The sequence below is a fragment of the Sturnira hondurensis genome, unplaced genomic scaffold, assembly GCF_014824575.4.
Source record: "Sturnira hondurensis isolate 20B ecotype Veracruz unplaced genomic scaffold, ASM1482457v3 Scaffold0009229, whole genome shotgun sequence".
Lineage (NCBI taxonomy): Eukaryota > Metazoa > Chordata > Mammalia > Chiroptera > Phyllostomidae > Sturnira > Sturnira hondurensis.
This window is the reverse complement of record NW_028081860.1, coordinates 281,666-418,871: the sequence shown is the minus strand read 5'-3', so window position 1 is coordinate 418,871 and position 137,206 is coordinate 281,666. Positions and strand designations below refer to the sequence as shown.

At 51.7% G+C, this 137,206-nt stretch overlaps 7 protein-coding genes, 1 long non-coding RNA gene and 1 pseudogene across 18 annotated transcripts; 7 read left to right on the top strand and 2 right to left on the bottom strand.

Moving 5' to 3' along the window:
• The first annotated feature begins 2 nt into the window (after positions 1-2).
• IRAK1 (interleukin 1 receptor associated kinase 1) lies at positions 3-9,345 on the top strand. Of its 2 annotated transcripts, none has more exons than XM_037056949.1 (14): positions 3-250; positions 344-511; positions 626-757; positions 876-982; positions 1,159-1,344; positions 1,565-1,629; positions 1,808-1,922; positions 2,672-2,790; positions 3,286-3,493; positions 3,908-3,973; positions 5,461-5,697; positions 6,353-6,776; positions 7,277-7,420; positions 8,269-9,345. In XM_037056949.1, exons 1-14 carry the CDS (start codon positions 115-117, stop codon positions 8,328-8,330), a joined length of 2,169 nt encoding a protein of 722 aa, XP_036912844.1. In that variant the 5' UTR covers positions 3-114; the 3' UTR covers positions 8,331-9,345. The 2 variants fall into 2 exon arrangements, with proteins under 2 accessions (XP_036912844.1, XP_036912843.1); XM_037056948.1 differs by having other exon boundaries at positions 7-250; positions 1,156-1,344.
• A 31,449-nt stretch (positions 9,346-40,794) lies between these two features.
• On the bottom strand, positions 40,795-46,487 carry TMEM187 (transmembrane protein 187). Its single transcript, XM_037056947.1, has 2 exons — positions 45,827-46,487; positions 40,795-42,052 (listed from the first exon to the last, which is right to left on the bottom strand). The coding sequence occupies exon 2, from the start codon at positions 41,791-41,793 to the stop codon at positions 40,993-40,995; it is 801 nt and encodes a 266-aa protein (XP_036912842.1). The 5' UTR covers positions 41,794-42,052; positions 45,827-46,487; the 3' UTR covers positions 40,795-40,992.
• A 376-nt stretch (positions 46,488-46,863) lies between these two features.
• On the top strand, positions 46,864-72,798 carry HCFC1 (host cell factor C1). 6 transcript variants are annotated; one of them, XM_037056942.1, is made up of 26 exons: positions 46,864-48,028; positions 54,259-54,407; positions 54,579-54,739; positions 55,532-55,740; positions 56,905-56,989; positions 57,488-57,594; positions 58,679-58,858; positions 58,985-59,344; positions 59,616-59,776; positions 60,703-60,900; positions 61,260-61,484; positions 61,627-61,731; positions 61,983-62,202; positions 62,499-62,641; positions 62,789-62,927; positions 63,144-63,364; positions 64,168-65,695; positions 65,960-66,120; positions 66,593-67,166; positions 67,585-67,908; positions 68,104-68,222; positions 68,309-68,446; positions 68,800-68,985; positions 69,593-69,893; positions 70,458-70,521; positions 70,766-72,798. In XM_037056942.1, exons 1-26 carry the CDS (start codon positions 47,836-47,838, stop codon positions 70,803-70,805), a joined length of 6,291 nt encoding a protein of 2,096 aa, XP_036912837.1. In that variant the 5' UTR covers positions 46,864-47,835; the 3' UTR covers positions 70,806-72,798. The 6 variants fall into 6 exon arrangements, with proteins under 6 accessions (XP_036912837.1, XP_036912839.1, XP_036912838.1 ...); XM_037056944.1 differs by having other exon boundaries at positions 46,865-48,028; positions 66,722-67,166; positions 67,588-67,908; XM_037056943.1 differs by having other exon boundaries at positions 46,865-48,028; positions 66,722-67,166.
• A 3,281-nt stretch (positions 72,799-76,079) lies between these two features.
• On the top strand, positions 76,080-84,172 carry RENBP (renin binding protein). The gene is made up of 11 exons (XM_037056938.1): positions 76,080-76,151; positions 76,483-76,592; positions 76,741-76,816; positions 77,037-77,112; positions 77,292-77,464; positions 77,961-78,185; positions 78,680-78,761; positions 79,133-79,308; positions 79,959-80,090; positions 83,841-83,928; positions 84,018-84,172. Exons 2-11 carry the CDS (start codon positions 76,486-76,488, stop codon positions 84,137-84,139), a joined length of 1,257 nt encoding a protein of 418 aa, XP_036912833.1. The 5' UTR covers positions 76,080-76,151; positions 76,483-76,485; the 3' UTR covers positions 84,140-84,172.
• A 203-nt stretch (positions 84,173-84,375) lies between these two features.
• On the top strand, positions 84,376-89,293 carry NAA10 (N-alpha-acetyltransferase 10, NatA catalytic subunit). The gene is made up of 8 exons (XM_037056939.1): positions 84,376-84,599; positions 85,060-85,158; positions 85,513-85,571; positions 86,395-86,440; positions 86,527-86,642; positions 86,842-86,886; positions 88,189-88,273; positions 88,968-89,293. The coding sequence occupies exons 1-8, from the start codon at positions 84,579-84,581 to the stop codon at positions 89,202-89,204; spliced, it is 708 nt and encodes a 235-aa protein (XP_036912834.1). The 5' UTR covers positions 84,376-84,578; the 3' UTR covers positions 89,205-89,293.
• A 4,099-nt stretch (positions 89,294-93,392) lies between these two features.
• ARHGAP4 (Rho GTPase activating protein 4) lies at positions 93,393-113,566 on the top strand. Of its 2 annotated transcripts, none has more exons than XM_037056937.1 (22): positions 93,393-93,535; positions 98,241-98,445; positions 98,521-98,683; positions 98,911-98,973; positions 99,221-99,406; positions 100,034-100,162; positions 100,250-100,471; positions 107,580-107,681; positions 107,832-108,023; positions 108,114-108,198; positions 108,490-108,517; positions 108,782-108,884; positions 109,449-109,509; positions 109,595-109,672; positions 109,756-109,890; positions 109,997-110,102; positions 110,196-110,429; positions 110,524-110,597; positions 110,685-110,868; positions 111,065-111,157; positions 111,471-111,564; positions 112,751-113,566. In XM_037056937.1, the coding sequence occupies exons 1-22, from the start codon at positions 93,469-93,471 to the stop codon at positions 112,982-112,984; spliced, it is 2,838 nt and encodes a 945-aa protein (XP_036912832.1). In that variant the 5' UTR covers positions 93,393-93,468; the 3' UTR covers positions 112,985-113,566. The 2 variants fall into 2 exon arrangements, with proteins under 2 accessions (XP_036912832.1, XP_036912831.1); XM_037056936.1 differs by having other exon boundaries at positions 110,524-110,603.
• LOC118994300 (uncharacterized) lies at positions 100,486-101,087 on the top strand. Its single transcript, XR_005068023.1, has 2 exons — positions 100,486-100,734; positions 100,954-101,087. It is a non-coding gene; the product is annotated as an uncharacterized LOC118994300 (long non-coding RNA).
• LOC118994328 (uncharacterized) lies at positions 105,318-105,423 on the top strand (annotated as a pseudogene).
• Positions 113,567-113,786: 220 nt separating the features above from the next.
• Positions 113,787-116,261, bottom strand: AVPR2 (arginine vasopressin receptor 2). Of its 4 annotated transcripts, none has more exons than XM_037056905.1 (4): positions 116,189-116,261; positions 115,636-115,689; positions 114,408-115,292; positions 113,787-114,149 (listed from the first exon to the last, which is right to left on the bottom strand). In XM_037056905.1, the coding sequence occupies exons 2-4, from the start codon at positions 115,658-115,660 to the stop codon at positions 113,821-113,823; spliced, it is 1,239 nt and encodes a 412-aa protein (XP_036912800.1). In that variant the 5' UTR covers positions 115,661-115,689; positions 116,189-116,261; the 3' UTR covers positions 113,787-113,820. The 4 variants fall into 4 exon arrangements, with proteins under 4 accessions (XP_036912800.1, XP_036912801.1, XP_036912802.1 ...); XM_037056906.1 differs by having other exon boundaries at positions 113,787-114,146; XM_037056907.1 differs by lacking the exon at positions 116,189-116,261 and having other exon boundaries at positions 113,921-114,225; positions 115,636-115,675.
• Between the last annotated feature and the right edge of the window lie 20,945 nt (positions 116,262-137,206).

Here is a 137,206-nt window from a genome sequence, read left to right as displayed (position 1 = left end):
TCCGCCCGAGCAGGCGTCACACGAGGCTGGCTTAAAGGGGAAGTGAGTCAGTGTCCGTGGACCCGGCCGGCCGAGGCCCCAAGAGGCCCCGGCCCGGTGGCGCCTTCGGCGGCCATGGCTGGGGGCCTGGGCCCGGGGGACCCTGCGGCCCCCGGCGCCCAACACTTCTTGTACGAGGTGCCACCCTGGGTCATGTGCCGCTTCTACAAAGTGATGGACGCCCTGGAGCCCAGCGACTGGTGCCAGTTCGGTAGGTGTTGGCGGGCCTGGCTGGGGAGGGGCCGATAGTACGGGGCCCTAGTACGGGGCCGGGTGCTCAGGCCGGACGCCCCCTGCCCCACAGCTGCCCTTATTGTGCGTGACCAGACCGAGTTGCGGCTGTGCGAACGCTCCGGGCAGCGCACTGCCAGTGTCCTGTGGCCCTGGATCAACAGAAATGCCCGCGTGGCTGACCTCGTGCACATCCTCACGCACCTGCAGCTGCTCCGCGCGAGGGACATCATCTTGGCCTGTGAGCACACAGCCCTGGGACCTGGAACACCCCCCCCCCAACCAGCAGGAGGCCTCCCACAGGGCTCCTCCCCCTTCCAGGGCCTAAACATCCTTTCCTTCCTTAACGTCCCAGGGCAACCTCCCGTCCCCCTCCCACCCTCCAGCACCACCAACCCGAGAACCAGCAGCATCACTGAACTCCCTGAGGCCAAGGCCCCCAGCCCCCGGAAGTCGCAGTCACCAGCTTCCACCCTCCTCTCTCCAGGTAAGAGGTCTCTGGTGTTGGGCTTGATGGACCTAAGGAAAAGGCCACTTTGACCATGGCTATGGCTGTAGACCCTGCCTCTGGTCTCTGCCTGACTCTCACTGGTGTTTTTATGAAGGTGTTCCAGGCTCCCAGACCCATTCTGGGCCTGAGTACAGTCCTGTCCCAAGCCCTGCTGCCCTACAGCCGCCACCACCACCATCTCCAGCCTTTCCTTCTACCAAGGTAGGTGGGTCCTTCCCCAGGGAAAGGTTCCAGACAAGAAATAAGAAACCAAACCCAGGGAGCCCCAGCCCACCCAGCTAGGCCAGCTGGGAGGCAGCTGGGGTGGGGGGAGCTTGTGGCCAGGGCCGAGGGGAGGAGACAGGACCTCACCTCGCTGGGATCTCTTTCCACGGCAGAGCTCAGAGAATCCAGTGTCCCTTCTGCAAGGGACCCACCCCTCTCCGTTCTGCTGGCCCCTCCATGAGATTTCCCAGGGCACCCACAACTTCTCAGAGGAGCTGAAGATCGGGGAGGGCGGCTTTGGATGTGTGTACCGGGCTGTACTGAGGAACACAGTGTATGCCGTGAAGAAGCTGAAGGAGGTGAGTGTAGTAGCATCCTAATGAGGGTCCTAGAAGGCCAACAGTGGACCATCACCTTTCTGGTCTTCCCACCTGCTTCCCACACAGCTCCTTCAGCTCTCTGATCCCCCAGCCCCTTGGTTGTTCTGGGTCCAGGAGTGATGGCACTGGGGGTAGCCATCAAGCCTTGGCTGCAAGAGCCTGACACTGCCCCCCTCCCTATTTTCCCTGGGGGCTACAGGAGGCAGACCTGGAATGGACCACTGTGAAGCAGAGCTTCCTGACTGAAGTGGAGCAGCTGTCACGGTGAGCCTTGGGCGTCCCTCCATGACCTCACAGCACGGGACCTAGCTCCCTCGATCAAAGCCTGCCAGGCCCAGCCTAGCTGAGGGGCCAGCAGGGACTGCTCACCCCTGCAACAGCAAGATAGAAAGTGCAGTGGAGGCTGGGGGCCAGAGCACTTAGGCCCCACTTTCCCAAGCAGGTTTCGTCACCCAAACATCGTGGACTTTGCTGGCTACTGTGCTCAGAGTGGCTACTATTGCCTTGTGTACGGCTTCCTGCCCAACGGCTCCCTGGAAGACCGCCTCCACTTCCAGGTAGTCTTACCTGGCCTGCCATGCTCTCCAGACCTGCGGTGCCTGGGCGGAGTGGGGCAGGAGCCTGGCTTTCAGCCTCTATGAGTGGGTCCCACCAGCAGGCAGGGCCTGGGCTCAGGGTTCAGCCCAAGGTGGGACACCATTTTCCATGGCCTTTCCCTAGTTGTTCCTGCATGCCTGGGAGCCTGGGCCATGGTGCCTCTAAAAGGGGGCTTTTATGGATTCATAGTAACCTGGCTCAGGTTTCTCCCCTTTGCAAGCAGAGTAGCTGAAGGGTCTTGTCAGTATTGCTCTTGAGGAAAGGCGGCAGTAACAGCAGGCTGCGCTATCTGGACCCACAGTTGGGCACCGTCTAGTGAGGTGCCCAAAGACGCAGGGGTGAACTGCACACCGTGTTGGGAGAAGTAGGGAGAAAGCCTCCAGTGATGTCCTGATCACCCTGGGGTAAATGAATAAACTTAAGGAACTGAGGACTGCCAAATTGTATGATAGGTCCAAAACCATGTTCCTAGCCATTTTCCCAGCGTGCTTTGTAAAGCAGCGGTAATAGTTTAGTCTCTGTTCTCTTATGAAGTAGCTCATGGAGATTTTGCTCCTCGTTTTCCAGAAGGGGAAACTAAGGCCTAGAGAGTGAAGTGCTTGCCCAGATTTCATGGGCAAGGTAGAGGACAGGAGGAGGTGGAGTTGGAGTCAAGGAACAGTGGCCCCCAGCCTCACCCTGAGCCCTTTTGCTCCCTCTGCTGCTCTAGACCCAGGCCTGTTCTCCTCTCTCCTGGCCTCAACGCCTGGACATCCTTTTGGGCACAGCCCGGGCGATTCAGTTTTTACATCAGGACAGCCCCAGCCTCATCCATGGAGACGTCAAGAGGTAAGGACAGGACACAGCCTGGCCTCTGGGTCCCCTGAGAGCTGCAGAAGTAGATTCTATGGCAAGACAACGATGCTCCCAAACCTTCTACCAGCAGGGAGTCTGGTCCAGAGGAACCCCACCCTGAGTGCCCCTCATGAGAACGGGCCTGTCCTCTCCTGCTCAAGGCGGAGGCTGGGGGCAGGGTGCACCCCTAAGGCCTGGGCCATGAGAGCTGGAGCCCAGGGTCACTGAGTACCCAGCATGGACAGATGTGGAAGCAGAGGCCAAGAACAGGCCCCACTGATATGTAGGGGTAGGACTGTGCGTGGGTACTGTGGGCACTGCTTGCAGCCTCTTGGGTGGCTGGACTGTTCTAACAGTCCCAACTACTTTCTGTGGGCAGGTCGCAGTTTGGTGGCTCCAAGTCCAATTACCTCGGGGCAAGGCAGTGTGGGAGAGGGCAGAGCGAGCTGAGGCCAGGCCTAGGCTGACATCCTTACCTTCTCCCCTAAGTTCCAACGTCCTTCTGGATGATAGACTGATGCCCAAACTAGGAGACTTTGGCCTGGCCCGTCTCAGCCGTTTTGCAGCGGCCAACCCTGGTCAGAGCAGCACCGTGGCGCGGACTCGGACGGTGCGCGGCACCCTGGCCTACCTGCCCGAAGAGTACATCAAGACCGGGAGGCTGGCTGTGGACACGGATACCTTCAGCTTTGGCGTGGTGAGCCCCCTCTGCTGGCTGGAGGGGTGGGGAGCTGTGGCCAGGCCAAAACAGGAGGACCTGGAGAATTCCATGGGGAGCCAGAGGCCAGCCTCTGGCAGGAAGCTAACAAACAGGGTTGCAGCAACAGACTCCTCCGTCCCTGGGATAGGCCCCTTTCTTGGCCCTGCACCATATTTGATGTATGTCATTTTGCATTCTTACTCTTTAAGTCGGTGCTCCAAACTGCCAGACTTCTGCCCCATGACATCTGGCTCTGTCCCTTCAGGGAGCCGATCCTGATCTGCCTGTCCAAGGGCCAGGCCACTCCGTCTACCCCACAAGCCCCCTCTGCTTGCTGCCCTCCCCACCAAGGTTTGGGACAGCGCCATCCCAGAAACTACTGCTATGTTCTCTGTCTTGTTCTCTCTCCAGGTAATTCTGGAGACCCTGACTGGCCAGAGGGCTGTGAGGACACATGGTGACAAGACCAAGTATCTGGTGAGCCTCCTGAGGCAGGGCAGGGAGGGAGGGGGGTCAGGGAGGTGCTGCTTCTGGCAACCAACAGGTGCAGCCCTGGAGGGTGGGATGGTCTGGAAGCCAGCACCCCACAGAAGCGAGCCTTTATTGCTGCTGACTCATCTATGAAAGTGGGCAGGGCCCCAAACAGCTTCCTTTACCTTGCCGAGGAGAAACCTGCCTTTTTTCTGTAGCTACACTGGGCCTTTCCAGATCCCACCTGGGCTGGGAGGAGGGAAGGGGTGTCCCAGCAGGGTAGCCCCGGTGCTCTGGGATCAGAAGCTACAGTGAAAAACAGACGTGGGAGCCTGCGAGAGGCTATGGTGGAGAATTGGGCAGACTCTGAGAAGCCTTCTTCTGGTCCCCACCGGGCACAGTGCAGACGAACACTCCCTGTTGTGGAGGCAGGTCTGAGCTGCCTCCACCCCTGGATCCATGCTTCCTGTCTGCCTCCCCAGGGACTGGTCTGGGGCCAGGAGAAAGGAGCCCTGGGTTCTAGTCCCAGCTTGACGGCAGTGGTCTCGGACCACATCCCTGCATTTGCTGGGCCCCTTTCCCCGTGTGGAAACAGACTTAATGCCTGTGCAGCATTTTGACGCTTTCTGGGCCCAGAATGTGCTCAGTCAGCCTTTGCTCTTCCCATTTTACCAACTGGTATACCTGCAGCCACTCTGGCTCCTGGCTGGGGGTTGTTTCTGTCCATTACTGGGTCTGGGCCACAAACCAGGGAGCCAGACAGGAAACTGCCTTCCTTCACCTTCTACATATCACCCATCGGCATATCCAACTGGAGCTGCTCTCCATCACTGCTCCGGACTCCTCAGGGGGTTCTTCTTTGGTTGTCTTTGCATCCTTCCTATTTGTTTTCTGTGCTGCAGCCAAACTGATCTTTCAACAATGTCAAAAGATCATGGAAACCTCTTTGCTTTCCCACTGTGCTTGGCGTGCAGGACTGACACCTGAATGTAACCTCAGTTCCCTGTGTCTGGCCACCACCAGCCTTCTGTCTGTCCTCTGGGCTCCCTGCTGCCTGTCCTAGGGCCTGCAAAGCCACCCCCCACTCAGGAGCTTCCTCCTGGTCCTTCTCATCTCAGAGCTCAAGGAGGCCTCCAGTCCTGTTTCCGACCTGGGGGGTCTCTCCGTGGTACACTCCCCTTCTTGGTCCCATCCTCTCTGATTAAATCATGCTTTCAGATCCCAGCTCAGGTACCGCTCGCTCATGGGTCACTACCCATTTCCCATTGCTTTTATAGGCTTGTTGGCCTTTCTCCCCTCTAGGAAGCCCGCTCTCTGAAGGTGGGCGCCGGCTATTCTGTTTGTCACTGTATGCCTGGGGCAGTGCTGGGCACACAGTGAGTGCTTCATCAACCCAAAGGAAAACCACAGGAGCCAGGCCAAGGGCCTGGGAAATTCAGCTGCAGGCACAGCCTCCCTAGTGGCCACCATGCTCACAGTTATCTGTCCTACAGAAAGACCTGGTTGAAGAGGAAGCTGAGGAGGCCGGGGTGTCCCTGAAAAGCACCCAGACCACGCTCCAAGAGGGTCTGGCCGCAGATGCCTGGGCTGCCCCAGTTGCCACCCAGATCTACAGGAAGCACCTGGACCCCAGGCCAGGGCCGTGCCCACTTGAGCTAGGCCTGGCCCTGGGCCAGCTGGCTTGCTGCTGCCTGCACCGTCGGGCTAAGAGGAGGCCCCCCATGACCCAGGTATCAGGGCAGGCGGGGAAGGACAGCACTTCGAGGCACGTACTGCCCGTGGGGGCAGTGGCCTGCTGGAAACCCTGCATTTCTGGCACTTCCCTGTCGTGAGCCAACCACACACAGCACCCGCTAGACCATTTCTGGAGACAGAGTCTTTTGTACATTTCTGACTTAACCGTTGGTTCTTCCTGCAGTGGCGAGACCCCCACTGAACCCCGCCTGGTACATAGAGAGTTAAAGGGCTTTTATTGCGCCCCCTTCTGGATGTACCACACCACTGCATCTGCCTTTTTGTGTCCCCTCCGTAGCCCCCACCTCTTGGCCTCTGACAGTCGAGAATAGAGATTCCCCCATCTGAGGGCAGCAGGGCACAGAGATTCACTTTCTAGAAGACAGAGAAGCTATTGTCAGTCCTCAGCTTCGGGTGGCTGTATCTCAGTGCTCCTTGTGGAGGGATAAAGGGGCAAGGGACAGAACTTTCCCAGCTGCAGCATGTACCAGCTTAAGAGTCCTCGGGGGTCGAGAGCAGCTGCGTGGGGCCTGAGATGGCAGCTCAAGCCCCGAGGTTATGACTGGTCTTCATGGCCAAGCTTGGCCTGCCCAGGGGTGGAGGAGAGCCCCAATCAGGCCACTCCCCCTGAGAGTCCCTTTCTCCTCACAGGTGTACGAGAGGCTGGAGAAGCTTCAGGCAGCAGTGGCAGGGCCATCTCTGGAGCAAGAGGATGCTGGCCGCAGCCCCCCTTCCCCACAGGAGAACTCCTACGTGTCCACCACCAGCACTGGCAGCCCCTGGCAGCCCCTGGCAGTACCCGCAAGAGCCCCGGCCCAGGCTCCAGAGCGGCTCCAGAAAGGCCCCAACCAGCCTGTGGAGAGTGACGAGAGTGTGTCTGATCTGTCTGCTGCCCTGCGTTCCTGGCACCTGACCGCAAGCTGCCCTGCAGGCCCCGCCCTGCCAGGAAGCTCTGGACAAGGGGCCGCCACATGGACCCCAGCACCCCTTGGGCAGGCCAGCTGTACTCAAGGGGGTCCTGCCCAAGAATTGACATGTGGGAGTACCCCAGAGCCCCGGTCCACAGCTGTAGAAGGTAGCTGGGGATAGGTGCCCAGGATAGGGACCAGGGACCTCCTTTGGCAACAGTCCCCATACTTCTCACCCCCAGCCTTCTGGAATGAGAGAACAGGGCCTGCTGTTAGGCTTGCTCTGTTCCTAGCAAGCTCCAGGCCTCTGCCTTAGGGCAGGTGGCTGGCCTTAGAAGGGGGTGCAGAGGGTTTCTTACCCACCTGTCTCAGCTCCCCAGGCCGTGCCCTCCAGGTGGGTAAGAAAATGCTAGGAGCTACTTCCTGAAAGCTGGGAACAAGGAGGGCTCTCTCTATTCAGGACCAGGTTCCTGGCCTACCTGGGAGCTTGCTCATGACACCGCCCTTTATAGGCCTTGCCCTCTGGACCCTGAGGACTTCTGTCCTAAAGGAGCAGGACACTAGGGTGGGGGCGTAGGGCCAGAAGACTCCTGAGACCGGAAGTGTGAGTGAGGAGTTGCTAGGGATAATGGCCCCTGAAGCTAAGAGGATGCTCTCTCCACCCCAGGATCACTCCTGGGCAGCTCTGCGTCATCACGGCCACCACAGATTGTCATCAACCCGGCCCGACAGAAGATGGTGCAGAAGCTGGCCTTGTACGAGGACGGGGTCCTGGACAGCCTGCAGCTGCTGTCGTCAAGCTCCCTCCCAGGTACCCGTGTGCTCTGCAGCTGGACAGTCAGCCTCCATGGCTGCTCAAGCACGCCTCCTTGTGCCAGCCCCAAACAGCGCAGTGGGGTGTTTTTTTTTTTAGACTTTATTTTGCCCTGTCTAGTGTGGCTCAGTGGACTGAGTGCTGGCCTGCGAACCGAAAGGGCGCTGGTTTGATTCCCAGTCAGGGCACATGCCTGCGTTGTGGGCCAGGTCCCCAGTTGGCGTGTGAGAGGCAACTGATTGATGTACCTCTCACACATCAGTGTTTTTCTTTCTCCCTGCCTTACCCTCTCTTGAAAAAAAATTTTAAAAAATTTTTTTGAAACATCAGTGTGCAAGAGATACACCAATCAGTTGCCTCTGCATACCCCCAACCAGGGACCTTTTGGTTTGCAGGCTGGCGCTTAATCCACTGAGTCACCCCAGACAGAGTGAGCGTTGTTTCTGACCATGCACTGATGAGGCCCCTGCTCCACAAGGGGGTGGGACAGCACGAAGGCAGGCTACCCACCCACCCCTTCTAGGAATGGCTGGAAGCCCAGGCTGCCCCCATGCCGCCCTTAGGAAGTTGTTTATTCTGGGCAAAGCCCTGTGCTGGCTTTCTCACCTTCTCCTGAAATAGTACCTTCCCTTAGTCTTGGGGTGCCAGCGCCCCTGCCATGCTTCCGGCAAGCATTTCCCATTCCAGATGCTATTTGAAGACGCTCTGCTTAGGAATGAAAACCCCTCATTCCAGAGAATACCCTGGGAGCTGGGGTGGAACCATGGCCCCGCCCTTGAACCAGCCCTCCAGCAACCAAGGGGCCTCCCCGATTTACTAACCGGCATTTCCTCCTCCTTCTGTAGGCTTGGGCCTGGAACACCAACACAGGCAAGGCCCGGAAGAGAGTGATGAATTTCAGAGCTGATCTGTTCACCTGGGCAGATCCCCCAAACCCGGAAGTCAAAGTTCTCATGGTCGGAAGTTCTCATAGCACACAAACCCTCAGGAGCCTGCGGGCAGTAGGAGTGGGGGCCCCAGCCTCACAGGGGAGAGTAGCCCCTGTGCTGTAGGGGAATGGGCACAGGCCGGGCTCAATGCCACCGGGGACAGCTGCTGGAAGCTGTCATTAGGGCAGGAAATCTCACAGGCCTGCCTCAGTCCAGCATTGGGGGGAGAGGAATGCATGTCTGAAGGCTGCCGGCTGCACAGGCCGAAGAGGAGAGGTGAGGGGGGGACCATTAGTACAATGGGATATAGCGGGGAGCCGGTACCCCAGAGTTGGGCGAGGCATTTGCAGCCCAGGCCTACCGCAGCCGCCCTTAACCTTTCTTTCTGAATTTCGCTGAGGCCCTAGGGGAAAGCGGCCACTCTGTAGAGTAGAGCAGATGAGGCCTGGGGTCCTCCCAGCTGCTTGTAATGTGGGAAAGAGAGTTGCGCCCGTCCTTTGGCTCAGTCCACTAGGAGTGAGAGTTCTGAGATACCCCAGAGAGTTCCAGCAGTGTCCCCCATCAGGCCAGTGTCAGGAGGCCTCATTGGGCAGCTGGGAGCTAGCCTAACATGATTGCCTGCTAGCCGGGCCACCCCTGGGTGCTATAGACGGGTACCAAACAAAGCCCGGCTCAGCATCGGGCGCAGGCGCTGATTGTGATGGAAGGGCCACTTCCCAAGGTTGGCGTGGGTCTGAGTCCTGTGTTCCCCAGACAGTGAGAAGCCCCAAGGCAAGAAGTTGGGAGCAAGGCAGAGAAGAAGGAAAAGGAAATTGAGACACTGTTTTAGAAACGGGAGGTTTCACAGGACAGTGTCTTCGAGAGTTAGCCCGGGGCTGCAGCGTAGGCTTACAGTGACTTGTGTCCACAATCGTGAATCACACTACATGCCTCACAAAGAAAGGCATTGGTGAAGTCCAAGTTGTACTGGAGTAATAAAAGCTTGTGTTTCAACCTCTGATTCTACTCGTGGAGTTTGTTCCACTGAAAACGTCAGGCTTTTCCAATGCTTTTCAACTCAGGGTTCTTGACTGTCCAACCCAGAACAGACCCCCCTCCCCCTCCCACACCAGATCCCCTGAGGCTTTTGTTACCTAGGTTCAAAACACTACTCAACAGTAAGTACTTCCATGGGCTGTTAAATTTTTCCTATATATCTTATGGGTTCTCATGCTATTGTAAGTGGTATCTTTATGTCATTTTCTAATTAGCTGTTGATAGTATATAGGAATACATCTGAGTTTTGTCCATCAGCTTTCTATTCTGTGACCTTGCTTAAATTCATTTACTAGCTTTAGCAGTTTTTTTTGTAAATACATTGGGATGGTCTTTGTATACAAATCACTTCTTCTGCAAATAAAGATAATTTTACCGCTTCTTTTCCAATCTGCCTTTTAGTTCTCTTTCTTGCCTTATAGCACTAGCTAGGGCCTCTAGTCAGATGTTAAGTAGAAGTGGCGAGCCTGGCTGGTGTAGCTCAGTGGATTGAGCCTGGGCCTGAGAACCACACGATTGTGGTTCGATTCCCAGTCAGGGCACATGCCTGGGTTGCAGGCCAGTTCCCAACGGGACTCATGAGAAGCAACCATACACTTACATTTCTCTCCTCTCCTTCCTTTCCCCTCTAAAGATAGATAAATAAATAAATAATTTTTTTAAAAAAGTGGTGCAAGTAGACATCCTTGCCTTGTTCCCAATTTTAGGTGCAGAGTGTTATCTTTCACCATTAAGTATGATTGTTATACATGTGTTTTGTTGGTGTGATGAACCACATCAATTAATTTTCAAATATTAAACCAACTTTTAATTCCTTAGATAAAAAAAAGCACCTGGCTGGTGTAGCTCAGTGGATTGAGCGCGGGCCTGCGAACCAGAGGATCGCGGTTCGATTTCCAGTCAAGGCACATGCCTGGGTTGCAGGCTTGTTCCCTGCAGGTCAACTCCCACCAGGGGACGCACGAAAGGCAACCATACATTGATGTTTCTCTCCCTCTCTCCTTCCCCTCTAAAGATAAATAAATAAATAAATAATCTTTTTTAAAAAAGGTTTTTTTTTTTAAAAAAAAAAGCACTTCCTCATAAGCCATTTGCTGATAGCTTAAGAACTTTTGTGTCTATTATTCATGAAAGATATTAATCTGTAGTTTCCTGGTAATATCTTTATCTGGTTTTAGTATCACGGCCTCAAAATAAATTGGAAAGTGTTTCCTTTTCTTATTTTCTTAAAGGGCTTGTGTGTGCTTGGTGTTAACTTCTTTAAATGTTTGAAGGATTGGCAGTGAAACCATCTGTACCTGGAGTTTTCTTTGTGGGGAGTTTTTAACTCCAAATTTATTTTCTTCAATTAGCTATTAGCCCATTCAGATTTTGTTTCTTCATGTGTCAATTTGTGTCTTTCAAGAAATTTTCCTGTTTTATCTAAATTGGCATAAAGTTGCCCTGGCTGGTGTGGCTTGCTGGATTGATTGCCGGCCTGTGAACCAAAGGGTCGCCGGTTCGTTTCCCACTCAGGGCACATGCCTGGGTTGCAGGCCAGTTCCCAGCTGGGGACTTGTGAGAAGCAACCATACACTGATATTTCTCTCCTTCCCGTCCTCTCTAAAGATAAATAAATATGTAGCCTTAAAATAATTGGTTTTAAACTTTTTCTAACAAGCATTTAGTTAAAGCTAGAAATTCCCTTTGATAGCAGCTTTAGTTGAATTCTATTTATTTGGATATGTTCTGTTGTCATCACTCAGTTCATAGTGTTTTCTAATTTCCCCTGTAATTACTTTTTTGTAAAGGTTTTATTTATTTACTTTTAGAGAGGGGAATGGAGGGAGGAAGAGAAAGAGAAATATCAATCGGTTGCCTCTTGCGCACCCCCTACTGGGGACCTGGCCCACAACCTGGGCATGTGTCCTGACTAGGAGTCAAATCTGTGACCTTTTTGTTTGCAGGACAGTGCCCAACCCACTGAGCCAAACTGGTCAGGGTGTGTAATTATTTCTTTAAGCAATAACTTACTTAGAAGTACATTTAATTCCCAAATATTTCAGGATTTTGCAGATACCTCTTTGTTATCTGTTTTTAATTCCATTATGGTCAGAGAATTTACTCTGTATAATTTCATTCTTTTTAAAATTATTGAGACTTGCCCTGGCTGGTGTGGCTCAGTAGTTTGAGCATCAGACTGCAGCAAACCAGAGGGTCACTGGTTTGATTCCCAGTCAGGACACATGCCTGGGTTGCGGGCCAGGTCCTCAATTGGGGATACTTGAGAGGCAACCACACATTGGTGTTTCTATCCCTACCTTCCCCTCTGTGTAGAAATAAATAAAATCTTTAAAGAATATAAAATTAGACTTGTTTTGCCCCAGCTGGTGTAGCTCAGTGGATTGAGTGCGGGCCTGCGAACCACATGATCGCGGTTCGATTCCCAGTCAGGGCACATGCCTGGGTTGCAGGCCAGTTCCCAGCAGGGGACGTGCGAGAGGCAACCATACACTGATATTTCTCTCCCTCTCTCCTTCCCTTCCCCTCTAAAGATAAATAAATAAAATCTTTTTTAAAAAAATTAGACTTGTTTTATGGTTTAGCTTAGTGAATGTCCTATGTATACTTTTAAGAGAATATATTCTGCAGTTGGGTGAAATGTTCCTGTAAATATCAGTCCAGGTGGTGATAGCGGGGTTCAGTACCCTTGCCGATTTTCTGTACCAGTTCTCCCTGGCAAATGGAGAAAAATACCAGAGTCTCCAGCTGCAATCGTGGATGTGTCTTTCTCGTTTCAGTTCTGTTTGACTTTGCTGCATCTATTTTGCGTCAAGTGCACACACACTCAGGATTGTTATGTGTTCTTGATAAATTGACCCTTTTTAAAAAAGATTTTATTTATCTTTAGAGGGGAAGGGGAGAGGAAGAGAAATATCAATGTATGGTTGCCTCTCGTGCACCCCCTGCCGGGAACTGGCCTGCAACCCAGGCATGTGCCCTGACTGGGAATCGAACGATGATCGTGTGGTTCACAGGCCCATGTTCAATCCACTGAGCTACACCAGCCAGGGCATAAATTGACCCTTTCACTATCACAACAAGCCCCTCTTTATCTCTTTTGATGTCTGCTTTGTCTGTCATGACTATAGCTACGCTGGCCTCTTTTATGCTTAATTTGCTCTTTGGTGTAACTCTTTCTGTTCTTTCAACCTATCAGTATCTATATTTATGGTGAATTTATAGATAACATATGGTTTTGGCTTACTTTTGTAACCAGTCTGATAATATTTGCCTTTTAATTGGTTTGTTTAATCCATTTACATTTATTTTCTTTTTTTTAAATCCATTTACATTTAATGGTTCCGCTTAAGTCTACCATCATCCTATTCGTTTTCTATTTGTCCTATCTGTTCTTTGTTCCTTTTTTCCTTTATTCATGACTTCTCTTTGGATGTTTCTGGTGTTCTATGTTTTTCTTCATTATTGGCTTGTTACTTTTAGTAACCGATTCGGCTCAATAGCCCCCTTCCTGCACCATGATGGGGAAAATGCCTCTTAGGTCCAAAGGTAGAAATCCGGGCTGCTTGTAAAGGTCACTGCATCAGTTTCCTTCTGATCACAGTCCTGCGGTGCCTGTTGTCCAGTATCTAAAAATAGTTATTTCTAATATTTTGCCTAGTTTTCTAGTTGTTTCTAGTTGTTTATCTCCAGAGAGCTATTCTGGCATTGGCTGTTCTCTCATGGCCACTATCAAAAGTTTTCCCTCTTTTCTGAGTAATTGTTCACTCTTAAGGTCACCCCATTTTTCTCCTGGATGATTAGTTTCTCCCTTGCTCCTGGATCCATTTTCATCATATATGTCCCCTAGTAGCTTTCATTCTTTTTGTTTGTTTGTTTGTTTTTAGAGACAGGGGAAGGGAAAGAGAAAGGGAGAGAAACATCAATATGTGGTTGCCTCTCATGCGTCTCCTGCTGGGAACCTGGCCTGCAGCCCCGGCATGTGCCCTGACTGGGAACCGAACCAGTGACCCTTTGGTTTGCAGGCCTGTGCTCAATCCACTGAGCCACACCAGCCAGGGCAGTAGCTTTCATTCTTGAAGAAGTCCTTTGATCCGCCATTTCTGTCCAATCACAACCCCAATTCTCTGTTCTGTATAGCCAAACTTCTCAAAATAATTGTGTATTTTCCCATTTCTCATTCCCTCTTCAACTCCTTCTAACCTGGCACGTACCCCACACTCCACCAAAGTCCCGTCAAAGACAACCACGATCATGTTGTCCAACCAGTGACTCTTTTCTTTGTGCTGTGGGCCTCTTGGTGCCCACACCCTTTCTCACTGGCCTCTGTCTCCTCTCTGCAGTCTCTACAAGGCAGGAGTCCCTTGGGGCTCACTCTGGGCCCCCTTTGCTACCTCCACTTGCCCCTGTGGTGAACTCAGCTTTCGTTCTCATGGCACTGAAGACTATCTCTCTATCGACCATCACCAAATAACATCTCTAACAATAAACTCTCTGAGCTTTTCACCCATACTTCCAAATGCCTACCACAGACGTGTTTGCTTTGGTGTCTCACAAGCATCATAGCTTAAATGACAAAACTGAACTTGAGCACCTGGCTAGTGTAGCTCAGTGGATTGAGCGCGGGCCTGCAAACCACACGATCACGGTTCGATTCCCAGTCAGGGCACACGCCTGGGTTGCAGGCCAGTTCCCAGCGGGGGACTCACGAGAGGCAACCACAGATTGATACTTCTCTCCTTCTCTCCTTCCTTTCCTCTCTAAAGATAAATAAAATCTTTAATAAAAATTTTAAAAAAACTGAACTTGGGATTCCTGGTTGCCCCAAGCTTCTTGCCTCAGTGTGTGGCAGTACCACCACCTTCTGCGCAGCTGCCCAAGCCAGACCTCAGAAGTCAGGCATTTTTAATAGAACTAGTTAAGGAGGGAAGCTGCAGCCACTGTGGAAAATAGTATGGAATTTCCTCAGAAAACTAAAAATGGAACTGCCTTTAACTCAGCAATTCCACTGCTGGGGAATATATCCTAAGAACCATGAAATACCAATTCAAAAGAACCTGTGCACCCCAATGTTCATAGCAGCACAATTTATAATAACCAAGTGCTGGAAGCAACCTAGCTGCCCATCAGTAAATGAGTGGATCAAAAAACTGGTACATTTACACAGTGGAATATTATGCAGCAGAGAGAAAGAAGCAGCTCCTACCCTTTGCAACAGTGTAGATAGAACTGGAGAGCATTATACTAAGAAAAATAAGCCAGGCAGTGAAAGACAAATACCATATGATCTCACCTATAAGTAGAACCTAATCAACAAAACAAATAAGCAAACAAAATATAACCAGAGACATTGAAATTAAGAACAAATTGACAAGAAACCAGAGGGGAGGGGGAGGGTAATAATGAGAGGAATAGGGGAAGGGCCACCAAGGAACATGTATAAAGGACCCATGGACAAAGCCACGGGTGGGTAGGATTCAGGGTGGGAGGTGGGGGTGGGTGGGGCAGGGGGAAATGGAGATAACTGTATTTGGATATTAATTTTAAAATGATTTTTTAAAAAGCCCTGGCTGAGGTAGCTCAGTGGATTGAGCGTGGGCCTGCGAACCAAAGGATAGTGGTTCGATTCCCAGTCAGGGCACATGCCTGGGATGCAGGCCAGTTCCCAGCAGGGGACACATGAGAGGCAACCGTACATTGATATTTCTCTCCTCTCTTTCCCTTCCCCTCTAAAGATAAATAAAGTCTTTTAAAAATGATTAAAAATATAAAAAGAAAAAATGTAGCTAAAAAAAGAATTGGTTAGGGAGGTGTAACTTAAAGGCAGAAAAGTAGGCACACTGTACATGTATACCTCAAGAACTTTTTCTATGTGCATATAGCCACATGACAGCCACCACTTAAACCAAGATGTAAGTGCTTCAATGAGCTATTGCTACATACCAAACCACCCCAGAATTCAGGGGCTAAGACAATTCTAACATTATTTCACCCACAAGTCTGCAATCTTGGCAGTGCTCAGATGAGACAGCTCATCTGTTCCACTCAGTGTCAGCTGCAGTGGCCTGAAGGCTGGTTCCCGGAACCCCCCTGAGACTCCCCCACATGCCTGGCGATTGATGCTGGCTGTCAGCTGGGGACCCTGCCAGGCCAGGAGGTCTATACATACCTCTTCCTTGTGGCCCTGGGACTTCTTCCCTGCACAGGGTCGGCTTTGAAGGGTGAGTGCCTTAAGAGAAAGCCTGGCGAAGGCTGTGTCGCCTTTGGTGGCCTGGGCTCTGCTGTACTCTCTTCACTAGAAACAAGTCACTAAGTCTGGCCTATACTCAAGGAGAAAGGAATTCAGTCCAGCTTTTGATGGGAGGGGTGCCAACGAATGTGTGCATGTGCTTAAAACCAGTACAAGGGCATTTCTGTCACCCTGGAACGGTCCCTCATGCAAGAGAACCAGGAACACGCAGACGTAGATTAGTTTTGCATGTTCTTGAACTTCACAAGGTCATGGAGATACTCTCCTTTGATTTCCACACACTTCATTGCTTTACCTTTCGTATTTAGGTCTATGCTACATCTGAATTGATTTTTGTTCCTGGTGGTAGGTAGGCATCATGATGTCCTGTGTTCCCTCATGGACATCCAATTTATCCCACACCAGTTACTAGTAAGGCTATCTCTCCCCACGGAATCAATGCGGGAACTGCGTCATCAGCCTGCTGGCTGTATTTGCACAGACCTGTCTCTAGCCTGCATTCTGTTACATCAGTCTATATATCCTGCCCCAATACCATACTAGCTTAATTACTGTAGCTGTGGAGTAAGTCTTAATTTCTGTTAGCAGTAATTCCTCCAGGTTGTTCTTCTTCAAAAGTGTCTTAGCTGTTCTAGGCCCTTTGCATTTCCATGTAAATTGTGGAGCAGTCGGAACTCTCATGCACTGCTTATGGGAACGTAAAATGGTTCAGCCACTTCAGCAAATGGTCTAGCAGTGTCTTAAAATATCATCCGCTCACACTGTGATACAACTATTCCACTCCTAGGGTTCACCCAAGAGAAACAAATTTGTATGTCCACACAAAGACTGGTACACAAATGCGCACAGCAGCTTCATTCGCAATAGCCAGACAGTGCAAACAACCCAAATGGCCGTCAGGTGACTGGATACACAAATTGTGTGTTCACGCAATGAGAGACTACTTAGCAATTGAAAAGAAACTATCAGCCCTGGCTGGTGTAGCTCAGTGGATTGAGCACGGGCCTGTGAACCAAACAAACACGGTTCGATTCCCAGTCAGGGCACATGCCTGCGTTGCAGGCCAGTTCCCAGCAGGGGACTCACAAGAGACAACCATACATTGATATTTCTCTCCCTCTCTCTTTCCCTTTCCCTCCAAAGATAAATAAATAAAATCTTTAAAAAACTATCAGACTCAGGATAACTACATGGACTGAAAGAAGCCAGACCAAAAAAAAAAAAAAAGCATGCACGCTGTGTGACTCCATTTATGTACAATTCTAGGAAATGCAAGCTTATCTCTCATTACAGAAAGCTGATCAGTGACAGCGTACAGGAGGGTGGGGAGGGCTGGGCTAGAGGAAGGGGTCATCGGAGGCACAAGGAAACTTTTGGGGGTGATGGATATGTTCATTCTCTCAATCGTGGTGTCTGTTTCACAGATAGAACTTTCAAAATGTAAGCTTTAAATATGCATGGTTTATGTCAATGCTCCCTCAATAAAACTGTTTATAAAATATATAATGTGTCTCTTTTAAGCAGCATATGGCTGTTTTCCCTTTAATCCAGCCTGGCAATCATTATTTATCCATTTACATTTTAACATATTTGCTGGGGTGTGTGTGTGTGTGTGTGTGTGTGTGTGTATGTCTATTGTATAAAATACACATGACATAATATTTATTATTTCAACTATTTGTGTACAGTTTAGTGGTGTTAAATACATTCACAGTGTTCTGTACATATCACCACTAGTTGTACCCCAAACCTTTTTCATCATCTTGCCCATTGAACAGTAACTCCTGCCCTGGCCACTATGGCTCAGCTCGTTAGAGCGTTGTCCTGTAAACTGAAAGGTTGTGGGTTCAATTCCCAGTTTAGACACATCCTTATGTTGCGGGTTTGATTCCTGGTCGGGATGCATATGAGAGGCAACTGATCAATGTTTCTCTCTCCCTCCTTTCCCCTATCTCTAAAATCAATAAGTGTGTCCTCGGGTGAGGATTTAAAAAAAGAAAACAGCAGAAGATGCCACACAAAGCAAAGAAGGAAGCCCCTGCCCTTCCCAAAGCCAAAGCCAAGGCAAAGAAAGCGGTGCTGAAAGGCGTCCGCAGCCACAATAAAAAGAAGATCCAAGGCTTAAGACACTCCGGCTCCAAAGGCAGCCTAAGTAGCTTCAGAGGAGCGCCCCCAGGACAAACAAGCTTGACCGCAACGCCATCATCAAGTTCCCCCTCCAAGTCAGCCGTGAGGAAGATAGAAGACAACAATCCACTTCGTTATGGATGTCAAGGCCAACCAGCACCAGATCTAACAGGCTGGGAAGAAGCTCTGTGACACTGATGTGGCCAAGGTCAGCACCCTGATCAGGCCTGATGGAGAGAAGAAGGCATATGTCCCACTGGCTCCAAACAGAGCCAGGATCACCTAAACAGAGTCCAGCTCCCTAATTCTAAATATAAAAGTTTTATACTTTAAACAGAAGGAAACAGCCCTGGCTGGTGTGGCTCAGTGGGTTGAGCACCGGCCTATAAAACAAAGGGTCACCAGTTTGATTCCCAGACAAGGCACATGCCTGGGTCGCGGGCCAGGGGGCGCGCGAGAGGCATCCATGCACTGAAGTTTCTCTCCCTCTCTCCTTCCCTTCCCCTCTCTAAAACTAAATAAATAAGGAAAAAAAGAAAGGCTAAACAGTAACTCCCTATCTGCCTCCCGATACGTTTAAGAACATTCACTCTTTGTTCTCTGCTGTCCCCTGTGCTCTTTGTCCCTTCCTTTGTCACCTTCACCCAGTGGTGTCACTTGTATTATTACTCTAGAGTCACCCTAAAAATTGAGTCTGCATCCTGGCATTGACTCCCCCTTTTCCTTTTTTAAAGAGTTTATTTATTTATTTATTTTTAGAGAGAGTGGAAAGGAGGGCGAAAGAGGGAGGGAGAGACATCAGTGTGAGAGAAAAACACCAACTGGTTGCCTCCTGAACTTGCCATGACCAGGGGCTAAACCCAAAACCCATGCTTGTGCCCTGACCAGGAGTGGAACCTGTGACTTTTCACTTTGTGGGACCATGCCTAACTAACGGAGCCATACTGATCAGGGCTCCCCCTTGCCTTTGACGATGTCCTTTTCATATATTTTAAACACCAAAGGACATTAGTGGTGTTGCTTTAAGCCAGGGGTGTCAAACTCATTTTCACCGGGGGCCACGTCAGCCTCGAGGTTGCCTTCAAAGTGCCGGATGTGATTTTAGGACTGTGTACATGTAACGACTCCTTAACAGTTCATCAAGGGCTCAGCTCTGCTGCCGGGTAGAAACAAGGTGCCAGACGGGATAAAACAAGGTGGAGAGGCCGGATTTGGCCCACAGGCCTTGTGTTTGTCAGCTGTGTTCTAAACTGTCTGGTTTTGCTTATGTTTACTCACATATATTCCTTTTGTAAGGCTCTCCATATTCTTCCTTCACGGATCCCTCCCTCCCTCCCTTCCTTTCTTTCTTAAATTGCTTCATTTCTTGGTAGAAAGTAAGCTCAGGCAAACAACCAGAGGACAACATCAGTATGAGAGACGTTTCCAAATGTGAGGCATCTTCAGCTGTTTTCTGGTCTTGACCAGCCCCACAAACGGCACGTAAACCCACCCCACCCCGCAAACCCCCTGCAGGTTCCACAACAGAGATGTCAGTCTATTTTGAGTAACAGTTTAAAGAACAAATGTGTTATGATTGTCCTCTGTAACCCGAGGGAAATGTGTGTCTCCTTCATGTGTTTATTAAGAGGGCTGGGGCAAATACGGTACCGTTGTTAACAACTTGGTTAAGACATGATTTGGGGGGAGGAAGTATAAGGAAACGAAAAGGCAAGGAACACAAAAACAGTAAAGATTAAAATTTTTAAACAGACATAATTCACATACCATCAAGAGACATCAAGGTCCATCAAGAGACAAATGTATGGTATGTGACCCAAAGCATGCGATTCAAAGGTTTTTCATGTATTTACGAGGTTGCACAACCACCCTCATGACCTGTTTTACAGCATTTGTGTGGCCGCTTCAGAGAACAACGTGCTGGTCAGCAGTCAGTCCCTTGGAATCCTACCCTGTCCTCTGTCCAGCCTGAGGCAATCCCCGATTTCCTCTCTGTCTCTATGGCTTCACCTATTCTGAATATTTCACATACATGGGACCATTCAAATGCAGTCTTTGGTGTTTGACTTCTTTCCCTAAGTATAATGATTTCAGGGTTCCCGCAGGTGGTTCCCGCATGTGTCAGGACCCCGTTCCTTTTTATGGCAGAATAATGTCACATTGTATGGGGAGACCGCAGTTTGTTTGCGCCCATTCATCTGTCAATGGGCACTTGGGTTGTTTCCACTCGCGGTTACTATGAATAGCGCCATTATGAACATTTGTGTAGCTGTTCACAACTGTTCACAGTGGCTGTGTTTTTGAGTGGCCGTGTCTTCATTTCTCAAGAAGTGCAATTGGTAGGTCATGTTAGAATTTATGGGATTTAGTTCATATCTATGTTGCTTAGTGTTTGTAACCTCCTTGAATCTGGGCTCTCGTATCTTGTTGTCAGCTTTGGAAAATCCTCAGCCAGCATTTCTGAAACACTGCTTCCCCCCGTTGTTTGGGGACAAGCCAGGGTGATGGCGGTGCTGGCCTTCTACGTGCGCCCTAATCTCAGCGATTGTAGCGTTTGGAGTCACGTCTTTGCTACTTGTTCTCCACTTCCTTCAGAGGAACTGTTAGAAAATACATTTTGTCCAACTTATAGAGCCATTTGCAGCGATAGCCTGATAGGACATCAAGGCCAGAATCAGGAGTCTCCAGAAGTTATTCTCGACTCCTCCTGTTCCCACACTCACACCCCCAACACCAATACCCGTTCCCACACTCACACGGGCCTTTTAACTCGTTTTATCTTCTTTCAAATATTTCTTTTGTTATTTTAAGTTTTTATTGTAGTTCAATTACAGTTGTCCCCATTCCCCCCCCCATTATTCTCCCCTGCCTTACATACCCCCACCTCCCACTTTCAGTCCTCCCTACCCCCATTGTCCTTGTCCACGGGTTCTTTATACATGTTCCTTGACTCGACCCTTCCCCTTCTTTCTCCCATTATCCTTTCTTCCTTCCCCTCCGGTCATTCTTTAAAAAAAAAAATGTATCTATCTCCCATATGCCTAGTACCGTCTCCATGGCCTGCACCCTAGGCCAGGGTACCATGACGCCTGCCAAGATGGAGGGCAGCATCCTACTGTGGGTAGCCCACCCCTGCCTCACCCTCCAGCCTCCTCTCCTGCCACTTGGGTTTCCGGGTTCTATGTATCAATAGGATCACAGCAGGGTCACTCCAGAAAACCCAGACTTTCAACTCTACTCTTGGTTAACCCCCATTTAGACAGATCTGTGCCCAGGTAAGCCAGGAGGAAACCAAACTGGACCCTACTCAGTTCAGCCACCAGTCATGGGCGAAAGGACAAAGCCAACGCCATTTGCTATGGTGGCACCATTTGCTGAGCAGGCCTGTGACCTTGACTGCCATTTTACTCTTCTGAGCTACGTCCCCAGGACTAAAAATTACTGGAAAACATGAACAGAATGTAACTAACCACTCCCTACAGCCACAGGCAGGAGATAACACTGGGACCCACTGCGGCCTCCTCCAGTTACAACGCCCAAACAGCCCACGGCCACACAACAGCACCCGCCTCACCCTTTTTTAAACAGAATTGCTGATTTTAGTACAGTAAAGGCTCCAAGCCCCCACCCTTCAATGTTGGTAGGTCTCTCCACACCATGCCCCTCTCCCTTCTTGGAGAGTGAATAAAACCTTGATTCTCTGCACTTTCTTCTCTTTGTGAATTCTTTCACAGCCTGCGTCACTGACCACCCTAATAGGTAGGGGGTTTTTGGTTTGTTTCTAAAGATCTCCAAGAACCATGCTTGTGGTCTGCAGGCCACCGGTTGCTGTAGCAACCTTGAGCGAGCACTTGTGAAAGGAAGTTTGCTTTGTATATTGTCAGCCAGAGGGTCTAGGACAAGCACCAGAAACGGAGGATGCAGATTAGAGCCAAAGGAGTTAAGGGGTCTTCTAGGGACAGGAGAGCAGAGAAATGATGCTGAGCTAGTGAGAAACGAGAAGCAAGGGTCAACTGGTCCCACATCATCACGTTTTAGCCTTTCAGCAGATTGCAAACGGGACACCAGAAACCCTTCCTCCCTGTTGTTTTCCTGGAGGAGAATGAAAGCAGGTGAAGCAGCGAATGGAGATCGCCCTCTGGGTTGGCTTTTCTGCTGAGTCACTGCCTTAATGGCCACCCCAGATACCCGAACTCCGCCTCTCTTCGCCTGTTTCTAAGGCAACCAGCGAGCAGGTCGGGAGCTAAGCCAGCCTGGGATCACAGGGACTCCCATTCGCGGCCACCGTGTGGCCGTATTTGTTTTCCTAGCCAGAACGTTTTTAGAGGCCAATTTTTAAAAAACAAACTTTTCCTTTTCAAAATACTTGCTCACTACGAAGAAATCCAGAGTACTGAAGAGTAGTGTACAGAGGGAGAAAACCTCCTTTTCGCTTTCCTAGCCTGACCTCTCCTCTCAGAGAGCAGCTTTCTGGTTCACCTCCCGTGACTCAGACCCCATTCGCCTGCCTGCCCCTCGCCTGGCCTAGCAGTAGACCCCGAGGCTGCTCCCTAGCACGCACGCGAGCCTTACTGTTGTTCTTCGGCAAGCCGCAGAGTAGACACTGTATGGATATATTGTCAAGTTACCTAACCGGCCCTCTGTGAAGAGTCAGTTAAGTCGTTTGCAGTGTTTATGCAAACAGGTTGATGGCAGCTTTTGCCAACATGAACAATCCTACATCCTCGCACACACACTTTTGCGACCTTAGGCAAGGATATCTCTAGGCAAGACCCTCTAGGAGCAAGAGAGATGAAACCAAAGTAGCCTGCAAAACACTGGGTATTGGCGAAAGTTTCACTTTTGCAAATACCATCGGTGCAAAAGCTTATCTTGCTTTTTTCATTGGCATTTCTTTCAGAATGAGTGAGGTTGGACACTCCTTTGTCTTCACGGGCCTTTTGAATTTGAATTACTTTTCAGTGAGCTATCTAGTTATACATGTATGTGGTCAGACTTCCCCTGGGTGTGGGTCTTTTTCTTATTGGTAAGAAGACTTCTTTCCATACTCAGGACATAACCCTTGGTTTCTCTGTATGTGTTACAAATATTCTCTCCCGGTTTTTGATGTGTCTTGGACTTTGTTCATGGTACTTTCCACGCAAACATTTACTAATCTTTTCCTTTACAGCTTCTGGCTTGCAGTATCAGGCTTAAAAACAGCTTCCCCACTTCAAGATCATTTTAAAAAACCACTTGCGTTTTCTTCTGGTATGAATTTATCTTGTAATGTTTAAATATTTTTTGGCTAAGCATTTCTTTATTTTTAGAGAGAGGAAGGGGGAAGAAAGAGGGAGAGAAACATCAGTATGGGAGAGATACATAGGTCAGTTGCCTCTCACGCGTCCCCTGCTGGGCCCTGGCCCGCAACCCAGGCACGTGCCCTGACTGGGAATGAAACCAGCGACCTTTTCGTTCACAGGCCGGCACTCAGTCCACTGAGCCACACCAGCCAGGGTTAATGTTTAAATACTTTATACAGAAGACCAATATTGACCTGATAGGTATACGCAGAGAACTATGCCCAACAAACAGAGAATGCTCACTCTTTCCAAACATACCTGAAACTTTCAGGAAAATACTGTGCTGTGGGCCACAGAGAGAATGTCAGGCAATTCCAATAAGCGGATATCAGAGAGACCACTAAGGGCAACACAAAGAAATTAAGATGAACTGAAAAAAGATAACACTTCCTCCCTGCAAAATGTCCAACTAGAGATTTAAAATCGCCCTTCTAAATGAAGTCTGGATTAAGGGGGGAATTAAAATAAAAACTACTAAGTGCTACATATAATTCGATGGCAATACACTTGCAATTCTAGAGTAAATGAGCAACTTTCTTTGAAAGATGGGAATTTCCGAATTTGTCTCAAAAAGAAGCAGAAAACGGAATTGAACACATATCACTTGAAATGGAATTGCCAGCCGCAGCACTCAGCCTCCACACAGCCCGAGGCCCCGCGGTGCAACAGGCGCTGCCCATGGCTGTACAGATCATTCCAGCCTTTCATAAAGGCGTTCCTGCAAGGTGGGGAACTCAGAGATCCTCGTGTGTAAGAAAAAATGAGCTCTTTCCAGGCTTGGGGGTCTTGCCTGGCTGAGGCATGGGGGCATGCAGCCCCCATGGGGGGGGAGGTGCTGCATCTGCTCCAGCCCTGTGTGGCCATCTGACTTTTGACAGTATTCTGCATCTTTGGCTGATTCACTTGGGAACCGAACACGACCTCTGTTGAGAGTGTGCGTGTGGTTTCTCTCGACCTGTGTGCAGCCACCAGAGCCACTGGAGGTGACAAAGGGGGGATTTCCCTCGTTTTTTTCCAATTGCAGCTGTTGGCTGTAGACGCCCCAGAATGACCGCCTGAAAAACTTGTCGATCCGGCAAAGCTGAGTTTACCTGACTCAGTGCAATGAACAACACCGCCTCAACAAAGGACGGTGAAAACAATGCCCAGGTGTTTGCTCAGAGCCCTGGCAATTTCCAGGTGGTGTTCCAGTAGAATGAGCAGCCAGAGGGTAAATAAAGGCAGGGAGGAGGTGGGATACAAGTTCCACCCACTGACTCAACAATCCTTGAAATCCTATGTATCTTTCCCATTATCTGGGAAAGAAAGCCTTTGAAGCCCAGGAATGTCTCGGGGTATTCACACCCCTCCTCCTGAAAAGCTAGCACCACCTTTATCTGTCAATCAATACCCAGTTTCTTCCTGCTTCCCCAGTCTGGCCAACAATACAAATCCTTAGGATAAAGGGGCTGTGGCCACTCAGCCTCAGGCCACCTGGCCTCTACGTGGGGAGCGCTTGCCTCCCTTGCTTTCACAGCTGTTACCCTGCTTTGCCCTGAACCTATGCCTTTCAGCCCCGACCCCCACTTTAAGTAGGCCCATTCTCTTCCAGTACAACTGGATCACTAATAAACCCTGTTAGCACGCTAATAGACTGGCTGCTGTTTAGTTCTTTACTGCACTGGCTACAAGAACCAAGTTTCTGGGAGTTTCTCCAGTGACAGTGGGACCTCAAGGTTAGGTGGAGGTGATGACATTGCTTTGAACTGGTGGACACAGCAGAGGCCAAGCCTGGACAGAGCCATGCGATGAGGATCCACAGTGTTGAGGCACAGACTCACCTCCCAGGAAGAAGTGTGTCCTGACACCAGAAGTTACTTTGCGTTGCTCTGTTCCCAGCTTGACAGTGTAATGGGAAACGATTCCCAGTCCCAGACTTGCTCCTCATGGCGACAGGAAGGCATTGTAGCCTTGCAGGGTGGTCTCACATAGGTCTAGGAAAGGATGATTATTTAGATTTCCCTACTAAGACCCCTAGGCCACCGTTGGCTCCCCTTCCTCTATAAGACCACCACGATGACTTACTGTTCAAGCAAAACCAACATCATTGCAGAGAAGGATACCACAACCTTGACAGAGCCTTAGAAGCTTCTCGCAAGGGTGAGGTCAAGGGTGGGGTGTTTCTAATTAGGTTTTTCCAAGTCTGGCTTACGGCAAGTCTTTCAATGAGATCAGACAGAAATGGAGCGAACCCTGTTTACACGGGTGGCTACTTCAAGGGAGGGCTTTGAAGGTCACTTTGAAGAATAAAGAGCCCTCTGAAAAGCCAGGCTGAGCACGCTATTGTTCTTAGCTGGGGGCTGTTACCGTGAGGTGGCCTAATTGAATAATCTAAAGTTTGGATACATGGATTTTGGGGAGTTCCTGAAATCAACAAATAAGTTATTTGCAACTTCCTCTTCCTAGAACCGAATTTCCTGGCACTGTAAAGGCCAGTTACTACAGGGGGACCAGAGGCCGGGTGATTAGCTATGGTTTCAGTTCTGACTTGAGTAGCTCACATTCTGATGTCCAAAGCTGCTGTCTGGAGGAAGCCACCTCCTTGGGGCTTGCTCAGAGGCGCAGAAATGGCCCACTGCCGCAACACTACCCAGACGATGAGGTGTAACATGTGAGGGGAGTTCATGGAGGAAGGGGGGGGGTTGCCCTCTGCAAAGCCAAGGGAGGGGCACCCCAGAATAACTCCTGGATACTAGGGGTGCTTGGATCGTCCCAGTCTCATCCGGAAGGGGCAGAGCTTCCCCCAGCACTGGGGGCTGCAGCGAGCGGCCGGCAGCTTGTTTGGCCACCCTTGGGCAGAGCAATGAGGTGATGGGTTTCAAGTGGGCTGTCTGTCCGACTCCTACTCACGAGGGTCTCCTACTCAGGCCCCCAGCAGCAAAGCCTGTGGGGTTAGCAGCCTGCAGCAGAGCTGAGAGGCCAAGTAGAGGTAGCAGACCAAGACCGATGGACTCCCTTGCAGGGGAGCGCTTTGAACTGGGTACAAGGATAATGTTTCCAAATGAACACCACTGTTTTCAAGGACCATAATGAGACTAATTATAGGAGACCTGAAAAACAACGGCCTCCGCCTCTGAGGTCTTGAGGGACATTTGATATAACCCAATGGCAGGGCAGTTGCTGATAAATCTAAAGCCATTTCAGGCCCTGCTTCCAAACTGGTGAGACTACTATAAAGATTTGTTGAAGGAGCGAAACCTGATGCGAAAGGAGAAAATGATGCACAGTCTCAGATCAGGCCCAGTGAAACCCAGATTCGGGAGCTGGCCAGGCAGCTCTGGCCCTGCTTTACAGGCCATTCCAGCAGCCCCAGACCAAAGGGATGCCTCCCTGACCCCTCGGCTGCCTCCCACCACTGCAGGCAGAGCCCTGGGCAACAGAGGAGCCCTCTCCACTGTGGGGACCAGTTGCCAAGAGGAACACTGTGCCTCACGTCACCAAATGAGACTTGATATTGTAAAGATGACAGCTCTCTTGTCTCTTGGTTGGTTTTTCTCACGGGTGGTATTGCTACAGGAAATGGGACCGAACAGGTCCCCCACTACATCTGCTAACTTTTATGTGGAAACCCACTCTTGTTTGGTATGGTGTTAATTTGTAAACAGGCAAGTGGCTGCATTTGTTTATTCTTAGGAATTCTTCTTCAGTTGACCTTTTCCGACTTCTCAGTTGTACAATCATTTACAAACAATGAGACTTTTGCTTTGTCCTTTCCAACGTGTATTTCTTGTATTTCTCTGTTTCAATGTGAAATAATAATGGTGATCATGGGAATATTGTATTGTTCTTGGCTAATAAAAATGCTTCTCCAGCCCTGGCTGGTGTAGCTCAGTGGCTTGAGCGCGGGCCTGCGAACGACACGATAGCGGTTCGATTCCCAGTCAGGGCACATGCCTGGGTTGCAGGCCAGTTCCCAGCAGGGGACTCACAAGAGGCAACCATACATTGATGTTTCTCTCCTTCTCTCCTTCCCTTCCTCTCTAAAGATAAGTAAATAAAATCTTTTAAAAAATGCTTCTCCAGCTTCTCCCTTAAGTATACCATTGCTTTTTGGCTTCAAATATATATATATATATATATATATATATATATATATATATATATTTGAATATATATATATATTCATATACATACACATACAGTATCAGCTCATGAAGCTAATCATCTGTTGCAGATTTCATTTTCTACAAATGGCTAGAATATTCCCCACCCCACTTGTGTTTCTAAGATATTTCTACTCCCTCATCAAGAGGTGGAATCCCCTGGACCCCAGGTGGGCCTCTGACACTGCCTTGACTAGAGGGAGTCTGAAAGAAGGGACACTAGTCCAGACTTTCAAGGTGAGGTCCTTCTCTTGGGATGCTCACCCCTGGAAGCAGGCACCATGCTGTGTGGAAGGCGACATAAGAGGCCCGCGAGCAGAGGAACCAATGCCCCCCGCCCTCTGCTCTCAGCCCTCAGATGAGCTCCAAGCTGACAACCAGCACCAAATTCTCTGCTCACCATCTTGGTTTGGGAGGCTTTATCCCTCAGTGGGATCACTCCAGCTGATGCCACATAGAGCAGAGATTCAGATCCCTAAGCAAAACGAATACTTGGAATTGTTTTAAGTCACTGTTTGGGGTAGTTTGTTCTGCAGCAATAGTTAACTGGAATAGCACCAATTCTAATTCCTATGCATTAAAAGAACTAAACTTTAGCCCTGGCTGGTGTAGCTCAGTGGATTGAGCGCGGGCCTGCAAACCACACGATCGCGGTTCGATTCCCAGTCAGGGCACATGCCTGGGTTGCAGGCCAGTTGCCTGCAGGCCAACTCCCAGCAGGGGACGCACAAAAGGCAACCATACATTGATGTTTCTCTCCTTCTCTCCTTCCCTTCCCCTCTAAAGATAAATAAAAAAAATATTTTTAAAAAAGAACTAAATTTTGCCAAATACCTTTTTTCTTTATATTTCTAAAAAGATCTTATTTATTTATTTTTAGACAGAGGGTAAGGGAGGGAGAAAGAAACATCAATGTGTGGTTGCTTCTTACATGCCCCCTACCAGGAACCTGGCCCTCTATTAGGCGTGTGCCCTGACTGGGAATCAAACTAGTGACCCTTTGATTCACGACCCACGCTCAATCCACTGAGCTATACCAGCCAGGGCTCTTTTTTTTTTTTTTATTGCAGTAAAACCTACATATCAAATTTACCATTTTGACCACTTTTAATGTACAGTTCAGTGGCAATTAAGTTCAGACCATTCACATTGCTGTGGAACCATCCTCACCGTTCACCCCAAGAATTTTTGCATCTCCCCAAACTGAACCCTGTCCCCATTAGACACTAACTCCGCATGCCCCAGTCCCTAGCACCAACCACCCTACTTTCTGTCTCTAAGAGTTTGACTCCTCCCGGGGACCTCATGGAAGTGGAATCACACAGTCTCTGTCCTTCTGTGACTGGCTTCTTTCCCTCAGCATAATGTCCTCAGGGTTCCACGTGGAAACAGGATCGGAATGTCCTACCTTTCTCAGGCTGAATGACATTCCACAGCATGGACAGACCAGTTTGTTTATTTTTTCACCCGTCAGTGGCATGTGGGTTGCTTCTGTCTCTTGGCTACCATGGGTAATGCTGCTGTGAACACTGGCGTGAAAAGATGTGTTCTAATTCCTGCTTTCAATTTTGGGGGGTAGACCTTCAGGTTTCTCTGCAGTGTGTGTGTGGTTGTGTGGTGTTTGTCGAGTCTGGAAACTAGATTCATTCAGTCAGTCAGCCCAGGAGCACCTACTAAGCAGCAGACGTGACTCTGGACTCTTGGAACACAGCAGTGACTGAGACACAGAGTCCGTTTCTGTGGTTACTAATGTTATTCTAGGAGAAAAATGTTCTTCTGGTTTCACGAAACACATTTGGGAGCTTTTCTTTACTTCCTTAACACACTGCAACTACCCATTTCTGAAAGGCCGGAAAGAGTTCATTGGAGGCGTCAGGCTGCGGCAGCGCTGTCTGTCTACAAACCTATTTTCTTTTATGCTCAGCTATTGTCTATCTTCTGGGGTCAATTTTGGCAATGTCAGTTCCCACTGCGGTACCCCATGTGTGCCTTCAAACCCTTCGGCCCGTGGCAGTGTCAGGGTCCCTCCCAGCCTGTCACTTAAGGCCACCTCTCGGACCCAGACAGAACATGCCTCGCCTTGGCTTACAGTGGTCCAGGAGTGAGGAGGCCAGCCCTGAGGGGCCCTGCACTTCTCCATGCGGGACCCTCCCCCTCCCCGCTGCCTCCCCTTCCCTCTCCTCCTCCCACCCCCTCACCTCCTCCCACTACTCTGCCCTGGCCTCCTGCTCTCCCCACTAGGACAGATGCAGATGAAGAGATGCGCAACCTCATTAGTCATGGGGAAATGCGAGATAAAACCACAATGAGATAGCTGTATACACACGCCAGAATGTCTAACACTGAAAAGACTGGTCATACCAAGTGTTGACAAGGACATGGAGCCAGGGGGGATGTAAACTAGAACAGCCACTTTGGATAACTGTTGGACAGTTTCCTATGAACTTGAACTTCACCTATCCTAAGCAAGCAACTGCACTTCTAGGTGTATACCAAAGGGACATGAAAGCATATGTTCACAAAAAAATTTGTACTTCAGTGTCCATAGTACCTTTATTTATATGAACTGAAAACTGGAAACAAACCAAATATCCATCACCAGGTAAACAGATAAACAAAGCTGTCATATATCCTTATCATAGAGTGTTACTCAGTACTGAAATGGAATGAATGTGGTGATATCTGTATGAATGTCACATACACCTGTGTTGCGTGCTTCCATTTCTAGGAAGTTCTAGAACACATAAGGCCAGTGTGAATGACAGAGGTCACAACAGTATTTACCTTTGGCTGGTGGTTTCATGGAAACTCCACTGCATATGTAGAGAAAGTTCAAGGTGTACACTTAGTATGTTTTGGCTCAATAAAAATAATTTAAGCCCCCTGGCTGGTGTAGCTCAGTGGATTGAGCGCAGGCCTGTGAACCACACAATCGCGGTTCGATTCCCAGTCAGGGCACATGTCTGGGTTGCAGGCCAGTTCCCGGCAGGGGATGCAGGAGAAGCAACCATACATTGATATTTCCCTTCCTCTCTCCTTCCCTTCCCCTCTAAAGATAAATAAATAAAATATTTAAAAAATAATTTAAGCCTTAGCAGGTGTGGCTCAGTGGATTGAACATGGGCCTACAAACCAAAAGATCACTCCCAGTTCGATTCCCAGTCAGGGCACACGCCGGGGTTGTGCGCCAGGTCCCCAATGGGGGGGTGTATGAGAGGCAACCACACACTGATGTTTCTTTCCCTCTCTTACTCCTTCCCTTCCTCTCTCTCTAAAGTTAAATAAATAAAATCTTTTTTAAAAATCTAAAAAACATAATTTAAATAAATATGCTACTTCTAAAGGTATAAATTTCACTTTTGGTTCCACTTTCACTATCACCCACCAGTTTTACGATGTAGTTATTTTTATTAATGTAGCTCCAAGTATTTAAAAACTCTCATTATGATTTTTAAAACTTCGTGATGTACAGCAATTACGTGGGCGTGTGTGCGCATGTGCATGTGCGTGCATGCTAATGATCTTAAACCTAATTGCATTGCACCCCAGCAATGTGGTCCGACACCAAGTCTTACAGCTTCCTTGCATCTTGCTTTATGGCTAGGATGCCTGCATTGTCTTTAGATGCCACTTGTGGACATGGGGTGACCTGGGAAGACACCAACCTGTCACAGAGTCCCTAGTCACGGGCTCGTTCACATTTTCTATATTTTTACAGAACTGCTGTATGCTTGACCTAAATACCTTCAAGGGAAGCCCGTAAAAACTTCCCTCTATTGTGCTAGATGTGTCTATTTCTTCCCGGAGTTCTGTCAATGTTTTGCTTCATATATTTTGAACCTATTTTAACATTATTCCTAAAATGTTCTTATTTTATCCCAAAGTCTATTTTGGCAGATGTTAATATAGCTAGGCTACACCTCTCCTGATTAGTAGGTGCCTACTCTCTTTTCCCTCATCCTTTCACGTGCCATCTTCCTGCAGACATATGGTTTAGGTGTGTCTTTAGTAGACAGCCTATGCCTGGAGGTTGTGGTTTTGATACAACAACCTCTCTCATCTGACAGTCCCTTGATGTGAAGCCCTCTCTCAGAGGTGGCATTTGTTATTTGTTGTGCCCGCTCCCACAGAAGCCTCCAGTGGGACTGGTCCAGCTCACTGTTGGTGTGTTGGGCTCAGCTCCCCCACCCTTTTGGGTTGTACAACATAAAGAACAATTGAGGTGGGGGAGGGACCCATCTGAATAGCAAAGATGAAGAGTTTCCAGTGGTAAACATTTCTGAATGGCTCGCCTGGCAGGGCGAGGTGCTGTCTGGTGAAGCTGAGAAGCTGGGGGTGGGGCAGGGTGGCCCTGTGTCTACACTTGATGCTGTGTCACATCCAAGTGCAAGTGCTATTGCCTTCCCGATTAAAGACTTTTGAAAATGAAAAATGTACTTGCAAACCATAATGATGCCACCTTCACACTCACTACGATGGGTATAATAAAAAGTCAATAACAGCCCCAGCTGGTGTAGCTCAGTGGATTGAGGGCGGGCCTGTGAACCAAAGGATCTCGGTTCGATTCCCAGTCAGGGCACATGCCTGGGTTGCAGGCCAGTCTCCAGCAGGGGACTCACAAAAGGCAACCATACATTGATACTTCTCTCCTTCTCTCCTTCCCTTCTCCTCTAAAAGCTAAATAAATAAAATCTTTAAAAAAAGAGAGATGAAGTCCTGATACATACTTAACGTGGATCAACCTTGAACACATGATGCGGAGTAAAAGAAGGCAGGCACAAAAGTTACATGTCGTAATGATTCCATTTATATGAAATGTCAAGAAGAGCCAAATCTATACACATAGAAAGTGGCTCAGAGGGTACCAGGGGCTGGAGAGAAAGGGATGGGGAATGAATGCGTATGGGTCCAGGGTTTCTTTTTGCGTTGACGAAGAAGTCTCAGATTAGATAGGCGTGATGGTGGCACAACCCTGTGAATATACTAGCCACTGAAAAGTCCACTTTAAAGTGGTAAAACTGTGGTATGTCATTTATATCTCAATTTTTAAAAAAGATTTTATTTATTCATTTTTAGAGAGAGGGGAAGAGAGGAGAGAAATATCAATGTGTGGTTGCCTCTCACGCACCCTGTACTGGGGACCTGGTCCGCAACCCGGGCATGTGCCCTGACTGGGCGTCAAACCAGTAACCTTTTGGTTCGCAGTCTGGCACTCAATCCACTGAGCTACACCAGCCAGGTTATATCTCAATTTTAAAAATGTATTATCAAAATAAAACTTGGATCCCAAGTTGCAGCAGCAAGGGCTCCAGTTGCACACAACAGAGTAGCAGCCAAGAGCAAGGGTGGGGAGTGGCTAGGACAAACCCCACCTTGCGCCTCCTACCTCCTGTGAACTTGGAGGTCATTCAGCTTCTCTAAACTCGCTTTCCTTGACAGTAAGCCCTTGGTCACTGTTAGCCAGTCCCCAGAATGATTCGTGTCTCCATATCCACAATGCAGCCACGAAAATGCAGCACAAGGCTGTGAGGAATCAGCAGTCCCGATGCCCCGTTGTATGAAGCACCTGAGCTGCCCGTATGGGTCACCGGCTCTCGCCACGGGAGGGAGGCGCTGCTGGGGTCTCCTTTGAGAGAGAGGAAACTGAGGCACAGAGAGATAATGAAACTAACCCAAAGCTTCCCACTTAGTGAATGTCAAAGACCAATGTTGAGTTTTTTATACAGGGGTTAAATACAGATACCATAAAATGTATGATTTTAACAAATTTTCAATGTATAGCTCTGTGGCATTAAGAGCTTTCATATGTTGTCTCAACATCACCAACATTTATCTCCAGAACTGTTTCATCTTCCTCGACTGAAACTCTGGCCCCATGGGGCACTAATTCCCCCTTTCTCTCCTTTCCCAAGCCCCTGGCAACAGCCTTCCACTTTCTGTCCCTGTGAGTTTGACTCTAGGGACCTCACAGAAGTGGAATCACACACTATTTGTCTATTCTGAGTTGCTGGTTTCACTTAGCATCATATCCTCAAGGCTTATCCACGTTGTAGCGCGCATCAGAGTTTCCTTCCTTTTTAAGGCTGAATCATATTCTACTGTTTTGTCCATCCACTCCTCTGTCGATGGACCTTTTGCTTAAAGGTGAAGAATGCTACTATGTACATGGGTGTACAAATCTCTGAGAAAGCCCACCTCTAATTGTGGGGGGTATAAACCCTGAAGTGTAATTGCTGGGTCACACAATAATTCTATGTTTATTTTTTTTTCCAGGCAGCCTCACTTTTAAGCCAGGAGAGGCAAACAAGAAGGAAATGAAATTGTACTTCACCCCTGTCAGATCGACAGACAGTAAGTCCTCTAACAGCACCAAATAATGGCGAGGCAGCGGAACAGCGGGAACTCTGGCGGGCAGTAATTTCAGTAACCACTTTGGCAAGGGATTTGGCAATTTCCAGTCAAGTTCAAGTATAGCCGTGCTGCACACGAGCGCATTCCCTTGCAAAGCACTCACACACAAGCAGAGAGGCATTGACAGCAAGCACTGAAAGAGGAACCACCCAGATGGACACCCCAAGACCTGGGGAAAACGCGCACCAATCGGGTCCCGCAGCCAGGGAGAGAAGGATCTGCACCGCATGGCACATTTATAGAAAGTTACAGTGTAGACAAGATAGTAGCAAATATTGCCAGTACATATGTGCAGTGGTCAGAAAGGCATGACAGCATGCCGGGGAGTGGGGCATACCCAACTCCGGATGGTGGTTACCGCTGGGGCAGGCGGGCAGGGATGGGACTCCAACTCTGTTAGCTTTCACTTCTTTCAAAGGAAGAGACCTGAGTGACTGGCGGAGGCCCCAGTGGAAGTCAGACAGGGTGGAGAAAGAAGAGGCAGAAGTAAAACCAGAAGTCAGCAGTTCTGAAGAGAAGCAGAAAGGCAAAGATCAAAGTGAAAGGCGGGAAACGGAGATTAGAAAAGCATGAAAATGGTTAGAAGGACCCTCCTGTGCTACCGTGGCCCAGGCTGCAAATAACAACGTAGCTCTCTGGACCCACAGGGGCTGGGCCCTGGCAATCAGCCAGCCCCCTGCCCAGCCATGTGGTCCAACACCCATCAAACCACCCACCAGAGAGGCAGCAGGGACTCAGGGGGCACATAGAACAGACACTGCTTATCTTAGCAACGAGCATGAATGTTGCAGAAATATATTAGAGCTGAGAAAAAACGGGGCCCAAACTTCCACTTAGCAGGGGCAGAGGCTCTCTCCCTCATCGCATGACTATTCGGGGGCTCGCTTGAGGACACAAATCACTTAGTTGACATTTATCCAAAGATTTCTACTCATGGAGATCTTTAGAGGTGAGAGGAAAATGCTTTCCCTGTGGAACGTGCCCAGTTTTAACTGCTGAAAAACAAAATCTCCTTTGTTTCCCCGCTGTGCAATGAAACGTCCTACATGGGGTTTGGCCATTTCCTCTCCTTGGCCAGTGAACTATGCTTTGCTGAACCACCGTGTTGACAATGATGATAGCGGCTCTGCTTTATTTCTAAATGCAAACTTTAACTATTTCTATAATAATTAGTGTCTTGAATATTTTTATAATGAAAAATGTCTGAAGTAGATATAAGAGAATGTTAAGATTTGACAAAGCTAAGCCCTAAGTGGTGTGGCTCAGTGGGTTGGGCATTGTCCCACCAAGCGAAAGGTCGCTGGTTCGATTCTTGGTCACCACTGACGTTTCTCTCACACATCGATGTTTCTCTCCCTCTCTTTGTCCCTTCGTTCCCCTCTCTCTAAAACTCAATAAATAAAATCTTTAAAACTGTTGACAAAGCTAGCTGATGTGTAGAGAAGTATAATCTAGAAAACTAGAAAATGTTTTTTTTTCTTAAAACCTTTATTTATTCTTTAGAGAGAGAGGGAGAGAAGGGGAAACAGAGGGAAACATGTATGGGTTTCCTCTCTCACCCTAACCGGGGCTGAACCCACAACCTAGGCATGTGCCCTGACTGGGAATCGAATACCCAACCGACCAAGCCACACTGGTCAGGGCCAGAAAGCTGTTTTAAGCAACACTAGGAACCCAAAAGCTATGACGGAAAAGATGGACATACAGACATATATGACAACATTGGTCTTTAAGCATGTTGCTTTAGCATACCCACAAAGTCATAGATTAAGAAAATGAGACAAACCATAATTAAGAAAATGTATTTATCATCTGTGTGACAAATAGTTCTCATAAAAACAGCTTCTATCCCTGGCTGGTGTGGCTCAGTGGATTGAGTGCCAGCCTGCAAACCAAAGGGTCGCTGGTTCGATTCCCAGTCAGGGCACATGTCTGGGTTGCGGGCCAGGTCCTTGACTGGGAGCACATGAGAGGCAACCACACACTGACGTTTCTCTCCCTCTCTTTCTCCCTCCCTTCACCTCTCTAAAAATAAATACATAAAATCTTTTTTAAAAAGAGTTTCTGCACATTGAGAAGAATGAGGAAAGGATATAAACAAATAACTTCCAGAAGAACAAATGCAAACTTCCACCAGACAAATGCACAAGCACCAGTTGTGCACGTGTGTGGTGTGCGTGGAGGAGGCATGAGTTAGAATCACAGTGAGATCTCATGTCGCCCCCCCTCAGGCTGGCACAAAATGAAAAAGCATGCTAACCAGTGGGTGGGGCCCCAGGGAACCCTCTTTTGTCACTGATAGAAATGTGACTATAAGCGTCAGTAGGAAAAGCAACCCAGGGATTTAAAATCCACGAGCCCTTCGATCACACTTCTGAGACTGACCCGGAGTGGGTGAGCTCCAGGGCATGGAGGCGCACAGGTTCACTCTCTACCAGGGAGGTAGCGTGCTGGATGAGGGCAGGGTGAAGCAGCCAGGTACCAGCCCCAGCTGTGCACGGGGCGCCACTAAAGCCCAATGGTGCCTGGGCAGTGTCTGCACCCCTCACTGTGAAGTGCGGAAAGCAAGTGCATGGGAGTCCATGACCCATAGTGGAGCCACCAGATTCCTGACAGTCCTCTGAGAGGGCCCATTGTCCACCCACCCCGCCACCATGAGCCTATGTTACTTATAATCAGAACAAAAGCAACACAACTATTTTCACTGGGGAACAAATCTCTAGGCCATGGTATGACAAAGATATCCTTGGCAACACTATTGCCACTTCTTCCAGGGAGAGGCAGAACAATAGAGGCGGATAGAGCTTTGGTCCAGAAGGGGGAGGCCTGGGTTTCTTAGGCACCAGTGTTGCCACTTGCAGCCGAGTAGAACTTCTAGAGTTTCAGTTTCTGTGAAACGTGGGGGTTGACGCAGATGGTTTCTAAGATTCCTCCCAGCTTTGGAACTTCTAAACCGTTAGGCCAAATGCAGGGAGAGGGCCACATTGGGTAATCATTGGCTTCTCAGCTGTGCTGTTTGCATGGGGTGGGGGTGGAAAATTGGAGAAGGTGATAGTCACAACAATGGGTAAACGAACAGGGAAGGGCAGCAAGAAGGACTTCGGACAGCACAGTGGGGTCGGGGCACAGCCCCAGCCTCCTTCCTCCAGCGCAGCAAACACTGCTCACACCCTCGAACCCCAGGGCACGGCTGCAGCAGTCTGTGGTCCTGGTCCCAGAAGCCACGGCTCAGCTCACTAGAGCTGGAGGGGACCGGGAAGCTGCGTGGCTAGTGCTAGCCACGCATTTGGAGAAACACTGATCAAAAAATGGGGCAGAAGGAGAAAGTTCCAGGCTTCTCCCTTTAATTGGCTTGGTTCAATATAGAGTTATCTGATTTAGCAAATAAAAAGACATGCCCAGCTCAATCTGAACTTCAGATAACAACGAATAACTTAAAGAACAATATTTTCTAGGAGAATTTTATTTTATTTTTTACTTATTGATTTTAGAGATGGGGGAGAGAGAGAACAAACCATCGATTTGTTGTTCCACTTATTTATCTATTCATTGGTTGAGTCTTTTACGTGCCCTGACCGGGGATCAAACTCGCAACCTTGGCATATTGGAATGACACTCGAACCAACTGACCTACCTTGCCAGGGCCCCAATTTTTCAATAAAAGCACACTTGATAATGATATTTTGGACATAGTGGTACTAAAACATTATTCATTGTCCTGCATTTCATCTGAGAGAGTGGGGTTGGGCTTCTGGAGGTCTCTGCCCGGCTCCAGCTCACAGGAGCCCTGTGGGTGGGGCTCACCCTTCCCAGGGGCTCCCCCGGCTCCAGGGTGGTAAAGCTCCCCTGTGGTTCCCTTCACCCCGGCAAAGCGCTGCTCTAGTTCTCTGTGAAACTGTCTTGAATCACCCTAATCTGAGCGTACCACCTGTTTCCTGTGGGGACCCAGCCTGACATGGGAGCAGAATGAAAACCAGAAGGTTCTCAGGGCTGTTTATTAAGTAGGTATTGATCGAAATAAAATAAGCTATTGGTGCTTGTGGCTCAAAGGTGTGGAATGAGCAAGACTATGCAAAGCCCCAACAGTGGATCCACTCTGTCAATCAAGCAAACAACTACTAAGAGAGAAATAGCAAAAAGGGGGAAGATCACCCAGATACTAGGTTAAGAGCCTGCCCCTTCCATTCCTCCACCCTCCCACCCCCATCTCTAACTGAGCCACCCGAGGAAGCACATCTTCCTCCCTCTCTCCCTCTGGCCTCTTTGATATAAGGGCACCCAGTCTTTTTCCTTTTCTAGGGCATATAGAGCCTTGCAGACAACTGTAATGGAATAAAGCTGCCTTCCTAAGGAAGTGGTGCCCCTGCTCTTCCCCCGCTGGCATGCCCTGCCTCGGGGTCCTGGTCCTGTGCCAGGCCCCACCATTTGCCCAGGCCTTGGGGAAGAGGTGAGGCTGGTGGGTGGGCACCCAAGCACAGGAAGTGTTCATGGATGGGCTCACATCTGCTGGGTTCTTCAGGTGGCGGCTTGGTTGAGACCCATCACCCATTTTAAAGTTTTTCTTTTTATCCTTACCCAATGACTTGCTTATTGATTTTAGAGGAAGGAGAAGGGACGGACAAAAAGAGGGAGAGACACATTGATGTGAGAAACATCGATTGGTTGCCATTTGCATGCACCCCGACCAAGGACCAAACCCACAACCTAGGCATGTGTCCTGACTGGGCATTGAACTTGTGACCTTCTGGTTTGCGAGACGATGCCCAAGCACCTGAACCACACTGGCCAGGGCCACCACCCATTTTATTTTTTAATTTTTATAAAGATTTTATTTTATTTATTTTTAGAGAGAGGGGAAGGGAGGGAGAAAGAGAGGGAGAAAAACATCGACGTGTGAGAGAAACATTGATCGGTTGCCTCTCACACGTCAGCTGGGGACCTGGCCCACAACCTAGGCATGTGCCCTGACTGGGAATCAAACCAGCTTTGCAGGACAATGCTCAATCCACTGAGCCACACCAGCCAGGGCCCACTACCCATCTTATATGTGCCCAGACAGGACAAAATATCTGGCCCAGGTACTTCAAAAGCATCTCGGGAGTCATAGCAATGGTCCCCATGCCAACCTGAGAGACCCTAGGGAGAGGGGCCTCAGAGGGCACTGAGCTAATGCACATGTGCATCCAGTCCTGACACGCCATTTGTCAGGGACCGGGCATCCTCTCTCTGCCCCCATCTTTGTCTTTAAAGACCCCAGGTTATTCAGGGAACAGAGGGTGAAAGAGGCATCTAAAGAACACATTAACGAGCAAGGAGAAAGAATGCAGAGGAGGGATGTTCTCCAGGGGCGAGCACAGGGCAACCCAAAGACAGAACCCTCAGCTCCAGAACCTCTTGAGCTCCAGAATCACCCCCAGGCTCACCTCCAGGCTCGCTGGCTCAAACGTTGCCGTTTGCACAAGACGCATGCTGAGGGGTTTAAAGATGCCAACTCCAGGGACCCACCCTGAGATGTCATCAGGAGATCATGGTTCCTAAGGACCTGGGGTGGCAGGGGTGTGGGGACTACTACTCAGACCATACTCTGGGTCTCTCCAATGGTGCAGATGTATGACACTTCTGTAACCCTAAGGAATTCAGTAACCCCACAGGAACTTTTTTTTTTTAATTTTTAGAAATACAGGGGAAAGGAGGGACAGAAGGAGAGAAACATTGCCACCATTGATCATCACCATCTCCAATGGTGGCAGCATCGATCCCTTGCATCTCACATGCACCCAACTAGAGCCGTACCTGCAACCCAGGCATGGGTCTGACTGGCAATCGGAGCTGCACCTTTTGGTTTACAGGACGACCCTTCAGCCGAGCCACACTGGCTAGGGCGCCACAAGGATTGTTAAAACATGGGATACCCAACTATTAGTCAGGGGCACTGACCTCTTTTTCCGTAGATGGTCAAGTAAAGAAACGATAACAGCCAATACAGTAACAGCCATCTGGGTGTGAATGAATCAAAATTATACCGCTTTTGTCAGATTGGCAAAAAATATTTTTTGGTGTGCTGCAGAATTTCAGTAATCAGCCTGTGTGTGCCATGAGATGCAAACCGTTGAAAATCACTGAGCTAAGAACAGCTAAGGCACAACCTGCCTCTGAGGGCAGACCCACTGAGCAACGTTCTGTTGAGATGCGTGTTTCTTCACCTAGACACACCCTGCCTTCTTCCACAGAGGGTATGAAGTGACGTGGCTTCCATGTGACCTTCTGTGAGCTTGGTGGTTAAAATGTCATGGTGACCTAGTGCTCTGGCCTCCTGATTTCCCCATCAGTCTGCTGGGCATGCATTTCATGTGACTCACTCTCCCTGAACCCTCGCCTCTGGGAATCTCACTGCCCTGCCTGGCGTGCTGGCCAGGAGCTATGCCACCCCTCTGTCGCAAGTCCACGTTTGTAACCCGCATCCTGAAGTTATTACAGACAACCATTCTCTCTCCAACTGCGAGTGTCAGGGATTTCCTTCCCATGTCATTTCCCCCCAGCATTTTATTGTGAGAAATTTCAAACTACAACAAAATTATAAGAATAATACAATACAGCCCTGGCTGGTGTAGCTCAGTAGATTAAGCCCAGGCCTGAGAACCACACAATCGCGGTTCAATTCCCAGTCAGGGCACATGCCTGGGTTGCAGGCCAGTTCTCAGCAGGGGACTCAAGAAAAGCAACCATACATTGATATTTCTCTCCCTCTCTCCTTCCCTTCCCCTCTAAAGATAAATAAATAAAATCTTTAAAAAAAAGAATAATACAATACAATAACATTTCTCCCCTAAATATTGCAGCCCATAAATTTGAAGGAAGGGACAGTCTTCTATAATAATCTCTTACACACCCAGGGCATTTTTTAAAATTATTTATTTATCTTTAGAGGGGAAGGAGAGAGGGAGAGAAACATCAATGTATGGTTGCCTTTCATGCGTCCCCTGCTGGGAGTTGGCCTGCAGGGAACCGGCCTGCAACCCAGGCATGTGCCCTGACTGGGAATCGAACGGCGATCGTGTGGTTCGCAGCCCTGTGCTCAATCCACTGAGGGCATTTTTTTAAAGCATCCATTTATTGTTTTATTTATCTATGCATTCATTGGGTTCACTGGTTGATTTTTGTATGAGCCCTGACTGGGGACTGACCACACAACCTTAGTGTAACAGGACAATGTTCTAACCAACTGAGCTACCAGACCAGAGCACACCCGGGAAATTTAACACTGAGGACAACATGTCCATCTGCTTATCCATTCTGACATCGGGGGTCAGCAGCTGTAACGTCTTTCCACACTTTACTGCATCTTCCCCTTAGGAGGGAGTCTCTGGCAAGTGTTTAAATTTGTCAGAAATAAGAATGCGAAGTGGAACTGAAGCACATCACAGACTTTGGACCAGAAGTGGCCCGTGAGCCGCTGGAAGAGGTGCCACTGTGCCAGCTGATGGTCATACAGCTTGAGGACCACAAAGCCTAGGCAGGAGAGCACTCCCAGGACCAAGTATACTCCTGAGCAGCTGCTGCCGTGGCACCTGTGGACACGCAGTGCCTGACCCACAGTGGCGGCAATGTGTACACCCAGTGCGACCTCAAACCCGCAGGGGTGCAGCAGGGCAAGGCCATAACTGAACAGTGAGAGGCACTCGATGGCAAGGAGCAAGCAGGGCTCCCAGCCCCTCTCTAGGTAGAAGCACCAGGCCACTGGCCATGCAAAGATGGGCAAGGTGAACCACTGGTCCAGCACAGCAGTGGGGTGCGTCTGCAGCCCAATCCGCAGCCACTGCACGGGGCCGTAGACCAGGGCCATGCCCGCAAAGACATCCTTCAGGTAACAAACCCGCCGCACCTCATCAGGGTGCCCTGTGGCACTGACGTTTCTCCGGAGCCAGTATACTCCCAGGAGCACATAGGCCAAGTTAATGAGTGAGTTGAAGGGCATGGCCAGGAAGGCAGGGAAGCTGGCTACTGGGGCTTCTGCATAGTGCTCATAGCCCATTTGCACAGCGACACTTTCAAAAACGCCCACGTAGACAGTGCCCACACAGAGGCAGCTAGCCACAGCCACGTGGCAGAGAGCCTGCCTTGACTGGAGCTTCATCTGGAACCCTAGTTGTGACCTGGGGCAGAGAGCTTAAAAGAGTGGCAGCCTTCACAGTTATTTCAGAATTCAGATAAATAGTTTTTGCAAAGCGCTCCTCGGCCTCCCAGCTGAGCCAGCAGGAAGAAGTCCTGTGATTTCCGGTGATTTCCGACGCAGATGCTGCGACCTTGCCCTGGAGTGGCAGCGGCAGGCCAGAGGAAGGCAGGGGTCCTGCTGATTGGCTGGCATGAGCAGAAGACTGTTCTGCCTTTTTCCTCTGTGGTTAGAAAAAGAGTGTGGTTAGAAAGAAAACCATCCAAAAAGAGTCTCCATCTTGCTGACTCTCAGCCTCAGGATCCATCAACAGTTTTCATCAGAAAAAAAAAAAAAGTGAAGCTATACCTGCCGTATGTTCACGTTATACATGGGCTCTAGAATCCTCTATTGGCTAAGCATTTCATGCCTCTCCGGATACCTATGCTGTTCTCTCATCCGTGAACAATATCCTGCTCCTGCCCTGGCTGGTGTGGCTCAGTGGATTGAGTGCCGGCCTGCAAACTGTAAGGTCGCTGGTTCGATTCCCAGTCAGGGCACATGTCTGGGTTGAGGGCCAGGTCCCCAGTTTGGGGTGTGTGAGAGGCAACGAGTGGATGTTTCTCTCTCTATCTCTCTTTCTCCCTCCCTTCCCATCCCTCGAAAAATGAATAAATAAAAATCTTTTTTAAAAAATCCTGTGCCTTGCCCTAGTTCCCTTAGAGCCACTGTACTTAGAGACTCCAACCTTTCCTAGGTCTGTTCTTACAACTCAGAATGGGCTTTCCCACTTCAGTGGTGTTATAAATGTGGAAGTCTCCAGGCTAGCCCCAAAACACTCTAACCAAATAGCCAGCTGAACGAGAGACCATTAGCTGTAGTCTGAGTTCTGGAATCCAAGGCAAGAGATGGTGTGGTGCTTGGGGGGGGGGGAGGGTAAACGTCTCCCCTCTGCTTCCTGGGTGTGAGGCCAGGCAGCACAAGGAACTCTCCAAGCCTGCTACCCTGGCTTAACCCCCTGCCGTCCCCGGAAGTGCCATATCATCCCCAAATCACCCAAGCTATTTAAAACAATGTAGACTTATCACTGTCAACTGCTTTCAGGCCAGCTGTGGGGTGATTTGGCCTAGTAGCCTAGAAACATATTAACGAAGAAAGAAGAGGTTCAATGCTCTGAAAATGACTCAAAGCCAAGATAGCAGTCCCGCAGGCACGGGGAAGAGGGCGGTGTTTAAACTTCCGCTCCCCTGCTCCTACTGGGTGACCTTGGGCTTTAGCCACTCTGGGCTTCAGTTTACATACCTACAGAATGGGGATGCTACCAGCATCTCCTCCACAGAGTCATTGCATAAATTAAAGGAGTTCTTATGCATGTAGACCACTTAGCACCATTTTTAAAAAGATTTAGTTATGTTTAGAGAGAGGGAAAGGGAGAGAGAAAGAGGGAGAGAAACATTGATCAGTTGCCTCTGGTACACACGCGCCCCAACCAGGGAGAGCCCAGGCATGTGTCCTGACCAGGAACTGAACCTGCAATCTTTCACTTTGTGGGATGACATTCAACCAACTGTGAGCTACGCCAGCCGGAAGCAGCACTATTTATTTTTAGCAGCACCATCTCTATCTCCCCTCCTGCAGTTTAGGACCTGAAAGGGCAGGACAAGCTGATTCTTTGCTCTCCTTTTGGTGCTCAGTGAAGACCCACTCAATTTCTTCTTTTTTTTTTCATTCATAAAGTATATTTATTTTTAATATTTTTTAATTTTTTAAATTCTTTTTATTGTATTTTTCCATTTCGCTGTATTCCCCCTATAGCCTGTTCCACTTCCATCCACCTCCACCCCTTCAAGATCTGCTCGATTTCAATTCAATTTCATTCAAGCACCAAGCCAACGTCTCTGCTTTTTCTCCTTACTCTTTCATTGGTCCTGTTTGCCACTTCATTTCTTAGCAGGACCATGGGGGCCCACCTGCATTCTCTGGGGAGGGAGCTGCTGGGCATCATGCTGAGCTTTCTTGCTCTTGTCCATCCTGCCTGAGGAATCTGCTCTTAAGGAGGACCAGGCAGCCTAGCATTTCCACAAGTGAATGGAAGACCTCACCCTGATTCTGCATCTGCTGGTTGACCACAAGCCTCCATCTCAGCATGTGGCACTGTTGGCACCTCCCACTCCCTCTTCTCTGGCTAAGGAGCCTCCAAGCCACCCTCGCCCTGGGGTTACCACTTCCAGGCTGGTGGCCACTAAGGTGGTTTTGACGGGCTTTGTGCACAGTAGTCCCCAGGGTCTTCCTCAAATATCCCTGAATCGGATCACGTCAGCCCCTGCTCAATACCCTCCAGCGGCTGGCTCTTCACTCCATGCATGGCCCCATCCCAGCCTCTTGGCCAGACATCAAAATGTCATCCCCAAGTAGCCCTGAGAGCTTCCCAGGCCAGCTCTATCCTCTGGCTAGAACAAGACTAGTCCTTGTTCCCTTCTGCACCTGGCCTGCTCACACTCCCAACTCAGCTGTCATTTCCTCTCAGGTGCTTCCCCACTGAGCTCCTGCTTCTGGCTGGGCGGGGAGCTGAGGCCCGCCTGGTGTCCCTGGGTCCCTCCCTGCACCCATCTGGGGCCTGGCTTCCTGGTGTGAAGTACCAGGCCTTCAGGGCCCCATGTAGCCCAAGCTAGCCTGACTCTCCTATCGGTAGCAAGCATAGAGGAGAGCCAGGGACACAAGTCAAACACTGTCAACTTGATAAAGAGGTCCAGGAAGGACATGGCAAATGACTCTTCACTCCGGCCACCCGACAGAGTCCACTTGAGCCCTTGTGCAAGTTGAAAGTGACATGTAATTAAACCAATTTCCCAAGTTCACCAGGAGGGCCACTATTGAGTGTTTTATGATGTAGCTCCTCTACATCCCTGAAGTGCCATGACCTTGTTACAGGACACTCCAAGTTCTTCATAGATTCCCCCAGCACCCGGCACACAAAGGCCGAAGGATCCTGTTGCATCAGCAACCTGTTCTGGGGTCTTTTGGGGAAGTCCTGCAAAGCAGGACAATCTCCTGGCTAAGGGGCTAACACACATTCTTCAGATTCTCTTGCTTCCTGGGGTGATATGCATTTAAGCAGGAGACACTATCACCTGTCACAGTGATGGCTTCTTTGGTCTGTAGCATTTGACAACTCCTTGTTGTGCCTGACTACCCTAATCACTCTTGCTGCCTTTCTGCAGATAAGGGGATGCAATGTGGGACACCCCCAAATGAGGTCAATCTGAGCCACCTGAATGCCCAAGGAACCTACAGCAACCACATGAATCCCTGAACTCTGGGGAGGGAATTGCTGAGTGTAGGCAAGGCCCCTGGGGATCAGCAGCTCAGCTTCCTTATGTTACAGGGGAGGCACTCAGGGTCAGAGAGGGGAGGTGAACCGTGAAGGTCATTGAGGCCTGCCACACAGGTAAGGCTTCTTTGGCCTTTCTTAAACAATTGCTTCCAAATGCAAAAGTAAAACAAGAGAATTACAACATAAATATGTCAAAAGACAGTTACTAAAATATCTTTGAAAATGTGAGACAATGGTAATATATGTGCTTCTTCACTAATAGGTTAAATTTCAGGATCTACAGGTAGGTTAAATAACTACAATAATTTCAAAGTAGTTATGCTGCCTTCCTACAGTAGGTCTTGTCATTTAGTTAATTTCAGGCTATCTACAACAAAAGCTATACGATCTAAAAATGATGTCATTTTCACAGGTGACAAAGTCACCTGGCTAACGCTCTGTGCCCTGCAGCCTACATTCATAATTGCGGGAAAAGCCAAATTTTGGCTTTTCGTTGGTGAAAATAAAGACAAAATAAAGATGGCAGTGAAAAAAATCATCCGCTGTCACTCTCAGCTCGCAGACACCGGTGCAGGGCTCCTGCATTACAGCCTGTCTGGCTTTCAGCATGACGGTGCAGCGCCCAGGCGGCCTCTTGTAAGATTTGTAACCGACTTGGAACCCGGGGGTAACGTCACTACCCACCTCTCAAGGTTGTAGTGACAACTCACAGTATTGGCGCGAAAAGGCCAGCGATCACCATCCGGGTATTTTGTCTCTCGCGCTTGGCTGGGGAAAATTCAAATCTCCAGAAGGGCGGACCCGAAAAGCGGTTTTGCGCCTGCGCGCGGGGCGGGGCACGGGGCCCTGGGAAGCAGGCGGGAGGCGGGGCGGGGTGACGTGAGGCGACAGAGTTCTCCCGCGCCCGCCCGCTCAACTCGAACGGCGCTTGCCCGGCCGCCAGCCCTGCGGCCTGCGGGGCCTGGGGCGGCCCAACGCGCTGCGGCGCCCTGGCGCGCAGCCCCGCTCATTTAGTTGGAACGCGGGAGGAGGCGGTGGAGGCGCTGCTCCCGGGGGTGGAGCCGGCTGGCCTGGGAGCCTGGGAGCCGGATGCGTCACCGCCCACTGTCGCCCCGCCTCCGGCTGTCCCCGCTGTGAGCTCGCCGGCTCTCCTGCGGACGCTGGGTGTACGGAGCGGGAAAACCTCTATCCCCGGTTCCAGGAGCGACTCTAGTGTCTCCTGTCAGCCACCCTCAGTAACATATGCCCTGTCTCCACTGCTAGTTAAGACCTACTCGGGTTTATGTCCCTTCCACGACCCGGGGCGGGGGAAAACCGTTCCCGGGGGGGCGGGGCCAAGCTCGTCTGAGGCGTTCTCATCCGGGCATTCCCCAGATGCCGCAGCCGCCATCTTTGTTTTGTGCTGAAAGTCGCTATTGACGCCCGCGGACAGCCGGGCGAGGGGAAGCGGCAAGATGGCGGCTCCCAGGGCGGAGGCGTGGAGAAGCGTTGAGGGGGCTCGCGGGGCTAGGCGCGCCTGCGCCTGATAGGGGCGCTGCCTGAACCCTAGCCGAGCGCGCAGCGACCCCAGTCCCTCGCCGCGAGGCAGTGCGGGGGGATTCTTTTAGAGGCGCGCCAGGGACGTACCCGAGCGAGGGCTGGAGGGGCAGTGACATCACCCGACCCCGCCCCTCGCCCGACCGTCGCCGCCGCCATGTTTAGTTGTTACTTCTTCACACAAGATGGCGGCTCCCAGGGAGGAGGCATGAGCACCCTGCCGTTACCGCTCCTCATGCCGTACAGTTGCCACTTCGGGGCGTAACTCTGGCTCTTTGGAGCGGCTCCTGTGGGAAGGAGTTATAAGGCGGGAAGCGAGGATAGGACGTTTCCTTGAGTTTGGTTTGCAGTGGAAGAACTGACCCAAGAGGAAGAGAATAGGGGAGAAGGGGGAGCTAATCTCAAGATGGTGGCTCCCAGGGCGGCAGGCGCAGCCTGAGCAGCAGAGGCGGACTGAGGGGAGAGGTTTGAGACCTCACAAGCCGTACAGCGCAAGCCTCCGAACAGTCCCCGAGAACTCGAGTTCGTTCCACTGGCCTCCGGCGCGCCTCTATTCCTTACGAGTGTCGAGACTGTTTCGGGAGCGGCGACTGCACTAAGTGCTGGGAGGGGAAGCGGGACGGTCTCAAGATGGCGGCTCCCACAATTGTGGTCTGAGCACCGGTGGGGCTGGGACAACCGCGGCGCTTGTGGCTCCTTTCCACCCGCCCCGGAAGCCGGCCAGTGCTGGGGACTTGGGGGGTGTGGGAACCGGGCCGGGGCTCCGCCATTTCCGGCGGGTGAGGGCTACGATTGAGGAAGGGAGGAGAGAGAGGCGGCTCAAGATGGCGGCTCCCAGGGCCTCCCGCTCCAGCTTATAAGTAGGAGCGCCCGGACAAGTAGTCAGAGCGGCGAGACTCGACGGCCTCCAGCTTCTCTGGCCTAGGCGCTCGACAGTTTCGGGGTGCTCTTGAGGAGTCGGAGTGAGCGAGAAGGAGGGGAAGAGTCAAAGGGAAGGAGGATAGTTAAGATGGCGGCCTCCATGGAGCCGTCCACCGCTGTGTGAGGAACTGCTTCTCCGTGAGAGCTGCCTTAGACGAAAGGGGGTGTGTGGGAGGTGTTGGGGGGCTCCCTTCCCGCTTGGTGACTTTTTCCCCACCGTGCCCTTTCCTGGAACTATGGCTTCGGCCGTATCGCCCGCCAACTCTCAAGCGGTGCTCCTGCAGCCCCGCTGGAAGCGAGTGGTGGGCTGGTCGGGTCCAGTGCCCCGACCCCGTCACGGCCACCGCGCCGTGGCTATCAAGGAGCTCATCGTGGTGTTTGGCGGCGGCAACGAGGGGATAGTGGATGAACTGCACGTGTACAACACGGGTGAGTGCAAAGCCCGCTGGGTCTTCGGATCTTTCCCTCCTTCCATCTCCTCTTCTCTCCTCTTCTCTCTTCTTCTCTCCATCTCTTGCCGCTTCCTTTCCTCCCTCTATCACTTTCCTCACCTGTCTCCTTCTTTCCTCACCTTCTCTCTCTCTTCCTCCTCCTATTCCTCCCTTTTCCTCCTCACTGATCTGCTTTCTCCTCCCTTCCCCGACCCTTTGGTCCGCCCTGCCTCTGTTCTTTTCCCCGATCTTACAATCCCCGACTCTTCTGTTTTTGAGGGGGTTCTTTCATTATTGAAGAGGAACTGTCTAGTCCGGCTGGTGCGGGGGCGTCGCTAGCGGTGGTGACTTCAGACATACACCGTTACCCGGGCTGGCGGGCTGGCGGATGCGTCCTTTTGGCGCAGGCAGATTCCCACCCCCTCCTTCCCTCCCTCCCTTCTTCCTCCTGCGCCTGCTCATCTATTCATCGCTAGTGCTCATTCGGGAGATATGACAACTTCTGGGTTGCAGATGAGTTCTGTCTCGAGAAAAGGGGCAGAGTCGAGCAGCCTAATCCCGATTTCTGGGGGTTGTGTGCGTGGTGGGCAACCTTTCTCAGATAGTGCAGGAGCCTTGGGGAACCACAGGTCAGGCAGCATTGCCGTCGCCTCTTCTTGGCATTCACTTCTGCAATGCTTCTGTTCACACTACTGGTTTTCTTGGTCCTCGGGTGTAGGAGATAAATTCTAGTGATCCCTCACCCGGGTAGGTGGTCCCTTTCCCGACTCCTCTGTTCCCGAGAGCTTGAGGGGGTTAGCTGCTTCCCCCAAACCCAAGGCCCCATTCTTTCCTTGGGAGGAGCGGGATTGGATGGCAGACTGAACGCTGTGCTGCACCCTTCTTTGGGTATCACTGGCATGTGGCTGGCTTTCAGCCTTTTGCCAGGTGTCCTTGCTAGGTCTCTAGGACTTAGCAGCATCCTCCTGCAGCCCCCTTCCCTATGGTGGCCCCTTGGCCTGGTTTGCACACCTAGGGCCTTATTCTGAGTGAGCTGTTGAATGGCTGCTGGCCCCTAGCGCCTTGCCTTGTTTGGAAGGAGGGGCTGCTGTTTCTGTTCTGGTTGAGAGCTTCAGGGACTGGGGCATGGATAGGGAAAAGCACCCCCCCCCATCAGACAGTAGTCTTTTAGGAAGCTCTCCTCTGCCGCAGCAGGGAGGTGTGTCTCCTTTGGACATGGCCAGGGGCCATCTGCCAGCTCTTTCCCTCTTGTCATCATATCTAGCAAAGTCCTTTTGCGCCAGATCTACTTTTCCGGGGCTCTGCTGGTACCCGTATTGGGTCCTTGAGTCTGGGCACCTTCTCCAGTTTTGGGGTTGCTCTAGGGTGGAGAGCTGGCAGGCAGAGGGAGAAGTTGGTTGGAGTGGCAACGGTTGGAGGAGCTGGGTTCGTGGTTGGGTGCGTGCCCCCACCCCGCCCCCCGCCCCCCGCCCCCGGCCGCCTGCCCCATCCCAGGCAGAGTGCAGTTTTTTCTGAGCCTTGCAGGTTGTGGCCCCCAACTAACCCAGTTGACTTTCAAAGGCTGGTGGGTTGCAGTGACCCTTTGCATTCCGGGTCTCAGCACCTGTTGCCTCCAGCAAGGCCAGGCTGGTTGGTGGCACTCTGTGCCAACTCAGACAGCTGCGATAGCAGCAATTAGCCCAGTAAGGTAAAGGCTGAGGGGCATGGCTGTTTTTAGAGAGGCCATTGCCCTGAGCAGAACCTCAGCTCCTTGGACCGACTTTATTCTTGCAAGGCCTGGAGCAGGCTCCTTGGCAGGGAAATACCATTTTAGAAAGTAGGGCAGGGGCCTAATTAGCATCAGCTCCAAAGTCCACTTCTTCTTAGGGCCTCTGCATATTCTTTAGTTTGTTACAATGAACTGGTCTCTTTGGCCTTGATTTATTCCCAAACTGTAAGGACAGTAGTATACTAGTAGCTAGCCGGCCCTCCAAAGGGCTGTAGCCCCAGTTCCTCCAGGGGAGCACTTTGGAAATTGCCCTAAATGACTGCTTAGGTGACTTCCCAGGAGAGCGACTAGCGACCGAGCGACTAGCGACCCTACTCCCTGTTCATGAGTGTTTATGCTCCATCAAATACGGTCAAATAACGGAACGGGGCTCCCCCTGGCCTTTCCTGTAGGTGCAAGATTCTTGTGTTCTTTGAAGAGATGGGGCTTGGTGTTGCCCCTCTCCCACCAGTGGCGCCACAGATGTCTGTCATCCTTAGCTGTTGCCTCCACAGCTGCTTTCCTGCTTATCTTTGTTTTGTTTTAAATGAGGTCAGAGCATATTGTCCTTAGGCCTCTTCTCTTGCACTTTACCTTCTACAGGATTAGTGCTCAGAGACTTGCTGATCTAGAAGCATTCCCTGTTTGCCACTGAGATAAAAAGACTCCAGGGGGCCCATTCAGGGGGCGTGTAGGCGCCCTTGTACTTTGTGCTTGCACTTTGCTCCTTTGGTTAGCTCAACAGTCTAGGGATGACTGGGGGCTGAGGGGTGGTAAATGTGTGAGAAACTGCTTGTCTGCTGCTGTTGCTGCAGCCGCCATAGCACCTGTGGGACACTTGGCTGGTCTTTGGGAGGTCTTAGGGTGGTTACTGTCCTTGACCTGGGGGAATTTTATTTCAACCTAGCAAAGCGGATTACTCAGAGGACCTGGTGCTGTCAGGGTGGGGTGTGACCTGGTGAGGGGAGGGCAAAGCTGGTTGCCAAACCAGTCACCCAAGGCTAGTTGGCCTCAGTGGTTCTTTAAGGTCTGCCAACTGTTTCAACTGGAAGGAGCCTTGGAAAACATGTAGTAGAACTTCCTTGTTTTTTGCACATGAGGAAATTAGGGTCCAAGAGGGGAAGTGACAGGTCCAGGGTCACCCCACCAGCTGGTTTTGTACAGACCTTCATGGAGACTGCTATGTTATTTCTTCTTTCAGTTAACAAGCAGAGGCCACCACCTTGGAAATACCTCTCTGTTCTTTTGTTCCTGTAGCTAATTAGTTACTGAATTAAACTTGTTTCAAATCTGTTCCCCGCTCCTTCCCTCCTTCCGGGCCCTCTCTTCTCACATGGTTCTTGCAGTTACTTCCTGATTGGCCTTGTTAGTTTCATTTGTCGTGAAGTCCTGTTCACCCTTCGAGGCCTGGCTCCAAGGCCTCCAATGGCCACCTCTTCTGAGACCCCCCCCCCATAATTGCCCCTGCTCAGTGCAGACCTCTTTCCAGGTTGCTCTTCCCATTGCAGGAGGAGAGCACGGCAGCCTCCCCCCTGGACTCGACTCAGTACTCGAGCCGTGTCCTCTGTGCTCTGTGCCTCCCAGCACCCGGCACCGTGTCTGCCACACAGGAAGTGTCTCAGTGTGACAGAGAGAACAAAAAGGCAGCTGGTGCAACTTGACCATCCACCTACCCACTGTGTTGGGATGGATCTCTAGGTGGTGATATGTAGAGGTTGACAGGGTGGCAGCAACTACAGACAGAGTTGGCACAGCATGGACAGGGGTGGGGGGGTTCTAAAACCCATAGAAGCTGGGGTTTTAGTCTTGTTGAGGAGAAAGGAGGTGGAGTCATATTTCTGGGCAGCCCATGAAGGGTCCCAGGTGTGGGCAGCCTCCTTTCCTCAAATCCTGCTCCCAGCTGAGAGTGGTGACAAAACCAGAGCACATCAAGAATGAGGGACCCAGAGATTAGGTTACACGATGCTCTCCACTAGATGAGGTAGAGATACTATTAAGGGGTGACTACAAGCAGCTGTCGTATTTAAGAGATGGTTGTTTGTGCCATCTCGGGGGTGGAACTGGGACTGTGGATGAAATGAAGAGAGACAGTTGGCAATTTCATACCAGAAGCTGCACTGCCTGACAGAATGCTGCTGATGGGGGTGCAGAGGGCCTCTGCTCCTGCCTGGAGTGTTCTAGAATGAGATCAAGACCTCTTGGGTGCCATAGAATGAGCTGGTAATTGTGAGCTCTTAGGACATTCCGGGTTACTTGTAGCCTGGCAGCTGGGTCAGGGATCAGCGTGGCGGGAAAGCTGTGGGCTGATTCCATTTGCCCTGTTGTTTTGCCCCAGCTCTGAGTGATGGCCCCATAGCTATGTGTGGCAGCCACAAGAGTGCGAGGGTGAGCGAGGGTGGCCAGTGCTCCCTGTGCTTGGGGAGCAGAGGTGGGCGCCTAATGATCACTTTAAGTTGATGACGAGGTTCTTGTCTGTTTTGCCCTGTGACCTCAGGTAAGTCACTTCCCCTCCTGGGTTCTGTTCCTTTATCAGTTGAAGGACATTTGGCCGAGGTGATCTCAGAGGTTTCTGTCAGCTTTTATCCCACTGGCTTGGATGAGGTCCCTTTCAGGGACCATTACTTGCAGGGCGATTTGCCTCAGCATGAGAAGCTACTGGCTTTTCTTGGTGTGTGTTTGCACTAGGAACGAGAGCAAGGCAGTGGGGACCTGGGACCTGGGGTCTGGCTGCGTGTGCTTGGCAGGCAGTACAACATTGCATCTGTACTAGGAAAATGGCAGAGGAGGGGAGAGGAGGATTGGTGCTAGGCATCTCAAAGTCCCTGCAACTCAGCTGAACCACAGAGGGGACGGACAGCTTCTTCCAAACCAACCCGCGCAGTTGGGTAGTGGGCAGTGACAGAAAGGGCTCTGACTGTTTCTGGAGGTGCGCTGGTGGGGTTGTAGACGAGGGCAGGCCTTTTGGGTGAAGTGCATGTTGGGCCTTGGGGGTGATAACATGGGATTTGGGTTACCCAGCATACAGAAGAGGGGTCTGGGTCAGTGACCAATTGCATGTTTGGTGGAAGGTCAGGCAAGAAGCCGTGAGCAGCTGGGGCCTCCCAAGGCCCTCCCCACAGGACTAGCCTGAACCCCCCACTCAAGTCCCAGGAAGTGCTAAATTTACAGCCAAATCCCAATCCCTTTGCTTGCTCGTGATGACCAAAACAGATTAAGGGGCATGGAAACAAGCAGAGTTGAGTCTGAGCCCCAATTCGATTTTTGGAGCGAGTGTGGCATATCACCTACAAGGCAGTCCTTTAAATAACATGTGATGAAAGGGACTCCTCAAAAGAGAGGAGGACGTTTGCCCCATTACTTTTCCAGGAAGCCATGGCACCTCTGGTTCAAGGGGTGTTGAATGTGAGGACTCAGAAGAGAGGGCAAGTCATGAACGTCACAGAAGGCTGGACCACCAGGCTTGCTGCCTGGCTTCTCATTTACCCTCTTCCTTAGCGGCTTCCCCAGCCCACCCTCCAGCTAGAGGTGATGGACTTTGGGGAAGCTTCTGTGGCTGGCAGAGACGGAGGCTGCCGCAGAAACTCGAGTTACTGCTGCTACCTCTGGCGTTTGAGAGTGTTCTGGAGGGCTCTGGTGATGGCATAGGGAGAAGGTGGCTGTGGACCATAACCTAGGAGACACCAGCAGAGACTGTTCTTATGTATCCTCGCAACCCCTGCCCCCCACCAGCAGGCCAGGCTGTCTTGATTGGCTTCCTTCAGGTACCCTGAACCTGCAAGGAGGAAGGACACCAGCCAGTACCAGTCATTTTTTCAGCCACTTAAAGCTGCAGCCATGGGGCCACTGAGAGAGTATTTGGGTGTTAGAAGTTGCTCTGTGAAGACCCACCGAGCAGTAGGTGAAGGAAGTCAGTGGCCGTATCTCAGAAGCTGATGAATTACCTTGGTCAGTAGTGACTCCTGGCTTATTAAGGCAAACTGGATGAGAAACAGGGTGCTTGCAGGCTGTTTTGAAGTAGCCTCTGAGATCAAGGGCTTTTGAAGATGGCTGAGTTAGAGGACTGACACTTGAATGCTCAAAGGAGAAAGTCCCCGTATCCTTGGGGATAGAGTGACTGTGTCAGCCCCTCCTTTCTTGAGCCATACTTTGAATTTATTTGTTTGTTTGTTTGTTTGTTTGTTTAGAGAGGGGATAAGAGGGACAAAGAGAGAGAAACATCTATGTACAAGAGATACATCCATAGGATGCCTCTCGAGTGCCCCCAACTGGGGACCTGGCCCACAACCCAGGCATGTGCCCTGACCAGGAGTTAAAACTGGCGACCCTTTGGTTTGCAGGCCAGTGCTCATTCCACTGAGCCACACCAGCCAAGGCTTGGGCTGTATTTTGTCAGCCGGTGGATTTGGGGAGTAAGAGGTATGGGGACTCTGGTTCCAGGAGTTTCCCAATTGTTCTGACTTCTGCTTCCTTTTGTTTGCCAGCTACCAACCAGTGGTTCATCCCAGCTGTGAGAGGGGACATCCCCCCTGGGTGTGCAGCCTATGGCTTTGTGTGTGACGGGACTCGCCTGCTGGTGTTTGGTGGAATGGTAGAGTATGGGAAATACAGCAATGACCTCTACGAGCTCCAGGTAACAGCCCCTGGTGTGCTTCTTACAGTTGTAGCGGGGGGGTGGGATGGTGGGAATGAGTTGGTGAAGGGGCTGCTCAGGAGGCTGGCCAGCTCCTCCCTACATGACAGACAGCCAGGGCCCAGAAGATGGGCTCACCCCTGATCTAACCACCCGGTCTTGACTTTGCAGGCAAGTCGGTGGGAATGGAAGAGACTCAAAGCAAAGACGCCCAAAAATGGGCCCCCTCCATGTCCTCGGCTTGGGCACAGCTTCTCCCTTGTGGGCAACAAATGCTACCTGTTTGGAGGTTTGGCCAATGATAGTGAGGACCCCAAGAACAACATTCCGAGGTGAGGCCGTGTCCTCTTCATGTGGAATCCTACGCGCCAACTGACCTACCCGCCCCCCCCATGCCAAGTCCCTTTCCTTTGTGGAAAAAGAAGTGGCACTAGATGCCCTGTAAGGAGCTTTTTGGCTCTGAGGTCTCTAACCCTGAGGAGCAGACGTGGGGAAAGACAGGCCAGGAGGTCAAAACCCTCTTTGCTTCGGGCTGGTTCTACTCCTTGGATTCAGTTTAGAGCCAGCAATTTCTGAGGTTTCTGCTGCCTGAAGGGTTAGTGGTGGTTTTTATTTTTAGAGAGAGGGGAAGGGAGAGAGAAAGAGAGGGAGGGAAAAATCAATCACTTACCTCTCACACATACCCAACTGGGGACCTGGCCCGAAACCCAGGCGTGTGTTCTGACTGGGAATTGAACCAGCGACCTTTCGGTTTACAGGACGATGCCCAACCCACTGAGCCACACTGGTCAGGGCAGTAATGGTTATTTTTATTTTCCAAGACTGATGACCAAGGGCCTTCCTAAAGTCTGGAAGTAATACTAAGCTGGAGGCCCTGATATAATGCCCAGCTTTGCGCAGGGCAGCCCAGCATGCCCTGTCCTGCTGCTCCTCTTGGACTCATTCATGGTCATCCTTGGTAGCTTTTAGCAGCCCCTCCCTGGAAGCGAGTGTAGAAGAAGAAGTTGTTCATGTGACCATAGCCCCCTTTGTGTCCCAGGGAATCCACAATTCACCCATAAAAGCTGGTGAGCCCTCTGGCACGTGGAGTTGGGGCTAGCCATAACTGACCTTTTTTTTTCCAGGTACCTGAATGACTTATACATCCTAGAATTACGGCCAGGCTCCGGAGTGGTAGCCTGGGACATACCTATCACTTACGGCGTCTTGCCGCCACCACGGGAGTCGCACACTGCCGTAGTCTATACTGAGAAAGACAACAAGAAGTCCAAGCTGGTGATCTATGGAGGGATGAGTGGCTGCCGGCTGGGGGACCTCTGGACCCTGGATATTGGTAAGATGTGGGTGCAGCTTCTCTGGTAGCCTCAGAGCAAAGCTAGTCTGCTGGGTAGCCAGCATAGGGTGGTTGGGGTGGTGCTCACAGGGAGGAGGAGTCCTTGGTTCTCTGTCATTGGAAGGTGAGGGAGATACCCTGTTTGGGGCAGTCATCTTTGCCCTGAGCGTATGGCATTGCTTTTAGGAAAAGTTGGTCTGCCGGCTTGTAGGCCAACAAGAAGAACAAGCCTTTCTAAAATCGAATTGTCTAGCCCTAGCTGGTGTGGCTCAGTGGACTGAGTGCTGGCCTGCAAACCAAAATGTTGCTGGTTCAGTTCCCGGTTTAGGGCACATGTCTGGGTTGCAGGCCAGGTCCCCCACTGGGGGCGTGTGAGAGGCAACTGGTCGGTGTTTCTCTCTCTTTTCCCTCCCTTCCCATCCCATCTGAAAATAAGTAAATAAAATCTAAAAAGGGCGGGGATAAATTTAAAAAATGCAAAATAAAATTGAGTTGTCTAGATTAGGTGGCATTGGTCAGTGCCTGCCGATTCATGGGTGGTCAGGCTGTACCAGGAGTTGTACATCCTGGTGTGTTGAAGTCCAATGGGATCTTGAGCCCATGAAACTTCTGGGGGCTGCTTGGGCTGGTAACCAGTAGGGTGTCGGGAATGGTAGGAAAAAGTATGGATTTTTGACCCGAAGAAGGCTGAGGAGAGAAGGTGGCTGACAATGTATTTTTGGAGAGTGGATTAGGTCATTGTGGATACTCAAAAGAAATCGGTTTTTGTGAGTAGAATTCCCAGTGGCGCAATGCTTTCCCACACTCGGTCTGTAGATAGTGGAGGTGGTGTGTATGTGAGTGCATTTTGTGCATTTTGTGAAGAGCCGGACCCACAGTGACATGTCTCACGCTCCCTGCCCCTGCCCCAACACCAAGAGCAGTGCCAGCACATAGCAGGTCTTTGAAGAGACGTTAATCGCCAAGATTGTGAACACAGCTCGAGAAATGCCAGGACCTGACCCGCCGGCCTCCCATTGGCACAGGGAGGCCAGGCACAGAATTCTTGGACTGCATTGGCACCTACCTTCCAGAACATTTTCCGAGGCCAGGGAACTTCCTCTGGGTCAGAGGGCATGTTTCGGATCACTTGTGGCTAACTCCTTTCTCCATTGCTCTGCACAGAGACTCTGACGTGGAATAAGCCCAGTCTCAGTGGAGTAGCGCCTCTTCCTCGAAGTCTCCACTCGGCCACAACCATAGGCAACAAGTGAGTAGCTAGCCATTGCTTTGCTCTCCCTAGCCCCCTCCCTGCCCCCAAAGGCTCTCAGTTTTGTTCCAGTAATTCTGAGGAGGCCTCTTTCTGGCTGGACTAATATTCAGCAGCCCTTTGTGTTCATTACGACCCTAGGGAATAGAGGACAGACTCAGGGTAGAGGGGCACAGACCATTCTAGATTCTCTACGTATAAGCAGCTGGGTGTCTTTGTCAATTCCAAGGTCCCAAAGCGAATGTGAGAATGATGGGGACTGAGGCGAGCTTTAGGTAAGCTAAATAGTGGTTCCATGTAGTGGAGGTGACACAGTTCTTGTGAGGGCTGAGCCACCAAGCAGAAGAGGGCAACATCGGGAGCTTCGTGCGCCCTAGGGAACTCTCCTGGGGAGAGCTAGAGGACCAAGTGTGTTTAGAACTTTCTGGTTGGAAGAGGTGGCCTCTAGCTTGGCACCTCCTCTACAATCGTCTCCTACTCTTCCCTTCCTCGTCCCAGAATGTACGTGTTTGGTGGCTGGGTGCCTCTCGTCATGGATGACGTCAAAGTGGCCACACACGAGAAGGAGTGGAAGTGTACCAACACACTGGCTTGTCTCAACTTGGGTATGGCCTCCTCGGGCTTGGAGTGGCCTACGGAGGGCTGTGAAGGTTGGCCCTTCTTGGCCCCGAGAGCTGTGTGGGGTGTGCAGGGAGCAAAGCTTCTAAGGCCCGTGGCTCCGGAATTCATGAGAAGTAGCCACTGGTCAGAGTGTTCAGAGAGACCCCTCCTCCTCGTTTGATGAATAGGCTCATCTTGCACAAGGTCTGACATACAGAAGTACATAATCCTGTGGGTGCAGAGCCTCCCCTCCCTCCATTCTGCTTCTCAGGCAGCCACTTTGGTAGTTTCTCATCCCCCTTGCAGGGACTTCTCTGTAAATACAAGCATTGCCTAAAGGTTCCTTTAGAAACAAAATGGGAGCCTGCTCTACGCAGAGCCGCACCCGGCCTTTTCCATTTCCTCTATCTTGGAGACCACCCCATCCCTACATGCCAAGCGGCCTCATTCTTTTGAATTGCTATCCTGGTGCCGGAACCTGCACAGACACTGCTGCATGAGTATCCTTGCGTCGTTGTCACCCACGTGCCAAATGTATCTGAAGGGTGACAGCCTCAAGATAGAATTGTTGCCGAGCTGCCCTGCACGGTGGCTATGCCCGAGTAGACACCCCTAGCAGTGTCAGCACAGTAACTGTCAAACCTTTTGCTCTTCACCAAACCCAGTAAGTGATTAAGTCTTCCCACGGGCCATCCCCATCCCCCCTGCTCACCTTGAGCCCCGGCTACAACAGGCACTGAAATCAAACTGCCAGCACCTTATGGGTTAAGTTCGTACCTCTCTTATTTCAAGTGCAGTACTTTTTTTTTTAGATCTGTTATTTTTTTCATAACTTGCATTTCTCCTTGCCCGTCTCTTTCTATAAGATCTTGTGTAGTTTGATGGGCAAGAGGTGAAGCGTGCATTTCAGATAGTTTTCCCAGATCATAGTTCAGGGTTTAGCATTTTCTTGGTTTTTTTCTAACTTAGTGATCTTTGATGACTTCCTGGTTTTAATTCTCCATCCCTGACAGCAAAAGGGCGAAAGGGCTAGTAGGAGTTGCGGGATCCTCTGTCCCCTTGCTGACCTCCACCTCCCGCTCTCCCCAGATACCATGGCCTGGGAGACCATCCTGATGGACACACTGGAGGACAATATTCCCCGTGCCCGAGCTGGCCACTGCGCTGTAGCAATCAATACCCGCCTCTACATTTGGAGTGGGCGTGATGGCTACCGAAAGGCCTGGAACAACCAGGTCTGCTGCAAGGACCTGTGGTACCTAGAAACAGGTAAGGCCCACTGCAGGAGGCAGCCTTAGGGTCCGCCGCAGTGCAGCTGAGCCTGAGGGTGTAGCCTTCTCTCGCACTCACCCTTGAAGTCTCTATTTCCTCCTCGCTGACTGTGCTCTCTTACAGAAAAGCCACCACCTCCAGCCCGGGTACAGCTGGTACGAGCCAACACCAACTCCCTGGAGGTGAGCTGGGGGGCAGTGGCAACCGCCGACAGTTACCTTCTGCAGCTCCAGAAATATGACATTCCTGCCACGGCTGCTACTGCCACCTCCCCCACACCCAATCCAGTCCCGTCTGTGCCTACCAACCCTCCCAAGAGCCCTGCCCCTGCAGCAGCCGCGCCTGCTGTGCAGCCACTGACCCAAGTAGGCATCACACTCCTGCCCCAGGCTGCCGCCACGCCCCCGACCACCACCACCATCCAGGTGTTGCCACCGGTGCCTGGAAGCTCCATTTCTGTGCCCGCTGCAGCCAGGACTCAAGGTGAGCTGGGGCCCAGGCACCTGGCCCACCGGGAGAGGGCGTCCCTGAGTAAGGGCTGCTGAGCAGCATGCCCGCAATCATTAGTGCAGGCTCGTTAGAGCGCTAGTGGCGGGGGAGCAAACTCAACTCCTCCTGCGGAGGCGGTCACCGCAGGGTACTTGGAAGGGCCAGACAAGAAGCACCAGCAGTTCGTGTCTAAATGCTGAAGAATCCAACAGCGGCACTGTGGGGTGGGGGGCGCCTCTGCTCATGGCTACCCCCTTCTCTTCAGGTGTCCCTGCTGTTCTCAAAGTGACTGGTCCTCAGGCTACAACAGGAACCCCGTTGGTCACCATGCGACCTGCTAGCCAGGCTGGGAAAGCCCCTGTCACGGTGACCTCCCTTCCTGCAGGCGTTCGAATGGTTGTGCCTTCGCAGAGCGCTCAGGGCACGGTGAGGAGCCATTTTGAGATTGGGTTGGGTGGGGTGGGACTTGCCAGTGATTGATGGTGCCCTGACTGAGTTAGAATGTCACCCAGCTGCAGCACCAGGGCCTTTCTCGCCAGCAGAGCACTGATGAGGTGACCTTTCATTGCCAAGTTAATAAGAATGAACAAGTTAACGTCCCAGAAGGACCTTCTTGCCATCTGATCCCAAAGGCCTTTTTTTTTTCCTTTTTTTAAAAAATTTTATTTAATTTTAGAGAAAAGGGAAGGGAGGGAGAAAGAAAGGGAGAGAAACATTGATCGGCTGCCCCTCACGCACTGGGGAACTGGTGGCATGGCCCACAACCCACGCATGTGCCCTGACCTAGAATCGAACCAGCAACCTTTCAATGAGCAGGCCAGCAGCGCTCAATCCACTGAGCCACACAGGCCAGGGCCCAAGGGCCTTTGAAAATTTCTAAACACAAGATTTTTACAAAATTTTTATTTATTGATTTGAGGGAGAGATCAATTTGTGTTCTACTTATTGATGCATTCATTGGTTGATTCTTGTATGTGCCCTCACTGGGGATCAAACCCACAACCTTGGTGTATTGGGGTGATGCTCTAGCCAACTGAGGTACCTGGTCAGGCCTCTAAAGGCCTTATAAATGCGAACTTTCTTATGCTGAAGCCTGAGGGGAGAATCCTAAGGTGGGGAGGATGGTTGACCCAGGCCCATGAAGAGGGACCATCTCTGACTGGTCTTTAGAAAAGATCCAGAGCTGCTGACAAACTCCTGCCTTGGGTCCATGTGCCTGCTCAGTGGTAGAGTCCAGGTTTGGGGCCAGAAGAATTGAGGTGCTCCTGTGAGGAGCCCTGGGCGGGAAGGAAGCTCCCCGGTGAAGTCTGTGGAGCCAGTCCTCTGGTTCACGCTCCCTGTGAACACCACAGGTGATCGGCAGCAACCCACAGATGAGTGGGATGGCTGCGTTGGCCGCTGCAGCCGCTGCCACCCAGAAGATCCCTCCTTCCTCGGCGCCCACAGTGCTGAGTGTCCCAGCAGGCACCACCATTGTCAAAACTGTGGCTGTGACACCTGGCACTACCACCCTCCCTGCCACTGTGAAGGTGGCCTCCTCGCCAGTCATGGTGAGCATCCCTCGGGCCTGGTTCTGAGCCAATAGCCTTGGGGCTAGGGGCTTCTGGGCAGTAAGTATAATCTGACAGTGGTCGCTTCTCCAGGGCTTCAGACCAACCCAAGAGGCTGTTGGTCTATGATTGGTGCTTGCATTGGGCTCTGGAATAACCTTTCACCCCTAGGAGTGTCACAGCCTTAGGCTAGACCTGGGGTTGGGTTGTTCAGTCAACCAAACCAAGCTTTTCAGTCTGGCAAGGGGAAAGGGGAAGAGTTGGAGAAGGTGAGCCGACCTGTAGGCCTGCCGGGACCTCCCAGACAGAGGCTCCAGCTCTTGGTTCTAACCATCGCTTGTCTTTCTCCCCCCACCCAGGTGAGCAACCCGGCCACTCGTATGCTGAAAACTGCAGCTGCCCAGGTGGGGACATCCGTCTCCTCCGCTGCCAACACATCCACTCGCCCCATCATCACAGTGCACAAGTCTGGGACTGTGACTGTGGCCCAGCAAGCCCAGGTGGTGACTACAGTCGTGGGTGGGGTCACCAAGACCATCACTCTGGTGAAGAGCCCCATCTCTGTCCCAGGAGGCAGTGCTCTGGTGAGTGATGGGTGCCACCCTGCTGCACATGACAGCTGCCAGGCTCTGGTACTGTGCTGAGCCCGAGCCAGGAGAGCCCCAGCCCAGGCCGTGCCCTTGATTGGTTTCCGGATAACTCCCTGGTTCATCCTTTGCTTTTTAGATTTCCAATCTGGGCAAAGTGATGTCAGTGGTCCAGACCAAACCAGTTCAGACTTCGGCTGTCACAGGCCAGGCATCTACGGGCCCAGTGACTCAGATCATCCAGGTGAGCTTGTGGGTCCCAGACTCTGCAAGTCAAGCGAGCAGAACTTGCATCCCTACCTAGAGAAGATCCCTTGAAACACGCGTTGCACAGAAAGTCCTGCTGCTCGGTCCTGTCACCACGATCTTCAGAATAGTCCCAGTGCTGTTTGGGCTGCGGTGGAGAATAGTCAGACCAGTTTCCATCAGACTTTGTTTCCGTCCTGGCAGTGATGCCGGTCCGCCTCGCCCTCCTCCACCTATTTTCCCTTGCAGACCAAAGGGCCCCTGCCAGCCGGGACCATCCTGAAGCTGGTGACCTCAGCAGATGGCAAGCCCACCACCATCATCACCACCACGCAGGCCAGTGGGGCTGGGAGTAAGCCCACCATCCTGGGCATCAGCAGCGTGTCCCCCAGTACCACCAAGCCTGGCACAACCACCATCATCAAGACCATCCCCATGTCAGCCATAATCACGCAGGCGGGCGCCACAGGTAGTGGTTTCCCCTAGTGGGTGGGCACCAAATTGTCAGGAGGCTAATGCCAGACAGGCATAGAGGCCAGGGTCTGGCATGCTCTTGGTTTCTATTTGGTTTTTCCCCTCTTCTCCACCCTTGCCTTTTGTTTACGGTTCGTAGGGAGGTAGCAGAGTGCGGCTTTAATTGGCACTTCATCTTTGTAAGCGAGGGGCATCAGGAGTAACCACAGGAAGCGGGGTGTGGGAGCTAGCGCCAGCGGGGCTTCAGGAGCCCAGCCTGAAGCCAAGCTGCCCCTTCTCTGCCCTGCCTAGGTGTGACCAGCAGTCCTGGCATCAAGTCCCCTATTACCATTATTACCACGAAGGTTATGACTTCGGGAACTGGAGCACCCGCAAAAATCATCACTGCTGTCCCCAAAATTGCCACTGGCCACGGGCAGCAAGGAGTGACCCAGGTGAGGCGTGCCTGACCCTCTTTTCACCCTGTTGTCCAGTCCAATATCTGAGCAGGCCACATGTGTCCTGAGGGTCCTGGGAAGGGGGCATCATGGGGTCCGGCCAACCTGTGAGTGATATTGGGGACGGTTTCCACTGTGTTCCAGGTGGTACTGAAGGGGGCCCCCGGACAGCCAGGCACCATCCTACGCACTGTGCCCATGGGAGGTGTCCGCCTGGTCACCCCTGTCACTGTTTCTGCCGTCAAGCCGGCAGTCACCACGTTGGTTGTGAAGGGCACCACGGGTATGTAGCTGTTTCAAATATTCTTTCTGGGTCTTCCTCCAATACGGGGGTTGGGGGAAGGTGCAGGTACTCTCTCCGGAGCTTTCAGTTCCTGGTGGGAGCACTCTAGAAGCTCTAGAATTCCCAGTGCCCCCAGTCCTGTCCAGGGAGGGAGAGTGCTGGGAAAGAGGTACCAGCAGCAGGCCTCATCTAGATCCTGCCTCTCCCTGCCTGTAGGCGTCACAACCCTAGGCACGATGACAGGCACCGTTTCCACCAGCCTTGCTGGAGCTGGGGGCCACAGTACCAGCGCCTCTCTGGCCACACCCATCACCACCTTGGGCACCATTGCCACCCTGTCAAGCCAGGTGATCAACCCCACTGCCATCACTGTGTCGGCTGCTCAGACCACACTGACAGCGGCCAGTGGTCTTACCACCCCCACCATCACCATGCAGGTAAGGCAGGTGGGAGTGCACGTGGGGGCATGTCAGGGAGAGTGTGGGAGCCACAGCCTGAGGTGTCCGATCTCCCATTGTTCTGCTACCGTGGGCGCCCGGTGTAGCACCCATGGGATGTGTTCTCTCTTGCAGAGTCATAATTCTTTCTTCTTAAAGATTTGACTTACTTACTTTCAGAGAGAGGGGGAAAGGAGGGAGAAAGAGAGGGAGAGAAACCAGTGTGTGAGAGAAACATCCACCAGTTGCCTCTCACACGTGCTCCAACCAGGGACCTGGCCTGCAACCCAGGTGTGTGCCCTGACCGGGAATCGAACCAGTGACCTTTTGTTTTGCGGGATGCTCGACCAACTGAGCCATGCCGGTCAGGGCCAGAGTCATAATTCTTAATTACTAATAGTCTGTCGTTGAGACACATTTCGGTCATTTACAGTTTTTGAACATTAGGTTCTTTCTTTTTGTAATACAGACATTGTGACCATTTATCTTAATGTACATGCAGCATTTTCTTTCCTCGTATAGCTTAAGCTGAACTCCTGGAATTAGTGAAGCATCTGTTGCTGGCCTTTGTGTGGTGCAGGGTTCCTTTCCTAACCAGGGCTGGCCCCACCGAGGTCCTGTGGCCCTTGGGGCAGAGCAGCGCCTCTACTTTGGTCCCTGAGCAAGTTAGTGTCTTGTGATCAGAGGGTGGGCAGGAGCCAGGTCTGTAGTCTCAGCTGCTCTGGGTGACACTGGTAGGACATTGAGAAGGACAGACAGATGGGAAGTTGTGGCACTAACACTTCTGTCCGGTGTCTTTCCAGCCTGTCTCCCAGCCTACCCAAGTGACTCTGATCACGGCGCCCAGTGGGGTTGAGGCCCAGCCTGTACATGACCTCCCAGTGTCCATTCTGGCCTCGCCTACTACAGAACAGCCCACCGCCACTGTTACCATTGCTGACTCTGGCCAGGGTGATGTGCAGCCTGGCACCGTGACGCTGGTGTGCTCCAACCCACCCTGCGAGACCCATGAGACAGGCACCACCAACACAGCCACTACCACCGTCGTGGCTAACCTCGGAGGGCACTCGCAGCCAACCCAAATGCAGTTTGTCTGTGACAGGCAGGAGGTAGCCGCTTCTCTTGTGACCTCAACGGTAGGACAGCAGAATGGCAGTGTGGTGCGCGTCTGCTCCAACCCTCCATGTGAGACCCATGAGACAGGCACCACCAATACGGCCACCACTGCCACCTCCAACATGGCTGGGCAGCATGGTTGCTCCAACCCGCCCCGTGAGACCCACGAGACAGGCACCACCAGCACTGCCACCACTGCCATGTCAAACATCGGTGCTGGCCAGCAGCGAGACACCCGGCACACCTGTGTGGCCACCACCACCCCTGCTATGGTTCGGGTCAGTGCAGCTGCTGGGGCATCAGAGGGAGCCCTTGGTTCCATCAAGTCTTCATGCCAAACTCACCAGACCAGTGCAACCAGCACCACCATGACTGTGATGGCCAGCGGGGCCCTGTGCTCAGACAGCCCACTTCTTGGGCACGGCCTGGCGCTGGAGGCCGGAGGCCACAGCACTGCTTTTGCTCAGTTGGCCTCTACCAGCGGCCAAGTTCGGCCCAGCGGGCCGGGAGGCAAGGACAGCCCTGTAGCCGATCTGGGTCAGTTGGTGTCCATGGAGTATCAGCTGGAGGCACATCACACCCACACAACCAACACCCCCACCACAGCCCTCTCCACAATGTATACTGGGGAGCCTGGCGAGATGCAGGGGATCCCCATACTTGCATATGAGAGCTCACCAAGCTCTGCTGCGACTGTGACAGCCCTGGAGGCGCTGCTGTGCCCCTCGGCCACCGTGACCCAAGTCTGCTCTAATCCACCGTGTGAGACCCATGAGACGGGCACCACCAACACAGCCACTACCTCGAATGCATGCAACGCCCAGCAAGTCTGCTCCAATCCACCCTGCGAGACCCATGAGACGGGCACCACCCATACACCCACCACTGCCACTTCTGGTGGGGGTGCAGGCCATCCTGAGGGGGGACAGCAGGTCCCTGCTAGCCGCCCCTGTGAGACCCACCAAACCACTTCCACTGGCACCACCATGTCGGTCAGCGTGGGGGCCCTGCTCCCTGACAGCACCCCCTCCCTCAGGACCCTGGAGTCCGGGCTAGAGGGGGCAGCACCGCCCACCATTGCTCCCCAGACCAGCGCTTCATTGCTGGCTCCTTTCCCAACACAGAGGGTGTGCTCCAATCCCCCCTGTGAGACACATGAGACAGGCACCACACACACGGCCACCACCGTCACCTCCAACATGAGCTCAAATCAAGGTGAGTGGCGGCCAGCCTGGCATCTGTGGTCTCCTGGAACCCAAAGTTCAAAGGGTGGGGGAAGTGGTGGCTAAAAGATCTATCTAGCTAGTGCCTAGCAGATTCTGTGGGGCTCAGTTGACCTGCAGGGTAGGGGTGGCCCTCCTGGCAACTTCGTCCTCTAGTGGCAAAGCTGGGCAGAGGCCCTGGGGCTCCTATCCAGCCTCGCCCCTAGGCCCCTGCTGGCTGAGTGACTATCTCCCTGCTTTGCCTGCTTCCCCACAGATCCCCCACCAGCTGCCAGTGACCAAGGAGAAGAGACCACCCAGGGCGAGAGTGTGAACATCACCAGCTCCAGTGCCATTATGACAACTGTGTCCTCCACGCTGACACGGGCTGTGACTACCGTGACACAATCCACACCAGTCCCTGGCCCCTCTGTGCCGGTAAGAGGCCGAGAAGGATCCTGCTTCCCTTTGTGCCTTTGGCCCATGCTGTTCTGGAGTCGGACACTGGGTGTCACTCTTGTACCAGGCACAGTGCTGCTCCTGGTCCCTTTTCCAGATTGTCAAAGAGCAGCTTCCTGCCAGGATTGGGCAAGAGGCAGGAACCCCCAGTCCCATGGCTTGCTCTTTCACTGTAGCCTGTAAGAGTGACAAGGCGGTTATCTGAGTGCCCCTTTTTGACTGGACGGAGAGGCTTCTCTGAGGATGGGTTAAAATTGGCCAGCAGTTCTCAAAGGTCTTTCCTCTTGCCACACCCTTGCTGCTTGGTGATCCAGTGACCCCCTCCCCGTTTAGTAGGGTTATGTTGGTCCGTTGAGAATGGGAACCCAGGTCCACAAGGAAAGATGGAGGCTACCTGGTTCCGGCCTCTCTTTCCTCCCCTCTGACAGGGGCTTCTCTCCCTTTCTAGAAGATCTCATCAGTGACTGAGACTACCCCAGGGGCTCTGACCACCGAAGTCCCCATCCCGGCCACGATAACAGTGACCATAGCCAACACAGAAACTTCTGACATGCCCTTCTCTGCTGTTGACATCCTGCAGCCCCCAGAGGAGCTCCAGGCCTCCCCAGGGCCTCGCCAGCAGCTGCCGCCGCAGCAACTCCTGCAGCCCGCCTCCACGCCCCTGATGGGGGAGTCCACCGAGGTCCTGTCAGCCTCGCAGACCTCTGAGCTCCAGGCCGCTGTGGATCTGAGCAGTACAGGGGACCCATCCTCAGGCCAGGAGCCTGCCAACTCAGCCATGGTGGCCACTGTGGTGGTCCAGCCACCTCCACCCACACAGTCTGAAGTAGACCAGTTGTCACTTCCCCAAGAGCTGATGGCCGAGGCCCAGGCAGGCACTACCACCCTCATGGTAACAGGGCTCACCCCTGAGGAGCTGGCGGTGACTGCTGCAGCTGAAGCGGCGGCCCAGGCTGCGGCCACGGAGGAAGCCCAGGCCCTGGCCATCCAGGCTGTGCTCCAGGCCGCACAGCAGGCTGTCATGGGTAGGTGCAGGGGATGAGTAGCTCACCACACCGAGGTGAAGGCCAGACAAGCACCCCAAAGGGAAGGCGACAGGCCCCTTGGGAGGAGCGAGGAAACGGGGTTTTGGAGCCTCCCTGCTGGTGAGCAGCCAAGAGAAGAGGAGGCCTATTCCCTGCCACGTAGCGTGGGTCAGATGTGATGGAGGACGGGCACGGTGGCTGGGCTGGGCACCCAGGAAGGGGGCAGGACTCCTTGGGTGGGGAACGGCAGGGTAGAGGTAGGCCAAGAAATAAGGTTGGTGAGACAGGCTTTCAGGGTGTGTGTTCCTTGGCACTGCCCATAGTGCTGAGTGGGATCCTGGAGGGGACGTTGGGAAGCTAGGCATAGGCTCTCCCTGGCTGGCGTCCCTTTTGAGTAGTAGTTTTCTTCGTCCTGGAGCAGGCAGTGGGGAGCCCATGGACACGTCCGAGGCGGCGGGAGCCGTGACACAAGCGGAGCTGGGCCACCTGTCAGCTGAGGGCCAGGAGGGCCAGGCCACCACCATCCCCATCGTACTGACGCAGCAAGAACTGGCCGCCCTGGTGCAGCAGCAGCAGCAGCTGCAGGAGGCACAGGCCCAGCAGCAGCACCACCACCTTCCCACGGAGGCCCTGGCTCCTGCCGACAGCCTCAATGACCCGACCATTGAGAGCAACTGCCTCAGCGAGCTGGCTGGGGCTGTCCCCAGCACTGTGGCCCTGCTGCCCTCCACAGCCACTGAGAGTAAGCAGAGCCCAGCCTGGCCACGTGCCCATTTCCTATAGCGTTGTCCTCAGGGAACTCAGTTGACTGGGGAGAGGCTTAGTGGGTGTCTGGGTCTCTCGATGCGCGGATGGGGTGTGGCTTGGTCCGAGGCAGGGACCTCCCGCGCAGAAGCCACGTGTCTCAGATCTTTCCCACTTACTCCTTTCCTCCCAGGCCTGGCTCCCTCCAACACGTTTGTGGCCCCCCAGCCAGTCGTGGGATCCAGTCCCGCTAAGCTGCAGGCTGCTGCTACCCTGACTGAGGTGGCTAATGGCATTGAGTCCTTGGGCGTGGTGAGTCTGGTCTGATGGGGCTTCTGGGTTCCCTGCCTCTGGATCCTGAAGGCTGAGGGCCTGATCTCTTCTCTTCTGTCTTCCAGAAGCCAGACCTACCACCCCCACCCAGTAAAGCTCCAGTGAAGAAAGAGAATCAGTGGTTTGATGTGGGGGTTATTAAGGGCACTAATGTAATGGTGACACACTATTTCCTGCCACCAGATGATTCTGTCTCATCTGATGTAAGTGTCCCCAGGAGTTGATGTCTTCAGGTGGGTCGAGCCTGGCCATGAGGCCCATACGAAGGCTCGAGGAAACTTCTGAAGCTCCCCAGGGATGCCCTCCACCTCAGGGCCAGCCCCAGGACGGCCACGTGCAGAGCTTTCCCCGGCACGCCCTCTGCCTGCTCCCCTTGAAGCAGTGAAGACACTTGGTTCCCCTCCTGTGAACAGGATGCCATTATTCCCTCCTCCCCTTCCCTCTCCCATGTGGACCTCCACGGTCCCCAGGTTGGAAAAAAGGTTCTGCCTGCTCCAGTTGGGTTTATGTCACTTTTCTTCTCTCCCTCTTCCTATTCTCCGGCTTTTTTACCCAGGACGACTCGGGCACTGTTCCAGACTATAACCAGCTGAAGAAGCATGAACTGCAGCCTGGCACAGCCTATAAGTTTCGTGTTGCTGGGATCAATGCCTGTGGCCGGGGGCCCTTCAGCGAGATCTCAGCCTTTAAGACGTGTCTGCCTGGTTTCCCAGGGGCCCCCTGTGCCATTAAAATCAGCAAAGTGAGTCTTGCTGTGGGGCTGCCGCTGGGCCCGGCGGGGTGACTCAGGAGGGGCCGCAGGATGTGGGCAGAGTCGGCCAGGTCTGGGTGAAACTTCACTCTTCGCACTGTCACCAGTTGCTGGGCTGACAAGGGCAAGTTCCTTCCTGTCCCCGGCCTCATTCTTCCCCCCTGACAGGGCAGCTGATGTTCAGTGAGTATCCACTCACTACATGTCGTGTTCCACGTGTTTTTTTATCTAATTCTTAGGCTATCCTGAGGAGGTCTGGGACTTGTTAGCCCCATTTTCCCCAAGAGGAAACCGAGGCACCAAGAGGCTGACAAATCATTAGGTGTCAGATTGGGTGTAGGAAGGCTGTATTTTATGTCCCTGTTCATTTTATTTTGCCATTACGTACACAAAAGCTGCCCTCCAGATGGAGGCGGATGAGGCCATCTCTCCAGAGCTCCTTGGGCTCTGCCGTGAGATAAGCCCCTTGTGTGAGGAGGAGTGGGGAAGTGCGAGCGGTCGGGTCTGGAAGTGGCGTAGTGGTTTCCACACACGCAGGGTCGGGTACAGTCACAAAGGCTGAAGATAGCACAACTCGCTCTTGCCACCTTGGTTCTAGAGTCCAGATGGTGCTCACCTCACTTGGGAACCGCCCTCTGTGACCTCCGGCAAGATCGTTGAGTACTCGGTGTACCTGGCTATCCAGAGCTCACAGGCCGGCGGCGAGGCCAAGAGCTCAGCCCCAGCCCAGCTGGCCTTCATGCGGGTGTACTGTGGGCCCAGCCCCTCCTGCCTCGTGCAGTCCTCCAGTCTCTCCAACGCCCACATCGACTATACAACCAAACCCGCCATCATCTTCCGCATCGCCGCCCGCAATGAGAAGGGCTATGGCCCAGCCACCCAAGTGAGGTGGTTGCAAGGTACGTGTCATCCACAGGGCTGCCTGGGCAGCCTCTGGGGAGGGGAGGTTGGTGAGTGGAAGCCCCTGGCAAGCAGCGGGGGATGGGATGGCCTAGGGTACCGTGGAGGTGTCTTGCGGGGTGCACCATGCTTCATCTGAGGATGCAGGGAAAGTTTCCCATGGGGCATTTGAGGTGAGATGGTGTAGAAAGGACTAGAGGAGCCTGAAGTAGGGGGCACGGGGTGAGGCTGGAGCTCAGTGGACATGGTACAGGGTGGGGGTGGAGGCCCCAGGCTGCCCTGCCAGATTACGAGTTAGTTCCTACAAGGCTGACCAAGGAGGACAATGAGGGCCTCTAACCTGAGTCCAAGGCCACCCTTCAGGGTGGCACACTGGTGGCCAGAACCACGGGAAGTGCACCCACCGGGGGGGGGGGGCGTCACATTCAGCTGGTCGCGAGGCAGGGCTGAGGCTGTGGGCGAAGGGGTGGATACGGGTGTGTTCTCGGCCTGGGGATGGCTGTGTGACTGAAGTTATGTGACCCACCTTGCTGTGTCACTCAGTTCTTCCTTTTTCCTTTTAGAAACCAGTAAAGACACCCCTGGCACCAAGCCAGCCAACAAGCGGCCCATGTCCTCTCCGGAAATGTAAGTGGGAATCTCCTTTTGGGAACCTTCTGGGACTGAGGGTGGATGGCTCCTGGAATGAAGGAACAGTGGGAATAGTAGGGGATTCCACTTCCTGGATGATTTGCAGGCCGGGGGGTGGGGGGGGTGCTTAACTGGGTGTGCACCTCCATTGCATACCAGCCAGAAACCCGCAGGGAGTCTGCAGTGTTAGTGTTGTCAGGAGCCACGCTAACATTTTCCCCTTTTCCTAACATTTTCCCAGGAAAACTGCTCCAAAGAAATCTAAGGCAGATGGTCAGTGAGAGGCAGCTGGCTTGCACCTGGATTCCTCTCCCGACCCCCACCCCTGCTTCAGGAACATCGCCTGCCAGGGCCCTACCTGCCCATCCCGCCCACCTGGCGCTCACACCCTCCCAAGCTACTGGCCACCATTCATTCTCTCTCCTTTCTTGTCTGTTTATAAAATAATCTCAAGAAAGCACATTTTACCATTGCTGTTGGGTGGAAGCAGAGGCAGGTCTGGAAGAGCAGCAAGCAAAGATGAGCAGTGCGCCTGCCCCCTGAGTCCAGAGGCCCTGAAGGAGAGACACAGAAACTTAGAGCAAAGATGCAAAAGAAGTGGAGGCATGCACCTCCTCATCCTGCTAGCTTCTTGCTGTTTGTCACCCTTGGCTCTAGAGGGCAGTCGGAGGCGTAGTTGAGGGGACACTTAAGCCAGGGAAAGGCCACCCCTCAATCCCCCTCCCCTGCTCTGCTCCTAGGAGCAAGAGAGGCTTTGCGGGGCACCCTGTTCTGGGTGTGTCTGATTTTATTTTCTTCCCTTTGCTTTTCCTGCCACTTAACAGCCCACCCTCAACTTACCCGTCCCATCTCTCATGATCCCACCGGAAGCTTATATTTTCTCAGAGGCCTTCTTATCTACTCCAGCTCCTCTCCCTTTCCGTCTTCTTTCCCATTTAAAACAAGAGAAGAAAAAGGGGGAGAAGGGGCTCCCATGGTGGCCTGAGCAGTGTTCTGTGAAAACCTCCCGACTCCCAATGGGGCTTACAGAGGCCCCCTCCCCCGCAAGCCTGGCTTCGGGCCCCCGGGTCAGGGCTAGGGGCCACATCACCAACTGCTGCATTTGTTGTATTTTTTTAAGTTGAAATTGAAGTTAACATTTTTATTGTAATTTTAGCCTTAGCGTGTGGGGTTTTGTCCCTTTTTTGTTAGCCATGTACAGAATGTGTTATCTTTTTTCTTTTTTTTCTTTCCTTTTTTTTTTAAAAAAAATTCTCTCCTTGGCTAAGCCTTGGCAGGGATCGTTTTGGAGGAAAAGCTGGGAGCAGCCAGGGCAGGAGAGGAGGCGTGGGTGGAATCCCCCTTGTGGACCTGGCATCTGCCGCCCAGCTCAATTTCCTCTTGTTGGCCTCTGCCCTCTGCCTGTCCCTGGGCCTCTGGGACAAAGGAGGGGTGAGCTGTCAGACTTGACTCCCCATGGGCTCCGCATCTCACCACAGGATTGAGCTTGAAAGCCTGAGAGCCTAAAGTCAGGTTTCTGAGGACAGCCCAGAAGCAGTGGGTCCTCCTGGTCCTGGTTCACAGTTCTCAACACCCCCCGCCCCCAGGTTCCTTCCTTGGCACACATAGCTGGCTTAGAGTATCCGACACACTTCATCGCAGCTTCCTGTAGGCAAAGTTGGAAGGAAAAGGTGAGGTGGGGGCAAGAAGGGGGACCTTTTTCAGAGGTAGTCTGAGAGGCTGAGTGTATAGCTTCACCCAGGAGGGAGCCTGGGGGTGCAGGAGGCCAACAGCACCACCCCCTTGGTCTACGAATGTGCAGCAGCCTCCCCCAGCTGTGCGGTCCTAGGATCAGACTTGGGGCTCTGCTTTTGAAGTGGCTAATACGCCACTTTGTGCCCCACACCTAAGCTTTAGGCAAGGAGCGAGGCTTATAAACAGGTCACCCAAGATTGAAAATGAGTGGCCCGTCTTCCCAGACACCCTTCTCCAAGTCTGCCCTGGAGACCAGCTGTGGCTTCACCACCACCACCACTTGGCTCCTTCTGGGGCCTCTGGTTTGTTGTATTATAGTATATTTCGCTGTGGAAAATGTCATGTTTAGTCACCTTGGAGCCCACTCGCCTGGTCCCATTGTTTCCCTGTTCCTTGTCCCAAGCGCCCTTTAATTTCTCTTATTTCTAAGAACAGTACATCCGTTCATCTATTGTAGAGTAACCCCTGTGACTCAATATTACCATAGTGCAATGTCGTTTTGTGCTATTTTGAACAATTAAAAGACTTTTTTTGAAATAACCACCTGTTGTCTGTGTCTGGAACTGCCATGGGTTGGGGGCTGGGTGTGGAGAGCTGGGACCCCCCAAGCCTACCAAATCCCCAGGGACCCTCTTGCAGGACCTGTCTTTGAATGGGATTCTATTTCCCAATTGCCTCCTGTTTTAAGGTTCCATCACAGCCCGTGACCTTGAATGGGACCTAATGGTTGCAGCCGCAGGTCCCACAGCATCGACTGTAGGGCTCCCTACGTAGTTACTACCAACTCCCCTGCCCGACCAGAGAACAGGGTACTGGGGCAAAGGGTTGCCAGGTCACCCGTTGGGGAGGGCTTAACAAGAGCTTCTGTCAGGACTCGAGACCCCAAGGAAGCCCCCAGAATATCAACTCCCAGGACACCGTCACCCACGGGGTGGTTTCATGTCCAGCACTCAGCAGGTACTGTAGGGGTGAATTCTCCCGGCCGGCGTCCCTGTGCACTGGAGCCAGGGCCCCAGAGAGGAAGAAGCAGAACTCTTGAACCAAGTGTGTGGTAGCCCCGGTGTTGGGGTGGGGTGGTTTTGCTAGGGTATAGCCAGCGTTAGGTACGCTGAATTCGTTCTTAGTGCCAACCAGCCTGGAGGCCTGAAGAGCTTGGATGTGGCCAGGTGGTCCCCTTAGTGCTAGTGCTAGGGACAGAAAGCAAGGGGAGAATTCAGTATGACTGCCTCCTTACTCCACCCCCTCGCAATTTCACTCTGGTAACCCAAAACTGCCTTCTCCATCTCTGCCTGCTAGGTGCACATTCCCATGCAGGGCCAGCTCACGGTCGCAGCAGAGGCGGGTCTAATTCATCTCTATTAGGAGCCTCTTGGGGCCAGCTCTTCCCTGGTGCTCAGTCCACTGGGCTCTTGAGGGGTCCTGTTGATCTTGACCCTGGGGGGCGATAGCCCTGTCTTCTCCACGGCACCAACCCTGACCTGACAGTCCTGGGGCCTCCAGGGGTCCTGACCTCACCATGTGTCCTTCACATGGGAGCAGCAGGAGCAATCCTGAGCAGTGGGAGGACGCAGTTGAGCTCTAACCAAGAGTCTTGGGCTGGCCCCAGAAAGAGGCGGGGTCATGTGCAGATGTGTCAGGTGTGTGACAGATGACTCTGGATGTTTAGCCTTTAGAAAGCTGCAGGGGTTCTTCCCCCACACCCTCTGCTTTCCCCGTGCTCACCTGCCCTAAGGCAGTCTGCGTGGCACTTAGGAAGGCAAGGGCCACACTAGTTGGTGCTGGTCTCAAAATAATGGGCTCACCATTCATCAGCCTCCTGGGGAGAGACCTGAGAGGGGAGGGGAGTGGTATCAGGAGACTGGCTAAGGTCTTGTCTACTGGATCGAGGGCCAGGGGGCCCACCAAGGGGACCCTTAGAACCCTCCACGTACCAAGGCTTGTCCTTGGCTTAGTATGAGTGGGACACAGTGCAAGGAATGCAGGGGTGAGTGAGGCTGAACATAAAGAGGTACACCATAAACGATGACAGGCATCTGGGAGCAGGGCAGGTCAACACAAGCCCGGCCAGGCCCAAAGCAAGGGGTGGGCTCCCCTATGCATGAGCTAAGGTTGAGGGTAGAGGCAAGACAAAAACTGCAGTGCACAGGCATACCTTGTTTGCTTTTTTCTCTAAGATTTTATTTATTTATTTTTAGAGAAAGGGGAAGGGAGGGAGAAAGAGAGAGAAAGAAACATAGATGTGGAAGAGAAACATCAATCGGATGCCTGTCGCAGGTCCCCAAATGGGGGCCCATTATTTTGAGACCAGCACCAACAGATCTGGCCAGCAACCCAGGCATGTGCTCCGACTGGGGATAGAACCAGCGACCTTTTGGTTTCCAGGACGATGTCCAACCCACTGAGCCACACCAGTCAGGGCGGGCATACCTTGTTTTATTGTACTTCATAGATGTTCTGTGTTTTACAAACTGAAGGCAAGACACTCTACCAGCAAAAAGATGTCTGGGTTGTGGGTTAGAGCCCCAGTTGGGGGCATGCCAGGGGCATATGGATGCTTCTCTTCCTCTCTTTCTCCTTTTCTTCCCTTCTCTGTAAAAATAAAATATTTTAAAAGAGATTACAACTCACTTTATTGCAGTGTCCCGAAACAGAACCTGCAGTATCTCCAAGGTATGCTTATAACCCTACCCACTGGGAGGTCAGTCTCATCTCAAGCATCACAAAGGGGAATTGTTTGGGGTTGGAAAGGTCAACCCACAGCAGGAAGTCGGCCTGCCAAGCAACCAGAGCCTGGAAGGAATCAGCCACTGTGACATCAAAGACCAGCACTCAGCGGTGGGAGCTGCATTATAGGGCCATGCCCAAGCCCTGGAACCTCTGCGTTCTGGCTGCATTCTGGAGCTGCACTGATGAGGCAGGGAGGCCCACTCCTGGGCTGCACTCCATCCTTTCAGAAGAAGGGGCAACCAACCCAGAAGTCCAAGCTCCCACAAGCCATACTGGGAGCTGGCGGCCCTCAGGCAATCCGGCCCCTGAACCACAGCCTCCACATAATTATGCCCATCTCAGGGAAAGTGAGGGACAGTTGGTCAGCCAGCCTTGCTCAGAGCACCTGATCAGCTCAGACGGTCAGTCACAGAGTCATACAAACCACATCTGGCCACTGGAAGACAGGCCTGGAGAACTTGGGGGCCGGAAGACAGGGGTCCCGGGACACCCACTCTTACCCACACAATTGATGCCCGGCTTTTGAGTTGCATCACTTGAGCTAAGAAGTCAATGCCAACGGTTGCCCTGTACTGACCCTGACCACTGTCGCAGCTGATGACCTGATTCATCCAGGGGAGTTGCTCACTCTGTGGGGTCACAGGTCAGAGAGGCCTCAGTTCAGGCACTTCCAGCCATTCCCTCTCTTGCTGCACCTGAGCCCCACACCTTTGCTAAGGCCACTGCCCGTGGTCTCCCCCCTTGGCCCAGCCACACCCCCCACACTAGGGCCCCTCTCAGGATTTAGTTCACAGGTGGGGAGAGGTGGTTGGACAGGGAGAACTGGCCCACGTCCCCCAACACACCCACCCTCCTAGCCCCGCCCCCGACCTCGTCTCAGACCTTTTTGCGAACTCACCCAGTATTTCCCACCAGAAAGATCTTGAGCTGACAGCCCCAGCGGCAGCGATCGCGGGGTTCAGCCACTAGAGGGTCACAGCTGGCTGAGTGTGGGGGCGGAGCCGAGCGCGGGGGCGGGGCCTAGTGAGTTACCAAGCCCCGCCCCCATCGCGGCCCGCCCCCAGGCCCCCGGAACCCCTAAGGAGGGGGTGGGTGGGGCGAAGCTGGGTCAGCTGAGTGACAGTCACGGGATCGTGACCATCTCGGTCTGGCTTCCTGGAGGAGAGGTAGGGATGAACGGGGGCGGGGGGACCCTCAGTGTGTCGGGTCAGTGGTGGAGCCCGTGGGGAATAAGGTTTTGTTCTGAAGTATCCCCGGTTTGGTGGGGTCAGTCCTGGGGCTGGTCCCAGGCCAGAGGGCAGCGCTGTACATGAGTTGGGGGAAAATCAAGGGCTGGATCCCCGAGCCTGAGGGCCAAGGGGAGACAGGTCAGGCAGCCCTGGTGCCCACTCAAGCCTGGGGTGACCTGGGGCACAGAGGCGCCCATTCAGGAGGCTGAGATCCAGAAAGATGGAAGGTCTGTGGGGGAGCTGCACCTCCAAGTCCCAAGTTCCCCAGGAAATGGAGAAGGAGCGGGAGACTCTGCAGACCTGGAAGGAGCGTGTGGGGCAGGAGCTTGACCGTGTGGTGGCTTTCTGGATGGAGCACTCCCACGACCAGGAGTATGGGTGCGCCTCGCCCACCTTCCCGTGCCCTCAGCAGGGTCTTTGCCTCACCTGAGCCCCCACCTCACTCTCAGTCGTCTCAAATCTGCTGGGCCCAGAAGGCTGTTGGGGGTGCAGGGCCCCTTCCCTTTGCTAACGCTGTGTCCTACAGGGGCTTCTTCACGTGCCTTGGCCGCGATGGGCATGCGTATGACGACCTCAAGTATGTCTGGCTGCAGGGGAGGCAGGTAGGGATGTGCCCAGGCTTGCCTGCAGCTTTCCCAGGGGTGGAAGACAAAGTCAGCTTGGTCTGCCCTGCTTTGGTCCACACGTGCACACACACAAGACAAAGTCTGTCACCTCGACACTATTCCTGCCCTGAAAAGGGCACCTAGAGCTCCCCCTCACCCCAGCCCTGAGGCCCCTGCTGCCCCTCGCTTAAGCCACGTTCCCTCTGCTCCTTCACAGGTGTGGATGTATTGTCACCTATACCGCAAGTTTGAGCGCTTCCGCTGCCCTGAACTTCTGGATTCAGCTAAAGCAGGTGCCCTCTCCCTGCCCCTACCTCTCCAAAGGCCACTCCAAGTTTACACAATAGCTCATGTGTGCCTACTTTTTAGAGGGGTCTAGAAACAGCAAAGAGCCTGGGGACGCTCACAGGTGGGAAGAAGAGGTGAGAGTGTCCTCACCTGAATTCTAGCATGTTAATTTTCCAACCACCAGGTGGCGAATTTTTGCTGCGTTATGCCCGAGTGGCACCTCCTGGGAAGAAGTGTGCCTTTGTCCTGACACGGGATGGCCGCCCGGTCAAGGTGCAGCGAACCATCTTTAGCGAGTGTTTCTACACCATGGCCATGAACGAGCTGTGGCGCGTGACAGGGGAAGCACATTACCAGGTGCGTGGGATGGAGGCTGCCCTGAGGATCTCTGTGCTGTCGCCCATGCTGGGCATAGACACCTGATGCAGTCCCGCTCTGTGTGCAAACCTTTCCCCGGGGCCCTGTCTGCAGGCTGGGTCTGTCGTCAATGTCAGTCCTTCCCCTGGCCCCCCCACGGCTCCAGGGCTGCTGGCAACACCCCCCGTATCGCACTGTATTGACACTGTGCATCTAAGGGTATCCCCGCAGAAGTCTCCTTCACTTCTGAATTCCTCCCCCTTCCCTGCAACTTCACAGGGGCCCTGGGTACAGAGGGGCCAATCCATGGCCAGCCCCCACCTGGGTGGGGGTCTCTCCCTCTTCCCTGGTGTCCCTTGTGCTTTCAGATCCAACCTCATTGCCTGGGAGTGGCTTGCACCCCCTGACTGGGAGCCCCTGAGGCAGCCTCAGCCTGGGCCTCCCCTCACCTCACCCCCACTCAGCCTGGGTCTCCCCTCACCTTGACCCCACCCAGAGGGAAGCGGTGGAGATGATGGATCAGATCGTACACTGGGTACGGAAAGACCCATCGGGGCTGGGCCGGCCCTGGCTCCCAGGGACCCCAGCCTCAGAGTCCATGGCAGTGCCCATGATGCTGCTCAACCTGGTGGAGCAGCTTGGGGAGGAGGATGACCAGCTGGCGGGCAAGTATGCGGAGCTGGGGGACTGGTGCGCCCAGAGGATTCTGCAGCATGTCCAGGTGGGGGCAGGAGGCTGATGCCAGCTGCCAGATGGGGCCTGGGTGCTGGAGAGCAGGGCACCCCCACCCCCCAAGGCAGCTCCTCCCACACCAACTTGGACCCTGGTGGTCCCTTTAAGATGGGGAGGCTCAGCCCAGGACCCTCGGGAAGGTGGAGAGTGCAGGGAGCTGGGTGGGGCCAAGGGCAAGAGGAAGGGTGCCAGAGCCTCAGCACATCAGAGAGCAGGAAACCCAGCCAGACCCAAGTCCTTCCAAGCTTCTGTGGGCAGCTCAACCCACCCAATCTTGGTGCCTTTGATGTCTCACCATTGTCACCTTGGGGGGCCCCATCCAGGCTCTTGGCAGTGAGTTAGCCCTTCCTCAAATGCCCCTCTGAGCCAGCCTGCCCAAGCTTGCAGCTTATGGAGGGAGGGAGGGAGGGAGGGTGGGTCTTTATAGTTGGACGGTGGGGGGACTGAAGGCAGAATCACTTTCTCCTGCTCCTCTCCTGGCAGAGGGATGGGCAGGCTGTGCTGGAGAATGTGTCAGAGGATGGCGAGGAACTTTCTGGTTGCCTGGGGCGACACCAGAACCCAGGTGAGGGGCAGGGTGGGCTGCGTGCCACCCTGGAGGAGGGAAGTGCTCAGCTTTGGTCTCTAGGCTTCAGATGGGGGAGTACCTGGGGACTGCCTTCCTCCCTTCATCCTCTCCCAGCCAAGGACCAGACAAGGAAGGGGTGTCAGGCCTCCCAAGCTGGGGCATCAGCAGCAGGAGATGTAGTCCAGGATGGATTGCAGGGGAGGACAAGCTTACTATATGGGAGGGTCTCATGTGGGCCAGGGAGCTTGGAGCAGCTCCCGACGTTTGGGACCTGGGAAGGGAAAGCACGGTGGTCAGCGAGGGGGCTCGAGCCTCCCAGCCGTGGGGAGAACGAACCCGCAGGCTGCCTTACCCTGAGCCTTCACTAGGCCACGCACTGGAAGCTGGATGGTTCCTGCTCCGTCATGCCATCAGGAAAGGTGACTCTGAACTTCGAGACCATGTTATTGACAAGTTCCTATTGTTGCCTTTCCGCTCTGGATGGGACCCTGACCATGGAGGCCTCTTCTACTTCCAGGATGTGGATGGCCTGTGCCCTACCCAGGTAGGAATGTGCTCAGGGCCACGTGATACTAACCTGTTCAAAGCTCTCTGTCTTGAGAGGTTCAAAGCTTGCTCTCATCACCCATTTCACAGAGAGGGACCTGGGCTCAGAAGGGTAAACTTGCCCAGCATGACCTCAGTGGTAAGCTTTTGACTTCTGTACCGGTGGTCCTTGAGCTCCTGTGCGCAGACAACACCCCTGCAGAGGCACTTGCTCCCTTCGTCTTGAAAAGGCTCTCTGGGTGATTTTAAGGTGTCAGCAGGAGTAGCGGATTTGCTCCCTTATGCCTATTTCCCCTGATTGTGCCTTGGTCCTGCTGAGATCCGCAGAGTGGCTGACTCTGCCACTGGCAGGAACTGAGTGTCCTAGGGGCTTTAGACAGACTAGCAAGACAGACAGGTTTCGAGTCCAGGGCTAAAGGAAAGTCTGCCCATTCTTGCCCTTTGGTGTGCCCTGGGTCCAGAAGCTAGACCTATTCGAGGGGCCGTTCAGACTCCCAGAGATGCCCATCCTGTGATTAAGCTCCAGGCGCTTGGGCCAGATGGAGTCTGAGCCAGGGCCTGAAAAATGGGGGGTGACTTTACTGTTGAGAGGGGTGGCGGAGGGTGGGACCCTGGGCTCTCAGATGCCTCCCTCTGCTCTGCTCTCAGCTGGAGTGGGCCATGAAGCTCTGGTGGCCGCACAGCGAAGCCATGATTGCCTTCCTCATGGGCTACAGTGACAGTGGGGACCCTGCCTTACTGCATCTCTTCTACCAGGTGGCTGAGTACACCTTCTGCCAGGTAAGTGCCGCTTCCTGGTCCACAGCCCTCCATGGGCTCAGCAAGGGTGTGGAAGAGACACAGGCAGGCTTTCCTGAGCTGTGGGGGAAGGCGGGCCAGGGATGGGGAAGGTCCTCCCACACCCCCTACTTCCTGTTTCACTGGGTGTGGTCCCTCAGCTGGTCTGAGGGTTCCTGGAGGTCCCCTGCTGCCCTCTGTTCAGTCCACAGAGCAGTCCCTGCTCCCTTGAAGCTTATATTTCAGTAGCGGGTCGGGGGACAGACCATACACAAGTGAACAGGCAAACATAGATGGCAATGAGAGCTGTGGAAAATAAAGCAAGGTCAGGGGGGCTGTGGGAGGAAATAATAGTGGCAGGGATGCCCTGTACACAGCTGTCACCTTGCCTGATTTAGGCATTACTGGGTCCTGGGGCTTCAGGAGGGGAGGCTACAGGGTATGGGGCAAAGGCAGGGAGATGGGAGCCTATAGCTGTGCTCCTGGCCAGTGAAGATGGGGCCTGGCCTGGGGTGGGAGTTGCAGTGTAGAGATGCATCAAAGTCCAGTTAAGTGGGAGAGGTCTGGGCCAGGATTGTTTGGGTGTCATAAGAGTACGGATGAGCCCTGGCTGGTGTGGCTCAGTGGATTGAGTGCTGGCCTGGGAACCAAAGGGTCACTGGTTCCATTCCTGGTCAGGGCACATGCCTGGGTTGCAGGCCAGGTCCCCGGTTGGGGGCACTCGAGAGGCAAACACACAGTGATGTTTCTCTCCCTCTCTTTCTCTGTCCCTTCCCCTCTCTCTAAAAACAAATAAATAAAATCTTTTGTAAAAAAAAAAAGAATATAGATGATATTGGAAGCCAGGAGACAAAGTAAACTTCTGAAAGTACAGAAGAAGAGGGAATAGGAAGCCCAGTAAAGGAGACAAGAATCAGCTTGAAAGTAGGAAGGAAGCTGAGGCTTTTCAGAGGCCAAAAAGTGATGAGCTATACCAGCTACTGTTGAGAGGTACCTCAGGCACTGAGCCTGGTGGAGAATGAATGAAGATTACTGCTTAACTTCTAAAGGCACACCGTAGTCCACTGGTAAACCCAAGAATGAGAGAGACTATAGCAGGAGGTCTTATTCTGGAGTCCATGGGCTTCAAAACCCGAGAGAAAACTTACATCTTTATTTGTACTAAGCTCTAACTGAAATCCAGCATTTATTCCCATTATGAATGGAGGCATTGACCATAGTAGTATTAGCAGCACACAAATTTCTCACCTATAATAATTCCAAATAGGGCCTGGCTGGTGTGGCTCAGTGGATTGAGCATCAGCCAGCCAAACAAAAGGTTGCTGGTTCAATTCCCAGTCAGGGTACATGCCTGGGTTGCAGCCCAGGCCCCCAGTAGGGGGCATGCTAGAGGCAACCACACATTGATGTTTCCTTCTCTTTCTCCCTCCCTTCCCTTCTCTAAAGGTAAATGGATAAAATCTTAAAAAGTTTTTTGAAACAAGAAATCTCAAATACGTTCATGTTACATTGTTTGGCTCACAGGCTGGCGCTCAATCCATTGAGCTACACCAGCCACGGCTTACGTTCATGTTACTTTGTACTTAGAGAGGCATCTCCAAGTATCGCACAAGCTCATCACTACTTCCAAACCCAGGAGTCATGAGACCCAATGCTGTATCTTAATATTGAATGCATTCATAAAGAACGAGTGTTAGAGGCCACCAGTTTTAACTGCCTCAAGTTAAATTTAAGGAATACATTTTAAAGAGATAGAGATGGCATTTGAACAATTAGAAAAGTTATCACCAACAGGTCAATCATTATACACTAACCAACACAGACTACAAAAACCAAAATTTAAGACACCCACAGAAAAATGGACAGGAAAACATTCTTTGTTATCTTTCCATGTCAGATCAAGTAGTTAAAAAATGAGTAAGGACACAATGTCCCTAGAAAGATAGAATGAATAGATACAGAATTACTTTTATCCCCTACAAAGAAGACAGCAACTCATGGCCCCCAAGTTAAAGAGATCCATTTTTTTATTGATTGAGTTTTAGAGAGAGAGGAAGGGAGAGAGAAACATTGCTTCATTACTTCATTGTTTCACTTATTTATGTATTCATCCGTTGATTCTTTTATGTGCCCTGCCTGGGGATTGAACCCAAATCCTTGTTTGTAACCAACTGAGGTAGCAGAACCTGAAAAGATAGTTTGAGCCTTAGCCTATGTGTCTCAGTTGGTTGGAATATTGTCCTATAACCAAAAGGTTAACAGTTTGATTCCCAGTCAGGGCACACACCTAGGTTTCATGTCTGGGACATGTATGGAGGAAGGCAACTGAGTGATGCTTCTCTCTCTCTCTCTTTTTAAAAAAGATTTTATTTATTTTTAGAGAGAGGAGAAGGGAAGGAGAAAGAGAGGGAGAGAAACATCAGTGTGTGGTTGCCTCTCATGTGCCCCCAACTGGGGACCTGACCCTCAACCCAGGCACGTGCCCTGACTGGGAATCAAACTGGCAACCCTTTCGTTTATACGCCTGCACTCAATCGACTGAGCCACACCAGCCAGGGCTGATGCTTCTCTCTTGCATTGATGTTTCTGTCTCTCTCTTCCTCCGTCTCTAAAAGAATCAATGAAATAGGCTATTAATATTTAATAATAAGATACTTTAAAAAGGTTTTATTTATTTCTAGAGAGGGGGAAGGGAGGGAGAAAGAGAAAGAATCATCAGTGTGTGGCTGCCTCTCATGTACCCCCCCACTGGGGACTCAGCCCACAACCCAGGCATGTGCCCTGACTGGGAATTGGACTAGCAACCCTTTGGTTCACACGCCAGCACTCAATCCATTGAGCCACACCAGCCAGAGCAGATGCTTTGATAGTGGATTTCAATGTCATTGACTTCCTCCGTGACCCTTCTTAGAAGGGGCTCAATTCCACTGAAGTCTCTATCCAGGAAGGAAAGAGGACTGAGGCTAGGGCTCTGAGGTCCATCCTGGGGTGTGTGAAAGGAATTGACAAGCCTCTCTGGACAGGTGGCCAATGGGATTCAAGCAGGAGAGAATGGAGGAATGCGGAAGGGTCAACAGAGTTGCTGGGCGGAGGCAGGCTTCAGGTGGCTCTGAGGGAGGGAGAGGTGCACTTGGGACCTGTGGTGAGCAGGAATCAGATCTCAGTGATGGACATTCACAGTGTCAACTACTGGAAGAAAGGCCTGGATAGTAGGGAACAGGGATTCCAAGGGAGTAACTTGTTACAAAGTTACCTGACATACCAGCACTTCCATCAGGGTTCTCTTTTTTCTTTCTTTAAATCATTGCACTGAAGTACAGGTTATAGATACTACAATGTGTCCATTTTGAGTGCCCAGTTCACTAAGACTTGGCACTGTACACATCTGTGTAATCACAAGCACAATCAAGATATATAACGTTTCTATCATTCCTAAGCAGGGTTCTTTTCCGTCCATCTTGCAGTATTTAATCTAACAGCCTGTGCTCCTTTCCCTCAGTGGGTTATCTAGCTATAGGCTCTCAAACCCCCGCAGAAAAGAGAAAGGGGAAAGCCCCTCGCTTTTATCCTTGTCCGGGATGCGGTATGGGTGTGTTTTTAGAGCACCGATTCTGGACCCAGGTTACCTGGGGTCAACCTGAGCTCTGACCCGGGTCACAGTTCAGTGGGGACAGTGAGAGGCCCTTCCCTAGGCCTGTCGCAAATGGGCGGCTCCTGCAGATGCTGGCTGTCAATGTCTCATTGTCATTCCAGTTTCGAGATCCCGAGTACGGGGAATGGTTTGGCTACCTAAACCGAGAGGGGACGGTTGCCCTCACCATCAAGGGGGGTCCTTTCAAAGGTGAGTGGGGGACAGGGAAGGGCTCCACGAGCTACGGGAATTTGGCGGACCCCAGTCCTCCCAACTCGCCATCTGTCCTCTCTCCGCAGGCTGCTTCCACGTGCCACGGTGCCTAGCCATGTGCGAGGAGATGCTGGGCGCTCTGCTGAGCCGCCTCGCTCCGGTCCCTGACCGCGGCGCCGGGTCCCTGTCCACTGATCCCGCCTGCTGAAGCGCTGAATAAAGCTTAGGCTGTTCCGCTGCCCGCGTGCGTGCATGTGTCTGTGGGGTCGCCGGGGTTGGGTGTAGCCGCGCGCTTGCGGGAGGGCACCTACTCGCCCTGACGGTAACTCGCCGGCCGACAGCCGTGACTGCTGCGAGCATGTAGCCCGCCCCGTGCACCGCACCGCCCATCTCCCCGCCCACTGACGGTACCGCCTGCTTTCGCCCGTCTGGCTCATTGGCCGTGCGGCCGCGAGGGCGGGTGCGGCAGCGAGCACTTCCGGCCGGTGGCCAGTCTTGGAGCGCACCTCCCCTTCCGCCCCCGCCCCCGCCCCCGCAAGCCCGAGCCCGGCCCCAGCCCCGGCCCCGGCCCCGGCGTCACTTTGGATCGCGGCGGCAGCTGACTGCGCGTTCACGATCCGCTGGGAGCCGCGATCCCCGCCGCCGTTATGAACATCCGCAATGCGAGGGTGAGGGACCAGGGCGGAAGGCTGTCCGCGCCGCGTGGGTGCGGGTCGGGTGGCCGCGTGCGCATGCTCCCGAAGGGCCTGCCGCGTCCCGGGCTGGCAGTCTTGCGCGGGGAGATGAAGGCCAACGTGTCCGTGGGGTGGACCTACCCGAAAAAGGGGCCTGACCTACCCGAAGAGGGGGCCGGGGCTGCGAACCCCGTCTTTGCGGGATGTCGGGGGTTCAGTTGCGTGGTGTCCGGGAGACCCCCGTGGCACCCACGTTCATACCAAGGACAGACGATTTTTGCACAACGCCTATGGGCCAGGCCTGTGTAAAGACAGTCACTGACCGGCCAAGCCCTGCGGGGGGTGGGGGTGGTCAGTGACTAGACAGACAGCAAGAAGGTTCTGACAGGACCGAGGCCTGCTTGCTCACCGCAGTTTCAGGCCTGACTGCATTCCACTGCCCTCCTCCCCGCAGCCAGAGGACCTGATGAACATGCAGCACTGCAACCTCCTGTGCCTGCCAGAGAACTACCAGATGAAATACTATTTTTACCATGGCCTCTCCTGGCCCCAGGTGGGCAGCTGGGGGATTTGGGGACTGTAGACAACAGGCGTCAGTTTGGGAGGAGTGGGTGTTTTCACCTAGGGTGGGTAGCTTAGAACTGGACCCGGGGAGGGACAGGATTCGCACCTCTGTCTGTCCTCTCCCTGGGAAAGAAAGGGGCGCAGTGTGCTGCGGGAAAACCAAGCCACTGGGCCTGGAGGTCAGGAGCTGTCACTGAACTCACCACTTGACGGACTTCTGTCTGTCATGTACACGGTGGGCGGGCTGTGGGGTGGGCGGGATGTGGGCCGAGGTGTCCCCTAAGGGCTCCTCACCTGGGACAGGAAGTTGTTTTCTGACTTCTTTTTCCTTCCTGTCACCCAGCTCTCCTACATCGCTGAGGATGAGAATGGGAAGATTGTGGGGTATGTCCTGGCCAAAATGTGAGTCATCAAGAAGGGAGAGAAGCCGGGTGTGGGAGCTGGGTGGGGAAGGGGGGTGGCACACGACCACTGCACGTGTCTGTCTGGTGGATGCTGCCTGGGTTAGTTTTTTTAAAAAAAAAAATTTACAGACTTTTTTAGTTCAGTTTTAAGTTCACTGCAAAATTGAGTGGAAAGTACAGAGTTCTTATATATCCCCTCCCCCCCTAGTTTCCTTTATTATTAAGGCCTTGTGGTACATCTGTTACAGTGCATGCACCAGTATTGCTACATCGTTAAAGTCTATAGTCCCCGTTAAGTTTCATCCTGTGGATTTACACGAATATCTAATGACACATGTCCACTATTAGAATGCCATGCAGAGTACTTTCACTGTCCTAAAGTCAAAATCCTCTGCATGTACTTGCCTGTTCACCCCACCCTCCTCCTCCTGGCCACTAATGATCTTTGTACTGTCTCATAGTTTTACCTTTTCCAGAATGTCATTTACTTGTAACCAGAAACTATATAGCCTTTTCAGATTGGCTTCTTTCACTTAGTAATGTGAATTTGTTACTTCATGTCTTTTCATGGCTTGCTAGCTCTTTTTTTTTTTAAATCACTGGACAATATTCCATTATACTCTATTGACACTACATGTCTTTGGCTGCTGTGAGGGGTTTTGGGTGTCCCAGCTCTCCCCACATCCCAGGTCTGGGGGAACTTTGGGGCCAGCCAGAGGAGTCTGTGCTCCTGCCGTGTACCTGTGCGGGGTGGGGGTGCAGGGTAGTGGCGACATCCGCACAGGCTCCTTGGTAGACTCTTTCCTTTCTTCTTGCTCTAGGGAAGAGGACCCAGATGATGTGCCCCATGGACATATCACCTCACTGGTACGTAGGGCCCACGCAGGCTCTGATGGGGGTGGAAGTAGGAGTTAGTTGGGGCAGCTCTCGAGGACCCGCCCTTCTTTCACCAGGCTGTGAAGCGTTCCCACCGACGCCTTGGCCTGGCTCAGAAGCTGATGGACCAGGCCTCCCGAGCCATGATCGAGAACTTCAATGCCAAATATGTTTCCCTGCATGTCAGGAAGAGGTGGAAGCCAGGGCCTAGGGAAGGGAGGAGTAGGGAGGAGATACCGTCGTGATGTGGGTCCTGGGGTGCCCTGGCTTTTGGAGAAGATCTGGAAGTGGGATTAGTGGGGAGGGGGCGCTAGGAAGAGGGATAGGGCCTGGACGTGCTATCCCTGCCTGACCGAGCCTGTGCAGCTCAGTAGTGCCTTGTTCCCCTGCAGTAACCGGGCCGCCCTGCACCTCTATTCCAACACCCTCAACTTTCAGTAAGTAGATCTAGATTTTTCTAATGTAGTGGGGGTGGTCCCAGGTCTGGCTCATCCACGTGACTGGGATGGGCCGAGCTGACTTCCAGGCAGTGGGTGGGGGGGGAGGCTGACACGGGCAGCAGGTCCTGGACTCCACACACGTTGTCAGGGTGCCTCCTCCACTCTCAGTGGTGACGGCACTTACCTGCTGCCGTCTGCTCAAGGCATGCGATGCCGAAGGATGTGTGATGTGTCTTGCTGGGTGGAGGAGCAATTGCTTCATGCCGGCCGAGCGAAGGTGAAGGGCAGCATGGTGAAGAGCACACAGGCTTTCCAGTGAAGGTTCAGGAGGAGAGATGAGGGCTCAGGACATGAGCAGAGGCCTAGGAACAGGACTCAGAGTGGCCAGGCACCTGGAAGCACCTAAGTGGAGCCAGAAGAAAGGAGAACATGGTGCTACAGAAGCCTCTGCACGAGGAGTGGAGGGAGCTAGAGCCCTGGGCTTCCTGGTGAATGAGGGTGGGTCCACTCAAGGACACAGGAGTCTCTGTGCGCCCGGTACAGGACAGAAAGAGCCTGGCAGGGAATTGACACACCCAGTGCATGATGGCAAAAGCTACTCGAGTAGGAGGCTGGGATGGGCTGTCCCTAGAGGGCCCACTGAGACAGCACTCAGTCTGCATTTAGTCGGGGGGTAAGAAGGGACGTTTGTGAAGGGTATTTGAGGCGGGATCTTAGACCCAGGTGCTGATACCTTCAATGGTCAGCAATTCCAGGGGCTTAGGTATGGCACAGCCTTTCTAGGCTATCGAGTCCAGCTTCTATTCCAATGGCAGGTGCCCGAGTCTGCACGCATACCTTCTGAGCTGTTAGGGCCGGGGGCCACACTGCCTGGCAATGCCTGTCAGGAGCAGAGGGTGCAGCACCCCTCCTCCCCAGTCCCAGTTGCTAGGCCCAGTTGCTAGTTCCCCATAGGAACTGACCGTGCGCTCTCAGTAAGTGACAGGGAGCAGGTCAGGGAGGGAAGAGGATGGCTAAATTCCAGGCCTCAACTCACAAGAAATCACAGAAAGATCTTGGTAACCAGATTAGGGATGCTGGACCCTGGCAGGACCCAGTGGGGCGGGGAGAGAGGGATAAAGGCACTGAGTGTTACTCACTGCTGGAGAGAGCAGAGGGGAGGCTATGTTGGAAATGGGGCTTGTCTACAAAAGGGTCCTTCAGGGGGAAATGACATCCTGCCCCACTACATGATGCCAGAAGGCTGAGTAGAATTTAACCACTGATTCGGGTCATCCCTCTATCCACCCCCGCCCACAGGATCAGTGAAGTGGAGCCCAAGTACTATGCAGATGGGGAAGATGCATATGCAATGAAGCGGGATCTCACCCAGATGGCCGATGAGGTAAGAGTGGGGCCAGGGCCACAGTCCCCGAAGATAAGGAAAAGCAAAGCAAGTAGGGGAGGCCCTGCTGCAGGGAAGGTGCAACTCCCAGGGGCCCTGAGACAGTAGGAGGGCTGCGACGGCTGGAGGTGAGATGGACCAGGTGCCAGCTGTTGTGGCCACATTGCTGGTAGTCCTGACCCATGTCACCTCAGTTTCCTCAGCTGTCAGGGAGGAAGCTGGGTCTTGTCAAGGCTTTGAAGGAGGCTACATCGGCCCAAGATTCCATTTTCAGGAAGAAGCTTGTGCTGCCCTGAGGCGTGATGTGAGAGGCAAGGGAGGAGGCCCCTGGATGTGCTGAGAGTGAGGGCTCCAGGATAGCAGTGGGGGCCTGGGGACAGCCACGGCCTGCCTCAAGGCTCAGGGGTAAGACAAAGCAGGGCTGAGGTGAAAGTCAAGGTCCGACAGCAGCCTGTGTGAGGGCGTCATGAACAGACTCCCTTTACAGGAGAGAAAACGGGCCCAGAGGGCAGAGCCAGGATGCAACCCAATGCAGTTCTGTTTCCTGCCCTGGCCCTGCTGCCTCTCACTGTGCCCTCCGCCCCCAGTAAGTGACAGGCACAGAGTCCCCTGGGCTGCTTGAGAGGGTCTACATGATCTGGAGACTTAGGCCCTATCTCCTTCCTCCTGCTTCTCCCTGGGCTCCTGATGGCAGCTGAGGCGGCACCTGGAGTTGAAGGAGAAGAGCAGGCACACAGTGCTGGGCACTGTCGAGAACAAGGTGGAGAGCAAGGGCAACTTGCTTCCAAGCTCAGGAGGGCCCTGTCGTGAGGAGAAGGGCCTGGCTGCAGAGGACAGCGGTGGTGACAGCAAGGACCTCAGCGAGGTCAGTGAGACCACAGAGAGCACCGACGTCAAGGACAGCTCAGAGGCCTCCGACTCGGCCTCCTAGAGCCTGCAAGCACTCACCTCCCTACTCTGGCCTGCCCATCCCATCCTCATCCGAGGTTTCACAATAAACTTCACCCAGTGGCTTTGGGGGGTTTGTGTGTGCGAGTGTGCACATTTGGGGGGATGTGCCTCAGGCCCCTCTGTGTCCCTGTGGAGGTGGACCTCACAGCCTTTTGGCACAGGGCATCCTGGAAAGCCCAAGTAGAAGGGAAGAACTTTGTCGGGGCTTTGGAGGTGGAGCTCCCAAGTCTGTTGGCTTTTAGCATCTTTGGGCCCTAGGGAGGGAGACCCTGGAGTTCTGGATGCCACACCCACCTAGGGGGGCAGACGCTCTGCCTTCTGAGCCCTGCTCTGTCACTGCCTTGCTGGGCTCTAGACGCCTAAGTCCAACTGATCACTGGGCTTATCTACGGATGTCCTATCTGGGTTATGGCCCAACCAGCTACCCAGTTGTGGAAGTCCTGGCAATTGCCCTTGATTCATCCCTCCCCTGCCATCCAAAAGGTCCATGAGTCCTGTGTGTTTGACCACATTAGTACTCTTTGAATCTACTCCCTAACCTAAGCCTTAATTTGAACATAATTAATAGACTTTCAGTAGTTTTAGGTTTACAGAATGGATTGATAGTACAGAGTGCCCATGTACCCCCTCAGTTTGTCCCTGTTAACATTTAGCATTGTGTTGCATTTGTTACAATTCAGCCAATATTGATATCTTATTATTATTTTTTAAAATATTTTATTTATTTATCTTTAGAGGGGAAGGGAAGGAGAGAGCAAGGAAACATCAATGTATGGTTGCTTCTCATGCATCCCCTGCAGGGAACTGGCCCCTGCCGGAAACTGGCCTGCAACCCAGGCATGTGCCCCGACTGGGAATCGAACCTCGATCATCTGGTTCGCAGGCCCGCGCTCAATCCACTGAGCTACACCAGCCAGGGCTCAATATTGATATATTATTAACTACAGTCCAGGGTTTACATTTCCCTCTTTGTGTTGGTACATTCTGTTGATTTTTAAAAAGATTTCGTTTATTTATTTATTTATTTTTAGAGAGAGGGAGAAGGAGGGAGAAAGAGGGAGAGAAACATCAATTGGTTGCCTCTTGCACACCTCCAACTCAGGACCCCACTGGCAACCCAGGCATGTGCCCTGACTGGGAATGGAACCAGTGGCCATTCAGTTTACAGGCCGGCACTCAATCCACTGAGCCACACCAGCCAGGGCTGTACATTCTATGGATTTTGACAAATGGATAATGTTGTTTCATGCAGAATATAAGCCCTGTTTTTCATGGCTTTGCTATAACCCCCAAATTTGTTCCCGTGCCCGTTCCTCTGGCTGCAGCACCATCACTTGCTGCTCCTAGACCCTGAGCAGGCTGTCTGGACTGCCCACCTCCCAGTAAAGCTCAGCACTCTTGAGCTGTCACTGTCCTTTAAGTCCCTGCTACTGCAGATGGTACATTACTTCCCTGCCAGGCTGAATATTTCGCCACTAGGCTTAGAGCTCGGTTCTCTTTGGCTGGCGCTTGGCACGTGACCAACAGGCAGCCGGGGAAGCTGAAACTAGGGGGTGGGGATGGTGGCGATTGAAAGTTGAGTCTGCGCATGCCTCCCTGCTCCCCGGCTGGGGCGATGGCTGTATTCTGATTGGCTCAAGTCACGGTCTCCGCTATAAGGGGTGGCAGAAGGATACTTGCCCCGCCCTCCGTGCCTGGTGTCAGTGCTTTCGGCTTTGCAAGCCTAGGCGGCTTCGTTCCCAGGCTCTGATTGGTCCAGCGGAGCGTCATTGTGTGTTACTGGGCCGCGCCCCAGCGCGGGAGAGAGGGAGCGGGTGGCGGCTTGGTTCCTTTATGGATCCCGCCTTCCTCCCTCTGCCCAGCCCACAAGAACCCCGCCCGCCCTTTGCCCTTGGTGCCCAACGTCCGTGGCGGGCCCTGAGGCTTAGCCGCCCCCAGGCAGTTGGGTTTCCTGGGTGGAGGTGGGAACTGCTGGGTGAAGGAGGGAAAGCCGCAGGCCCGACTGGCCACTGGGGCCCAGCACTTCCCTCGCCTCTGGGAGGGGCCGCTTTGGTTCCAAAGAACTAAGCTGTAGCTGGAAGGCTGATGGAAGGAAAGAAGGCTCCCCTACCCCTTCGCCCTTCTTGGGTAGGCTTGGGGACCTTCTCCCCTCCCCCCATGAACCTATATACTGAGGTGCGTAACATTATACCTCATTGTTAAACTTCTGGAAAGCCGGTTTGTAGGAAAATAGGAGGGGCCTCACTGCCCAATTCATGATTTCATCTCTTGTTGCTGTAATGTGGGATGCTTGTAACGGCCTCCCTCTTCATTGATCTCCTCCCCGCTCTGGTCTGTCATCCACGCCGCAGACCTGACCCCGTCAGCACTGTGGTCACCCCTGAGACCAGAGTACACTCCACTCTGCACTCGTCAACAGGTTTAGCAAAGTCCTTAGGATCCGGTCCTTGTCTAATGCATGATAATGGGATTTTGGATTCTTTGGGAACAATGGAGCCAAGGATAGAGCAAACCTTAAGTGCCAAACAAGTGCCCTAAAAGCCAGGGCTAATTACTTGAGGTTTTAAAGCAGTGGCTGAATCGGGCATCATGTCTGCATTTCTGGAGTCAGAAAAGCACTGAGGAGAGCATATGAAAGTGGGAGCTGAGATTAATTCATCAGCAGTTTCCAGGTCTTGAGCCCTGTGCCAAGCTCCATTCAATGAGTGACAGAATTTTGGGGACCAATCAAGGTTTGGATGAAAAGAAAGGGGCCAAACTGTGATGGGATTAGCTGATGAGGGGTGTGGATTCCTGACCAGGAGCAGTTTTCTGGGGTGGGTGCATCTTTTCATGCTTTTGTAAGAGGCAAGAGGCTCACTCGCCTGCCTTGCTGAAGGATTTGAACAGTTGGTACATCTCAAACCAACTACTGGCCATCTAGGTCCAGGGCCTACTGGGGACTGGCCAGCTCCCAGGTCTTCCATCCCCAGACCCTGTGGACACATAGCATCTTAGAGAAGGCCCTTGGTTCTGGGGGGTGGGGAGGGCTGCAGCAAGCTTAGGAGTTATGTTTTCACCTTCTGGGTAAGAGAATTGCTTGTAGTTGAAAGGCAGGAAGTACCTGCATAGCCCGCCCTCCCTCCCAAAGAGCTGCAGGTCTAGGTCACGTGTGTGCACATGTACACAGAGCCTGACTTTGACATCCGTGTGCACAAAGCCTCGGACCCTTTGCACTAGTACATACAGGCTTACATCCCCAAGCACAAGCCTAAGTGTGTCCCTCCTCCCACAATCTAGACCCCAGGGATTTTCCTCCCAGCCAACAGAAGACAGTTGAATAGTCTGGCTTGTCACCTGCCACCTGCATCCTGACTTCCCCATTTGCTAGAGAAAAGCTGTTGCCCTGAGGCTGTGAGTTGGTAGAGAGGGAAACAACAGTACCCCTGGCTAAGGGAGGCCCTTGACTTGGGTAGTTGGAAAGCTGTGTCCCCACCCCCAGGCCTAGGACAAAACAGGTGCAAGCTGCAGGGGAAAGGAGACAGAAGTCTCTTCCGGCAGCAGGAAGTGGTAACCACCTATGGGGAAACGAGGCTTGTTCCTCCCTATGGGGTGAAGAAGGGGAACCTTAGCTGAACACTGTTCTGCCCCTCACGTGGGGGTCTGAAGGGAACAGCTGCTGAGGGTCTGTTCTCTGGTGCTGACCTTCTTTCCCACTGGACACTGGGAATCTCTCAGGGCTGTGACTTGAGAAGGGGGGCCCAGTTCAATGTCCTGAGGATCTGGGGGAAGCTGGTGGCTAAGGGGAGTTCAGGGCCTGGAGCAGCTATGATATCCCCACCCACTGGCATTGAAGGCCAATGGCCATGCTGTGAAGGGTACTGTCTAGCAGTGGTGGCCAGATAGCCTTCTAGAGGTAGAGGGACAGCAGCCAGAGGGTGCCAGCTTGCTGAACACCTTGGGGTTCTCACACTGGCCCAGGCTGCTTAGCAGGAGAGCTTTGGGCACAAGGCAGTGCAGGTATGGCCCAGCGCCCAGTCGGAGGGAAGGCAAGGACCCAGCTTGGTGGGAGTCCCATAGAACCACAGAAGGCCCTTGAGGGCAGTACAAAGTATCGGTGCCCCGCCCCCTGGGTCTCTCTGGGGGCGGAGAGGGGCGGGGCCGGTGCAGGGTGCTGGCTTCGGAACTCTAGGTCCCAGTGCCCGGCCCACTAACGGCTGCTGCGTGGGAGCAGCGGGGCTCGACGGCGCCGCTGCGGGGCTTCCATGGCCACGCACGGGAAGCTGCGCCGGGAGCGGGGGCCGCAGGCCGAGTATGAGACGCAAGTAAAAGGTGAGAGTGCTCTCTGCTCTTCTGGTCCGGTTCCCTGCTGAGACCCCAAGGCTATGGGGGAGCCCAAAAAGTGCCGCTGCCACAGTCCCAGGCCCCCCTATCATCCTCTAGCGATGGGGGTTGGGTGATGGAGGAGCAGCCGGAGCCCCCTGCCCGCTTCTTTGCACCCCTTTGGCCTCAACCGCCCTGCTGTTCTCCCTTGCTTTCCCCCTTCCCTCCCTCCTTTATCCCTCCGTCACTCCCTTCCTTTGGTCTCACTGCCCTAATTGGTTCTCTTTGCACCTCACCCAAGAAGCCTGAGGAGAGAAGGGGGCCTTTGGGTACACCAAGGTGACCCCCCCCTGAAAGTGGCATTCTAGCCAGAATGAAATCAAACACCTTGACTTTGCTGAGGGGGGCCAGGTAAGGGAGTCTAGGTACCTAGGTGGATGGCTTTGTCCTTAAACCACTTCGGTTCCTGTAGCCCAGTCCCTTTGCCCTCCGTTGGGCGTTGTAGGGGCTCAGAGCCGAAGGCGGTGGTCTCTGGGTGAATCTGGCACAGTGAGCCTTGGCCTGAGAGATTCAAGGAGGCCAGCTTTGCAGCTTTCTGAATAGTAGACCTCTTTGGGTGCTGATAAACACTCTGTACAAATCGCATGCAAATCAGCTTTGCAAATTCTTTGTCGGCAACTCCTGTGGTTTTATTTGGGAGTTTTATTTAGGGCGTGGTGACTGTTACAAAGGGAAGGAGGTAGCATCCAAGCGCCAGCAGTTGGGGGCCTGAAAGTTTCCCAGTGCCTTTTGCGTCATTCTCAGTCGCTCTGTTTGCTGATGGAAGACACTGAAGCTCCGAGGAACGAGGAGCAGTGACTTACTTGCTCATGGTCATAGAGCGCCGTGGCTCCTAGGAGGCAGAATGAAATGACCCTTAAAGGTCCTTCCAACCCAGGGATGCAGGTTCCAATGTAATTACCAGTGCAAGCCTTTTACACCAAAGCATGCCTGAGTCCTCCCCGTGTGAGAGAATCGGTCTGCCAGCCTGGAGCCAGCCCGAGGCAATGGTGTGGGGTGAGCCAGCTCTCCAAGCCTCACCTTCGTCATTTCTCAGGAGACAATGACTCCCATCCTGCTGCCCCCCAAATGTCATGAGGCTGAAGGACTTTGGAAACTCTTCAGCCACCAAATATGGTTCAGTTAATTCACACCGAAAAATTGAGAATTTGAGGAAGGCTGTCTTTAAGATGTTGCTTGCCTACCGTGGCCCCCTCCAAAGATTTTGGCTTCTGTTCCCTGCTCCCCCCCCCCACCCCGCCCGCCGGCGCCGAAAGAAACTTCCTACCATGCTAGAAAACAGGATCATTGGCTTGACACCCTGAATTATGAAAGGTCAGCATAGTCGTGGTTGGGAGGCCGTCTTCTCTTCTGCTTTGCTTGTCAGCAGAAGTGAGACCTGGGCCTTGCTCACAGGAAGTGCTGGTGGGGCCCAAGCATAGCGGACTCCATCCTTCCCTGTGACAGATGTTTTGTATGCATCTCCTTTGCCCCAGGCCCTGGTGATACAGTGCTGAGCAAAAGAGAACCAGTCCTGTCCCTCCTAGAGCTCAGACACATCTGGTAAATAAGGCATCACACAGTTTCCATTACGGTGCTAACCACTATAAAGAGAAAGCTGGTGGTCAAGAAAGGGGGTGGGAAGAGGGCCAGCCCTAGGTTGGGGAGAGGTCAGGGGGTGGTTGTCTGGTGAGTGCATCTGAACTGGGATCTGGGAGGTGGGCAAGACACAGCCTGAAGCACTACCTCCCAAATCTCCTACTTGACACCAGCCAGTGCGCGTGTCTTGGATCCTGACCAAGGTGTGGCTGCCCTGAAGAATAAATGAAACAATTTGGCAGGCTGGTCCATTCAGCACTGTTCAGTTGTCCCCAGGGAGCTGTTGCTGCCCTGGAAAGGTGGGGCGGGTGCCAGAGGAAGGTGTGGTGAGCGGGGAGGTCTCAGACATTTCTTGGAATGAAATGAAATATACTTGTCTTCACAAAATGTTATCGTGATTCCATGAAGACCCTCCTGATTGCAAGAACCTGCTCCACCTGGCCCGTGGAGGTGAGAGTCAGCCACTGGAGCCTGGCCTCAGATAATAGAAGGACACTGCTTGGCTCTGCCCTGGTCTGCATTGGTTTCACTCTCCGGAAGCCCCCGCCCCCTGCCTTCCTGTGCCCCAGGCTTCTGCTTATGTAGTTTGACCCCTCAGTGGGAAACGAGCACCTGTTCAGTAATTCTAATGAAAGTGTGGGGACTGTGGCCCCTGGCCCCGTCATGGAGCCAGTGGTGGATAGGGATGGAGGTGCCAAGGGACTGGTTATGCATGCAGCAACTTCTGGAACAACTGGGATCAGGGAGAGGGACCCAGGGGCTGAGAATAGAAAGGGGGTGTTCTGCAAAGGGAGATCAGAGTCGGAGATGGGGATGCCCAGTGGGCAGAACCCACTGAGGCTACTCCACACTCCATAACCCCTGAGAAGTCACAGGCAGCCCAGAAATCCAAATGGCACTGGTACTGAGCTGTTCACAGTGGAGTCCTCTCAAACAGCCACCCAGGTCCTGCCACTTGACACATCCTTCTGGGCTGGCTCCCTGGTCTGAACCTTTACTGTCTTTTGCCTGGACTGGTGCAGTAGCTGCCAACCCAGCTGGGCGCTTCCCTCTGTCACCTGGCCTCCTCCTGGGCTCCCCATGGCAGCCCCGGGGAGCTGTGGCTGCCCCCTCCCTGGGCTTCGGCCAGGCGTCACCTGGACCCGGGTCCCTGTGCATTTGGCCCCCACTGGCCTCTCTCACTCCCTCGCTTTCCCTGGCGCAGCTGACCCCAGCCACACTGGCTTCAACCACCTTCATTGTCCCTTGGCCTGAACACTCTCCCCCAAGGTGTCCCCACAGTACCTCCATCACGTCCTTCAGTTCTTCCCCAGTGTCACTTGTTCCTGACCACCCTCCCCTAAAATAACCCTTCCCCATCCCCCTGCTCTGATCTGTTCACTGCTGTGTGTGCCCCCAGTCCCATCTCAGTTGTGCAAGGGCAGGCCCTCGGTCAACCCTCTTTGCCGCTGTAGCTCTGTGTCTAGCATGCAATCAGCATTCTGCTGGATAAAGAAATTGGTTAATGCCCCTCCCTAGACACGTGACAGAGATTCATAAGTGGGCAACCTGCTTGTCAGAGCCAAGATGGTGACTTATTTTATTTATTTACTTAATTGGTTTTTTTTTTTAAATATTTTATTTATCTACCTTTAGAGGGGAAGGGAAGGAGAGAGGAAGAGAAACATCAATGTATGGTTGCTTCTTGTGCATCCCCTGCTGGGAACTGGCTCCTGCGGGGAACTGGCCTGCAACCCAGGCATGTGCCCTGACTGGGAATCGAACCGTGATCATGTGGTTTGCAAGCCTGTGCTCAATCCACTGAGCTACACCAGCCAGGGCTACTTAATTGTTTTTTTTTAACTTAATTTAATTTATTTATCTTTAGAGGGGAAGGGAAGGAAAGAGGGAGAAAAATATCATTGTATGGTTGCCTCTTGTGTGTCCCTTGCTGGGAACTGCAACCCAGGCATGTGCCCTGACTGGGACTCGAACCGCGATCCTTTGGTTCTCAGGCTGGCACTCAATCCACTGAGCTACACCAGCCAGGGCTATTTATTTACTTAATTATTTTTTAGAGGGAGAGAGAAAACCACCGATTGGTTGTTCCATTTGTTCATGCATTCACTGGTTGATCCCTGTACATGCCCCAAATACTGGGGATCCAACCCACAGCCCTGGCATATCAGGGTCAATGCTTTAATCAACTGAGCTACCTGGCCAGGGCCCCACAGTGACTTATTTACCCAGGAGCCCCAGTGCCCACCCTGGCACGCCACGGCTGGTAAAAGTGTGTTTGCAGACGTTGCTTAAGCTTGTCATTCAGGCAGTTCTTTGTTTTAGGCCTATGTGGGGAAAGCAGCGTTGCCCAATCAAGCCAATGATAAAGTGTCAAAAGCCATAAGTGTGGGGGCCCTGGGTGTGGCTCTGTCTTCTGGGAGGGGGGGCTCGGGGGTGCCCTTGCGGGGTTATGATCAGGAGTGGGAACTGGGGACCAAAACCAGGCCTGTTTCCTCACTCCCTTCACTTGTCAGATATGATCAGCGCTCCCCGGCCACCGGCCTTCAGTATGGGCCCCCGCCTTTGTCGCGAGTCCACTGCAGGTTTGGCAGAGCCCCGCGACTGCCTTGTCCCCACGCGTCTGTGTTTGCAGGGAGGCTGCTCTGCCTGGAGTCCCGGATACCTGAGGGGCAGGAAGTGGCAGGGGAAGCAATTCAGGGGCTTTCCTGGAACCGGGGAATTATGGGCAGCCTAAGCGAAAGGCGCCTGCTAGGGCAGCTGTATGTTCTCACCATCACAACTGGTTCCACCCCTCCTGGGTCTGCCACACGCCTCACCCACAGGCCTCTCTGCGCAGCTCTCCTCTCACCCTGAAACAGCCTTCCCATCTCTCTTCAACTACTTGGGCCTGGCTGGTTCCCTTTAGCCTCAGCCCAGAAGCCCCTTTCCTCAGAGCTGTTCTGAGCTCAGCTGGACAGTTGAACCGATAACCTCTCCCTGGGAGTCAGACTCCTTCTTCCTCCTTAGCCCCAGCCCTCACCCTCTCAGGGTGGACAGGATGGCCTCCTGCCCAGGCTTGAGCCATGGTTCCCCACAGAGATGCGCTGGCAGCTGAGTGAGCAATTGCGCTGCCTGGAGCTGCAGGGCGAGCTGCGGCGGGAGCTGCTGCAGGAGCTGGCTGAGTTCATGCGGCGCCGGGCGGAGGTGGAGCTGGAGTACTCCCGAGGCCTGGAAAAGCTGGCCGAGCGCTTCTCCAGCAGAGGAGGACGCCTGGGGAGCAGCCGGGAGCACCAAAGCTTCCGGTAGGTTCTTGTTGGCAAGATAGTTGCAGCAGGGCCCAAGTCCTGCTCCCAGTCTGAGTGCCCCTCTGCCCCCAGAAAGGAGCCATCCCTCCTGTCGTCCTTGCACTGCTGGGCTGTGTTGCTGCAGCAGACGAGGCAGCAGAGCCGGGACAGCGCAGCCCTTAGTGAGGTGCTGGCGGGGCCCCTGGCCCAGCGCCTGAGTCACATTGCGGAAGATGTGGGGCGCATAGTCAAGAAGGTAAGGCCCTCACCCTGGGTATAGGAGGTGTGGATGGCCTCAGGATGTATCCAGGGCAGTCTGTGGGTACTCAGTCCAGAGGTGTCAGGGCTGGGAGGGCAGAGGAAGCCAGATGGATATCAGGTGGCAGGGAGGTAGGTGTAGCCTTGAGTGCCAAGCTGAGGTGACTGCAAACAGTGTGTGCTGCATTGAGGTCGTGATTTGGTCACACATCCCCTCTTCCCCAGAGTAAGGATCTGGAGCAGCAGCTGCAGGAGGAGCTCCTGGAGGTGGTGTCAGAGCTTCAGACGGTGAGGATGGGGCAGGGTCCACCCCAGTCAGAGCGAGGCTCTCACATCGCATCTCGCCAAGCCAGGCTCAAGGAGGATTGGGTGTCCAGGACAGACCTGCCTTTCTCCCCGCCCTGAGCACGGGGCTGGGGGGCTGGGTGCTCACATGGGATTGCCTAACTCTCAGGTCTGAGTACCAGGAGGAGGGGGAGGGTTGGCTGTGGCCTTGGCCTACAGCGGGGCTGCCTGGTCTTGGGCCTCTCTGCAGGCCAAGAAGACGTACCAGGTATACCACACAGAGAGCATGAGTGCCGAGGCCAAGCTCCGAGAAGCTGAGAGGCAGGAGGAGAAGCGGGCTGTCCGGAGTGCTGCTGCTGCCCCAGCCGCTACCAGCACCGAAGCAGGGCCCCTCCGCAAGACCTCCGTCAAGAAGGGATCACGGCTGGTGGAGAAGGTGGGCTTAGAGGACGTTGGTCTGTGTGTGAAAGCTATAGTTCCCGGCCTTTGTCCCTGTGAGTCCCTGGCCTGTGCCAGGGCCTGTGGGAAAGTGGTGCATGGAAGGGCAAGGCAGGTCTGCAGAGGACCTGGGCCTCTGGCAGAGCTGCGAGGGGAGGGACTGGGCCTGGGCCTGCTCAGCCCTGCTGGCTCTGGAAGGCTCCCCATGATAGAGTGGTGCACAGAGAGGTCAGGAGGACAGTGACTATCTCCCCTGGGGGCCTTTCTACCCACCCTCCTTGCCTCATACAGTGCTATGAAGTTTCAGGGCCAAGAAGAAATGTAGAATGGGTGATCGGGTGCTATACAGGGATAAAGAGCATTTGAAGTGGGCCCTGAAGAGAGGATGAAGAGGCTGAGGGCGGCAGAAATACCAGGATGTGGAGGTGCCGAGCTGGGAGGAGCTGAGACAGGAGGGTTGTGGGCACAGCAGGGCGGGCTGGGTGAGTGCTTTGGGACTTCTGGCCACACTGTTTGAGGGGCCTGTGGGACTTCAGGTGTAGCTGTCCATACAGAGAGGACAGCGGGGAGACTGTGAGGTCTGACCAAGTCGATGACCCTGGTGTACTTGTGTGATCTTGAGCAGCGTCAGGCCAAGTTCTTGGAGCACAAACTCAAGTGCACGAAGGCGCGCAATGAGTATTTGCTCAGCCTGGCCAGTGTCAACGCTGCCGTCAGCAACTACTACTTGCATGATGTCTTGGACCTCATGGACGTGAGTGCTGGGTGGACAGGCGGGGTGACGGGGGCGGCGTCCAGTGCACCGAGGCTTATCCAAGCTGTGTCCTTGCTTTCTCCTCAGTGCTGTGACACCGGGTTCCACTTGGCCCTGGGGCAGGTGCTCCGGAGTTACACAGCTGCTGAGAGCCGCACCCAAGCCTCCCAAATGCAGGGCCTGGGCAGCCTGGAAGAGGCCGTGGAGGCCCTAGATCCTCCAGGGGACAAGGCCAAGGTGCTGGAGGTGCATGCAGTTGCCTTCTGTCCCCCGCTGCGTTTTGACTACCAGCCCCACGAAGGTGATGAGGTGAGGGTCGCTGCCCCTGCCCCTTAATGCCCCCAGAATTGATGCCAAGGGCTTTGTGTTGTCTGCCCATTAGGTAAGTCAGTGAATTCTTTGCTAAGGAGTCAAAACTCCTGAGTGCAGCTTATTTCTCAGACCCTCAGTCAATGGCTCTGAGGCAAATGAGGTCTCCCACTCACATTTGAAGCAAACAGACTCCTGTAGGTCATTGCAGTTCATCCAGGGAATGAACACCCCCCCACAAGGCAAACACAGCAAAAATGTCAGTGTTGCCCTGGCTGGTGTAGCTCGGTGGATTGAGCGCGGGCCTGCGAACCACACGATCGCGGTTCGATTCCCAGTTAGGGCACATGCCTGGGTTGCAGGCCAGTTCCCAGTTCCTGGCAGGGGATGCACGAGAGGCAACCATACACTGATATTTCTCTCTCTCTCTCCTTCCCTTTCCCTCTAAGATAAATTAATAAAATCTTTTTAAAAAATGTCAGTGTTGACAGTAGGTGGCAGGTGGGCATATAGCTGTTCACGTACCCTTCTTCCGATTGTTCTGTATGTTTCGGATACTTCATAACACAAACTTAGAGGCAAAGAAACCATACAAACAGTAAAATGTAATAAGGCATCTTTTTACTTGGCTCTGAGCTTCCCCCCACCCCCCTTTACCCGTTTATCCTAATGGGCACTGTGCACGGGCTAGGATGTCATGGGCTAGGATGACATGGAGCTTTTCATTATTTTATCTGTATTTTGACCAAAGTAATGGTTTAAAAACTTAGAGGTGACTGAAGGCTTACAATGGCACATCGTTATTCTCCGACTCACCCTGTCTGTTCCCATTCCCACTGGCCAGAAACACCCACTTCCCAGTCTTCTAGCTGCTGACTCTGGAGCTTCCCTCTGTGTATTCAAATCATGCAGCAGGCTGCAGGCTGCTTTTCAGCTCCCCTTAGGTTCTACCAGCTTCCTTCTGTGGAGGGTCCGGGCTCAGGACCCCCCCCCCCCCCCCCCCCCCCCCCCCCCCCCCCCCCCCCCCCCCCCNCCCCCCCCCCCCCCCCCCCGCCCACCACCCGACCACCCCGTAGTACTGCTCATGGCCCTGCCTCCACATCAGGCAATCAACGCACTTCCTCTTTTTTTTTTTTTTAGAGCTCTGCTCTGGAACAGATCTGAAAATGCCTGTATTCTTTCCTTGAAAGTGATTAGTAGTTTAGCCGGATATAGAGTTCAAGGTAGAAAATCAGTTTCCTTTCAGTATTATAGGGGAGAAGTCCAATGCTATTTCATTTCTGAGTTTTTGTACGTGGTGCATAATTGTTCTCCATGAAGCTGGCAGGAGAGTCTCTTTTCCTTTCGTTGTAAAATTTTAGGATGCTATGCTTTGGGGACTCTCCTTCATGATGCTGAGCAAACAGTGGGTCCTGTCAGTCTGGAAAGTTGTGTCCTTAGGTTTTTGCTTGTATTGTTTCTTTGATAATTTTCTCCCTTTAATTGTCTTTTCTTTTAAGAATTCTTATAATTATGGCCCTGGCTGGTGTGGCTCAGTGGACTAAGTGCCAGTCTGTGAACCAAGGGGTTGAGGGTTTGAGTCCTAGTCTAGGGCACATGCCTGGGTTGCAGGCCAGGTCCCCGAGAGGTGGCATGTGAGAGGCAACCACGCACTGATGTTTCTCCTCCTCTCTTTCTCCCTCCCTTCCCCTCTCTAAAAATAAATACATAAATAAATTAAAAAAAAAACAATTCTTATAATTATGGATGGAACTAGAGGGTATTATGCCAAGTGAAATAAGTCAGACCAAGAAAGACAAATATGGCCCTGGCTACAGGCCCTGGCTACACCTGGCTGGTGTAGCTCAGTAGATTGAGCGTGGGATGCCAATAGAAGGGTAACCAGTTCGATTCCCGATCAGGGCACATGCCTGGGCTGTGGGCCGGGTCCACAGTGGAGGCCATGCAAGAGGCAACCACACATTGATGTTCCTCTTCCGTTCTTCCTCCCTTTCCCCTTTCTAAAAATAAATAAATAAAATTTTAAAAAGAAAGATAAATATGATTTCACTTACATATGGAATCTAAAGAACAAAGTAAATGAACAAACAAAACAGAAACAGACTCAGAAACACAGAGAACATACTAATGACTGCCAGGGGGGAGGGGTTTGGGGGCTGGGTGAGAAAGGTGAGGGGATTAAGAGGTACAAGTTGGTTGTTACAAAATAGTCACGGGGATGAAAGTACAGCACAGGGAACATAGCCAGTAAATGTTATAATAACTATGCATGGTGCCAGATGGGCACTTGAATTATCGGGGGGATCCCTTCATAAATTATATAATTGTCTAACTACTATGCTGTACACCTGAAACTAACAAAATAATATTAAATGTCAACGGTAATTGAATGTATAATAAAAAAGATCCCTTGTAATTAAATGTTGGACCTCATGGGTTAATTCTCTAACTTCCTTCTCTTCTCTCTTTCCTATTTCCCATTTCTATGCCTTTTAATTCTGATTTCTTAAAGGTTTCTTCAACTACCTCTACCAGCCCCTTGCTGAAATTTTTTGAAATTTGCTTTTATACTTTTTGTTTCTAAGAGTTCTTCTTTGTTTTCTAAATTCCTGTTATAACCCTTTGTTATTGTTTCACAAATACAATGTTTTCTCAAATCTTTCTGAAATGTTTATTTTTGCTTTCTTGATATTTTCTCTGTTCCTTGCATTTTCTCTGTTTTCTTGCAGTATGTTTTTAAAAATTGACTTGAAGGAGGGAAGGAGGGAGGAGAGAGACAGACAGACAGACACACTGGCTTGTGCATTTATGCATTCCTTGGCTGATTTTTTTAAACAAAATTTTATTTATTTATTTTTGGAGATAGAGGAAGGGAGGGAGAAAGAGAGGGAGAGAAACATCAATGCGTGGTTACCTCTCACAGGGCCCCTGCTGGGGACCTGGCCCACAACCCAGGCGTGTGCCCTGACTAGTAATCAACCCAGCAACCCTTTGGTTTGCAGACTGGCCCTCAGTCCACTGAGCCACACCAGCCAGGGCTCCTTGGTTGATTTTTGTATGTGCCCTGACGAGAGACTGAACCCGCAACGCTGACCTATCGGGATGGCACTATAACCAATTGAACTACCTGGCCGGGTTCTCTTGTAGTATTGTTTAAAAACTTGCTTTGATCTATGTCTTCCAGTTTAGACTTTTCCTTAAATGGCTAGTTTGGCCATCAGTTCATAATTAAGAGGCAGCACAGAGAGGGAATTGGATACATGGTGTGTGTGAGCTGAGCAGGTCAACAGTGCTGTTTCCCACAGGGTGGCTGGGCAGGAACCCAGATCGTTGCTGCGAGTAAGATCCACACCTTGGGGAACCAGGGAAGCGAGTCTCAGGAAAAACTCCACGACGTGGGCTACAATCGGGGTGGGAATTGGGGAGAGGATTGACTCTGGCTTGGATGCTGTCAGGAAGCAAGGGTAACTCTGACTGTGTGTCTTTTTTGTTGTTGTTTGTTTGTCTGTTTTCATTTTACTTTAATTGTTGTTCATGTACAGTTTTGTGTCTTTTACCCCCATCCCAGCCCACCCTCCTGGCCCTCCCCACCTCTCTCCCGTTTCCACCTCCGCTTGTTATTGTCCGTGTGTCCTTTATACTTGTTCCTGCAAACCCTTCCTCTTTTCCCCTGAAATTCCCTCCCTCTCCCCTCTGGTCACTGTCAGCCTGTTCTCAATTTCAGTGTCTTTGACCATATTTTGTTTGTTTGTTTGTTTGTTTTGTTGATTAGGTTCCTGTTCAAGGTGAGATCATGTGGTATTTGTCTTTTACCACCTAGCTTATTTCGCTTAGCATGATGCTTTCCAGTTCCATCCATGTTGTTGCAAAGGGTAGGAGCTCCTTCTTTCTTTCTGCAGCATAAAACTCCATTGTGTAAATGTACCATAGTTTTTGGATCCATTCATTTACTGCTGGGCACCTAGGTTGCTTCCAACACTTGGCTGTTGTAAATTGTGCTGCTATGAATATTGGGGTGCATAGGTTCTTCTGGATTGGTGTTTCAGGGCTCTTAGGATGTCTTAATAAATCTTATCTAGAAAGCAGGGTAAGGGTTTAAGGGAGAGTAAAGCTGTCATTGATGAGGAAGCAGCAGTCATTCATGAGCTGGAACGGGGGCAGGTTTACTTATCTTTGTGGCTTGGCCAATGTGTTTGTGTTTGTCTGTGCCCAGGCATGATTACAAGGTGGTCTTGTTTTAGTCTTCAGCCATCATGGTCACAAAGGGGCCTTGTCTGATACTGATTGTCTCTGACGTTCCTTATGTTCGGTGGCACAGCAGCAAGACCCAGCTGGGACTGCTCCAGATGGCAGCGGCTGCTACACTCTTTCTCATCTGTGGGGAGTTTCGTCTCCTTCTTCAGCTGCGACTAGTGTCCTTAAGTCCAGAATTCCTCCAGTTTATCCTTTCCAAAGAGTAAATCTCTAGCTTTCTGTTAATTTTGTTCATTTGAGGGGGTGATCCTTCTAATGTCAGTTCTTCCTACGGTATAGAAAGACTCTCTTTTTAAAATCAAGATTTACTTACCACCCTGGCTTGTGTGGCTCAGAGGATTGAGTGCTGGCCTGTAAACCAAAGGGTCACTGGTTTGATTCCCAGTCAGGGCACATGCCTGGGGTGCGGGCCAGGTCCCTAGTAGGGGGTGTACAAGAGGCAACCCCACATTGATGTTTCTCTCCCTCTCTCTCTCCCTCCCTTCCCCTCTCTCTAAAATAAATAAATAAAAATCTTTAAAAAAATATTGACCTTTTTTTTAAACTATGAATTTTTTAAAAGATTTTATTTATTTATTTTTAGACAGAGGGAATTGCTTCTCGGCCTTTTGGCTAAGATCAAGCATAGTATCTGTTCTTATCAGTTTAATATTTTTAGATATTTCTAATATCTTTAGAAAGAGAGGGAGAAAACCATCAATGTGTGATTGCTTCTCACGTGCCCACAACTGGGGAACTGGCCCACGACCCAGGCATGTGCCCTGACTGGGAATGGAACCAGCGATCCTTTGGTTCACAGGCTGGTGCTCAATTTACTGAGCCGCACCAGCCAAGGCACAGATTTACCATTTTTAAGCGTACAGTTCAGTGACATTAAGCACATTAACCACAACCACCATCCATCTCCAGAGCTTTTCATCTTCCCAAACTGCAACTGTTCCCATAGACACTAAATCCCGGCATTTCTCCTCCCCCAACCCTAGCACGAACCAGCCTGTTTTCTGTCTCTGAATTTGACTACTCCAGGGATCTCATACGAGTGGAATCTTACACTATTTGTGTGGCTGGTTTATTTCACTGGGCATAATATCTTCAGGGTTCATCCATGTTGAAACATGTATCAGAATTTTGTTCCTTTTTTCAGGTTGAATAACATTCTGTTGCATGGTTGCATGGAGAGACCTTATCTATTCCTCTATCGGTGGACACTTGGGTTGCTTTCACCTTTAATTTTTTTTTATTTGTTCATTTTAAAGTGAGAGAAGAAGGGAGTGGGGAGATAGAGATTTATTGTTCCACTTACTTATGCATTCATTGGTTGATTCTTTTTTTTAAAATACTTTATTTATTTATCTTTAGAGGGGAAGGGGAGGAGAGAAGGAGAGAAATATCAATGTATGGTTGCCTCTTGTGGATCTCCTGCTGGGGACTAGCCTGCAACCCAGGCATGTGCCCTGACTGGGAATCGAACCACGATTCTTCAGTTTGCAGGCCCGTGTTCAATCCAGTGAGCTCCACCAGCCAGGGCTCATTGGTTGATTCTTGTATGTGTCCTTACCAGGGATCGAACCTGCAACCTTGGCATATTGGGAGGATATTCTAACCAGCTGAGCTACTCGGCTAGGGCTGCTTCCATCTTTTGACTACTATAAATACCTCTGCTATGAGCAGAAGTACACAAATATTTCTCTAGAACCTGCTTCCAGTTCTTTTGGGTAGATACTCCAAAGAGCAATTGCCAGATCATGTGACAAGTCTGTGTGTGATGTTTTGAGGAACCATGCTATCATTTCCTAGATAGACTTGTAGCTAGTCCCCTGCACCTAGGAGGCACCCACTGCCTCCACCTTCTGAGCTTTTCTGGGTTCCGCAGCTGTTTTGACTGTCTGGTGTCTGAGCTTTGTTGAGTCAGATACTGCAGTCTCCATCTTCCACAAGTCTATTGACATCTCTTCTGTGCTGTCGTCTCCTCCCCTCTTCCCCGTGTCCCCGTGAGTTCTACCTTCATGTACCCCTTTATGGTGGAGCTTGGAGGAGCAGAGAACAGGGTGTGTTTAGCCTGTTGCGGTTAGGTGAAGCTCTCACTCTGAATTTGAATTTGATGTCAGAGTTTTCTGGGTGTTTACGTGCTCAAGACAGGAATTCTTCTCTTCCTAAAGCTTTCTTCTCCCACCCTGCACGCCGCTAATGGGAATGTATTTCTGTCTGGTTAGAGTAAACCATTTTTCTGCCCTCTGCTCTTCCCAGGCGAGGTGTGGCCAAGCCTTCTATCTTCTGACTCAGATTCCAGCCTTCCAGACCATTAAAACGAATAATTAAGTAGTCACTGCTGTCCCCTCGCCCAGCCCCTGGTATATGTCTCTATAGGTCTGTCTGCTCCTTCTGGACATTTTGCGTAAACAGACTCATACCACATATGGCCTTTTGTGTCTGGCTTCTTTCACTCAAGGGAATGTCTTCAAAGGTCGCCTACGTTGTAGCATGCGCAGGCAGGACTTCATTCATTTTTGTGGCTGAATAGTATTCCATTGTGTGGATGCAGCACACTTGCTTTTCCATTCATCCGCTGCTGGCTGCTTGGGCTGCTGTCACCCTGGGGCTGTTATGAGGTTTCTGCTTGTGCATCTGTGCACAAGCCTGGGTGTGCGTGGTTATACTCCTCTCCCTTGGGGCAGTGCCCTTGCCATTCTCCAGGACCAGGTGTATGAAGCCTCGAGGCCTGGTGGTCCTGTACATCAGGCAGTGGAACTGCACTCGGTTCCCTCGTGCCCCCAGAAACCCTGGTGTCTGCCGCCCAGCCCCACTCCCGCTCCCACGTCTGAGCCCTCAGTTCCTCGGACGCTGCCCTTCGTAGGTGGCTGAGATCCGAGTCGAGGTGGAGCTGCGGGACGAGATTCTACCCAGAGCCCAGAATATCCAGAGCCGCCTAGACCGACAGACAATAGAGACAGAGGAGGTATGAGGGGCTTGGCCTGTCATGGGGGCAGAGATTTGGAGACCGAGTCAGGTGTCCATGGCCACCCCTCCCCTTTTCTTTAGAGTTGGACTTCTTGTCCCTTGCCTGTCCCCAGTTTTTCCTGCCCTGAACTTCCTGCCTTCTCCCCAGGTGAACAAGACGCTGAAGGCTACACTGCAGGCCCTACTGGAGGTGATGGCACTGGAAGATGGGGAAGTGGTCGACTCTTTCCAGGCCAGTCCCTCCACGGAGTCCCTCAAGTCCACCAACTCGGACCCAGGTGCTCGGCAGGCTGGTCGGAGGCGGGGCCAGCAGCAGGAGACTGAGACCTTCTACATCACGGTGGGGAGGGCTGGGCTGGGGGCAGGGGTGGGGTACAGGGGGTGCCCAAAGCTGAGGCTAAAACTTTGGGCTTTGGGGGGCACTTCCCAGAAGCTACAGGAATATCTGAGTGGACGGAGCATCCTTGCCAAGCTGCAGGCCAAGCATGAGAAACTGCAGGAGGCCATTCAGCAAGGTAGGCCCCAGTTCTGGGCCCCTTGGCCCCTTCCACTCCGCCCCAGGGGCCAGGAGCCAGGAGCAGCGCCCACCCTTGGCTCTCCTGCCTTGGAACCCCACCCAGCTCATACTGCCCTCTGACCAGAAAGGAGGTTCGCTGGTGGGACAGAAATAACCCAGCAAAGATCCTGGCCTCTACTGTGCCCTTGGCCCCACTAAGCAGCCTTGGCCTTTAGACCACACGTTTCTCCCTGTGGTGCATTGAGGGCCTCCTGGCCCAAGAGGCACACCAATGTTTTCTGTTCCCCAGGTGACAAGGAGGAGCGGGAGGTGTCGTGGTGAGTTCTTCATGAGGGGCTGGCTTGTTTTGAGGAGCTGGGGTTCTGCAAGGGTCAAGCTGTGATGTCACCACTCCCTTCTCCTTGGGGCCTGGCTCTGCTGCCCATTCCTCTGTAGCCTCCATTTTCCACTTCACCCAGTGGGTTCTGAAATAACTCTCAAACTCCAGGGCCCTGTTTGGGGGGCCCTGGTTGGGCTGGGGGGGGTGGAGCATGCTATTCCCCATGCCCACAACCCTCAGAGCCAGCTTCTGTTCATTACAGGGCCCAGTACACACAGAGAAAATTCCAGAAGAGCCGCCACACCCGCCCCAGCTCCCAGTATAACCAGAAGCTCTTCGGGGGAGACATGGAGAAGTTTATCCAGGTACTTGCTTTGCCCTCCGCTCCAACGAAATGCAGGCCCTCCCCCTGCATTCTCGTCTGTCTTGAGCCCTGGGCCGCCTCTGCAGCCTGGCTGCCTGTGACCCCAGTGTCCTCCATTGCCAACCGCCTTTCCTGGGGGGGCCTCTGCCAGGCCTCCACTGATCGAAGGGAACGTCCTGAACTAGAAACAGGCATCTCCCCGCCAAAGCCTCGGGCAGCATCTATTTTTTGTCATGATGTGATTATGCATGTAAACATTCAAAAGAGTTGACAGACTATTTCAAAGAACCAATTTGAGTTTTGCAATGCTACTTGATTTGAAGTCAACATACAGAATCGGATGCCATTTGCACATGCCAACACTAAATAGCTAGCGAGTAAAGCGTAATGCCCTGCCTAAACCGGCACCGGGGACATCAGAAACCTGGGAGTGGATCTTGCAAGCCACGTACCGGCCCTCGTTGCCAACAACCATAATGCATTGTTAGGAGAAAATAAAAGCAAGCAAGTGACGAGGTGGGACTTGCTGTGTCCAGAGAGAAGTGAACACCCTTTCTGTCCCCAGAGCTCAGGCCAGCCCGTGCCCCTGGTGGTGGAGAGCTGTATCCGCTTCATTAACCTCAACGGTAAGCCTGGCACCCAGTACCTGGCACCCATGTAGAGGGTGTGGGGAGAGGGCTCAGCGCCCACTGGCTCTTTGTCCTCCTGCAGGCCTACAGCATGAGGGCATCTTCCGAGTGTCGGGTGCTCAGCCCCGGATTTCCGAGATACGCGAGGCTTTCGAGAGAGGTGGGGACAGGCAGGGTAGGGCGGCGGTGGGGGTTAACTAGAATGGGTATGATCGGCCTTCTTGTGCCCTGTGTTGTCCTCAGGGGAGGACCCACTGGTGGAAGGCTGCACAGCCCATGACCTGGACTCGGTGGCAGGAGTGCTGAAGCTCTACTTTCGGAGCCTGGATCCCCCACTCTTCTCCTCGGACCTGTTCACAGAGCTTCTGGCTTCTGTTGGTGAGGCGGGGGCCTGAGGTTCGCTGGGTGGGAGGGGCCGATCCCCAGTGGCTGTGTCCACATTCGTGGGCTTTTTTCCTCTTTGGGGTGGTGGCCTTGGCCACAGAGCTGGAGGCCATGGAGGAGCGGGTGGAGCTTGTGAGCCGCCTTCTGGCACAGCTGCCGGGACCGGTGCTGGTGGTCCTGCGTTACCTCTTCACCTTCCTCAACCAGTGAGTGCTTCTCAGGAGGCAGGAGCGGCTGATGTGGGGGTGCCGGGGACACTGGGCAGGGAGTTCCTGCTTGTGACTTGCATGTGTCCCCAGCCTGGCCCAGTATAGTGATGAGAATATGATGGACCCGTACAACCTGGCCGTATGCTTCGGGCCGACGCTGCTGCCCGTGCCCGCTGGGCAGGACCCTGTAGCCTTGCAGACCCGGGTGAACCAGCTGGTGCAGACGCTCATTGTGCAGCCTGCTCGGGTTTTCCCGTCCCTGACCCTGCTGCCAGGCCCTGTCTACGAGAAGTGCATGGCGCCACCTTCTGCCAGCTGCCTGGGGTATGCTCTTTGTGCTGCCCGGAGTGGGGCGGGGCGTCCAGCCAAGGGGAGCCCCACCAACCACCCATCTTCCTCCCTCTGCTCTGGACTTCAGGGACACCCAGGTGGAAGGCCTAGCAGGGGAGAACGAGCCAGAGCTGGAAGCTGGGACCCTGGCCCAGGAAGATGGTGAGGGTCTGGAGAAGAAGGATCCCACCCTGTCCCCACCCTGGATGCCCACTTCACCCTCCCACTGAGACCCTCTCCTCTTCCCAGTCCTGGAGGGCGTTGTGGAGGCCGTGGCCTGCTTTGCCTACACGGGCCGCACAGCCAAGGAGCTGAGCTTCCAGCGTGGGGATGTGCTACGGCTGCATGAGCGGGCCTCCGGCGACTGGTGGTGGGGCGAGTGCGCTGGCACCCGGGGACTCATTCCCCACAAGTACATCACGTTGCCTGGGGGGTAAGTGAATGCCACATGCTTCCGGGAGGCTCTCCACAGCTTTTCTTCAACCCAGGTCTCGGCCCTTCCGCCACCCCAAGTCCTAGCATCTGGAAGCTTTCCGTGTGCCTTTCTGACTCCTTCTGGCTGGCACGGGCACACAAAGCCTGCCTCCCCCCCGCCCAGCACCCTAAACAGGCCGTCTTTCTGACCACAGAGCAGAGAAGCCGTCAGTGGGCCAGGGGCTGCAGGCTGCAGGGGAGCTGGTGAGCAGTCCAGAGGGCCTCCTGGCCATGGAGTTTGTCCATCGGTGAGCGGGGGGTATCCAGCCCAGCAGGAAGACCCGTTCTCATGGCCTCACTTGCCTACTCCCACCTGGACACTGTTGGGGGGTGCCAACCCTGTGCCAAGCAATGAACAGGCTGGAGGGGGCTGGGGCCAGGTTTCAGGCACACAGAGAGGGGCCCACTTAGTAAGGGATGTCAGTGGACGATAGGATGGACCCTCTGGGTCAGCCCCCTGTCTTTTTCCCTTGGGCACACCCTGAAATGGGAGGAGCCACTGCCAGTTCAGTGCAGGGACTTCCCAGGGCCCCTGCCAGGCTCACTGTCTGTGCCCTGCAGGCCAGAGCCATGCACCTCACCTGGGGGCCTTTCTGGGCACAGACGGCACTTCGCGGTCCCAACCTCCCCCGAGCGACTAGTGGAGATGGATAAGGTGAGTGCGGGCCCTGGCTGAGCGGCAGATGGGAGCGTGTTTCCTGGGGGTCTCTGTCTCCCCTTATGAGTCAGATTCTTCCTTCCTAAGGGCTGAGTCTGCCCCTCCTGGCCTCAGACAGGCTGCCGGAGGCTAACCCAAAAAATGACAGGTCAGCAAGGATATAAGTTTAAGGGAAAGGACAGGCCCAGAGGCAGGGGACAGGGTGACATGAAGGCTCATGCGTTTGGGCTTTATGGTTGGTTGAGTGGGAAGTGGTCAGTGGCATGGGCGACGGGCTATTGGGCAGGCTTTAAGGCTGGAATCTGGAACAAGGTTAGGTGACAGATGGTGGCATGGCAGGAGCTTGGTGGGCCAAAGAGGATGAGAAGGACAGATGGAAAGAGGCTGGAGGGGGTGGCTGGCTGGAGAGCTGGGCAGCACAGCGGCTGTTGGGAGGAGAGAGTAGGTGCTGTGTGCAGCCCCAGCAAGGTGCCAGCCTGGGGAGACCCAGTCCCGGCTCTGTCTGATGAGTCCGTGTCGACCCCCCTGATGGGTGCTCGCTGCTCCCGGCCCAGACAGAGGCCCTAGGGACAGTTTGTGATCATGGAGAAAACTGGAGGGCACACTGTGTCCTAGATGTAGCCCAGTGGCCAGGCCTGGGAGCCCAGGGATGGGGCTGAGTTGGACCAGTAGGTGGTAGGATTGAGGCAGCGCAGCCGAGACATTCCAGGGGGAGACATTCCAGGGGAGGCGGGAGGCAGGCGGCAGGCAGGGCCAGGCGAGGCGCAGGTGGCTGCTGACCTGGGAGGTCCTGCATGCTGGTGGCCCCGAGGTCATGTGAGAGGTCTGGGCCAGGGGGAGAGTAGCCATGAGGCTCCCGCATGTCACGGCTGGGTTGAAGGTTGCTGTCCCCAAAGGAGGTTGTGAGAGTCACACCAAAAGTGGCAAGAGGTAAACTGGGCAAGGGAGGAGGGACAGTAACTGCGGGCGCATAGAGAGGAAGGGCCCAGTGACAGGTTGGTAGCAAAGGACTTTGTTTTTGGAGTGGGGAGTTCTGGTGGAGGCTCGGGCACCAGAGGGTAGGAGGGTCTCATGCCCGGGTTAGTTGTCATCACACTGACCGGGCGTGGGGGGGAGGGGGAGTGGCCGGGCGGTGGGGGGTTGGGGGGACGCTCCTACCAGAGGCCCTCCTTCTCTCCACCAGGCTGTGGCACAGACCATGGACTCGGTGTTTAAGGAGCTCTTGGGCAAAGCTGCTGTCCGCCAGGGCCTTGGGCCAGCATCGACAAGTTCTCCCGGCCCCGGGCCCCGCAGCCCAAGGCTTCCAGGCTGCGGCCGCTTCGGCAAGCACAAAGGCTTCTCCCGCAGCCCTGGGACCCCGGCCTCACCCTCAGCGTCCCACCCCCAGGGCCTGGACTCGCCCTTCAAGCCACAGTGAGGTGCTGCTGGCTCCTCGGTAGGCCCCCCACCATAGGAAATCACCGTCAAGACTCTTCACCCTTCCTGGGCCCTTTGCTTCTCCCTGCTCTGTCCAGCAAGTACTGAACACCTTACTCCTCATCCTTTGCAGAGAGAAGGACATGGCTGGCCGAGCAAACCCCTGTCTGCCCCAGCCCTGGCTTAGGTCCTTTTAGGAGGCAGCCAAAGAGGGAGGCTGGGGGCAAGCCCCTCCCTGGCCTTTCTGTGAGGGCCGTTGGGTGGTGTGTGCCCTTGCTCAGGTGAGCATGCCCGTCTGTGCTTCAGCTGAGGACAGGCAGGGCTTGGCGGCCATTCATAAAGACTGACTCCCCCACATGAGCCCGTCCCCTTGTGTTGGTGGATTAGGCAGGTGGGTGCGGGGCCAACCCCCTGGCACTCCTACCGTTTGAGGCCTGATGCCAAGGTGCTCACCAAAGGGGGAAGGTTGAGCAGCTGGAACAGCCTCTGCAGGCGGCAGGGGAGACCTGGTGTAGGGCCGTGTGGGTTGGGGACTTGTACATTTGAAGGCTCGTTCACTTGCATCATGGGTTCCAGAGTCACACATGTGCCTGTGGTGCTGTGTGTATGTGGGGGGGTTCTGAGAAAGTCTTTCCATGCCACCTTCACACCCACTGTTAGCCTGATCCAAGGAAACACACTGGGTGGAAAATGAGCTAACACTTTTATTATTAGGGAGAGAGTGAGAAGGGACGCAGAGGGCAGACACATGAAGAAAGGAAGCTCCCCTGGCCTCGCCCTCTTTCCTTCCTTCTGGGCTCCCCCCACCCCCCACCTCTATCTGGGGGCAGGCACTGCCTAGGGCAAAAGCCAGGGGCCACACACCGTGCTGCTGCAGGCCCTCCTCGTACCTAGTGCCAAGGAGCTGACCTCCCCGGGGCCCTCATATCTGGAGCCAATTCCCAGTTGGCCCTCCCCTCTCTGAACGCTAGGACCAACCCCCTGGCAGGCAGCTGAGCTCTGTGTAGCCTCTGGAAGGAAGGCGCCCCCTGGCTTCTCAGGAGGAAGTGTCCTTGGCCAGGAAGGAGCTGGCGGTGGCACAGGACTCCTCTTGGGGCCCCAGGCTGGGTGGGGTGCGCCGCCAAGTGCAGCAGAGCAGGCTGCGCAGCTCTGAAGAGACACTGCTGCTGAAGGAGGCGTAGATCCAGGGGTTGGTACAGCTGTTGAGGCTGCCCAGCAGCATGAGCAGCACGAAGGGCGGGCCTGTGTAGGTGGAGGAGAGGGGTTGGGGCTGAGGATGCCCAGGCAGGGGTGCGACCCCACGTGGCTGCTAGCGGTTAGTGATCCCACAGCTAGATGTATGTGTGTGGGGGGGGGGGTGGGTAGAGTTGCATATGCATCCAAGCCCCAGCCCTCCCCATAACTCTAGCCACGGCCACACCCACCTTCTAGAGGTGCCTCCGGGTCCCACGCTGCCCACAGATGTACAAGGAAGAAGGGTGCCCAGCATAACACGTAGACAATTACAATCACCAGCGTCATCCTCACGGTCTTGGCCACAGCTGCTGACACAGGGGCTCTCTCGGTGGAACTGCCTGTCCGGGACCCTCCTGGGCGCCTCCCAGCCCCTTCTGCTGGTCCCAGAACCAGGCTGGCATGAATCTCCCGGAAGATGAGCACCTGACAGGCAGCGATGCCCAGGGCAGGTGCTACAAACACCATTAGGGCAATCCAGGTGACATAGGCACGAAGGCCCCAGGGTTCCACAAAGTGACCCCAGCAGTCAAAGACCCCGCTGCCAGCTCCCACCTCACGCTGGGCAAAGATAAACAGCTGTGGCAGACTGAAAAGGAGCGAGAAGGCCCAGGCTGCCAGCACTGGCCGGTTCCAGTGAGCTCCACCTCCATGGCGGTGTGCCAACATGGGGTGGCAAATGGCACGGTGGCGGTCCAATGTCATGGCCAGGATCATGTAGGAGGAAGCATACATGCCCACCATCTGCAGGTACTTGATGGTCCGGCACAGGGCATCAGGCCCTTGGAAGCGGTCGGTGGCATCCCAGGCCAGCTGGGGCAGCACTTGGAACAGAGCCACAGCCAGGTCAGCCAGACACAAGTGGCCGATGAAGACGTGCATAGGTGCCCAGCGGCCATGACGGCCCCGCCGCGCCAGGGCTCCCAACACCAAGCCATTGCTCAGGACCACAGCCACAAAGACTATGGAGAGCAGGGCCACCTCCGCCTGGGCTAGCAGCTGGTTCCGGGTGTCCACAGGCTTCTCCTTGCTGCTGTTGCCAAGTGGGAGAGGTGGAGAGACGGGTCGAAGAAGAGCTGGGCAAGGGTTGGGGGGGTAGAGGGCAAGTTAGGGAGGGTGCTGTGCAGGGCGATGGGAGAACCCAAGGAGGTTCCAACGAGACAGGCAGAGCAAGTGGCCTGGATCTTCTGCTTCCCTTCCACCAGCAGAGCGCACATCATCTCCCCACCTCACATGATACGGAGGGAAGGGCAGCCCCAGCCCCCATGGGCAGCCTTGAGAGAAGGGTGAAAGAGGTGTCTGAAGGAGGGGCTTCCTGGCTTCCTCCAACCCCACACCAGCCAACTCCACAACTCCACTTGGCCCACCTGGCTAATCCCAGCTGGGGGAGGGGTAGGAACCCAGTGGCTAGAACCTTACCAGAGGTGGTGGAAGCCACAAGCATGTTGGGGCTGGGGCGGGTGTCCTGAATACCTGGAGGAGAACAGGGTGTCGAGCTCAACCTTCCATCCAAAGGGCCCGCCCTGCTACCCAGAGTCTGTGGACAGAGGCCCTTAGAAAGGGGCCAGGGTGGTATCGGGGGGGATGGGGGGGTGGGCTCCAGCCTGTGCATGCAGCTGTGTATCAGTGATCGGGCTGGGGTCTGTGTGTGCGCATGTGTGCTCTAGCGATCGAGAGCTGGGTGTACCCCCTCAGCTCAATCAGGGTTGGTGAGGTGTGGCCCCATTGAGCCAGGCGTGGATCTCGGGACCTTGCTATGCCTCCTCCCAAGACTAGGCAGAGGAAGACAGAAAAAGGGGCAATTAAATAGATGGACAGACTGAGCCTAGGACCCAGCTCAGCAGCTCCACGAGACCCAAGGGAAACATCTAGAACCTCCTGCCCTAACAGAGGTCAAGAGACGGGACATGGAAGGGCTGAGGACCGGGCGGGGAGGGCCAGCGTGCCTCCGGGACCCCTGGCAGCCCCTTACCTGGCTGGGCTCCTGGATTCCTGGGAAGCTGGGCAGCAGCAGGCTCGAAGGTGTCCCAGGAGCTCAGATCTGCTCTCCATCGCCTGCCCCGCCCCAACCCAGCCTCTGGGAGTGACCTGCCCAGGAGGGGACTTCCTCCCCCCTCCCCATGCACCTCCCCTGGCCTCCTGCCTGTGGCACCGGGAAGGACTGCTTCCCTTCCTGCCCCCAGCCACTCCCGGGCCTTTTCCCAGGACTCCTTTCCCCTACTCCGTTTCTGAGGGCATTGAGGCTGGTCCTCATCTTGACCCAGCTGTGACCTGGAGGCCAGCTACCCTCCCTCTTCTGTGCTCTGAACTGCCCCCCCCCCCCCCCTGCAAGGGACCGGTTTACTGGAATGTGGGGTCTGGCAGGGTTTTGGGAGATCACTTAGTTCAGGGTCTCCATTATAAGTGGGGAAACTGAGACCAGAGATGGGTGGGGCTGGCTCAGGATCATACACCTTTTTTTTGTGGCAAAGCTTGACTCCTCTTTCCCAAGCCAAGCTCCCTCTGGTCCTCTGGGCAGGGGTAAGGAAAGGGTGAGGGCTCCAGGAATCCCCACCAACACACAGAGGCCCCTCCCCCTCCTCAATGAGGCCCTGCCGGCCGGAGATGAGGGACAGGAAGGGAGGAGGTGGGGTGAGATCCAGCCAGGTCTTAATGTGCCCAGTGAGATCCAGTTTCCTCCCCAAGGCCCAGTGGGAGCCGGGGACCCTCTGCCCATTCTCTCCTCCCCCATCTGAAACTACCTGTCCCAGGAAGAGGAGGCTTCTGAGCTCCTGCGCTCATGCATATTCCAGCTCTTCCTCTCCCCGCCTCAATCCTGTCTCCTCCCTGTCTCTCTCCCTCTTTTCTCCCTCCCTCTTCCTCTCTCTCTCCCTCTCCCCCACCCCCCACACACCCTCACATATGCCCACAAACAGCCATATGCCCACAAAGGCGAACACACAGCATCATAGACAGACATTTCTTCGCCCTGTGTAGGAGCTTCCCTGCCAGGGTCCGTAGGCAGTGACTGTTCTTGCCTCCCTTCCCCTTCTCAGACTCCAGGACTTTTTCCAACCACCAGCCCATTGGTTTCCCCATCCCAGGTCCCAGGTGCCCTCTTTCCACCACCACCACCACCCCCACCCCCTGCCCGCCCTTGCCATAGGCCTTGACCTCCTTAGCCTAGGCTGATGCAGCCCAGCGCAAGGCAGTGGCCCGCACGCTGCCAGAGGCCAGGCTGTGGGCTGAGTTCAGCTCTTTTTTCCTGTTTGTCTGTCTTCTGTGTTGGTCTGCAAGTTTAGAGACCGAAAACAGCCCCACAATGACCAGTCCCAAGTACAACTAAGTCCAAGGCTTCCTCTTCCTAGCCAGAGAGGCTGGCTGTGCCCCAGCCCCTCCTAGCCTTTGACCAGGCAGCAGGGGATGTGAGGGCAGGTGTCTTATACACTCAGCAGCCCCCCACTCTACACACTGCAGCCACACATACAGCAGCACACAGTGCACAGACAGTACCCAGTGCACACACACGCACACCACACACACTGGACTCCCCAACATCACACATGTGCTGGCCTGGAGTGACCTCTGTGGCCTCGGTCCCCAAGAGTCTCCCAGACTTGCAGGAGATATGGGATCTCTCTGGTCCACACCAGGAACTGAGGTGCCTACAGAGGAGCACATGTCCCTGCTTTGCTATTCCCCAGCTGTGCGACCTTGCACAGGCTATGCCCAGCTCTCTCCACCTTAACCTACTCCTCTGTACCCTAGGAATCTAATAATTGAAGGTCAACCCGTGGTCATTGGATGGGCAAAGACCTGGAGCCAGCAGGTGATAAGCCTCCAAAAACATCTGCTCGCACTAATGTAGGGCAGTGGTAGAGGCTGGGCAAGGAAGCTCCTGGGTACTGGTCAGGAAGTGGTACCAGCCTTCCTGGACAATCATTTCCTTATGAGTTTCTCTGCTTGGGGTTGATAGAGGCCATGCAGGCCTAGGTCCCAGTGGAGAGCTGCCACAGGGCGGGGCCCCTGAGCCATGAGGCTAGGCCTGTGACCATCTCTGTTCTGCACACTCCTGGTTTCCTGTTGTTGAGTCTAGGGAAAATTCTTGGGGAAGGCCACCCCCACCCCCCCGCCTGTGGTTTTCTCTGGGCTCCAAGAAGCAAAGGGAGGGGATTGTGTCCACTCCAAGGCCGGAACATAAAGGGAAGCTGTTCAAAGAACCACTCCCCCCGACCCGTCAGCCAGGACCTCTGAGAAACTGAGACCTCCCAAGGCAGAGGGTGTGCCAGAGAGTCTGGTTCTTCTGGGGAGAGCCCAGAAGACTCAGGAACCCACAGTGCATGTGCTGGTGCTGTATGGGCGCTGTGCCAAGTGAGAGGCCAGGCTCAGCTGAGTCCAACTGCCTGTTGCAAAGAGCCGGTCAGAGGTGAGAGGCCCCAGGCAGGCCTCTGCCCCAGCCACCCTACGGGGTACAAGAAAGACGGGGCTTGACAGCAATTTATGTGAAGAAAGACGTACTGGAATATTCAATGTCAGGGCCACATGAGTCAGCGGAGATGGCACTGGGCTGCCCAGAAAGTCCTGTCCCTGGGCCAGCATGAACTGAGAGCAGGGCACCTGTGTGGAGACAGGCAGATGGGTGGGGTCCTGGAGAGGAGAAAGAAGGCAGGATCCATGAGAGGTATTTGAGGCGGTGGCCTAACCGGCCCATGCTCACCCCAGGTAGCACTGGGAAACTCGTTGTGGAAGGCCGGAGAAGGACCTGGCCGTGAGGTTGACCTGTTACCCTCAGTGGGCCTCAGGCCTGGGCAGGACTGAGCAGACACCCTTCTCACGCCCTCAGTCCCCCCAGGGCAGCCCTTCTGCCCCACTTCCCACCATCTCCCTCTAGGATGGCATTTGCAGAAAGAGTTCTGTGGGTGGTCGAGGTGTGGGCCTTTGTCTCCACCAGCCCGGTGTCTGAGCAGAACAGGACAGGGGCCCCCAGGAAGCAGGGGCACTGACTATCCCAGGCATCAGCTGCCAGGCCAGGAGATCAAAGCTGCCAGGATCTCAGATCTGCCTGTTCTGCTGTCTCACTGGCTGGCTATAATCAGAACCTTTTGCTCAACAAACAGCAAGTTCTTCTGGCCTTGCGCTGTGGGCGTGGCGGTGAAAGGACCTGGACCCTGTCAGGAGGAACACAGGGTTTTGTGTGAAAAGATTGAGGGCAAGGCCCAGAAAAAGCACCCAGGAGAGAAATGGGGGACACGGTTAACGCCACCAGGTAGTGGGTATGGAGAGGAAAGGCATTTCTCAGGCCCTGCCTAGATCGTTAAAAAATGTTTGGGAAGAAAGAAGAAGAGGAGCCAGGTAAGGACGTGGAGAAGACGTGATGAAAAACCAGGAGAGCTTGGGTTCATAAGGCTGGGAGGAGAGAGAGGTGCCCCAAAGGAAGGAAGGACACAAGCAAAGCTGCTGACAGGCCATGCCTTGGGAAGGAGACAGGAGCCCCAGCTGGGCATTCCTCCCGACGGGGTGCTCATCACACTTGGTGGACCCTGTGTGGCAGCAAGAAGAATGAATGCACTTACACCAACTGAAGTAATACACAAGCGGCACCGTGAGGAGAGCCGGCTGTCATTCAAACGCCTAGGAGAGGCTTGGATGGAGTGAAAAAGCTTTGGGTCGAAGGATGGAATCAGAGTGGGGAAAGCCTGCACATGTGCATGTGCAAGCATTCACTGGGACGTGCGTGGGCCAACTACAACAGGAAGACGGGGTGTCCACTGATCTGAAGTAAAGTGAATAGTAATTTTCAAAGTTAGACAAAGCCCAATTGCAAGTTGTGGGAGGGAGGAGAGTGATACCTGATGGATCAGGAGTCCTGTGGGCTGGGAGAGGTAGAGTGCCCAGAAGCCTCTGCGGTCACCACTTTCCTGGGCTGGGGAGTGGTGTCTTATTGGTATTTTATTTTGTGTTTTCCTTATGACTGATGATGGTGAGAATCTTTTCACACACTTATTTGTCATTTGTATATATTCATTGGTGAAGTATGTAGTCAAATCGTTTGCCATTTTTAAAATTTATTGTTTTGAGAGAGAGAGAGAGAGATCAATTTGTAATTCCGTTTATTGATATGTTCATTGGTTGCTTCTGGTGCCCTGACCAGAGGTCAAACCTACAACCTTGGCATATTGGGCTGATGCTCTAAACAACCCAGCTAAACCCAGCCAGGGCCTGTCAAATTTTTAAGGTGTTCTCAATTATTGAGTTGTACGATTTTTTTTATTTTCAACGTATTTTGGTTTCAAATCCTTTAACTGATATGTTTGCAAATATTTTCTCCCAGTCTGTGGCTGGCCTATTCATTTTACTAACAGTGTCTTTTAAAAAGCACACATTTTAAATTTTGATGAAGTCTAATTTTAAATGTTTTTTTTCATAGTTTGTGTTTTTTGTGTCCTTTCTAAAAAGTCTAACCCAATATCCTATGATTTGTTCCAAAAGGTTTTATATTTCTAGCTCTTCTATGTAGGTGTGAGATTCATTTTTATTAAATTTTGTGCATGGTATAAGGTAAAGGACTAGGTTCATTCTTTTTAAAAATATATATTTTATTGATTACGCCATTACAGTTGTACTATTTCCCCCTTCATTCCCCTCCACCCTGCACACCCCCTCCCCCACCATTCCCCCCCTTTAGTTTACGACCATGTGTCTCGAGTTCTTTAGATTCTATATTCCTCCTACTATTCTTGCCCTACCCCCTATGTATTTTCTACCTACCATCTATGATACTTATTTTCTGTACCTTCTCCCCCCTTCTCCTCCTCCCACTCCCCTGTTGCTAACCTTCCGTGTGATCTCCATTTCTATGGTTCCACTCCTGATCTAGCTGTCCTCTTAGTTTGCTTTTGTTTTAGTTGTGGTTGTTAATAACTGTGAGTTTGCTGTCCTTTCACTGTTCATATTTTTTATATCCTTTTTCTTTTTTAATTTTATTTATTTATTTATTTATCTTTTAGAGGGGAAGGAGAGAGGGAGAGAAACATCAATGTATGGTTGCCTTTTGTGCATCCCCTGCTGGGAGTTGGCCTGCAGGGAACAGGCCTGCAACCCAGGCATGTGCCCTGACTGGGAATCGAACCATGATCGTGTGGTTCGCAGGCCCGCGCTCAATCCACTGAGCTACACCAGCCAGGGCTATCTCCTTTTTCTTAGATAAGTTCCTTTAACATTTCATATAATAAGGGCTTGGTGATGATGAACTCCTTGAACTTGACCTTATCTGAGAAGCACTTTATCTGTCCTTTCATTCTAAATGAAAGCTTTGCTGGATAAAGCAATCTTGGCTGTAGGTCTTTGGATTTCATGACTTGGAATACTTCTTTCCAGCCCCTTCTTGTCTGCAAGGTCTCTTTTGAGAAATCTGCTGACAGTCTGATGGGTACGCCTTTGTAGGTGACTGTCCCCTTATCCCTTGCTGCTTCTAGGATTCTCTCCTTCATTTTAATCTCGGCTAATGTAATGATGATGTGCCTTGATGTGTTCCTTCTTGGGTCCACCTTCTTTGGGACTCTCTGAGCTTCCTGGACTTCCTGGAAGTCTATTTCCTTTGCCAGATTGGGAAGTTCTCCTTTATTATTTATTCAAATAAGTTTTCTACTCGTGGCTGTTCCTTTTCCCCTTCTGGTACCCCTATAATTCGGATGTTGGAACATTTAAAGATGTCCTGGAGGTTCCTAAGCCTCTCCTCATTTTTTTGAATTCTCATTTCTTCATTCCTTTCTGGTCGGATGTTTCGTTCTTCCTTCTGGTCCATTCCATTGATTTGAGTCCCAGTTTCCTTTCCATCACTATTGGTTTCCTGGGCATCTCCCTTCATTTCAATTAGTTTAGCCTTCATATGTTCCTCTAATTTGTGACTATAATCAACCAGTTCTGTGAGCATCCTGATCACCAGTATTTTGAACTGCATCTGAGAGGTTCACTATTTCTTGGTCGCTTAGAGTTATCGGCTCTGGGGCTTTGAATTCTTGAGCCATCTTTTGGACTTTTTGTGCTTGTTACGTACGAGGAGCAGAGCCCTAGGTGTTCACCAGAGCAGGGCAACTCAGTCGCTGGGTTGTGATGCTGTATGTGGGGGCGGGGTTAAAGAGGAGCAATGGTGGTCCCCTCTGCTGCTTCCCGCTGCCGGGGCCTGCACGGTCTGTCTCACTGCACACGAATGTGTGACCGCGGTCAACCGCCCTCACTGGGTCCGCCCGTTGCTACCCCACACCTGGGATCCATCCATGGCTGCCTGCGTCCCTGTGTCGGGGGATCCTTCCTGCCCGACCCTGCTCTGCTGCTGGCTCCGCCCCTCTTACCGGTCCCAGTTGAACGGTTCGTTGTTGTCGGACTTCCGTATATTTCAATTTTCTGTTTTTTGGCTGTGTCTTTGTTTACTAAACCTTTGTTGTATTCAAACTTGGTTGTGGGAGAAGGCACAGTGTTTCCACCTACACCTTCACCTTGGCGGAAGTCTCTATGTTTGGATTCTTGATTCTGTCCCACTGATCTGTATCCTATCCTTATACCAATGCTACATTGTTTCCATTGCTGTAGATTTACAGCGAGTCTTGAACTCAAATAGTATAGATCTTTCAACTTTGTTCTTTCTCAAAATCATTTTGGTTAATGCAAGTAATTTGCATTTCCATGTAGATTTTAAAATCAGCTTGTCAGTTTCTAAAGAAAAACGGCCTACCTTGTAATTGCCAGTACATTGACTCCGTAGATGAGTACGGGGATAATTGGCATCTTAACCGTGATGGGTCTTTTCACCCATGAATAGGCTATTTCTCTCCATGTATTAAGTTTCTTTTCTTTCTCTCAGCAATATTTTACTATTTTTGGTATATAGGTTTGCACTTGTTATTATTGTATCCTAAGTATTTCATATTTTTGATGCTATTATAAATGGTGCTATTGTATGTAAACTTTTAACTTTTAATTTTTTAATTGATTATGCTATTACAGTTTTCCCAACTTTCCCCCCTTAGACCTTTTCCACCCAGCACCTCCACTCCCTCTGGCAACCCCCACTCTTAATTCACATCCATGGGTCATACATGTAAGATCTTTGGCAACTTCATCTCCTATATTTAGTCTTAACACCCCCCTGACTATTCTGTAACTACCAATTTGTATTCTTAATCCCCTCACCTTCTCACCCATTCGCCCACACCCCTTCCCACTGGTCACCCTCACAGTGATCTTGATATCTATGATTCTGTTTCTGTTCTGCTTTGTTTTTTAGATTCAATTGCATAGTTATGTATTTATTGCCATTCTACTGTTCATCGTTTTGATCTTCTTTTTCTTAGGTAAGTTCCTTCAACATTTCATATAATCATGGTTTTGTGATGATGAACTCCTTTAGCTTTACCTTGTCTGGGAAGCATTTTATCTGCTCTTCAATTCTAAATGATAGCTTTGCTAGATAAAGTAATCTAGGTAGTAGGTCCCTGCTTTTTATCACTTTGAATACTTTTTGCGAATCCCTTCTAGCCTGCAAAGTTTCTTTTGAGAAATCAGCTGACAGTCTTATGGGAACTCTTTTGTAGGTAATTATGTGCTTTTCTCTTGTTGCTTTTAAGATTCCCTTTTTAACTTTAACCTTTGGCATTTTAGTTATGATGTGTCTTGGAGTGTACCTTTTGTGTCCATCTTGCTTGGGACTCTCTGTGCTTCCTGGACTCACATGTCTATTTCCTTCAACAAATAAGGGAAATTTTCTTTCATTACTTTTTCAAACAAATTTCCAATTTCTTGCTCTTTCTCTTCTCCTTCTGGCACCCCTATGATGCAAATGTTGGAACACTTGAAGTACCATAGGCTGCTTACGCTATCCTAACATTTTTGGATTCTTTTTTCTTCTTTTATTTCTGATTGGTTGGGGTTTTGTTGTTGTTGTTGATGATGTTGTTGTTGTTTGTTTGTTTGTTTTTGCTTCTTTATATTCCAAATCATTGATTTGATTCTTGGCTTTATGCACTCTACTGTTGTTGCCCTGTAAATTATTCTTCATTTTAATTAGTGAATCCTTTGTTTCTGACTGGATCTTTTTTATGCTCTTGAAGTCCTCACTAACTTTCTTGAGCATCCTTATAACCAGCGTTTTAAACTCTACATCTGATAGATTGCTTATCCTCATTCTGTTTAGTTCTTTTTTTATCTGTTCTTTCATTTGGATCATGTTTCTTTGTCTCCTCATTTTGGCTGCCTGCCTGTGTTTGTTTCTGTGTATGAGTAGAGCTGCTCTGACTCCCTGTCTTGTAGTGTAGCCTAATACAGTAGGTGTCCTGCAGGGCCCAGGGGCACAGCCTCCCCTATCACCCAAGCTGGGTACTGGAGGGGCAACCTCCATGTGGGATGAGTACACCCTCCTCTTGTAGTTGAGGCTTGGTTGCTGTTGGCAGGTCAATGGGAGGGATTTACCCAGGGCAGTCAGCTGCAAGGACTGGTTGTGACCACTGACCACCAACTTCTGCCCTCTGTGGAGGATCAGCTGTGCAGAGGCAGGGTGGTGGTGCTCCAACCTGGTCTGTAGCTGTCCACTGGGTGCACAGACTCTGGGGTTTCCTGGATGGATGTTTCTCAGATGGTGCCAAGGTCAGCCCCCACCCGTGTTTTGCCTGGGGCCACCTTGCCTGGTTTATACAGCAATCTGAGATGGCTGTTACGTTTCTTGGGCTTGGAGATTCCCAGGCAAAGCCAAGCTATGACTGCTGCTAGTCCTAGGCCAGAGGCCACTTAACAAGAGGTACAGGGGTTAGGGTTTCTCTGAGGCCAGCTGTTGCTTGTCTGAGAGGACTTAGGAAGTTTTGAAGCATGAGCCAAGACCAGCTGTCCATATAGAAAAGTCTCTGTTAACAGCTTGGGTGGGCCCATAAGTTGGGTGAGACAGAGTCTCAGGGGATCTCCAGGGCTGGTCACACAGGGTTAGCCAGGTTGATGGAGTCTCAGATATGGCACCTGCCTGCCAGTTTTGTGGCTCTATGGGAGGAAGGTTCAGGACAGGGACAGTGGCCTCTGCCCACCTTTCTGTCTGGGAGTAAGTTGTCCCCCAGCTCTTGCCTTGATGTCAGACACTTCAGTTCTCCCAGTATGCCACTGGTGCTTTCAAGCTGCTACCCTGGTACTGGAGCTCAGTGAGTGAGTGAGTCTGAGTAAGTCCGTGCCTGGGTTGTTTAAGAGGAACTGTTTTAGGACTAAAAAAGTTTCTTCCACCAACTCAGTCCCTGCTGCTTTTGTAGCCAGAAGTTTTGGGGACTTATCTTCCTGGTACTGGAACTCTGGGCTGGGATTCTGATGTGGGACTGGGACTCCTTGCTCTTGAGATATCCCTTCGTTTTTTGTTTGTTTGTTTGCAGGGACATGGCCTGCAACCCAGGCATGTACCCTGACTGGGAATCGAACTGGTGACCCTTTGCTTCACAGGCCCATGCTCAATCCACTGAGCTACACCAGTCAGGGGTCCCTCTGTTTTTTATTTACCACATGTGGGTGTGGGACCAGCCTGCTTGGTGTCTCTGCCACTCCTACCAGTCTGGATGGATGTGGTTTCTTTTTTTTTTTTTTAAGATTTTATTTATTTATCTTTAGAGAGGAAGGGAAGGAGAGAGATATCAATGTATGGTTGACTCTCATGAGTCCCCTGCTGGGAACTGGCCTGCAACCAGGCATGTGCCCTGACTGGGAATCGAACCACGATCCTCTGGTTCACAGGCCCGCACTCAATCCACTGAGCTACACCAGCCAGGGCATGGATGTGGTTTCTTTAATTCCGTAGTTGTCAGACTTCCATTCCACTCAATTTCTGATGGTTCTGAGTGATGGTTGGTCTATATTTTAGTTGTAATTTTGATGTGTGAGGAGGCCAGCTGTGTTTACCTATGCTGCCATCTTGACCCAAATGATACTTTTATTTTTTTTGATTTGTTATTTAAAACTTTTTCTAATTGGTTGTCATTTTATTTTTAAGTATATTTTATTGATTATGCTATTACAGTTTTCCCAATTTTCTCCCCTTTATCCCCCTTCCACCCTGCACCCCCCACCCTCCAGCATTCCTCCACCACCTTTAGTTCATGTCCATGGGTTGTACATATAAGTTCCTTGGCTTCTCTGTTGCCTACACTATTCTTAACCTTTCTCCATCTAGTTTATGTCTATCAATTATACTTCTTCTTCCTTGCACCTTTTCCCTGTATTCCTCCCCTCTGCCTCCCCACCCTCACTGAAATCTCTTTATGTGATGCCCATTTTTCTGATTCTGTTCCTCTTCTAGTAGTTTGCTTAGTTTTTGTTTTCGTTGTTTGTCTTTTTTTTTTCTTTTTAGGTTCATGTGTTGATAGTTGTGAATTTGTTGTCATTCTAAATGGTACTTTTAAATGTTAATTTCAGCCTTGGCTGGTGTAAATAGATAAATAAAATACAAAAAAAATAAATGTCAATTTCTGATCATCTTTTGCGAGTTTATAGAAATACTATTGATTTTTGCATATTGACTGTCCTACAACTTTGCTAAACTCACTTATTGTACTGTTTTTTGTAGATTTCTTAGAATTTCTTCTACATAAACAATCATATCATCTCTGAATAAAGACACTTTTACTTTTTCTTTTTTTTACTATATTTTATTGATTATGTTATTACAGTTGTCCCACTTCCCCCCCTTCATTCCCCTCCACCCCGCACACCCCCTCTCACCCACATCTCCCCCTTTAGTTCATGTTCATGTGTCATAAGTTCTTTAGCTTCTACATTTCCCACACTACTCTTGCCCTCCTCCTGTCTATTTTCTACCTACCATCTATGCTACTTATTCTCTGTACCTTTTCCCCCTCTCTCCTCCTCCCACTCGCCTGTTGCTAACCCTCCATGTGATCTCCATTTCTGTGGTTCTGTTTCTGTTCTAGTTGTTTGCTTAGTTTGTTTCTGTTTTTGTTTTAGGTGTGGTTGTTAATAAGTGTGAGTTTGCTGCCATTTTATTTATTTATTTTTAAAAGATTTTATTTATTTATTTATTTATCTTTAGAGGGGAAGGAGAGAGGGAGAGAAACATCAATGTATGGTTGCCTTTTGTGCGTCCCCTGCTGGGAGTTGGCCTGCAGGGAACCGGCCTGCAACCCAGGCATGTGCCCTGACTGGGAATCGAACCACGATCCTCTGGTTCACAGGCCCGCACTCAATCCACTGAGCTACACCAGCCAGGGCTGCTGCCATTTTACTATACATGTTTTTTTATCTTCTTTTTCTTAGATAAGTCCCTTTAACATTTCATACAATAAGGGCTTGGTGATGACGAACTCCTCGAACTTGACCTTATCTGAGAAGCACTTTATCTGCCCTTCTATTCTCTATGAAAGCCTTGCTGGATAGAGCAATCTTGGATGTAGGTCTTTGGATTTCACCACTTGGAATACTTCTTTCCAGCCCCTTCTTGCCTGTAAGGTCTCTTTTGAGAAATCAGCTGACAGTCTAATGGGAACTCCTTTGTAGGTGACTGTCCCCTTATCTCTTGCTGCTTCCAGGATTCTCTCCTTCATTTTAATCTCGGCTAATGTAATTATGATGTGCCTTGGTGTGTTCCTTCTTGGGTCCAACTTCTTTGGGACTCTCTGAGCTTCCTGGACTTCCTGGAAGTCTATTTCCTTTGCCAGATTGGGGAAGTTCTCCTTTATTATTTGTTCAAATAAGTTTTCTACTCGTGGCTGTTCCTTTTCCCCTTCTGGTGCCCCTATAATTTGGATGTTGGAATGTTTAAAGATGTCCTGGAGGTTCCTAAGCCTCTCCTTATTTTTTTGAATTCTTGTTTCTTCATTCTTTTCTGTTTGGTTGTTTCTTTCTTCCCTTTGGTCCACTCCATTGCTTTGAGTCCCAGTTTTCTTTCCATCACTATTGGTTTCTTGTGCATTTTCCTTCATTTCACTTAGTATAGCCTTCATTTTTTCCTTTAATTTGTGACCAAACCAACCAGTTCTTTGAGCATCCTGATCACCAGTATTTTGAACTGTGCATCTGATAGGTTGGCTATCTCTGGTTGCTTAAAAGTATTGGCTCTGGGGCTTTGATTTGTTCTTGCATTCGAGCCATAATTTTTGGTCTGTTACTTATGAGGAGCAGAGCCCTAGGTGTTCACCAGGGTGGGGCAACCCAGTTGCTGGGTTGTGATGCTGTATGTGGGGGCGGAGTCAGAGAGGGAACAATGGCGCTTGCTCCCTTCTCTGTCGAATCTCAGTCCTCTCCGCTGCTTCCCACAAGCAAACCGGGCCTTTCTGGTGCTGATTCCCGTGTGGGTGAGCTTGTGTACATTCTAGGACCCTGTGGGTCTCTCCAACGAAGTCTCCTGTGAGGCTAGGAGTCTCTCCCAGCACCTCAACCCCCACAGTGTTTTCAATCAGTGTTTTGAGGCTTTATTTCCTGGCGCTGGGACCCTGGATTGTGCGGTCTGTCTTGTTCCCCAATCACGTCTGGTTTATCTGTGTGTGAATGTGGGACCGCCCAGTCATCCACCTTGCACACAGTGCCTTGCTTCACAATTGCTGCCTTGCTAGGTCTGCCCATTGCCACCCTGCGACCGGGGCCTGCCAGCTGCCGCTTGCATGCCCGAGATGCCTTTAGCATCCGCTGCAACCCCTCTCCATCCAGCTGCCTGACTCTGACCCACTTACTGGTCTGGATGAATGTGTCTATTTTATCTCCTTGGTTGTCTGACTTCCATACAGTTCAATTTTCTGTCAGTTCTGGTTGTTATTTTGTTTCTAAATTGTTGTTGTCCTTATTTTGGTTGTTCAATGAGGCACAGTGTGTCTACCTATGCCTCCATCTTGGCCGAAAGTTCACTTTTACTTTTTCTCATTCGAACTATACACCTTTTATTCCTTTCCCGGCCTTATTGAACTAGCTAGGAACTCCAGTGCAATGATGAATGAACCTGATGAGCACAGAAATATTTGCCTTGTGCCCTGATCATAAAGGAAAACTAGTCGGTCTGTCATCATTAGATGTGATGTTACCTGGGTTTTTCATAGACTCCCTTTATCAGGGTGAAGAAGTTTCCCTCTATTCCTAGTTTACTGAGAGCTTTTATCACAAGTGGGTATTGAATTTTCTCCAATCTTTTTCCTGCATCTATTGAAATGATCATGTGATTTTCTTTGTTGCTCTTGTGCTGTTAATATGGTTAATCACACTGACTGATTTTCAAATACCAAAGCCATCTGCCGTTCCTGGGAGGAACACTACTTGGCCATGATCTTTTTATACATTTCTGGATTTGATTTTCTAACATTTTGGATAGTATTTTTACATCATGTGTGCACATGAGGGATAGTGGTCTGTAGTTTCCTATTATTCGTGTGACATCTTTAGTTTCAGTGTGAGGATTTTGCTTGCGTTGTGAAATGAATTGGGAGGTGTTCCCCCTCTTCAATTTTCTGAAGGAGTTTGTGTGGAATTGGTGTCGTTTCTTCCACAACATTTGGTAGAATTCATCAGTGAAGCCATATATATACTTGGAGTATTCATTGTGGGAATGTTCTTAGCTACAAACTCAAGTCCTTCAACAGATTATTCAGGTTATCTATTTCTTCCTGAGTGAGTTTTGATAATTTGTATTTTTCACAGAATTTGTTCATTTCATCTAAGTCCTCAAATGTATTGGCATAAGTTTTCAAAGTATTCTCTTATTGTCCTTTTAATGTTTGTAGATCAGTAGTGATACTCCCTCTTTCATTTTTTACATTGCTAATTTCTGTCTCCTCTCTATTGTTTCTGATCAGGTTGGCTAGAGGTTTATCACTTTCATTAATCTTTTCAAAGGTTAGATTTGGGTTTCATATATTTACTGAACTGTTTTTCTTTTCCTTCATTTTCTGCTCTTTATCTTTATTTTCTCCCTTTTATTTATTTTGGATTTAATTTCCTCTTCTTCTTCTAGTTCCTTAAAGTGGGAGCTTAAATAATTGATTTAGGGCCTTCTTTTCTAACATAAGCAGTTCATGTTATGCATTTCCCTCCAATCGCTTGTTTAGTTGAATTCCGAAATGTTTATGTCTTTAGCTTTATTCAATTAAATATACTTTCTTGCTTTAAGAGAAAGAGAGAAGTAAATTTCTCATGCAGAAACTTGTCGCCATGATTTTGTGTAGTATCATAGTCAGTAGTGTGTCTGTAGCATGAGCTTCTTGCAGTTACAAATGGGCATTTAGCATAATATACAGCTATAATATGTAAGTAGCTTGCTTGCTTCCTTCCTTCCTTCCTCCCTACTTTCCTCTCTCTCTCTCTCTCTTCCTCTTTCTCTTTCTTTCTTCCTTCCTTTCTTTCTTTTTCTTTCTTTCTATCTTCACCTGAGAGTTATTGATTTTAGAGAGGGGGAAGGGAGGGAGAGAGAGTGGGAGAGAAACATTAATCCGTTGCCTCTTATATGTGCCTGGACCAGGGACTGAACCTGAAACCTAGGTATGTGCCTTGACCAGGAATCAAACCCAAGACCTTTTGGTTAACCAGATGATGCTCCATCCAAGCCACACCAGCCAGGGTATAAGTTGCTTTCTAATGATCATAGGGTATCAAGGTAAAAAAACATATACAATTTAGTAATTTAAAAATTAGTGCAAAACTGTAGCTCTGTCTCCATTCATCAAAACAACTCATATCACACATTTGTTCTGCCTGGCATGACTCAGTTGGTTGGAATGTCATTCTGTAAACTGAAAGGTCACAAGTTCGATTCCTGGTCAAGGCACATGCCTAGGTTGCACGTTTTGTCCCTGGTTGGGGCACATACAAGAAGCTATTGATAGATGTTTCTCTTGCATCCATGTTTCTCTCTCTCTTCCTCCTTTTCCCTCTCTCTGGAATCAGTGAGCATGTCCTCGGTGATGATAAAAAAAGCACACCCTCGTATACATTTCAAATTGTTCTGGTAGTGCTGAGCATTGTCCATGCAAGAGTGGTGGCTGAGTGATTTCTTTGCTGGATAAATGAGTGCTTGACATAAGAATCTAACTACCTGTGTGAGGTCAGTGTCTAATGCCAGAAACAGAAAATAAACATTTGACTATAGAGTTTGTAATGGTAAGCTTTGATCCAGAAATGTCATTTACTGGAAAGTTGTGAAAATTTACATTGTGGTACATTTTTTTTTTTTTACCACTGCAGAACATTTTACATGCTGTACATTTTGAGTGAAATAACATTACAGTTTTACTTTTTAAGATATAAAATTAAGAAAACAAATATATTTTCTAATTTAACTTGTGGTTTCTTCTTTGTCTATGGGTTATTTAGAAGTATTTTTTCTATTTCCACATATTTGGAAATTTCCTAGATATCATTCTTTTATTGATTTTTAAAAAAGATTTTATTTATTTATCTTTAGAGGGGAAGGGAAGGAGAGAAGGAGAGAAATATCAATGTATGGTTGCCTCTCATGAGTCCCCTGCTGGGAACTGTCCTGCAACCCAGGCATGTGCCCTGACTGGGAATCGAACCGCAATCATGTGGTTCACAGGCCTGCGCTCAGTCCACTGAGCTACACCAGCCAAGGCTCTTTTATTGATTTTTAATTCAACATTGCCATGGTCAGAAATCCTACTTTGTGACAACAAACTCACAACTATCAACAACTGAACCTAAAAACAAAAATGAAAACAAACTAAGCAAACAACTAGAACAGGAGCAAAATCACAGAAATGGAGATCGCATGGAGGGTTGTCAATGGGGAGGGGGAGAATGGGGGAAAAGGTACAGGGAATAAGAAGCATAAATGGTAGGTACGAAATAGATGGCGGGGTAGGAAAAGTACAGGAAATGGAGAAGCCAAAGAACTTATATGTATGACCCATAGATGTGAATTAAAGAGGGGGGCAGTGCAGGGCAGAGGGGAATAAAAGGGGGAAAATGGAACAACGGTAATAGCATGGTCAATAAAATATATTTTAAAAAGAAGAGAAGAAATCTTACTTTGTATGATCCCTATCTTTTGTAATTTATCAAGGCTTGTTCTACCGCCCAGAACATTATCTTTGTTGGTGAGTATTATATCTGCACTTGAGAAAAATGTGTATCCTCTCATTGTTGGCTGTAGTCTTTTCAAAATATCAGTTAAGTCACTCTGGTTGATAGTACTAGTCTTATATATCCTATTGATTCAATTGATAGTCTATATCTTACTGATTTTTCTTTATTTGTTTTATCAATTATTGAAAAAGATCACCCTGGCTGGCGTAGCTCAGTGGATTGAGCATGGGCCTGCAAACCATACGATCACGGTTCGATTCCTAGTCAGGGCACATGCCTGGGTTGTGGGCCAGTTCCCTGCTGGGGACGCAAGAGAGGCAACCATACATTGATATTTCTCTCCCTCTCTCCTTCCCTTCCCCTCTAAAGATAAATAAATAAATAAATAAATAAATAAATAAATAAATAAATGTCTATTCTCCGCCCCCCCCCAAAAAAAAGAAAGGAAAAGAGATGGTAGTCTCCAACTGTGTTTGAGGATTTGTCTATTTCTAGGACTCTATGGTGCTGACAATTTTTGTTTTCATGTATTTGGGAGCTTTGTTGTTAGGTGCTTGCAGGTTTTAAATGATTATGTCTTCTGGATTATTTGTCTTTTTTTCCATTGTGCAGTGTCCCTCCTTATCTGTGGTAACACTCTCTGTCTTGAATTCTACTCTGTCTAATATTAATATAGACATATAAGCTTTCTTATGCCTTGTGTTTGTATAGTGTATCTTTTACACCATTTTACTTTCTTTTTTTAAAAATTATTTACATGAGTAAATATTTTCTTTTTTTTTTAAAGATTTTATTTATTTATTTATTTATCTTTAGAGGGGAAGGAGAGAGGGAGAGAAACATCAATGTATGGTTGCCTTTCGTGCATCCCCTGCCGGAAGTTGGCCTGCAGGGAATCGGCCTGCAACCCAGGCATGTGCCCTGACTGGGAATCGAACCGCAATCCTCTGGTTCACAGGCCTGCGCTCAATCCAGTGAGCTACACCAGCCAGGGCTACACCATTTTACTTTCAATTTGCCTGTGTCTTTATGCTTAAAGTGTGCTTCTTATAAATAACATATAGCCCTGGCTGGCGCAGCTCAGTGGATTGAGCTCGGGCCTATGAACCACACGATCACGGTTCGATTCCCAGTCAGGGCACATGCGTGGGTTGCAGGCTGGTTCCCTGCAGGCCAGCTCCCAGCAGGGGACGCACAAAAGGCAACTACACATTGATATTTGTCTCGTCTCCTTCCCTTCCCCTCTAAAGATAAATAAATAAAAAAATATTTTTAAAAAAACATATAAGTATGTTATTTAGCCTGACAGTCTCTGCCTTTAAACTGGTGTGTGTGGCAGATTGTGTTTTTCAAAGGTAGCCCCAACAACACCTCCCATCCCCATGCTCTTCCAGAACCTCGCCATTTTCCCATCAAGAGGTGGAACTTAACCCTCCCCCCTATAATCTGGGACGGCTTGTGACTTGCTTTGAGTCAACCTAATATGGTCAAAGTGATGCCACTTGGTTTCTGAGGCTAGGTCAGAAAAGGCAAGGCGGCTCCTGCCTTGTTAGCAGGAATATTCACTCTTCTAGCCTTTAGCTGCACCCTAACCAGTTCAGTCTCCCTGAGGCTGCCATGCTGTGAAAAAACCCAAACTAGCCTTCGTGGAAAGAACACATGGAAGCGCCCAGAGACGCCTCAAAGAGGCAGAGATGCTCAGCCACTGTTTCAGCTTTGGTCACTATGTGACGGCAACCATGAAAGGTCCTCAACCCAAACTGCCCAGTCGAGTCCTTCCCAGATTCTTTTCTTTGTAATATATATGTATATATAGATACAATTTCAAGGTGAAAAAACATATACAATTCAGTAATTTAAAAATTAGTGCAAAACTACAGCTCTATCTCCATTCATCAAAACAACTCTGCCTAAGTTGGTTGGAGCATCATCCCATAAACCGAAAGGTCATGGGTTGGATTACGGGGCAAGGCACATTCCTAGGTTGCAGGTTTTGTCCCTGGTTGGGGTGCATATGAAAGACAACCAATCAATGTTTCTTTTTTCGCACCAATATTTCTCTTTCTCTCCCTTCCCCTGTCTCTAAAATCAATAAGCATGTCCTCAGGTAAGGATTTTAAAAAGAATAAAACTTGTATTTAAAAGAAAAGAACGTTACAACAGGATTTCAGGTGCAGCAGTCCCAACCTTTGTGTTCTGGTTGTCACGTAATACTTTTACATATGCTATGCAAATTATTTTTATATACAGTGTACAAAAGTAACTTCACATTACATTGTGATTGTGTTTACTTTAAACACTAAATAGTCATATATATTTACTCTTGGTGGTGCTTTGTATTCCTTTCTTCAGTCTGGTATAATTTCTCATATATCTAAATAATTAATTTAGCATTTCTTTTATTGGAGATGAATTCTTTATTTTTTCTCATCTGGTGGTGCAACTTTATTTTGTCTTAATTTTTTTTAAATATTTTATTTACTTATCTTTAGAGAGGAAGAGAAGGAGAGAGGGAGAGAAATATCAATGTACGGTTGCCTCTCATGCGTCCCCTGCTGGGAACTGGCCTGCAACCCAAGCATGTGCCCTGACTGGGAATCGAACCTTGATACTCTGGTTCGCAGGCCCACGCTCAATCCACTGAGCTACACCAGCCAGGGCTTGTCTTAATTTTTTGTAAGATATTTTTACTGGAGGTAGAATTCCAGTTTGAATTTTTTTTTAAATCATTTGAAGATGTTCCATTACCTTTTGACCTCTACTATTTTTAGATTAGGAGTTTGCTGTCATTCTTATTGTTCCCCTACACACCTTCTCTCTCTCTCTCTCTCTCTCTCTCTCTGAAAGTCTTCAGGTTTTTTAAAAAATTGTTTTTCAGTCCTGGCCAGGTAGCTCAGTTAGTTGGGGCATCGTCCTGTATACCACAAGGTTGCAGGTTTGATCCCCCATCAGAGCACATACCTAGGTCGTGTGTTCAGGTCCCTGGCCGGGCACATTTGGAAGGCAACCGATCAATGTTTCTCTTACATTGATGTTTCTCTCTCTCTGAAAAAAATCATTATTTTCCTAGTCTGCTTTAGACTTCAGCAGACCCTGTGTTGATCTCTCTTGGCTCTTCTGCCTTTCTCCTGCCACCAGTTGCCACTGGAAGGTCTGGAGTATGGTTTCTCTCTTCTCCTACCCTCATTCAGACTTTAGCACTCCTGGTATACCTACACCTCAGAGAGAACCACTCAGTCCACCTGCCCTGCCTCCAAGCTTACTTGGTGAAGGTCTATGGAAAAGAGTAATGGGTGAATGCAAACTCTTTCTGGTGTGTGAGGTCCCTAGGGATTCAACCTTCCCACACTTGAGCTTTCAAATTTTGTGAAAAAGCCCTGGCTGGTGTAGCTCACTGGATTGAGTGCGGGCCTGCAAACCAGAGGATCTCAGTTCAATTCCCAGTCAGGGCACATGCCTAGGTTGCAGGCCAGTTCCCGGCAAGGGCCAGTTCCCAGCAGGGGATGCATGAGAAGCAACCATACATTGATGTTTCTCTTCCTCTCTCCTTCCCTTCCCCTCTAAAGATAAATAAATAAAATATTTTTAAAAATTTTGTGAAAAGATCCTTTGTTTTCTCCTTACACAGGTTTATGGCAGCCTCCTCCTGTTGTTGCTGTTGCCAAGGATAAAAGCAACAATGTGTCTTTTTCCTAGGAAGGGCTTGGTGTTTTTCAGATTTTGGCTATTCTTTCCCCTCCCTCCCTCCCTCCCTCCCTCCCTCCCTCCCTCCCTCCCTCCCTTCCTTCCTTCCTTCCTTCCTTCCTTCCTTCCTTCCTTTTGCAACTCAGCTCTCTAATAAGCTTAAAAGGAAAAAAACCCTAGTATTGTGTAGTTATCTAGCTTTTGTAGCTAGGATTGAAGTGATGCTGTCTTGCAACTTCTTGTACCCCAGGCAGAAGAAAAACATCCATCTACTACTGCCTTTTCATTGATACTACCACAGAAAGTTCTGGTTTGTTCTCCCAGCGTTCCTCTTTATAACGTCCTTGTTTTTCATGGATATTTACATTCTGTTTTCTTCTCAAGGAAGTTAAGGAACTTTTTTAAAAAAGATTTTATTTATTTATATTTAGAGGGGAAGGGAAAGAGAGAGGGAGAGAAATATCAATGTAGGGTTGCCTCTCATGAGTCCCCTGCTGGGAACTGGCCTGCAACCCAGGCATGTGCCCTGACTGGGAATCAAACCGCGATCGTGTGGTTCGCAGGCCGGCGCTCAATCCACTGAGCTACACCAGCCGGGGCGGAAGTTAAGGAACTTAACAGAAAATATTTCTGGCCCTGGCCAGGTAGCTCATTTGGTTAGAGTATTCTCCTGATAAGCCAAGGTTGTGGGTTTGATTCCTGGCCAAGGCACATACAAGAATCAACCAATGAATGCGTAAGTAAATGGAACAACAAATAGATGTTTCTCTGTCTCTCTCTCCCTCTCTCCCTAAAAACCAATAAATAAAAAAGAAAAGAAGATACCCCTTATCCCTTATCATACTGCTTCCCACAGATCGTTTTCTCTCTTCTGTTTGATCTTTGCCTTTTATGCTTTTGTGTTAGAGGCTTCCTCAGATGGGTAGGTCTTTGGTTGTTGTCTCATATTTAAGAATGGGATACTAAAAAAGCTTATTGTGAGGAGTGGGCTTGTCAACTATAGGCTTCATTTTAGGGTGATGTACTTGCACTGTTTTAGTGGGGAATCCCACCATTAATATCTCTTTAAAAAAAGATTTTATTTATGTATCTTTAGAGGGGAAGGGAAGGAGAGAGGGAGAGAAATATTAATGTATGGTTGCCTCTCATGTGTCCCCCGCTGGGAACTGGCCTGCAACCCAAGCATGTGCCCCGACTGGGAATCGAACCGCGATCGTGTGGTTCGCAGGCCCGCACTCAATCCACTGAGCTACACCAGCCAGGGCCACCA

Coding starts and splice junctions, on each gene's coding strand:
- TMEM187 (XM_037056947.1), bottom strand. CDS start 41,793: ATGAAGCTCCAGTCAAGGCAGGCTCTCTGCCACGTGGCTGTGGCTAGC.
- IRAK1 (XM_037056948.1), top strand. CDS start 115: ATGGCTGGGGGCCTGGGCCCGGGGGACCCTGCGGCCCCCGGCGCCCAA. Junction 3,974..5,460: donor GTGACAAGACCAAGTATCTG/GTGAGCCTCCTG, acceptor TCTGTCCTACAG/AAAGACCTGGTTGAAGAGGA. Junction 5,698..6,352: donor GGAGGCCCCCCATGACCCAG/GTATCAGGGCAG, acceptor TTCTCCTCACAG/GTGTACGAGAGGCTGGAGAA.
- ARHGAP4 (XM_037056936.1), top strand. CDS start 93,469: ATGGCCACGCACGGGAAGCTGCGCCGGGAGCGGGGGCCGCAGGCCGAG. Junction 108,518..108,781: donor GAGGAGCGGGAGGTGTCGTG/GTGAGTTCTTCA, acceptor TGTTCATTACAG/GGCCCAGTACACACAGAGAA. Junction 111,158..111,470: donor GCCATGGAGTTTGTCCATCG/GTGAGCGGGGGG, acceptor TGTGCCCTGCAG/GCCAGAGCCATGCACCTCAC.
- NAA10 (XM_037056939.1), top strand. CDS start 84,579: ATGAACATCCGCAATGCGAGG. Junction 84,600..85,059: donor TGAACATCCGCAATGCGAGG/GTGAGGGACCAG, acceptor TCCTCCCCGCAG/CCAGAGGACCTGATGAACAT. Junction 88,274..88,967: donor TCACCCAGATGGCCGATGAG/GTAAGAGTGGGG, acceptor TCCTGATGGCAG/CTGAGGCGGCACCTGGAGTT.
- RENBP (XM_037056938.1), top strand. CDS start 76,486: ATGGAGAAGGAGCGGGAGACTCTGCAGACCTGGAAGGAGCGTGTGGGG. Junction 76,817..77,036: donor TCTGGCTGCAGGGGAGGCAG/GTAGGGATGTGC, acceptor GCTCCTTCACAG/GTGTGGATGTATTGTCACCT. Junction 78,762..79,132: donor GGGGCGACACCAGAACCCAG/GTGAGGGGCAGG, acceptor AGCCTTCACTAG/GCCACGCACTGGAAGCTGGA.
- AVPR2 (XM_037056905.1), bottom strand. CDS start 115,660: ATGCTTGTGGCTTCCACCACCTCTG. Junction 115,293..115,635: donor TGTGGCTTCCACCACCTCTG/GTAAGGTTCTAG, acceptor ACCCTTGCCCAG/CTCTTCTTCGACCCGTCTCT. Junction 114,150..114,407: donor CCCGGAGGCACCTCTAGAAG/GTGGGTGTGGCC, acceptor CGCCTCCTTCAG/CAGCAGTGTCTCTTCAGAGC.
- HCFC1 (XM_037056940.1), top strand. CDS start 47,836: ATGGCTTCGGCCGTATCGCCCGCCAACTCTCAAGCGGTGCTCCTGCAG. Junction 60,901..61,259: donor TGGCCTCCTCGCCAGTCATG/GTGAGCATCCCT, acceptor CCCCCCACCCAG/GTGAGCAACCCGGCCACTCG. Junction 68,447..68,799: donor ATGATTCTGTCTCATCTGAT/GTAAGTGTCCCC, acceptor TTTTTTACCCAG/GACGACTCGGGCACTGTTCC.